General features: G+C 37.8%; 3 protein-coding genes across 3 annotated transcripts; 2 read left to right on the forward strand and 1 right to left on the reverse strand.

Annotated features, from left to right (window-relative positions):
* The first annotated feature begins 6,769 nt into the window (after positions 1–6,769).
* On the forward strand, positions 6,770–61,170 carry LOC140240307 (ADAM 17-like protease). The gene is made up of 21 exons (XM_072320090.1): positions 6,770–6,940; positions 9,719–9,854; positions 17,244–17,377; positions 18,055–18,143; positions 20,197–20,276; positions 23,792–23,889; positions 29,795–29,922; positions 30,702–30,788; positions 32,219–32,314; positions 33,947–34,082; positions 34,793–34,900; positions 36,431–36,561; positions 37,662–37,731; positions 38,810–38,945; positions 39,677–39,847; positions 44,898–44,971; positions 45,806–45,915; positions 46,588–46,666; positions 52,672–52,760; positions 54,704–54,757; positions 57,226–61,170. The coding sequence occupies exons 1-21, from the start codon at positions 6,877–6,879 to the stop codon at positions 57,313–57,315; spliced, it is 2,160 nt and encodes a 719-aa protein (XP_072176191.1). The 5' UTR covers positions 6,770–6,876; the 3' UTR covers positions 57,316–61,170.
* Positions 61,171–103,131: 41,961 nt separating this feature from the next.
* Positions 103,132–113,095, forward strand: LOC140239609 (uncharacterized). The gene is made up of 9 exons (XM_072319441.1): positions 103,132–103,441; positions 104,046–104,203; positions 105,291–105,492; positions 106,930–107,094; positions 108,753–108,934; positions 109,410–109,482; positions 109,999–110,163; positions 111,732–111,876; positions 112,984–113,095. The coding sequence occupies exons 1-9, from the start codon at positions 103,132–103,134 to the stop codon at positions 113,093–113,095; spliced, it is 1,512 nt and encodes a 503-aa protein (XP_072175542.1).
* A 10,221-nt stretch (positions 113,096–123,316) lies between these two features.
* Positions 123,317–133,565, reverse strand: LOC140239610 (mitochondrial fission factor-like). Its single transcript, XM_072319442.1, has 6 exons — positions 133,542–133,565; positions 128,242–128,370; positions 126,484–126,619; positions 125,720–125,797; positions 124,413–124,530; positions 123,317–123,566 (listed from the first exon to the last, which is right to left on the reverse strand). Exons 2-6 carry the CDS (start codon positions 128,350–128,352, stop codon positions 123,317–123,319), a joined length of 693 nt encoding a protein of 230 aa, XP_072175543.1. The 5' UTR covers positions 128,353–128,370; positions 133,542–133,565.
* Positions 133,566–144,179: the final 10,614 nt, after the last annotated feature.

Raw genomic sequence — 144,179 nt, forward strand, 5'->3', positions numbered from 1 at the left:
TATTAGATGGTCATTTTGATCTAGAAACATGAACTTTAATCATCTGAGTATGGCCAAATTTAAAGAATTAGTATGATAAATTTAGCGATTAATGGGTTATTGACACTTTTGCAATTGAAATTGATATGTTATATGAACAACAAAAGAAACAGAAAGTTTTGAAAAGAAGAAAAACAAATTGGAAACATAGACCTACTCTACCTAATAAAACAATGAGTACCCTGGTGAAAATACAATAAAAAAGACACATCACGAAACCACAGAACATGGTTTCATGGATTTGATTGTGGGCACCTGTGATGTATTGTGAGCTATACTTATTTTCTTGAGAGTTGAAGGAACAAAACGACTTGGAATGTACGAATGTACGCAAGAGCACGATGACGTCACGGAAACCTTGCACGCTGTGCATATAGGACTGGTTGTATAGCTCGGACCATACGGTAATGAAGATTAAGCTTTAGGATGATACCAAACATGACGACCTCAATAGTATTCTAATACTCGTATTACAGACATATATGCCTGATCAGTGGAAGGCGAGAGTCCTTACCTTTTATATGAGTAATGGCCAAGCTTAAAATGACAATATTATATCATACATGACGACTGGTGTTCTAATATCACAGAATTATAATCAATCAAAGTTGAGTTTCCTTATATACCATCCGTTTGACCGTTAACATGATACCAGCCATGACGATTGCAGCTATCCTGATATCACAGAAATACATGTATAATCGATCAAAGTCGAGCTGGTCCTTAAAGAGCCTACCTATACTGTAAGAACTGGTCAAGCTCTGAGATGATACCAAACAGTAAAACTATTATCCTAGTAGGACAGAAATATAATCGATCAAAGTCGAATTTCCAAACTTATGCTGGGTCTGGGAATTGGTCAAGCTCTGAGATGATACCAAACAGTACAACTATTATTCTAGTAGGACAGAAATATAATCGATCAAAGTCGATTTTCCAAACTTATGCTGGGTAATAGGTATGGCAGAAAGATGTATAGATCTGCTGATACATTGCATCTATGGGTTAATCTCAAAAGAGATTCCATACTAATCGTTTTGGTTATAACATTTTTTTTTCATACGCGCCCGTCTATATACTCTATTGGATAATAAACGCATGTGTTTATTAAAGGACAAGTTCACCTTCATAAACATAAGGATTGAGAGAATGTAGCAATATTAGTAGAACACATCATTGAAAGTTTGAGGAAAATCGGACAATCGGTTCAAAAGTTATGAATTTTTGAAGTTTTTGTGCAGTAACCGCTGGATGAGAAGACTAGTGCAAACTTAGATGTCACATGCGTACAACAATAAGGAAAATATAAAGAGAATTTCACAAAATTTAATCTTTTGAAAAAAAAAAAAGTAAACATTCCCCTGACTCGTTACCGACAAATGTTATGGGTAATATTATTTCCCCTGCCTTTAGAAAGAGACAGATCAAGTGCTCTTTTATTATGCGAAAAAAGTGAAAATATGTTGAATTTTCTTTACATTTTCTTTATACTGTTGTACGCATATGACTCACAAGCTGTAGTAGTCTCCTCATCCAGCGGTTCCAACACAAAAATTTTAAAAATTCATAACTTTTGCATCGATTGTCCAATTTTCCTCAAACTTTCACTGATGTGTTCTACTAATATTGTTGCATTCTTTCAATCCTTTTGTTTATGAAGGTGAACTTGTCCTTTAAAAATCGCACGCATTTTATAATAATTATGTTGATGGGTGCATCGCTTTCATGAGCCGGTTGGTGGGACACAGTCAGTGGGGATTGTCCGCTTGAGACATCGAACGTACCAGTTAAGTAGGCCAAAGAGATTACACCACCTCTTTGACGTGTGCCTACTCAACGATGTGAGATAGCTTCGTTGATTTCAAGGAGCATATAAAATGCATTACTTTTTTTTTATACATTCAAGATGATCAAACATGACGACTACTTCTCTCATAATATTACAGAAATACAATATCGATCAAAGTCGAGTCTCTTTATTTTTCATGCTGTGGGTATAGCTAAAGCTGTTTGTGTGTGTGTGTGTGTGTGTGTGTGTGTGTGTGTGTGTGTGTGTGTAGAGTTGTATCTGCAAGCTCTGTTGAACCGTTGAGTGCAGTCCCCCCCCCCCCCAACTTTCTGTCTTCAGATGATATTATAAGTATTATGCAACGGCGTAGCCAGGATTTCATCTTAGGGGGGGCGGTTAGTCTGCGAGGGAGCGAAGCGACCGAGCCCGAGCGAGCGGAGCGAGCGAGGGGGGGGGGGGGGGAGGGTGTGGGAGGGGGGTGTCCCCCCTCCCACGGTAAGAACTTTTTTGCATTTGGATGTTGTAAATGGTGCAATTTGATGCATGTTTTTGCGCGTTTTATCGACGTGAAACAGTCCCACTTGTTTATGGTAGCAGTTTATTTTGATGTAGATTATTATTGAACAATTTGCCTATAAAAGGGTATAATTTAGATACACTTCTTGTATTGAATATCACGAACGCGACTGAACCCGAGCGAGCGGAGCGAGCGAGGGGGGGGGGGGGAGGGGAGGGTGTGGGAGGGGGGTGTCCCCCCTCCCACGATAAGAACTTTTTGCATTTTGATGTTGCAAATGGTGCAATTTGATGCATGTTTTTGCGCGTTTTATCGACGTGAAACAGTCCCACTTGTTTAAGATAGCAGTATATTTTAGTGTAGATTATTATTGAACAATTTGCCTATAAAATGGTATAATTCAAATATTCTTTTCACTGAATATCATGAACGCGACTGAACCCGAGCGAGCGGAGCGAGCGAGGAGGTAGGGGAGGGTGTGTGAGGGGGGTTTCCCCCCTCCCACGGTGAGAACTTTTTACATTTTGATTTTGCAAATGGTGCAACTTGATGCATGTATTTGCGTGTTTTAACGACGTGAAACAGTCCCACTTGTTAAAGATTGCAGTATATTTTAGAGTAGATTATCATTGAACAATTTGCCTATAAAATGGTATAATTCCAATACACTTCTTGTATTAATTCTTTTCACTGAATATCATGAACGCGACTGAACCCGAGCGAGCGGAGCGAGCGAGGAGGTAGGGGAGGGTGTGTGAGGGGGGTTTCCCCCCTCCCACGGTGAGAACTTTTTACATTTTGATTTTGCAAATGGTGCAATTTGATGCATGTATTTGCGTGTTTTAACGACGTGAAACAGTCCCACTTGTTTAAGATTGCAGTATATTTTAGAGTAGATTATCATTGAACAATTTGCCTATAAAATGGTATAATTCCAATACACTTCTTGTATTAATTCTTTTCACTGAATATCATGAACGCGACTGAACCCGAGCGAGCGGAGCGAGCGAGGGGGTAGGGGAGGGTGTGGGAGGGGGGTTTCCCCCCTCCCACGGTGAGAACTTTTTACATTTTGATTTTGCAAATGGTGCAATTTGATGCATGTTTTAACGACGTGAAACAGTCCCACTTGTTTAAGATTGCAGTATATTTTATATCATGAACGCGACTGAACCCGAGCGAGCGGAGCGAGCGAGGGGGAGGGGAGGGTGTGGGAGGGGGGTGTCCCCCCTCCCACGATAAGAACTTTTTGCATTTTGATGTTGCAAATGGTGCAATTTGATGCATGTTTTTGCGCGTTTTATTGACGTGAAACAGTCCCTCTTGTTTAAGGTAGCAGTATATTTTAGTGTAGATTATTATTGAACAATTTGCCTATAAAATGGTATAATTCCAATACACTTCTTGTATTAATTCTTTTCACTGAATATCATGAACGCGACTGAACCCGAGCGAGCGGAGCGAGCGAGGGGGTAGGGGAGGGTGTGGGAGGGGGGTTTCCCCCCTCCCACGGTGAGAACTTTTTACATTTTGATTTTGCAAATGGTGCAATTTGATGCATGTTTTAACGACGTGAAACAGTCCCACTTGTTTAAGATTGCAGTATATTTTATATCATGAACGCGACTGAACCCGAGCGAGCGGAGCGAGCGAGGGGGAGGGGAGGGTGTGGGAGGGGGGTGTCCCCCCTCCCACGATAAGAACTTTTTGCATTTTGATGTTGCAAATGGTGCAATTTGATGCATGTTTTTGCGCGTTTTATTGACGTGAAACAGTCCCTCTTGTTTAAGGTAGCAGTATATTTTAGTGTAGATTATTATTGAACAATTTGCCTATAAAATGGTATAATTTAGATACACTTCTTGTATTAATTCTTTTCACTGTATATCACGAACTCGACTGAACCCGAGCGAGCGGAGCGAGCGAGGGGGTAGGGGAGGGTGTGGGAGGGGGTGTCCCCCCTCCTACGGTGAGAACTTTTTGCATTTTGATGTTGCAGATGGTGCAATTTGATGCATGTTTTTGCGTGTTTTAACGAGTTGAAACAGTCCCACTTGTTTAAGGTTGCCGTATATTTTATTGTAGATTATTATTGAACAATTTGCCTATAAAACAGTATAATTCAAACACACTAGTCTTCTTGTATTAATTCTTACACTGAATATCATGAACGCTGTCTGTTCAGCAATCAAACAGAAAAAGCATGCACACGAGGGTGTAGATAGGGGCATATCCCCTCCCACACGAAGGTGATTTTGCGTTTTCAGACCTGAAATTCAGCGATCTGGTGCAAATTTTTGGTGCAACACTTTTTCATCGAAGGTTTAAAATCACGGAATTTAGCTCTTATTCCGAATGTGCACCATCTGTGCGTATGTATAAAGTCTATTGAGGTAGAACTTAGGGGAAGGGGGATTCCCCCTCCCGCTCGCGGAGCTTTTGCGTTTTTAGAATTGAAATAAAGCGATCTTGGTATAGCCACAGTCTACTTCTTTGCATGGCGGGGGGGGGGGGGGGGGAACAGGAAGAAGGCGTTGGCGAGTGTTATCTCCACTCTTCCCTTCCGATGGAGCTTGTATCTTTTTAAGGCTGAAATTGAGATATCTCGTATACGCATAATAAGCATATTTGATGGAATCAACATTTGGGTAATCAAAAAAAAAAAGAATGATGGGGGGGGGGGGGGCTGAGGGAGGAAAGGGTCGATTAAAAGGGGAAATTCCCCTTATACATGAGGGAACCTTCAGTTTTCGGAATATTAGTGAAAAGTCTTGTGCACTCAGAATTATTCAGATTTTTTTTTAATCTAAAAAGTGTACTTAGCTAGGGAAAGCGGCAAAGAGGGGGAGGGTTTGGGAGGGGGTATCCCCCTCCCAAGCACAAGAGATTTTGCATATTTTGAATTGAAATTCAACGATCTGGTGCACACTTTGAGTGAAATATTCAAAAAAATATATCTTATTTGATGAAAGGTTGCAAAGGAGACCCGCTTCATGTGCATGCATACAGTATACACGCATTTTTTTTTTCCCGCCTCCCAACTCCTCGGTCCAAATCTTAGGGGGGGGGGGGGGGGCGACCGCCCCCATCGCCCCCCCCCCCCCCCCGGCTACGCCAGTGGTATTATGATAACCCCCACCCTATCAAATAATAAAAAAAAAAATATAGTAATGATCAGTTCTGTATGGGTTTACGATATTCAGATATCATTTGAATTGAAAGTTCTGATTTACGTGGGTGGTGAATGATTATGAAACTGAGTTCAAATCATTACATTGTACAGTTGTAAGAACAGAATTACTCAAAGTCATTTTGCAACATTTTGTTTTTGATTCTTCCGCATAATTATGCCGCCTGCTCACGCCCCAGTCAGCAAATCATACTAGTATGATACGGTCGGATAGAAAATTGTTCAAGTTGTAAGACTATAGTATTATACAAAACAGGAAAAATAATAAAAGATAAAAATGGAGTTCTTCAAGTTTTATGCTGTTCATGTTGTACTGTTGATAGCTGTTGATAGTTGTACTGATAGTCTTCCTGTGACTCGATTTGAGAAGGCAGCGAAATTGATTTTTTTTTTTCATTGATTGTGCCAAAGTATAAGAGATCAGAATTGAAGTTGGGCAACTGCTCGTTTTTACATGGCCGTATATATTCATATTGTTAGTTAGTTAGTTAGTTTGTTCAATCGTTTGTTTATTGATTTATCTATTTACATAATATTTCTGTAGACCTTTACTTCTTGACACATGACAGTATCGATTTTTAAGATGAAAGAGATGTATAAAGTGAACAGATATCAAACATTACTGACGAATTTTGCAAGAAACCATACCAATAGGCTTATTAGGATCCAGCAGGACTTTGCAATTTTACGACTTTTTATTCCGGTTGGAGGGTGCAATGTCATTGAAAAAAAGTGAGAAAAGAAACAGAAAACGAAATTTATTATGTGGCTTTAATACAGAAATTGTCAGAAACTTCAAAGTGAGATACTGAGGAGTGCAAAAGAGTCAGGTAGATGGGGAAGGTACAGGAATGTTCAACTGTAAATGCTGAAACCTATCAAAAATCCGTCTAGTCAAATTACGAAGGGACCTAGATTGACACTTTCATTTTTGTTGGTTGTGAGTAAAATAAAAATAGTTCTCGTGGCATACTGCATTTTAATCGCGTAGGAGTATGATTATTGGGTGAACGGTGGGCAAAATGGCTCGTCAGCGTCAAGTGTTATAGCGCCATCTTACGGCTCTCCTTAGCTCTATTTTCCCCTGGGCATTGTTATGTATTCCGAATGGTACGTCCCCCGTCCCGTCATCCCGTACGTACAGTACTGTACGTGTGAATAATGTGAGCCTATGTGATAGCTGTATACCGTACTAACTTGTAGCTGCTCAAACTGCTGCGGGAATAAATGGGCACTGCAGTCATCACTTCCTCTCTTGTGATCACGAGCGTCCGATTCTGTTTAGTTTTCTGAGTTAAGAGGAAAGTGTATCTAATATCAAGTACAAGCATTCATTTGAGAATGAAGACCATGACAAATGTAACGGCGCTCTTCATATCCATATTTCTCGCCAGTCTATCGTTTGGTAAGTTTGGTTCAATTTCGTCGACAGTGCGTGCAATGGCCATTGCCATTGCCATTGCATTATTAACAATGGTAATAACATTGCCATTTGGCATTGGCATAAACCTAACTGTTACACTAAAAGTTAGTATACAACAGTCACCACTACAGTTTGCAGTATTATGAATGATGATATAGCATGCATACATATGTAGGCCAATATTATACATGATTATAACAACATTCTGCCATAAACGCCTTTGCTACAGTAATGGAACCCTCATCGTTGTGTTTTAACAATTAATTAGTTGATCATTGAATGGTGTTGCACTGTTGGGTGTCGTACAAAATTTGTATGTTTATTTCACCTCTTCCATGATCCATCCGTGACCCCGTTTATCTTTCTTCTACCAGCTGCTGCAGGGATTTATCCTAACTGCGACCAGCAGAGGAGAGTAGGGCCCTCGTGTTGTGAGGGGCCGACCATATTACGACTGTACAGTTAACAGGAGGCCACTGTGAAGTGAAGACGAGGCTGATTTATTGATCTCTAGAAATTTAGAACAATGTAAAAAAAAAAATCAAATCAGACACTCGACAGTCTGTATGACCCATTGTGTAGCTGGTCAACAGTGAAGTTTAGCAAAGTTCAACAAAGTTCAGCCTAGTTCATCATGGGCCATATGGATGTAAACTTGAAGTTACCAGCAATGCAACAACCTGTTTATTCTTTTTGCTGCATATTTTGTGATACATGTTGCTTGGTGTACGATTACAGTATCATTGCATTGCCAAGTTAGATCTGTCATTCCAAGTGTTATTTTGGTGTTACTTGATGCTTGCAGTGTTGACTGAGAGATCAGTGTATTGTCGGGGATATATACATGTAATCCCAAGAGACTACTGTACGTCTGGTTTCACAGAATCTTCTTTACAGAATGAAGGCTAATGGTACATGTTTGTAGGGAGGACAGATTCGTGTAGATGGTGCCATGATCAAATCACTACAAAGTGTTAAAGGGGAAGGCTAGTAACTGATCAGTGGGAATCAGTGGAAATGCTGGGAGATGATTGTTCCAATCCTTATGGGATTCATTCAAGAGTTCATTGTATATCTATTGTTGTGTGAAAATGATTTGCTTCAGAATGGTCTCATATTCAAGTAATGTGCAGTTTAATGCTTCCAGGTTAGCGTCCCTGGTCAGTGACGGAGCATTAATCTGCACATTACTTGAATATGAGACTGTTCTGAAGCAAATCATTTTCACACAACAATAGATATACAATGAACTCTTGAATGAATCCCATAAGGATTGGAACAATCATCTCCCAGCATTTCCACTGATTCCCACTGATCAGTTACTAGCCTTCCCCTTTAAGTGTAGAAGCTCACACAGTGCATTCGCTCATATTAAACTTATGGTTCTCATGGGGAGTTAGTACAATGTATGTGTAAAATAGCGTGTCAATGAGCTGGTAGTTTTCAGACTGCTTCTGCATATCGATAGGCAGATAACCAACCTGTTTGTTCTTTGTTGATTGGCAAAAAGAATCTTGTCTTGGGGCATTGAAAGGCTATCAGAGAATTGCTTACCATCGTGTACTGCTGGCAGACAATCTATTAGAGACACCACATTTGTATTGTGTGAGCTTAGACCATGATACTTACTGTAAAAATACTTCAGGACCAAGATATTTTACTATCCGAACGTTAAAGATTGTATGTGACACCCTCCATATGGCCAGCAGTATCTCTTGAAATCTCTACTGTAAAAGTGGAAATTTTCGCGGTGTTGAAATTTTTGCGCATTTCGCGCAACCCGAAATTAGCATGAAAATAAAAGCACACGAATATATTTGCTTGCCATACAGTGTATGTTCCAGTAGTTGATGTCTTGATTCGGCGGAATTTAAAACAAGCGGAAGTCTTCTTACCCTGCCGAGTGCGAAAAATTATTTGTGCGAAAATATCCATTTTTACAGTATTTGGCCAAAATACACTACAAAGGGAGTATATCCATTACTAGTTTGTTTGTTTGTTTGTTTTCCTGAAAGCAAAGTCCTCTATTATGTTATCACCATCCTTTTCTTTGTAAACTGATAGTCAAATTAAAAGTCTCATGCATGGGATGTATGGTACTTTGCTTTTGCAATCAGAAGCCTAGGTTTTTGTCATTGTCAGTGAAATAAATCTCACCTAGGCCTAATGTAAGTAGGACTTTCAATTTTCCCTGAGATACAGACTGTACATTATACAGTACAAATTACAATGTACACACGGTCTGTAAAAAACTGTGCCAATGCAATATGTATTAGACCTAATAGAGCACTAAGTAATTCACATCTAAACATATAGCAGGAAAAGGAAACAAAAATAAACAAACTGGCAAAGACGAGTCTTGAAATGTCATCTGTACAACTATGTGTAGACTATATACATACATGTAGTGTGTACAGTATGGTTATACTGAAACATATACAGTGTATATGTTCAATTGTACAGTATGCATGATGCTCTTGATTGAACATGAAGTGTGATTTGAGATTATCCAATGTATCCTCCCAAATTCCCTAGTGGGGCTGTTTCTGACTTTGACCTACCATACTGTACTGTAATTGCATTTCATCCCAAAGATGTACATTGTAGTGTGTGTGAATCATGCTAGCCATGTCCAGCATCTTTGCATCCGGGTATGAATAGAAAAGATAGAAGAGAATGAAAACCCAAACACAATGTACGTAAACAACAATACTGTACCATTACATTATCTTGTAATAATCTTCTTGTGCCCTCCCATAGTGACGGGAAGTCTACACCATGTCCTGCACCACTATGAAGGAATCCACAGCTCCAGCATTCGCCACCACTTCGCCAAGAGGAGCACTGATGGGGTGGAGCAGGGGACCAGAAGGTTATCACTGCATATGCTGGGCAAGTAAGTCAGATGTGCTTATGGTGTGGAGCAGTGTATACAAGATACGTACACATAAAATGTACAGCATGTTCTTGTTACCGGTACTCTTTGTGAATTAAAGGGTTTGTACACTTCTGGTTGAGGTGAGGATTTAGCTTTTAACGTTTTGCGAGATATTCAGAAACCACTCTATGAGATGTCAAAGAGCATGCCATTCTAAGGGGTGTCAAAAGTTTATTTGATGAAAATGGGTTTGGAAATGGCCGAGATATCAAAACACAAGGGGAAACGAGATCCTAATAAAAAACGTGGCCTGTCGCCTTTTATTATTATCACTTTTTTGGATATCTAAGCCATTTGAAAACCAATTTCCATCAAATAAACGTTGAATCTGTCTTAAAATCACATGCTCTTTCATATTTCACAAGAGGTTTCTCATTATCTCACTCAGGAATGTTGTAAACCTGAATCCCCACCTCAACCAGTACTGTACAGTCCCTTAACATCAACTTTGTGTTTGTTTTTGTTTTATTTTTTTTATGCGTAGCTTGGACTACAAAAGGAATTTAAACTGATATTTCGAGAGAAAGTCTGTCATCCTTTTTCATTTTAACCTTTTTCATGCTTCGAACCCAACACCCCCCCCCCCAAAAAAAAGAAAGAAAGAAAGGGATACTAATACATGATAGTTAAGCACTAACCGAAATTAAAGTAAATTGAAAGCAAGAAAATGCCTGAAAACAACAACTGGAAATTATCTTTTTACCCATCACACAATACATACTCCATCTTTCCCCCTCTCCGCAACTTTTGACTGTACAATGTACAGTGTACATAATGTATGCTCAGCTGTACTTTGGTACACCTTCTACTGGTATCAATAACCTTTAAACTGTGTACATACAGTGTACATCAAGTGTGACCTGGACACCTCATACACCTATCACAAGACTGAAGGAATTTTGAGGTGTGATTGGGAGACTGATAGGCCACAGGAACACAGGATGGGAAATGAGGAAACTGATCAGCATCCTGCTTCTTGTCCCTGAGCTATAGCTCCTTGAATGTTAGCTATCAAGTTGTGAAAACTACTGTAGGAACCGAGCATTGTGGCACAAAGGAAACACTTCCTCAGTAGAATCTTATAAATTTTTATACATTGTACATGATTTATACTACATGTAGTCACTCTGGAGCTCACCTGGGAGGAGGGGGGGGGGGGGATTCTTCGGGGAATCAAATGTGGAACACCTGCTGATGAGCTCCAAGTTGAATTTCTCATGATGTCCGGCCTTCTGCAGTGTAGTATGCATTATGGCACATACTCGAAATGGCCCGCAAGATGTTGGTACAATGTTGACCTTTGTTTCGGGGGGATTTACCCACAATGCCTTTCACACTACAGTTTCACATGGAAGTTTACAAAGGAAGGTTTATGGGTAAAATTTCTTAAAAGTTAGTGGCATTTACCTAGGATTTTTACCCATGATACCTTTCATAATTGCAACTGCGTGAAATTTGCTGGGTACCTTGTACTGAGAGTGAAAGGATGCAAACATCCAGTCGAGAGACATGCTGCACTCAACAGCTGCAAAATGTACAATAGTACTGCATACAATGCACGATGGGCTTTACAAAATATTGACTGCAATTCTCTAAAGGTGCTTTTATTAACTTTGCTTTAAGGTACACAACATCCGTCAAACAAAAGCATAGAAAATCAGTGAATACAGTGGTTCTTGATATTTTTCATCTAGCATTGTAGCCCCACTACAAATTTCTTGTTAAAGTATTAGAAAGTGCATACAATGACTCATCGAAACTCAGAGAGTGCTGCAAACATTGTGTATAGCCATACTTAGGTTTTGATACTGCACATGTGTACATGGATGCCTGATATCACAGTTGTTGTTTTTTTTTATGCCTCCGCCACGAAGTGGTGCCGGAGGCATTATGTTTTCGGGTTGTCCGTCCGTCCTTCCGTCCGTCCGTCCTTCCGTCCGTCCGTCCTTCCGTCCGTCCTTCCGTCCGTCCGTAATGAATTTTGTAGACAGCGTAACTAAAAAAGCTTTTGAGGTATCCTAATGAAACTTGGCATACAACGTGTACATGTGTATTAGGGGTGAAGTTGTGCCTATCAACTTTTGGGTGCACATGCTCAAGGTAAAAGGTCAAGGTCAAATACATACACATAAGTTGTTTCCACCATATCTATGCAATGCCAGAAGATATTTTCTTGAAACTTAGTGTATACATGTATTACCCAATTAAGATTCTCTGGTGAAAGTTTGGGGTCATGAGGTCAAAGGTCAAAAGTCAAGTAAAAATATTAAAACTTTACTTTTTTCTCCGTACCTTGGAAATTGTTCAAGGTATCTTCATTGAACATTGTATAATGTACTGACTGGCAGTGATTATCTAGAGGATTTAGGGTTCATGGGGTCAAAGGTCAGGGGTCAAAGGTCAAGGGCAACACTTCAAAATTTTACTATTTCCCTCATATTTATGCAATGCCAGCAGGATTATTATTATTATTTTTTTTTTACACTTGGTGTATGCATACGTACAATAACCTACAGTAATAGAGATTCTCTAGAAACTTTTTTTTGGTTTTTTTTTTGCCGCAAAGGTCAAAAGGTCAAAATTCAAGGGAAAGTGCTGAACTAACTTTTTCCTCCACATCTCGGAAGTGGCTCAAGTTATCTTCCCGAAACTTACTACATTTGTATGCATGTTCTGCCTGACAGTGATTATCCTATAGATGAATTTTACTATTTTTAGGGTGAAAGGCCAGATGAAAATGGTAACAATGTACTTTTCAATAGAGAAATTGCACTTTTTCTCCATACCTTGAAAATTACTCAATGCATAAACTTATGAATGGGTCAAAGTCAAGTTAAAGTCCTTAAATCCCCAAATACATGCTCTCCTATTCATCCAATTAAACCTACATGTAGGTCAAGGAAGATGAACATTCAACACATTTGTGACAAACTTGTCATTTTGATATTTTGCCAATTTTGTGAAAATGTAATCACACATTGTCCACATGTACTATAGACCTACAATGTATTAGGAGAATCATGCATTATGGCGGAGGCATACCAGTCGCCTTAGCGACATTTCTAGTTTTTTCTCTTTTTTTGTACATTCAAGAGTCGGGCACTATTCGCAAATTTTAAAACTTTCGAACTTCTCTGATCCTGAGATGAATGGGACATCCATTACTGATACTCCAATGATCGCAAATTGACAAGGTAACCACTCGCAAAATTGTTGGTAAGTCCCGATGCACACAAACAAATTAGACTTGCTAAACATATACATGTACATGTACATGTACAGTATGTAGTGTATTTACGTAATGAAGTATTGTCATTTTAAACAGAGAGAGTTTATCGTGTGACATTGGAGAATATTACATGTGATACATGCAGCACGAATCGAGTATACAGTGTAAAAGGGAGTTTGTAGACAGTTTGAACACGTACATGTATGTCATTATTTGAATTTTATGTATTTATGCTACTTTTGGGTAATCTGAGTAAGGCGTATTTTGCTTTTACCTGCTTTATAGCCTCGTGATTATTTTGATACATGCAGACCTTTCAAGTCTCATCCTGTTTGGAATCACAAAGTGTGCAGTAGTTGTTGCTAGGCAACTAACACAAGGCTGGACTGTTAAGCTTTCTGGGATAAATACTGTACACTTGTTCTGGGGTTGTCCACAAGGTGTGCATGTAATACATACAAATTGTAAATATTTTTTCACCAAGCTTGGACTGTGTGCGTCATGAATACATTATGTATGATGAGGGAGGGCGGTTTTCAAAACTGAAGGAAAATAACAGTAGTTGCTTCACTCGGTTGGGGAGGGGGGGGGGGGGCTTTACTGTCTTTTACGGATTTAAGGAAGCATTAGACATCATGTCGCAAATCTGCATCGTGAAGAAGAACCTCATTGGATCAGTTAAAACTCATTGTTGTATGACTCAGGGTTTTCAGAATGAAAAGTCACATCTTACAGGTTCACATGAAAAAGAGTAAAAAGTGATTCAACTGAGAGAGTGCATATATTGTACAATATTTGAGAGGTGCTCAGTTCTAGAGGAAATGTACAATTTGTAATTGTACTGTACTCTAATGTCCCACTTTAAATTAAGGCATCTTGTGTTGCAAGCTGTAGATACATTCTGGCTTCTGTAAATCCATGTTTTCTTTGTTGGGTGCTGATTATATTTCATTTGAACATGATTTCTGTATGATACAGATGACTCATAGTTGACTTCTTGCCAAATGTTGTGTAGAAGAAGATCCGCACACACAGAAGTTTGCCTTTTTATGCGTTAAAACTACTGTATGGTACAGTATTTGGTGCTTGAGTATCAAGCATGCTATGTAGGCCTACAGTACATCATACTGTATGCTGAATATTTTGTGAGGTTTTTATTTTCACGAATTTCGCGAGTCAGGTGCTATTCGCGAAATTAAAGACACATGAAAATAATGACTCTAATCCCCATATAATGAACATGACGCACACATATTTCTCCATTTAGTGTACAGTACTCTACGATCACTCACGAAATCGTCGGGAAGTCCCAATACGCAAAAATTTTGACTCGCTAAATATATGGTGTATACAGTAATAATTGAGAAGCAGGACAGGCTGTCTACAGTGTACAAAATCTGGGGGATTTCAGAGTTACAGTACAGTGTACATTGTACTATTAAATAGTTAGTCAGTCATTACCATCAGTAGCTGTTGTGTGTATTCAATGTCAGTGTAAATGACAGGGGGTGGTAATTTGAGAGGGTCAATTAATAAGTAGCTTGTCAGAGCACTGTGTTTTTTTCTTTGCTTTGTTTTGTTTTGTTTGTTTGTTTGTCTGTTTGTTTGTTTGTTTGTTTGTTTGGGGGGGGGGGGTTCCAGAGCACTGCAGAGTACTTGGACAAAAACCTGTCAAATCCCAGAAACTGTTTAAAATTGCTATACCATATCCAGTATTTAGTGTATTGTTCCATTGGTTCATACAAAGGTAGAGTAAAAGAAAAAAAAAAAGAAGAAAAGTCACACCCATACAATACTAGATGTACAAGTACATTCATGTACACACATACAATGTACAAGTACATTCATGTACACACTTAAATTCAAAACAGCACATTGATTTCAGTACTTCATTGTTCATGGGCATTTCCACAGTAAAAGGGTACATTTCTGGGATGTTGCTCTATTTTCTGTTTCCAATATGCAAATTACCCCCCCCCCCTTTCAAAACACTATAATGAGAGATAACTTTGCCCCAAATTGCTTCAAAGTTAGCAATCTGCAGTGTTATTCAAATTTTTGCCAAAATCAGAATTTTTTGGATTTAAACATGTATCGGTAATCTTATGCAATGCTGGACAGACTTCCATGTACTATTAACATAATGAAGGTCAAATAATGAATGTTCATTGAAACGAAATTGTTTTTCAACTGAATATTCTAATGTTGATACCATGGAAAAGATGATTTCAGCTCTAAAGTTCCATTGAACATTGTGTTTTATACCATTTCTAGACTTAATGTGTAATGTACAATACTGTACACATGTAACATGGATTGACAATTTACTGGGTGACTTCTGAACATATGTACTTCAGTACATGGAATATTCACATACTGTACGAGCTGAAATTTTCGCGTACAGATATTTTCGCGAATTGCTACTTGGAGGACTTTTTTGCGTGTTGTTAATTTCGCGGTTGCGAGGGTCTAACTGAACTTAGCTATTCTTGTGTTGTTATTTTCGCGTGTTGTTATTTCGCTGTTCAAAGGTGATTCGCGAAATTCGCAAAAATAAAACCACCATGAAAATTTCAGCTCATACAGTACTTATAAACTCATGACAAATCCATGAATTTGCAGTACTAATAGAGTTTGTGTACATTTTGATACAGCGGCAAACTACAGACTTGTTTGAGCAGAATTTCTCACAACTTTAGGAGATCATTTCACCCATCTCGCCAACTCTGAAACTGATGGGTTGAGCAAGATTAAAAGATTACATCTTGTATAAAGGAAGTGCTTTGTCATTTTATTGATATTATATTGCATTTATGAGTCATACATTGTATTTGGGAGCCATTTGATACTTGAAAACATTGTGATGAGGGCACAGATTGCAGGTTTAAACCTGATTTAAAAGTTTTAGCTGGCAGCAAAACCTGGAAATTGTTGTTTGGCTGGTTTTCAAAAACTTACTGGCAATTCCACTCTGCATGTAGTTCTTGCTGGCTCTAAGGTGTATAAGAATACACCAAATACAATAATACATTTTACACAGAGTAGAATCAATTATTTATGGAATATTTTGTTTGTCATAAAGGTTTGTTAATATTAGTGTGATGTAAAATTTGGAAAATATCTAATTCTCGAAGGCTTCACATATTTTCACAGTCAATTTATTAAAGTACAGTAGCCTCATTAGTTTCCAATCCACCAATACATAAATCTGCCGTGGTGTCATTTTCCAGGAAATCAAACTGAAAAACTTCTGTCCTTTTTGCAAAATTTTAGTTGTAGTGCAACGACATGCAATGTAAAAGTGTATAGTACATGTACTACATGTGTGGCAATAATGACTTTTAATTTGCAAGTGAAGAGAGGGGGTTGACTTGTACGAAGTCGTACACTTGACTTTGCTATTCATTCTTGAAAAACTTGATCATTTGTGACATTTTGTTGGCAAACCAATTTGAAGGAAAATGTTGAGCTGATGAGTTGATGACAATGAGTACTACAGATATTGAAGCCAATATGACTTACATGTATTGATATTAAAGGGAAATTAAAACTGTCAAATTATAGTTCCTTGTTCAGATTTGATGAAATTAAATGCAAAATCTGTCCGTCTAATTTCACTCCAGAGAAATATTAGAGGTAACCAGACATGTTCACGTAGGGAGTCAGATTGATCATAGTGCATAGAGTTGCACTTCACATTTATTTGACCTCTGACTCAAAAGGATAGAAAATATCTCAAAGTGCTCATGTAGCAAGCAGTGCTCTTTTGCATTAATAGTACAGGTGTAAAATATACAAGGATACAACTGTATTCATAGCACCATACTGTACTTTAAAATTTGTAGTATTGGGCTTTCAAGTTCCATTTACATACGAGGGTTAGATATTATAGCCTATTGATATTACTTTAATCTCTACTCTTATGCCTCAGCTGTTCATTGTATCTTGTAACTAATCAGTGTACATATGGTGTAAAATGCACCATTGAAAGCATACTTCATCTTGTGCTGCACAGTTCACACCTTCAGTGATTGTTTATCATCCACTTGATTTTACTGTATTACTGTAGAATCGTAACACTGTACACAATTATTTTGTGTGGTCATGTGTTTTGGCAGTGAGTTCAACATGGCGCTGACCAGGCGAGATGGTCTGTTTTCGTCAGACTTCAAGGCCTATGCTGTGGGCAGAGATGGGAAGAAGAGAGGACACACCGTGGATTTGGACTCCTTCTACATGGGCTACCTTGAAGGTACTGTACACTGTACACTGTGTAAATCCCAGGATTCAGAATAAGGAGAAACTTGTTCGTATTGTACAGGATAAGGTCAGTGTTTAATAGCATCTGCCACAGGCTTTGCAATGCATAAATTTGTACATAATGTTGTACCTACATTGAAGTTACAATGTATATCAAGTTTACAATGCAAATTTAGCAAGATTTGTCTTTCATTTTGGTGAAGTATACACTACGATGTAGTGTGATGAGGTGTTTCTAATGTATACATCTGAATTAGAGATTTTTGTACGATATTGCAGACTGTATAATGCCACTTTATTCTGCTTAGTATAGTGGCAATTTCATAAGATTGCTTTTTGAGACATACCAAATGAAGAATACAGAGTCTCAGTTACAAAGTATGATGTACATGTACATTATTCCAGTTGTGATCAATTTTAAGAACACAATATCATGAATTTTATCAAAACCCGGGGGCGGAGATACTTGATAATTGTCTTTACCATATACAATGATTATAATATGCTGCTCTCTATGAGCTTGTTGCCAGTGCAAAGTGCATATTGTAGTGAAAAAGGTGAAGACGAGATATTGATACTTCCATTCATTCTCAAAGAAATGCAAATGATTTACATTAAGTGGTCAATATGTCAATTTGCTCACTCTTCCTTCTCCCGTTTCTCTGGCAGAGGATCCTGATAGCATTGTCAAAGTTCATATGGCAGAGGATGAGATAACGGCCAAAATATACACACAGGGAGAACAGTATAATATAGAGGTACAGTATATGACATTGGACAAGTTTTGTTGTCATTCTTTTTAGCTTTAATACCTAGCCGAAGGAATCTTTGAAAATCTTCTCTAGAAGGCTCAAGTGAGCTATTGCAATCGTTCTTCGTCCGTCGTGCGTAAATTTTTCACATTTTCATCTTCTCCTTGAAAACCCCAAGACTGATTTTCACCAAACTTGGCAGGTAGTATCCCTAGGGGGTTAGGATCTCAATTTGTTGAAATGGGCACCATGCCCCACCCAGGGGGGCCCCATTGGACCCAAACCCCCAAAATTAAGGAATCTCTAAAAATCTTCTTCTCTAGAACCAGAAGTGATAGAGCTAAGTTAATACTATGAGTTAGTACATTGATGACTGTAGTTTCAAGTTTGTTCATGGCGGAATCAGGGGTGCCCCCTTGGGTCCCAGGGGAGGGGGTGGGAAGGGGTCCTAATGCGGCCTAAATTGTACATTTTCATCTTCTTCTTGAGAACCCCACGACCGATTTTCACCAAACTTGGCAGGTAGTATCCCTAGGGGCATAGGATCTCAAGTTTTTCAAATGGGCACCGAGTCACCTGGAGGGCCTCAAGGGGCCCAAACCTCCAAAAATTACAGAATCTTTAAAAATCTTCTCTAGAATCAGAAGTGATAGAGCTAAGATAATACTATGAGTTAGTACGTTAAAGACTGTAGTTTCAAGTTTGTTTATAGCAGATCCAGGGGTGCCCCTCTTGGGGGCAGGGGGAGAGGTGGGGAGGTCCAAAAGGGGGCCTAAATTGTACATTTTCATCTTCTTCTTGAAAACCTCATGATGGATTTTCATTAAACTTGGCAGGTAGCATCCCTTGGGTGTTAGGATCTCAATTTATTAAAATGGGCACCTTGCCCCACCCAGGGGGCCCCAGGATGCCCCTAATCCCCCAATATTAAGGAATCTTAAAAGATTGGGCCCTTATTGTACATTTTCATCTTCTACTTGAGCATGCCTGGTCAAATTTTGGTAGAGCTGTGAATAATTTAGATTAGTGACTGCGTCAGAGGTGATCTTGCGATACTCAGGTGTGCGCAAGACCCCCGGGTCTCTTGTTTGTTTGTTTTTTTTTAATTTAACTTAGAAAATTGTTGTCAAATATGTAATGTTCTGTGTGTATGCTGCATTGTGGGATGATTGTGATAATGAGGGATACAAAGTTATTGATGTGTTAGGGCTTCCAAGAACTTCATATGAACCCAAAAATCTTATGGCGCACTCGCTGCTAGTTGGAGAACATTTTGCAGGTGAAAGTCTGATGGACTATGGTACATGTAGCACATGACAAGATTCTAACTTTACATAGGGATGTATTTTCCCAACTGGTATGAGTTTACTTTCATTTGAGGGCCTCTGCTAAAGACTTTTTTTTTCCCAAAGGGGGTTTGGTTTTTAAGAAAGTTTTAAATTCATGTTATTTGTTCAACCTTCATTTGAATCTGATAGCATAAATCTGAATCATGGTCTTTGTCAGGAGCTTTGACTGTTGTGTAAATTTCGATAAATCTAATCATTCATTCAATTCACTGCTTTGAACACTTACATCTTGGAAACTTTGTTGGATACCATGCATCAGTAATGAATGGGGGATGATGTTCCCCTTCATGATAATCATTAGTAATGCCTTGAAAAATGTTCATTCTGCATCACACATACCCTACTTGAACATGTATGCTGTTTCCCTAAATCACATTTTGTTGGATTAACTGCCACAAATTATAAGTTGCTCAGTTCTGATCATTGTGCAGGTTTAATAGAATATTGATGTATTCTATCTAATGCCCCAAAATATCATTGTGCTATCCTTTGGTATTGATGTGTCATTTTGCCGCACTTAAAAATGCTCTTAAAATGGAGAGAAGCCCAGAATGTCCTCTCTTTCAGAATTCATTAGATACAGTCTGTTACTGTATCACACAAATGTCTTTATCCTATCGCTGACTGGGTATATGGCAAATCTACAATGTACATGTTGTATTGCAAGTTGTTGCTAATTTACACTGTGTGACTGTGTTCATTTATGGCAGCCATCGTGGAGGCATATCAGCGAACCCCACAACTTCAGCATGATTGCCTACCGCAGCTCAGATGTCAAGAAAAATTCAAGGTGAGCTGAAAACATGACTGTACATGTATTATCTCACATTAGAATGATGATGATGTTATGGATAATGGTATTATGATTATAAACATAATGTGCAGGGTAAGGGATAGCGTACCTATAACCTATACTGGTAATTGCCCTCTCAATGCTACTAATATGCGGAATTTCCTTATTGTCAGAGGAGTCGGTTTCACTACTGCCTGCGATATTTATTACATCATTTTTTTTTAGCATCCAGATTGCTTTGTCTGGGCTGCTCAATTTCGAGTCCACTTTAGGTATGGTTTTTTGCTTCCATGAAAAGATGACCCGAAGAGAAACAGGGAATTTAAAGAGAAACACAATGAGATTATGAAGGGGAATCAAACCAGGAAACGCTTATTCATAGCGTTGTGTGTTTCCTGTAACTGTTTTAATAACGATAATGACAATATGTTTTATAAAAATCCATGTCACCAATTAGTTTCAGTTCAACTCATTTCAGTTTATTTTTCCAACCAGCAAGGAGTGAAACAAAGCACAAAAATAGTAAAATCTAAAGCATGAGTAAAACAATCACATTGCTTGAGTAATTTCAATCAAGGAAAAAAAATACAAAATGAAAAGTGAATCGCATAGAATATAATAACATACGATATAATAGTATAACTAAAAACATCTATGCATGCTCTGAAGGGTAACAGTAAAGTAGGTATGGAAAAGGTGTTTCTCCTTTCTGAGCACTATATCCCTGTGCTTGAACTTAAAAACAAAAAAACAAAACAAAACAAAACAAAACAAAACAAAAATGAGCCTTGATGAGGCGCGGTCTACAGCAGCTGCTGGTAGACGATGCACTCGTCGGTACTCATTGTTTCACTTCCTGGCGGAGAATTTATAGCTTCTTCGTCAAATATTTGGCCAAGACGCTCTCCACATTTTCATTTCTGGCTTCCGGTACACCAATGAACACCAAATCTTCCCTTTATTTACGCTTTCCAGCTCCTCTTCGAAATTTTTCCTGTCCTCCGGCCTCATCCTATCTTAGATCTTTGGTATCACCTCTTTTTATAATTTTTCTAAGGTTAGCATTACAGCCTTCTGTCTTGGTTAGCTCTACTTCTTGTCAATCTTGCAAACCTCGCTGTAATTTTCAATTTTGTTCTGCCCTTTGATACCCTCCTGAATCTGCTCTGTTTGAGCTTGAAGCTGAGTTTCCAAGAGTCTTTGTATCTAGATGAGATTAGGGTAGGGCCTTCCGGAGTGCTGTAAATCGGATAAGCTCCAGCCTTGGTGCTCGAGCAAGGATGTGACCGCTTCATCCCCGTTCCTGCAGCTATGTTGACGCAGAAATGGAACTAAACCACGGGGCCTCTATGGAAATTCAAGATCTTATCAAAACTCATCAGATATTCCTTTTTTAAGATAAGAAACTTTGTATGAAATCCACCTATGGAAGAGAGAAGTTCAATATAAAAAAGGATTAGATTTGAAATTCCTTCCGAGTCTTGTAAACTACGTGAAAACATGAATAATTACTCAACCCTAGCATAGAATTTATTGCTGGGCAGTAAATCAATTAGTCTATCGTGCTTCAGTATGAAAATAGGATGAAAGATAAATGTCTTTCTCATATATATTGTAGCAAAATCAGTTAATTCCACTGGATTATGTTCATAGAGTAAGCTAACATTACGGGGTATCGGAAAACGAGAGACCAATCGAAATATAAACGATCAGACGTTTTTAGGCCTACATCCGCAAAACGGTTCTGGTCAGTAATGTGAACATTCAGTGAAAGGGGATTTTAGCTTTAATACCAAAGTGGCCTCAGTAGAATTGCTCGCCGTTTGAGACATACCGACAGCTGTGGGATAATCTGAATCTTGTATAAAACGTTAACTCACTTCATTCTTCTTTACTGACTTGATATTACTCTCGAATTCCAACAGCATGTAATTCATTCTGCCATGGACTTACACTTCAAAACAGTCAATATATGTGTACACACTAGAGACGTATTTGTGTCGTTATCAGTGGAAGATGTGTGTTTATTTTATGATAAGTGTTTTTGTCATAGTGATTTAAAATGCTTTTATTTTCCGTTACCTCTAAAAAAGGATTGACACTGCTTTGATTCCCCTCCACTGAGAGAGAGGACACTAAGCTGGATTTAGGATAAGGTGCCTTGTCGATTTTCTTAAATTCTAAAGATAGCTTAAAGAAATCTTAAGTCCTAAAATCCCTAAATACATGATCTCCCATTCATCCAATTAAACCTAGGTCAAGGAAGGTGAACATTCAACTCATTTGTGACAAACATGTCATTTTAATATTTTGCCAATTATGTGAAAAAGTAATCACACATTGTCCACATGTACTATAGACCTATTTTAGGAGAATCATGCATTATGGTGGAGGCATACCAGTCACCATAGCGACATTCCTAGTTCAATCTCTATAAAGGTGTGATTATGCCATTTGTTTAGTAATTGGAACAGGTGTGGAAGATAACCGTGCTCACTTTGGGGTGGTTTTAAAAAACAACAACAACTACAACAAATAACAAATGAGAGCTCAGTCTTTCCAATTGTCAGAATGAATCAAATAAAATCTTTTGCTTCTAGAAATTTCTTTTAATAGCCACCTCTACCTGCTGAAGGTTGCAGAAGGTAGCAGTAGATTTCATACTTGCCTGTGTACAATGTATGTTTAATCCTTTGTGTGCCCCATATATGGCATTGTACACTCGGGCCAAAGTCCCTGTCTCAGGAAGGGTTGAAGCAACTTGAATATACACTATAATAATCATTGGTTTCAAATATTACACTATGCCTTGCAGAGTAGGGGGATATACACTTGTAGGAATGAACTCAGCCAAAGAAACTCACCAGCACCCCATACAAGGATGGTAGGCAGTTCAAATGCTAAAGACCTAATATCCCCCTCAGGCCTTCCACCACCCTCCACCCCCCCCCCCCCCATGCACATACAAAATACACCCACCCACACTCACAAGCATAAACATGCCCAATGAAGCTGCCATTCAATTAAACCCACTGGGGACGAGTCCCGAGTATACTCAGGCAGGTGTCTACGGGAATACGTGCTGTAGCAAATCAGCCCGTCCTCAACGGGTTAAACATGATGGCTAGTAACTAATCAGTGGGAACCAGTGGGAGTGCTGGAGGATGATTGTTCCAATCCTTGTGGGATTCATTTAAGAGTACATTATGTATTGTTGTGTGAAAATTATTTGCTTCAGAATGGTCTCATATTCAAGTAATGTGCAGTTTAATGTTTCCAGGTTAGCGTGCCTGGTCAGTGACGGGGCATTAATCTGCACATTACTTGAATATGAGACTGTTCTGAAGCAAATAATTTTCACACAACAGTAGATATATAATGTACTCTTAAATGAATCCCACAAGGATTGGAACAATCATCCCTCAGCATTCCCACTGATCGGTTACTAGCCATCCCCTTTAATGTTTATTTGACACGCCTTTGCTGATGTTTGTCTCCATTGCCCACCACAGCTCTGTGTATTGCCCTCATGACCATCACTTGCCAAAAGGACTGAAGTACGAGAAGACACCAGAACAGCTCAGCGGTCAAAGATATGTGCACAAAAGCAGTAAGTCCTCCCAAGTTCTTGTGTGCTGCAGTGGACTCCTGTTATAACGAAGTCCTCAGGACCTGCAATTTTCTTTTGTTTTATCAAAATTTCGTTATAACAGAATAAATAAACTAGAAAAGCACTGTGAGAGCGCAGACCTCCGCCAAGCAGTTACTTTCCACCGATGATCTTGCTCTTCCCAAAGAGATTTTTCTCCTCTCCACCAAGCTCTTTGGGCTCTTCCAGAAAGTGGAGCACGCACTTTTAATAGTGCGCGCATGAAAACCTCAAGAACGTGCAGCTTGAACTCCCAAGTTCATTGACCCTACCCGCCAAAATATCAAAAATCCTTCATAAATTCCCCCCAAAATTATCAGATCACTACCAAAATTTAATCATCTGTTACTTGTATCATTCTAAACCTATCCTGCAAGTTTCATCAAAATCCTTTAACTACTTTTTGAATTATTTTGCACACGGACAAACTAACTAACTAATTAACAAACCAACGGTAATAAAAACATAGCCTCCTCCCTTGGCGGAGGTAACAATAAAAAATACATAGAGTGGTTAATGTTGCGGCCTGAATTTGTACTTCATTGTATCTGGAATTTCGTTGTATCTGTGTTCATTATTGTGGGAGTTCACTGTACTACATCTTTGGTTGTGTTTTGTCATTTTTCTTCTATTGCAGCACATGTTTATTGTCACAAAAAGCTCAGGGTAATAAAGGGTAACCCTGGATGATCTCTTGAAATAAGGCAAAAATTCAACAGTTTGGATGATTAAGGAAATATGAGGATGACGTGCATTACATGTACGATGATACAATGCATCAGAAGAGAGTGAGAGGGAGAGAGAGAGAGATAAAAAGAAAACAGGAAGGTTACTAAATACAGATAGAGAGAAAGTAGAAAACCAAAACAACACGAGATAGCTTTAATATGTTAATTATAAGGCTGTACTGACTATGTGATGTCTAGTTGGGGGCCTAAGGGCTCAAAATGGGTTGTTTGGTTCAGATTCTTCCAAAAGCACCAAATTTGGTTCATAGGTCCCTTGTACCATACTTTTTCGATTTTTGATGGGCGCCAAGACTAAAAACCCTTGGGGCCGCCATATTGGTGGAATCCAATATGGCCGCCATAAGGGTTAAAGGTCAACTGCAGCTACAAATTGAAAAGGTTGATTAATGTTATGAATCCCATGTGGAAGATTTTGCGGGGTTAGAGAATGTGATTCTAAATATTATTTCTGCAATTCAAGGTCACTATCACCCCTCAAGGTCACTTTCAAGGTCAAATAAGGGTCAAATCAGGCATTTTGTACATTTTTCGAAATGGCGTCTGTGAGCATTCAGCTGCAATTCACTGGTACCCCTATTTTGTCCCATTTGTCATCTCTTCCATACTCCTTCAATGGTCAATTAGGGCCAAGAGTGGTTCCATCCTCCTACATATCAATAATGATTATGACAAATAAATGAAAATATTATATTTAAGATATATGTACATATATATATATATATATATATATATATATATATATATATATATATATATATATATATATAATATATATATTGAAATTTTGAGCGCAGAAAACGGGCTTCCATCGGTTTCGTTTTCTTTTCTCATTTTCTTTGCTCAAAGTTTTCACTATTTATCAATTGTTTCTGGTCAGTTTTTCCTTTCTATGTTTCAATATATATGTATATATATATATATATATATATATATATATATACATGCTTAAATACGGTCGCCATCCTATTCCAAGGTGCCGAATCAGGGTGCAATGGCAAAGAGGGCAATAAACACGCCTAATCTTATTTTGTCTTCGTTTTTCCTTCTGACGAGATAGCTGGATAGCCAATATGCAACTAGCTAGTCAATTGCATGTACTTGGGGTGGACCACTTTACCGGTTTATGCACCTTGAGTTTTCCGATAACGGAATGCCGATTCGGGATCTTTTCATGTGTCTGGGTTTGTGATTCTTTCACACAAGGGACTTCCACTTTTTATATCCAAGTGATGAGGTGCAAAGTGTTGTACCTCTACTGGAGGGGACGGTATGACAACACACACCATTGCTCAGCTAGACTTGAGATAAGTGGGATTCGAACCCGCGACGGAACACAAGTCTTTAGACCGCAAGCCATACGCTACCGACTGAGCCACCTCGTCACCTTTCATAGTCAATTACCCAGCTGGCAAGCGGTATGATTCTCCTCCTGCTGAAATTGGTGTATGCCTGCTCTCCCTTGCTTCCGGGGAATCGAGCTCCTCAATCCAGGTCAGACCAGTATTTTAGGGGCAGTTTACTAATTCGATCATTGAAGTCCTTTAATGGCAGTATCGTATCAGAGTAGGAAAAGACAATTCAGCTGAAGGTTTTTTCTTATCTTTTTTATTCTCTTTTTATCAAACGAAACCATTTCTTTACTGAAAGCGCAAATGACTAGGGAAACTGAACACCTATTGATGTTGTATGGGATACTGATCCTGAAGAAAATAATCTTAACATTTTTGCGCAGCATCACTGTGCAGTCCTCTGATAAGAGATGGTGATGGCACCACTCAAATCTCAAATTATGATTTGAAGAGCATAGCGGCTTCCTGAAAATTAAGATTGAAAAATAAAGAACTGCCCTCATTAACACTCAGCGCACAGATATCCAAGAATAAATGGGACGGACAACTCATCCTGTGCACCTGATTTGAGACGGAAATATCCAACAGGAATTGTGATCTCAAAACCCTTCAGCTTTCCAACAACTTAGATGCGATCTATGCAAAGATATCCTTACAAAGGATGACATAATGTTTTCTGAAAGCATTTTCTGAAAACAGTATACAATCGCACGGATGAGCATAACGTCACATTCTCGGTAGTGTGCTTTTTTAATACCTTTGATCTGAGGGAGTTACGGGTGGTCGTGGTATTGAAAAGATAATGGACTTTTCAGCTCTTTCCTGTACATCATACCTCTCTTCCAGAGCCCAACATCAGGCACTGACAGGGTGCGACATTACTTCAGACTTGCTTTGATGTGGCATGCAAAATGCCTAAGTCGTATGGGTCTGCAAACCAGAGCTCACTGACACATTAACTACTTTAATAATCGTGCTCATTTCCAGCAAGGACTGATGAGCAACAAGGTTTATGGGGCAGCCTGCGTCAACGAGGGTAGGCATCATCTCGTCATAACGTGGGAGCAGATCATCAGAAACCACCCTATCTGATGTGATCCCTGACTTCAGGGAGTGGAGTTGGAGGAAAGATGGCACAGGTACATGGCAATTACAAGTACTATCAGCCACTCTTCGCAATGCTTCAGTACCAAATTTCATTCTTCTGCACCACAGCTGTTTCAAGGCATGCATTGGGAGGTGGAAAACATGGAAATGGAAAAAAAATTAATGAAATGAAATGAATGAATGAATGAATGAATGAATGAATGAATGAAGTTGAAAATGCACAATATAGAGCAGGTGTCAGACGAGCCATGGTCAGTAGTTCGATATTGCTGCAAACTTAAAGTGGGGGGGGGGGGGGGGGGAGGGGATTGAGGGCCTATCTGACGGGAGGAGACATTGTCGCAATGCCAGCGTCTCGAAGAAATTATTTCACAACTAACGCGATTTCCAGGGCGACGTCCAAGACGTCTTCAAACAAAGGGACAACTTATTTGCTTGGAAGTCACGGGGATGTTGGCACGGTTTTTGCAGTCGCAGGGACTTATCAGAGACGTCTTTTCTCAGCGACTTGTCCCCTTCGTCGCCATTATGTTATTACGGTCTCCACAAGATGCGGGGACGATCTCGAAGATGTTGCAAACAAATCTAGTCCCCACGACAGGGTCACAGTGATGGAGACTTCGCAGAGACGTCTCGGAGACAAGCTGGAAGACGGAAATAGTCTCTGCAAAAAATCGGAAACGTTCAATTCTCCTGCGAATCCTGGAGATTGGGCTCGTCTACTGGAGACATGCGTCGTAGAGATGTTGCGGAGAGTAAAGTTGCAACCTGTAGTCTTCAGACCAACGAAATACCAACTTATAAAGTCTTGCGATATCATACCAATTTGCGTCCAAGCACTTTGGATAGAATCTTAATAGACCCTAGAAGGTGTCATGAAAGTTGTACTATAGCATATCTAATCTGTACCCTGTTAATGGTGTCACTGTGGCACCTGTGAAATATGCTTGTTCCCTACATGGCGTCACCAGGACCGTCATGTGGAGGCACATAAATTTCCTATAAAAACTTTAGAATCGAACTTTCTTACACACGAAAATAGCAAATTGATGCCAACCTGATGTACTAAAAATTCTCTTAAACACGACAGATTTTTTACTCTTTTCATCCAGATTAGGAGTGATCTTCATAATTATTATTCCATTGAATTTAAATCTGAATTTTGAATATCTATTGTGATTGAAGATCCCTGAACTGCAACAGAGAAATAAAAACGCTTCTCTTTTTAGTGGCAACGTCAAGGAGGCTGGTAATATAGAGAGTAGCCCCCCCCCCCCCCTCCCTATTGCTAAACGATTAATATATTAGGTAGCAATAGGATTCTATTTCTCATATATGTATGTTTTTATTGCATTCCTTGCAGATGAAGATGAAAATAATAATCCAATAATCAAATCTTGAAAACTCTTTTAAAGGGCATTACCCATAATTCTAACTAGCTCTTTTGGCTGTCAGTAAAGCAAATGCAAACCCGCAAATATGACCAGTCGGTGAGGACATTTCCTCTTAGCGCCTGTAATGTAAAAATAATTAATGGAATGATTGTGATATGAACTACGATATTCCATAGCTTTGGACAGAACCTCACTTAAAAGCTTATGTAGCCATATTATAACAGGCCATAATTGAAATGATGCAGAAAAAATTACCGTAAGTAATCATTAAAAATGAAATTGAAGGGTTACCAAGTCTTCAAATTTGATTGTGAAATAAGGATCTGAGTAAGATCCCTTAAACCTAATTTCTCTAAGAAAGGGGTTCTTATTATAATTCATGAGTGTATACCAAGTGTTTGAAATCTTAACACGAAAGCAGATACATTGATGTTACTCGTGAGAAAGCCCACCTCTCCCTCTCCCACACCCCTCAACAACTGCAATTCTATTAGCAGGGCTGGCACTCCTCCTACAGTTGTATATTGACTATAGGCAAGCCATTTTCTAAATTACCTATTGTGAATATAATGGTTTGACCCCAAACGACCTTTAGGGAGACCTTATAAGGAAAAGTTGACATCAGACCATAAAAACAACTTCAGAATCGAATTCCTTGACCCATAAAACCTCTAAAGCTGACTTTTCAAATTATTGTAACACTTTAAAGGTTTTTTGTTATGGACTGGCCTTTAAACGTAGGTGGCAGCCATATTGGATTTTGCAAATATGCCGCCCCGGAGGGCGCCCTTCACAAGAAATATACCTTTTTTTCAGCCGTCGACAACTGCAATTCTATTACGAAGGCTGGCATTCCTGGAATATTGACCATGGGCAAGCCATTTTTTCAATAAACTGTCATGAATACAATGGCTTGACCCCTAAATGACCTTAAGGTGACCTTATAAGGAAAAATTGACTTCAGACCATAAAAACAACTTCAGATTTGAATTCCTTGACCCAGAAAACCACTTAACCTTACTTTTTAAATGATTGTAACCCTTTTATGTTTTCAAATGTAAGTGACCTTTAAACCTATATGGCGGCCATATTGGATTTTGCCGATATGGCCGCCCCTGAGGGCGCCCTTCTTGGCGCCCATCAAAAATCGAAATAGTGTGGTTTGGGTTATATGTGTGCCAAATTTTGGTGCTTTTGGAAAAATTTGAACCAAAAATCCCTTGCGCCCCCCACTAGTCTCTATGTGCTATTCTGTGATTGTTTCCAGATGCATCTCACTCCCGCCAAAAGAGGGCGCCACCTCGCTATCATCGCTGCCCACTCTTGCTGACTGCAGACTTCAGGTTCTACCAGGCCATGGGGCAAAGTAATATGCAGAAGACCATTAACTACCTGGTGAGGGGGATACCAGTTATTGCTTTGTGAGAGATGTGAAGTGGTACTTTTTTTTTGTAGTATTACAATATATGTACTTTTTGTTGTTGCTATTTTTGTTGTTGCTGGGTTTGTTTGTTTGTTTGTTTGTTTGTTTGTTTGTTTTTTTTTTTTTTGGAGGGGGGTTAGGTTTGTCTTTTCTTGCCAAATGTGTTGCAGGTCTCATGGAAAATACTGTTACTTTCCCCCAAGTGGAATATCAAACATGTCTCCTGCAGGAAAGTTTTTATGCCAAAAGTGTTCCTCTTTAGCCCACAGAATACTACAGGTACAGTACAAGGTAGCCATCCATGCTTTTTTGCTCTCCAAGATGATTAGACATTGGTAGAAATAAGTTCAAATCCAGACAAATTAGAGGGAAGCAAAATTGCTTTCATTCCTGTCCCGTATTCTCATCATATCTCAACCAGTCCAGTGATTTTTAGCTTTAAACAAGCAACAGTAGCAGATGAAGAGAAATTGCAAAGCATTACTGTACAATTTATGCCAAGCCAAGTGTAACTAAATGACCCAAATAAAAAAAAAAAAAAAAAAAAAAAAAAAACGAAGACATATTCACGAACCCCCCAATCCCATGACCCTTTGCATTCACTTTGAATGCTGCTAGGCACATTTTTTTTTTTTTTTTTTTTTTTTTTTTTTTTTTTTTTTTTTTTTTTTTATGGATATCAAATGTAGCAGTGACCAACAGCAAGATGTGTGTGTCTTATCTATCTTTTATTGTCCATTTTGTGTTTCAGATCAGCTTGATTGACCGAGTAGATGAGCTCTACAAGCATACTGAATGGGAGCCTGGATACTCTGGGTTCCAGTTTGAAATCAAAGAGGTATGCTGTACACAGGAGCTGTGTAGTTGCATGTTAATATTTAATCTTCCCCTGTTCGTAATAAGGACATACAGTCTCATTTTTTTTTTTTTTTTGACCTGCCCCAGCCATTACCAAATTATTAGATTTACTCCAAGCCAAGCCATGCACATTTTGACATGATACCAGAAAAATGTGCATCTATGAAAGAGGCCCCTTTTCATTTTCTGAGAAAAAAAAGAACCAAAAAAGAAAAAAAAAAAAAGCTTTACAAGCTCTTCACGTCAAGTCGTGGTATATTCTTTAAAAGATGATGCAATTGCTTTGTTAGTTAGTTAGTATTGGTCATAAATAGAATATCCTAGTGGAGTGCTCAAAATTCAACTTAATCTGAAAATCCTTTCACTAATAAGTCATTCACTGTGGTTGCTATGGAGTTTTACATCCTGCTTTTTGTCTCATTCACTACACAGAGCATAGCTTGGGGATATAAAGCACTTTAAATAATAGACCCTACAAAACATCAAAGTCAGTATTAGTCATGAATAGAATGTCCTGATGGAGTGTGCAAAATTTCAGCTCAATCTGATAATCTCTTCGCTGGGGCTCCTATTGAGTGTAACATCCTGTTTTTTGTCCCATTCAGTACACAATGCACAGCTTGGTGAGATTACAATGTATAGATGCACTTGAATAGACCATAAACTTCAAAGCCTATTTTCTCAGTACACACTTTTCCACAGTGTGTCCTTTTTTCCCATTACTGTAGTAGTTATAGGAAAGTGCAATCATATTGAGTTATACATCATTTTAAAGCTCAGAGTCTGCTCTTTCAGAATCTACCCTTAATTGAAAATCATGTTGGCAGCTGTTTTGATGGTTTGTGATGCAGGGTCACAAATGTTTACGATAGCCACTTGAGTCTAAGCACATTCCCAGCAGGATGCAAAAATAATTACCACAAAATGTGCTGAGGAGAGCGCAAAATAACACCATGTCAATAAAAAATCAGCTGTGAGCAGGTGCCAACTGTACTGTTGTGACATTGCAAATCTCTCTTTAATTTCCTTTAATTTCCTTTAATTTCCTCTTTGTATGCCCCTGTACTTTGTAGTCTTTTTAACTCCTTTTAGTTAGATGAAAAGGTTAAAAACACAATAGGCTAATCGATCACCCAAAAGCATGGCAATTGTGCAAAGGTAGAAATTCCCCCGTAAATGCCAAAGTAGTACAACAGTTACTACTACAATACTGCAGGTATTGGAGAGTTGTAATCACTGGTGGTTACAGGCACTGATGGTTACTATTTATTGGACACCCATGCTGGTCGGCAATGTAAACTAAAAGCAAATCGTTGAATTGCCAATTTGGTGAATAAAGTGAGTTTTGTTATTTCCATATGATGAGAACAGCATCTTGACAGTGATGTTGCCTTCCTTTCGCTCCCCCAGATCACAGTCCATGAGCATGCGTCTCCAACCTCGGACAAGAACTACAACGTTATGAAGACGGAGGAAGATCCGTGGGGGGTACAAGAACTCCTGGAGGTAACGTCTTTCCCCTCTCCAAGCAGATTAGACAAACTTGCCCCAGTTTTGGCTGCATATGCACTCAGGTCATGTTCTGTCTTTATCCAGGGGTAGTTTTTGTTGAAGATTTCTTCGCTTTACATCATGCGATCAGCACATTGAAGCCTTGCAGCAGTGAACCATGACTCTATTGACCACAAATCAGTAAAATTTAGAAACTTTCAACTCTTTCAAAGCTGAATTATAGCCAAGAAAAAAGGAGTAACAACGTAAAAGCAGACAAATAAATCCATTGAATCGTATGGAAACTGTGACGTGCGCGAGACAACCGGAAGCAAACAAGGGCACCGAGGAATCCCACAGTGCATCTGTGACAGGGCTCTTCAGCGTGCGCAAAAGTTTTCTGCGCATTGGCGATACTGACAATTGACTTGAGACCCTAATCGTGCTTATCAAACCACCAACTACCTTTCTTGTGGCTGAAAAATAATTGTACCACTCCCACACACTTTGTTTTTATGTCATTGTTCATATATTTTAAACTTTTGTTTGATGTAATTTCATTCTAACTTTGTATGAAACGATTGTACTTTATTGGGAATTTGCACAATGTAGCATTAAAGTCCTAAATTTTTTCGCAGGTAAAGATTAGTTTGTGTCACCAGAATTATACTTGGAGTAAAAAGGGGTCTGAGCTTTCGATCGTAGCAGAATCTTCGTCAGAGGCAAAATGACAAACATGCAGGGAAAGCAATCACATTTAAATGTAGGACTACACACATCAAGCACAGTCAAGGGAGAGTTAAGGACACAGAACAAAGAAAACAAAAGGGAAGGGTTGGAAGTCATGGGCAAGGAGCCCAACAGGTATAAGGGAGGGGGATTAAAGCAGGAGGGTGGACAGACAAAAGACAGAGGAGTATCAGGTATGATCCCAAGGATCATGGGGGCAACCTGTGCAGGAGACCGATGAATAGGGAGGCAACATCAAACAAGATAGGAACAACAGAGGGATAAAGAATAAGATAAGAGTGAAATAGGTATTTCAGTCTTTCCCTATTCTTTATCCCTCTGTTGCATGGTATGTGTCATCATGCCGATCCCTGTTGATAGTGTGGGGCGAAATACTATCCATTTGATGATACATTATATAGAAGTCATATATACAGTATTTATAGAGAACATCAATTTTGGCTCATAAGAGATTCCACTTCATTTCGTGATGGAGAGGAGAATGCAAACTCTGTCGATGTGTCTATCCCACAAACACACGCCCTTAAGAACTAGGCTCCATTTCATAAAAGATGTAAGGATGGCTACTCTTGCTGGAATGGCAACTTCCAATAGCAACAGCCAATCAGGAAGCTGGATTCTTGTCGTTACTATGACAATTGCCATTCCAGCAAGAGTTGCTATCATATCAACTTTTTATGACATGGGACCCAGGAGAGTGATACAAACTCCTTGTAATTCATACCAGTTGACTAGCAGTAGTCAGCAGCAGGTATCTGCTATTCTCATGTAATTTGAATGAGTCTTATTTTCTATCTATCCGTCCATCCATCCATCCATCTGTCTATCTATCTATCTATCTCTCCCTGTACAGTGTACCATCCAAACCTTTATGTTTTTTCAATCTCCACTGTGCAGGTGTACAGTAAAGAGGACCACAGCAAGTACTGTCTGGCCCATCTATTCACCTACCAGGACTTCTCAAACGGAGTCCTAGGCCTGGCCTACATTGGTACCCCAAGGAACAATGCTGTTGGTGGCATTTGCACATCAGGTATCTAATTTATATGTTGTAGAGTGGACCTCCTCAGAACAACTGTGCTTCTATTTATAATATTATTATTAAAAAAAAAATAGATGGGGAGCACAATGACACATGATATAATGCAGACCATTACAAGATTGTGGCACAAATGCATGCTTAACCCGTTGAAGACGAGTCCAGGGAATACTTGGGTGGGTTTCTATGGGAAATGTGTGTTATAGCAAAATCAGTCCGTTGTCAACGGGTTTAAGTGGGTTCACTTTCAGAAGCACAATGATGATTGCCATAAAACTTTTGCAGCTTCCAAGATATGATTATTGCCATGGATTGAATACATCTAACAATCATGATCCCCAAATGTAAGAGGCTAAAAGCCTTGATGTATCTGTATCTCAAGCATTACATGAGTAACTATCCAAAATAGGATTTCTTTTAGTACCATTTTTTGTCAGTGTGTTTATTAGCCTAGATGGTTTTTGAAGCTTAATGTATAGTGTACTCTCTGTTGGTTGTTCATAGAATGGTTTCTTCCAATTTCCAAGAATGTCTCTCTCCCCCTGCCTCTGTCTGTCTATACTCAAAAGACAAAGATGCCTGTGCATTATTGCCTATTAAACTGTAGCTGCACAAACTTTCTTTGGCTTTTTATGCACTTGAACCACTGTCCTGAAATGACTTTCCACCTGATAACATTTGTTTCTTCCCTTCCTTTGCATCAGTGTACTATTCAAGCAACGGCAAACAGTACCTCAATACTGGCCTGACGACTACCATCAACTGGGGGCGCCGTGTTCTTACAGAGGAGGCAGATCTTGTCACTGCACATGGTGAGATCACTTGATATGTCTACATAATACTGTAAAAGTGGAAATTTTTGCGGTGTTGAAATTTTTGCGCATTTTGCACAACCAGAAACTAGTACAAAAATAAAAGCATGGAAATATTTTTACTTTCATTATGTTCCAGTAGTTGCTGTCTTGATTCTGCGGAATTAAAAACACACAAAACTAGTCTTACCCAGCTGAGTGCGGAAAATTACTCTTGCAAAAATATCCGCTTTTACAGTACTGAAGGATGACAAACTGTCATCAAGGTTAAAGGGGCTGTACAGTACTTGTTGAGGTGGGGATTCATGTTTTTTACATTTCTAAGTGAGATAATGAGAAACCTCTCATGAAATATGAAAGAGCATGTAATTTTAAGAAGGATTCAATGTTTATTTGATGAAAATTGGTTTTCAAATGGCTGAGATATCAAAAAAAGTGATAATAATAAAAGACTACAGGCCACAACTTTATTAGGATCTCTTTGTTTCACCTTGTTTTTGGATATCTCGGCCACTTCAAAACCGATTTTCATCAAATAAGCTTTTGATACTCCTCAGAATTGCATGCTCTTTGACATCTCATAGAGTGGTTTCTGAATTTCTCTCAAAATGTTAAAAGCTAAATCCTCACCTTGACCAGAACTGTACACACCCTTTAACCCGTTGAGGATGAGTCCCAAGTATATTCGGGCAGGGGTCTATGGAAAATGCGTGTTGTAGGAAAGTCAGTCCCTTTTCCGCAGTCAACGACTGCCATTCTGGATCTTCTGTTATGCCACATAATTGGGCCTTTCGATGTTTTAAATTCATAAATTTGTCACGATGTAGTTTTCATTGAAAGCAGTCGCTCTCAAGTACTCAACATTCCCTTTCATGATTTCAGTCTTTCTTTCATGTTTACAATGAACATGTTTGCATGATTAATCAAATTCCAGGCAAATGTAAGCAGACTCTCCCTGTTACAGTATGTTACGGTCGCAGTGCTGTCAGTGTGATGTAGAAAGTGCTAATTTGTGCTCTTATTGTCTGTGGCACCTAAAATGTTCACTTAGTCTTGCTAGAGGCTAATGTGAATATTGTGTTCAGGTGGATTCATGTTGACCACAAATTATAACATGTTAAGAAAAAAAAATAGGGGGAGGGGAGGGTTAATAAGTCATAATTAGTGCCATGTATGAATATATTTCTAAGATTTACATGAATATACATATCAATACATCAGACTAGTGTAGGTTGAATAAATAGCGGCTTTTTTATGTCTACAAGTGGGCTTCTTGTCAACTACACACAGCTGTGTTTGTGAATGTGAGTTACTGGGCAGTTTGTTGTGCCAGTTTCAAACACTGAGTGGGTTTGGTGCACCCAGTGGCAATGGCAATGGTGGTGTCTCTATGCCAAGTTTATGACATTAATACACCATCATCATTCTCAATGGGATAGATCGGTAAGGTCCTGGAATCAATCTCAGTGGATGACGGTGCATTACAATAGTTACAATCTTCCATGTTCGTATTTCATCCTATTAATGTAGAGCTTGGACACAACTTCGGGAGCGAGCATGACCCCGGAAACGAGGGGGATGAGTGTTCCCCTGGCAACGATCAAGGAGGAAACTACCTCATGTACCCCGCCTCTGTGACAGGAGCCCAACCCAACAATAAAGTGAGGACAATCACTCTACCTTCAACACCACAGAATGAATTCTGCTTGTGAATCAAGAATTTTTCTCCCTACATATGAGAACGGTCTGAAAAGAGATGTGCTCATGCACTGTACGAAATACTCCAATTAAAGTCTTACTTATCATTTCTTTCATATTTCCACCCAGGGTATCCTCATTTGTAGGGAGCATTGTTTTTCCTGAATGTCCCTCATTCGTGTGCTGAAATATAGAGAAATGGTGTACAACAATCCAACAATCCAAATCCAGACTGAAGAAAAATATTTGCGTCTTCTCCTTGAAAAACCCATGACAGATATCATTTCACCACATTTGGCTAGGTAGCATACCTAGGGGGATAGGATCTCAATTTGTTCAAATGGGCACCATGCCCCCCCCCCCCCCCCCCACTCCAAGGGGACCCCTTACTCCCCAAGTTAAGGAATCTTTAGGAATCTTCTTCTCTAGAACCAAAAGTGGTCAAGCCAAGTTAGTGGTATGAGGAAGTACAGTGGTGACTGGTTTCAAGTTTGTTTACATTGTCATCTTCTTCATGAAAACACATGGTCAAATTTGTCATCAAACTTGGTAGACATTATAATTGTGGCAAGAGAATCTTCATACTAAAGATATCCTTGGGACCCCAGCTTAAATAATCCTAAAAAAAATTACAAACAAACACTTTCAAACAAGCAGATTTCTTTGAATACAGAAATACTCTGAGTAAATAACATTAGTGAATGTTCTTTAAAGGTTATTTATGGTTGATCCAGGGATGACCTCTTTCGGACTGGGACCGAAATTGGGAGCTAGGTTTTACATTTTGGTCTTCTTTTTGCAAATGGTCAAACTTTCTGCATGCTTTGCATGTATGTTTGCCCTTATTATAGAACACACAAATGGAAAACTTTCCCCCTTGGAGGCCGCACCTCCCATGTTTGCTACATGGATGTTCTTACATTTACAACGATCTGCAAGAATGCATAGAAAGTGAACTTGCGATGCTCAGGTGAGGGTGAGACCCCCGGGTCTCTTGTGCTTGTTTGAGTGAACTGATGCATGGCAATAACATATATATTATGATTTTCTTTTTTCCCTGCAGAAATTTTCCTTGTGCAGTAAACGTCTTATCCTGCCAGTCTTAAGGGCAAAGTCAGCCCGATGCTTCGTAGGTAAGTGATTGAGGTTAAAATGTTGCTTATTTCATCAATGAGTGTGTCAAATATTTTCTGTGATCATAACATAAAGAGGATGGAAAAAATTCCCATTCTTTTTGCCTCTTCATGAGTGCATAGTTACAGAATCATTAAATCATAGTGGCCCCTTTACATTCTAAACTGACATCACAAGCTGTGGACTCTTGGCCTTTTTTCAGGTGAACAGCCAGCCCCATCAAATGTCAGGTATTGTAACAAATTCACACAGTATGGATATGTGATTTGTACTTCCACTTTTGAATGATAACCACTCCTCCATACCCTCTTCTGCTGTTGGTCGTTTGTCATAAATCAGAGACGGTTTTATGCCTTCCAGTTGAGGTAGTATCACCCAAAAGTAAATAGTAATGTTCCACATACGTGAATAAATGGATGAATGAATGAATGAATGAATGAATGAATGAATGAATGAATGAATGAATGAATGAGTGAGTGAGTGAAAATAGCAAAGATGAATAGGGAAGTAAATTGATCGAAGAAAAAAATGAAGAAAGAAATTATTCATAAAGGCACATGGACAAATTAATGAGCAAATACAGTGTGTTCATAAAATAGTAAGGAAATCAGTTTAAGAACTAGAAAAGCACTCGGAGAGCACAGACCTCCGCCAAGCCAGCCACTCATTTCCACCCTTACATGCATGCAGTCTGTTTCCCCAAGCAGAAGACTTTTGTTTACATCATTGCATGGCGCCTTGCGGAAATGCCCAAGCAGAGCACACACTTTAGTGCGCGTACATGTATGTAAACCTCCAGTACACACAGCTTGAACCCAAAGTTTGTTGACCTTATAAGCCAACAGATGAAAAATCCTGCAAAAATCCATTAAAACATCCTGGATCACTACCAGAATAGATTGAGGTGTTCCTTGTGTCAATATTGACTTTTTATGCAAGTTTCTTTGTAATCAGTACGCAAATTTTAGAATTATTTTGCGAACAGACAAACCGACGCCGATGATCACTTAACCTCCACCTTCTTTAGGGGAGGTAACAAACAAACAATCAGCCATGCTTCTTTCTGTCCATGTGCAGAGCCATCACAGAGTTCCCTCTGTGGTAACTACCGTCTGGAGAATGGTGAACAGTGTGATGTAGGGGTGATAGACTCCAACCACCCAGACCCCTGCTGTACCTCAACCTGTCAGTTGAAACCAGGCAAGATCTGCAGGTGAGGGCGACTCGTATGACTGTGTCGCCATGAGTTTCAGCTTTGTGATACTCTATTTCATTAGTATGTGTGTGTCAGCTATGTTTCTTTTAGTAATGTGGTGTTTGTTAGTCTGCCTGCATATAGGTCAGAATTGTATGCACATCAACTTTGGCTGCAAAGAGTCAAACTTTTAGTAGTTTCTTGTTGTTGTTTTTTTTGTTGTTTTTTTTAAGAGACATACCTTTCTTGGTCAAATCTTGGTCAAATAATGGAATTTCACAATAAATTAGATTTGCAGCAGCTTTCTTAATTGAGTTTGGTTAAACGGTATTGGAACATTATATCAATTACTTGACATGTATTGTGTGCAAAAACAAAAACAACAGCAAAAATATATATATATACTCAAGGATCATGCAGAACTACAAGTGAGGATTTATGGTATGTCATTGCATGTCTAGAGGATAAAAAGAACAGCCAGTGCTACAAGGTCTACAACCAGCCTCTGAGGACTAATGAAAGACTGAGGAACTGCATAGCATGATACTTCCAGTCTTTGTGTTCATCAGCAAGACTGTTGAGTAGCAAGGTATGCCCAACAGTGATGAGAGAACCAGAAGGCAACCCAGTTGTGTCATCCCCACAATAAATATGACTCCTCCCCCCCCCACCCCTTTTTACCCAGCCTTTATGATCATACTCCGACATGGTATTGGTATTAAATCTTTTATTTCCCCACCCATCGACAGCGATCAAAATTCAGAGTGCTGCGAGAATTGCCAGTTCGCTCCTCCGACCAAGATCTGCCGGCAGAGTACAGAGCAGAACGCCTACTGCGACGCTCAGGCCAGTTGTCCTGGTAACAGCTTCAATTGCCCCCCTCCCCGCCCGGTGCAGGATGGGACCGAGTGTATCGACAAGTAAGAGCAGTGTCTTACCGCTTTAGAGAGGACGGGTGTTTCAGAGAAGCTGAGTGATCTGTAATCTCAGAGACCTCATTCCTTGTGTATGTCAAGAGTGGTCTGTCTGTGTGTTTCTGGGTTTTGTCTACTGTAAGATACATAAACCCTTTTATAAAATGGGTTCAAGAATGTAGCCAATTGGAAGCGCTGAAATGAGTCACGTGTGCGCTCATGATTTTCTTACTGACATGCATGACCGTGCAAAAAGTGTGCAACGAAAAGTCATAACAGCACGGCATGCATATTAAATTGCAGAGAAAGCGTATAGTAACTGCTCAGTCACTGACGTCACAATGTTTACACTAGCAGTGCACACTCAATCAGTTGTTACAAGTGCGTCGCGCGCTACTATACGCGCTGTCAATCCTGTAAACAACTTCTAGTTCGGGCTGCCAGCTGGCCTTTCTTGTGCATAACATGTGGCGTACGTATAAAACTCTTATACCGTACGTACTTATATGTGCGGGATTTCCGAGTGCGACGTGCATATCAAATGTTTGGGACGAACATCTTCAGACATCTTGACTTTTGAGCGAGTGCTACATGTAGCTGACTGGTATTGACCCACAAAGGTACATGAACAATTCTGTTAGTTTTCGACCCATTTTATAAATCAAATAATACACAGGTTTAAGTTTGTGACGTTAGTGGAGATGCAGCTCACTCTCGGGTATTTACAATGTAGTGCAACATGCACTCTGCTTCGCCTCGTGCATGTTTCACAATTGTAAATGGGTAATTCCATGGGGTTGGGACTGAAATTGTGACATAGAAGTTGAAAATTCAAGTTGGGTAAATTGAAATTTCCTTTTTCCCCCTGATTTGTTACTCCCATTCTTCAACTTATTCCACTAGAAATCTGTTTATTACTTCGCACACTTTCAGTCAGCATGGGTAAACAGGTATGGCAAAATACCTATGTTACACGGACTTCATTTGTTGACATCCTTCATAATTTTGTGTTCTGAAATGATAACAATGAACACATCCAGGTTTTTTTCGTCCATAACACATCAACATGTTATTTAACAGGCGCATGAGATCATTATTAGTAAGATTGTATGTTCTGATGTCAACTGCAAGCCACTTTTATTAACATGTTTTTTTCTACAAACCATTAACAATTTCAATCAAAGGTTTAACTTTTTCATCAAGAGTGACACAAGGACAATATTCTTAAAAGCACCACAATTGAAGCAAGTGATTTGTATGGGTATTCAAGTGAAAACATGATTTTATTGTTATAATCAGGGGTTTTCAGTCAACAACCTCGCCCACAGTGTACTACCTATGTTACACGGACAGTATGTCTTTGTAACATAGGTACACTACGACATATCAACTGATTTCCTTTATTGTGGTGTGAGATGTTAAGACCTACACATATAGACTTTATGTATGTTCCCACAAATAACACTATTGTAACAGTTCTTTGGAATTATATCTACTGCACACCTGTGGAACAATACCTATGTTACACAGACTTCAATTCTTTGTAACTCTGGTATGAAAGAAGGTAGACTTAATCAGAAGAAGAAGAAGAAAGTGAAGCTTTACACAATTTGACCTTATATACACTAACATCATCAACTAGTTGTCAACTAACTAAGAAAACTAATAAAGAGAAATCAGACAAGTCTTCTTGTCTTCTCCATGTTCTTTGTTTGAAATTAATTTCTGCCCTTTTCTCCAATGTCCATTTAGCCCTCGATTTTTGTTTTTCTTCTGTCCATTTTCCCTCTGTGCAGTTTTCTTCTTGTCTAGTTTGTTACATTCGCTCTTCTTGGGTGTTGCTTTGTCGGCTTCCTCTCTGTTTGTGGAGTGCTGTGGATGTGTCCTTGTCACTCTTTCATGTAGTTTAAAACGTAGCGGTGGCAGAGGAGGAGCCATGGCAGATTCATCGACAAACTGAACATACGGTGTAAAGAGAAATAGAATAAAAAAATTAAAAGAAAATTTTTGTCGGGGTCGACTATATATTCCTGTTGATGTATGTGTGTGTTTATGAATGGAATTAAATAATTTCAACAATTTTGCTTACATTTCTACCTCTTGGCATACCCATTAGCTAGAGTTCCATGTGTACCTCCCACCAAAATTGGAAAAAAAAATGGGTTATGCTTAAAATGATGTAAATATTAATAATAATAATAATATAGCATGTAAAACATAGGAAAATATCATTTTCATACTCTATGCTAAAAACTTGTTTTGATGTAAGCTAGGAAGGGCAGGTCGCTGCCCCCAGTGTCCTAGCTAAGGTTAGGCTAGGGTCAGGGTTACGGTTACGGTTATGGTCCTTAATAGACTCCCAAAATAATACTAGGCCCTATTTTATATTCATCCCCCATCAAAATTGTCGCCCTCTTTTTGAATGATAGTGTAGAGCAATAATAGTCCAATTTTGATTGGGGTTCATAATTTCATTGAAGCCTTTCCTACCCACTACCCACCCAAACTGAATAGGACACTGGCATTTTAGCTTTGAGACTTCACAGTGGGTGAGCATGGAATAGAAATGGTGAATCCTTGTGAAATGTTAACAACTTCATCAGAGCATCTAACAGGTCAGTGAAATCTTGGAAGGAAAACATTGACATTTTCGAAGTAAATCTGTTAAAGAGAAAGAATATCACAGCTCCTAGTTCTCTCAATATCACCAGCAAAATAAGGCAAACTCTTATTTCTCTAGTTCAGATGCAGTCTGGACATCTACGTTTTCCAACTACTAACTTTAGCACGTCTACCTTGGTAGATACCTTATGACAAAAGGGTCCAAAAATTCACAATAATCGGGAGGTAAAACAAATTTATATTGCAGTGAAGATACACTGATATACTTTTGTATGGTTTTCTAAGAGAGGAATTATATGCTCCTTTTGCAGAGACCGGCATGGAAAGAAAATTTGGCGATCAAAATTATGAACATGAACCTGTAACAAATATCTCAGTATGTGGGACTACAGTATCATCGTCCACAGTATTTTTGGCCAGTTCAGAGGTTTAGATGTCGTTTTTTTTCCTCTAATAGAATTACAGAATATGACATATGTTATTATTTTCGTAAAATAGCGTAAAAGCTTACCAATTGACTTCAGAAACATTAAAACTCCTGTACCTACGTTACATGGACAACGGCAGAAAAACAGATCTTGCGCTGTCCAGGTAGGTGTATATTGGCTGTGAGTAGTTTTTTTGCCATTGGGGGAGGACTGCCAGTGACATGAATACGATTGCTGAAGTTAGTAGCTCTTCTTTTTATCGCGAGACGCGTCTTTCCTTACCTACGTTACACGAAGAGGCCGGACATCGCACTGAAGTACAGTGATATGTTCTGTATTTTCTCGTTTATTTGGAGGATTTTGATGCTAATTTTTGGATAAGAATACTTCTGAAATATAAATCTCATTATAGAAATAAAGTTTCTGATCATATTATGATTGGAAGTGTATGTAAAACCATGCTATACCTATGTTACAACAAAAATTGCCATGGACATCGTTTGTAACATAGGTATGAGGTTGCTTGAAGATGCTCTGGTGTTCTTATTTTGTTACAAATGTTTATGTGCCTTATAGTCTTTGTAGAAGTCACCTTGCCTCTCTTAATTATGATAGGCATAATGCTGAAAGGTTGTATATTCCTGTTTTACATTGCCATGAAAATGGCATATATTTATGTCACAACATAAACCACAAAAAACCATGGGACATCATTAGTGAAACAGTCATAGACAAAATACATTTGTACACAGGCTTGTTTTTTTTTCATCAAATAATTCTTCACACATTTCTCTTCAAGAATAACTGCAAACCACAGACAATTAGTTGATAAATTTGCCAGAATATGACTTTTATTCCCTACACAACATGAAAATCTAGAGAAGACCCAACCCCATGGAATGACCCAAATACCCTCGAGTGCGCTGATTCTCCACTAACGCACTCTCACCTGTGTATTATTTGTATATTAGTGCTCTAGCCTTTTGACTGTGTTTACATCACTGGGGTTTTTCTGTGCCAGTTGGCACTCGAAGGACGCAAAGGGTTAAATACCGTATACGCCATATACGTATTTCGCGAGTCTAAATTTTCGCAAATCGGGACTTCCCGACAATTTTTGCGAGTGGTGAAATTCGTGATTGTGGAGTCCTGTACTGAACGGAGAAATGTATACGCGTACGTCACATTCATATCACCATTAGAGTCGATATTTTTGCATGTTTTTAATTTCGCGAATAGCAGCTGACTTGCGAAATTCGCGAAAATAAAAACCTCGCGAAATATTTGGCGTATACAGTAGATAACAAATAATATCATCATGCTTTCATTACATACATAAAATGATGTAGAGTGCTAGGTAATGTGAAGTAAAGTGAAATCGGTTCTTCTCATAATCTGTATGTAACTATGGCTCCAATAAACTTTGCATATTGCTTATCAGATGCCTGTGGAATACGTTGTTTCCAATATGCTTAAATTCCAGGGGAGTGGTCTGAAAAAGTGATCATTATTTCTTTACCAAATTTGAAAATGACATTCCTGCAAGTTGGATCGTCAGCCTTTCAATTTTGATGAGTAAAAGCCACCGCACACTGTATGACTTTCGGTCGCATAACTGACTAACTTTGGATCTGAAATAAATCAGAAAAGCCTCAGATTAACAGTGATTATTTATTTCACATCCAAAGTTGGACGATCATGCTAACGAAAGTCGCATAGTGTGGGGTGGCCTTTAGGAACGTTCAATTTTGTTACATTATGTATCATTGAAAAGCTGTGACTATCTACCATCAAGATTTGACTGTAGAAAAAAAAAAAAAAAGAAGACTGATAATGCATAGTAGAAAAGGAATTTCTTGGCGAAGTGGACAATGATATCAACTGTCATACTAACAAGACATATGTATTTGTCCTTCGTCTAATCAAACCTGATGACTTTTGTAATGTATTTTGGATCTGATAACTTTACATGTACTTACGTCCTGTGTTTGTTAAACTCTTTACAGTGGTACATGCGTGAATGGGCAGTGCCAGGCGTTCTGCGAGGCCAGAGGTTTTACTTCCTGTATTTGCTCTTCTTGTGAGTTCACAAATACTTTGTCGTACATTTGTGTTTGGTTTATATTCAGATGATGAGATGATAACAGTTTATTGCTGATTCAGAGGAACATCTGACCATTTACCGTAGCAGTCCAAGTGTTTTAGTATTTTTAAAAGCAGTTGCACACATTTTAGCCGAGGTTGTAGTCGTCGTTGTTGATGTTTTTCAAGAAAATCTGATTAGTTGAGCAATGCATCTCATATCACTTGTACAAGCTGCCCCTCCCTATGAAAATCAAACTACTTTCATGTTGCCTTACAATGGTCTAAAGTTGACTTACTCCTCTTCATTGTAAAATATGGAGTGTCATTCATAAGCTTTTTATCGTAATAGTTGTAGATGATCAGATATGATATTGTCAAGAAAAATACAAGTTTTCTGATTATCAAATTGCATAAAATATATTGCCAAAGTGTCTCTATCATTGGCTATTGATGTCAGAATGTAAGAAAGAGATTATTCAGGTGTAAAGACTAAAAAAAAAAAAAAAAAAGCAATGTTAATACCACTGGAATGATGTACAGTGTAGTGAGAAGTTGTTTTTGTGTATTGCACAATTTGCAATATGTGCGAGCGAGTGATATAGAAAGACAGAAAGATAGCAAATGAATGTTACCTAAACATGACTGATAAATTATTGTTTTTCTATGCTTGGATTATCCTGTTTATTCTGCTGGTATGATTGTATGAACAGCAAAGAGACAACAGCAACACCCATGAAATATTATATTCAAAACTCCTTTCAAACAAAAAGTGAGAGAATCTCTAGCAGTCTGACTTCGCTTTCTCTCCCTTCTGGTTTCTATCATTCAGTGGATCTCTCTTGCTATTTCTGCTGCATACAAAACGATGAGTGCCTCCCGTTTCCCCCGACCATTCCAGTCCCAAACGGCAAGCCATGCGAGTCAGGCGTCTGTCAGGAGGTAATTACGTTCCATTATCAGTAAGGATTACACTGAGCAGCTGCTCTTCATTAGTAGCTGTATACTTGAGTCATTGTTTTTTAGTCACAGCAGCTTTCCTAATCAATAAATTGTGTGTCATGTTTTATTAATAATTCTATTTTAATTCAAAATTTTCTATACAGCATAATGTGAGATCCTGCTCTTGCATGTCCTAACCATTTGTTCGTAATGTGGCACCATTTTGAAATGTCTCCTGGTGACTACAATTCTATTAAAATCGTGATCAGTTGCAGCCGTAATCCTTTGATATGAATGTTAATTGTCATTTTGGATTTCACCTTGTACTTCTTATGATCATGTCACTGTGGTCTTTAAAAGTTTAGAGGAAGAAGTTGGAAAAATGTCGAATGTAACAGTATGTATGAAATGCATTAAAGTATTTCCTAAAAGTTGAAATTGCACAAATATACATTGATCACATACGCACTTGTATTAATGCATATGAGCATACCTGCACACTCACACACAGTGTACATACATGCATACATACTTTTATGAACATATTATACATACACATACATGGTGTACGTACATACATTCATAAAATACTAACGACGTACAAATATACAGACATGCATGCACACACACACCTATATTGTTCTCTATTTCTCTTTTGTTTTGATCATCTAGGGAGTGTGTGTACCACAGTCTCAGGATCCAATAGCAAGATTCTTTGATGTCTTTGAAGGATTCACCATCACCACTTTTGGTAAGATAATCTATGCAGAGCTGCCAACCGTTCTGAAATATTCGTATTTGTTACGAAAAATCGAAGGGAATACGAAAATACGAAAACATCCTTATAAAGTATGAATTCACAGTGGGAGAAAATAATGGGTAAATAATGACAAATGCACATCGCAATATGTGCCATGTTATCTGTACTCGGCTGGGATATCGATGCAACGCGTACGCACAGTATGTAGGAAACACTGAATAGAAAAGTGTGCGCACATGCAAATCGCTGCTTGCGTACTGTGTACACAAAATGGAACTTCGCGCGTGGATCCCTGCCGCCTCCGGACCCTGGATGTTTACATCGATCGCCGTGGTATCCCTGTGTGTGGCCGGCTGGGGAGAGCAAGCAGCTACATACTGTAGCCAGCTTCCAGCCACATACCTTATTTCATTTTGGGGCGGGGTAGAAGGCGTTCCATTGTACAATTTCTGCCTCTCTTTCTCTTCTTCTTCATCCACTTTTCCCTTGCCTCCCAAGTACGAAATGACTTTTAGAGTGTTGTGTGTGTTTTTTACAACCTTATTGCATCATTTTCTACAAGTAAGAGATGAGTTTCTGTTCATGTGTTGATGTGCACTGCAATAGTGCAGGTGAAAAGCATTCAAACTTTCTTTCCCGTGTATCATGGAAACTCGATATATTTCTAGGCCTATTAAAGGAGATCTCATCTAACAGAATACTTATAACAAACTATTTTCTGGTCCACATGAATTAATTTCCTTTGTTTTGTATCGTTAATTGACTGCTGATCCCAAGGATCTCGTCGCAATACCGAGTTTCCGCTGTTTGATTATTTATTTTCGCGTAGCTGTCAGTGCTGCAAACTTCTGCTAGGGCCTACTTTAATATCGTTTTATTATACCCCCGCCAAACGAAGTTTGAAGGGGGTATATAGGAATCAGCGGACGGTCGGGCGGTCGGGCGGTCGGGCGGTCGGTCCGTTGCAAATCTTGCGTCGCGAACTACTTCCTCAGTTTTCAACCGATTCCCATAAAACTTGGCACAGATGTGTGCCTTGAGTTGTAGATGTGCAAGACGTATTTTTTGACAGTACCCATAAGTACGTTGCCATGGTAACGGCATATTATGGGCAAAAATTGGTACAAATCTTGCTTCGCGAACTCCTCCCACAGTGTTTGATCAATTTTTATGAAATTAGGTACAGATGTTCATCTGAATATGTTAATGTGCAAGACACATATTTCCGCAGTGGCAAAAAGTGCGTTGCCATGGTAACGGCATGTTATTGGTAAAATATAGGGCAAAATGCTTCGTGGCAAAAACTGCTTCATCAGTGTTCTTCCAATTCTCATGGAATTCATATTGAATGTTTGTCTTAGGATATAGGTCAGCATGACACATGTCTTGACAGTGACAAAAGTATGTTGCCATGGTAACAGCTCACATATTATGAGCCAAAATGATGGAAAATTTTGTGTTGCAAACTACTTCCTCAGTTTTTGCCCAATTTCCATGAAACTTGGTACAGATGTGTGCCTTTGGTTGTAGATGTGCAAGACGCATTTTTCGACAGTACCCGAAAGTACATTGCCATGGTAACGGCATATCAATGGCAGAAGATCAAGGAAAGATCTTGCGGATTTAACTACTTCCTCAGTTTTTTTACCAAAGCTTATGAAATGTTGTTTTGACCAAAGCTTATGAAATGTTGTTTGGCGGGGGTATAACCAGTCGCTGTAGCGACATTTCTAGTTTCTGTAGTTTCTCATACCTCATTTGGTACATTTTCTTCCGTTTGATATCACTTTATCTGTTCCCTTTATTTTTAAGTATTTAAATGTAATTCTTTCAAGTGTCTCGCACTGTACATGCATTTCATAACAGCGATTTCTCTGCTTTGCTGCAATATTTCGAAGTGAGTTTGATGGCAGCCACTTCAGTGTGCTGTGTGTTATCTTTTGTGATTTTTGTGTTGTTGTCGGGAGGTTGTTGATACTTTGTATTTGCGATTTATTTTCCTAGGCGTTTATCTCGAGTGATGATGGTGATCATGTTTCTAAATGTTGATAGGAAAAGAACAAAATGATCTGAGTGATGCTTGATGGTGATGATAATTAACGATGCTGGTGTAAAAGACGGCTTGCTGTGAATGCTGAGCATACGTGACTTCATTTTATTTCATTTTTCCCTCTTACTCTTCTTTCCCCCCCCCCCCAAGAATGATAAAAAAAGAAAATACATACACCTCACAACAAAAAGAACCACGTGCTAGCAACCTTCATAAAGTTAAATCTAAATGTTCATTACCAGCAAAGAATAAGGGGAAAATACAAATGACAGTACATAGAAGCGAAGAGATTGTGTGTGCAGTCTCTTCGGCTCGAAGAAACTTGACACTCCACCACTCTCCCCTTGTGGAAATTTCCACAAAAGCAGGTGCCACACCCAGGTGCGTACCAGACGAAAGAATGCGCACACTGGAATAAACAGTGTGTAAATATCCTGGAAATATCGATCGAAGAACTAGCTCATAAGAGTTGAATTAAAGGAATCATCGCAAAGATATCATGATTCTATAGCCTTTCTTTTGGCGCATAGTAGAAAACATCGAACAGTCTACTATAGTTCACTTGATCGAATATCTTATATGTTCCCTGAACAATAAAAAAAAAAAAGGATTGATTCATCACTTGATTAAAAATGCAATCACAGAAATACATGAAAGGTCTCGTATGCCCTTACAAATTTACTACGAGTAGGTCCTATGAGATGCAGCCATCACCCATTTAGACAGGGAAATCATGACAATTAATTTCACGCTCATCAAAACTGCTTGTTACTTTTCAAAGTTTTGGCTGTCAACATTCGTTCGTTGGTATATTTTGTTTGTGAAAGACGTAATGATTTCTTCGTATCGAACGTAAACTGATTACCGTAACCAAGCCATTAAGCTCAGCTATGGCGCATTCGATCCATCGAACTTGCAGTAACCCCTTCGGCAACCACGTGTTTTGCACATCGGCACATCCACACACAGCGTGGGCATTTAGCGATCATCGTTATGACAGACTTTCTGATTCCCGTCAGGGGAAAAGAAATTGGAATACTTCTCAAAATGATGATGTTTAAAATCAAATAAAATGAAAAAGCCTGAGAACAATGCACGATTATGTTTTATAGTAAACAATAATTGGAAACGCCCAACAGAGTTTTGCATTCGCTCACACAAAAGCTCTCTTGAGAAGATGAAAGCATTCCCTCTCCCCTGCTAGCTAGTGGAAGTTTCCATAACCAGCCCAGCAAGTTTTGGGAGGTACATACATGCACTCGTACACATTCATTGCGAGTAAGCAATCAATCAATGCTGAATGTTGCGGAGTTTGAAATCTTTATCGTGCTGGTGACCAGCTCGGTACTTCGGCGTGTGTTGTAATGTTATGTTAAAAGCTTGTAGACCTCGTAAGTCGGCGTGTTTATTTCAAAATACCAAAAAGAGGGACATTGAAAAAATAAGAACTCTGATGGAAAAATACAAATTTTGGAGCTGCTGAGTACTAATTTGTGCTTCCAAAGGTTGGCAGCTCTGTCTATAACCCTTTTATTCCCAGCTCACTGCAGCTCCTTCCATTTGGCAGGCCAGTTTCTATAACCTTTTATTCCCATCTACTTTGTACACCCTTTCATTGGGCTGGACTGTTTCTATAATCCTTTTATTCCCAGCTCAGTGTAGACCCTTTCATTTGGCAGGACAGTTTCTATAACCGTATTATTCTCCGCTCTTTGTAGACTATTTCATTTGCCAGAACAGTTACTATAACCCCTTATTCCCAGTTAAATGTAAACCCTTTCATTCGGCAGGACAGTTTCTGTAATCCTTTTATTCCCAGCTCAGTGTAGACCCTTTCATTTGGCAGGACAGTTTCTGTAACCATCTTATTCCCAGCTTCTTTGTAGACCCTTTCATTTGGCAGGAGAGTTTCTATAACCCTTTTATTTCCAGCTCAGTGTTAAACCTTTCATTAGTAAGGACAATTTCTATAACCCTTTTATTCCCAGCTCAGTGTAGCTCCTTTCATGTGGCAGGACAGTTTCTATAACCCTTTTATTCCTAGCTGAGTGTAGCCCCTTTCATTTGGAAGGACAATTTCTATAACCCTTTTATACCCTACACCGAGCTGGGAATAAAAGGGGGCGCTGTGGCATAGTGGATAAGACTCCCGACTCCCGAACGGAGGACCGCGAGTTCGAATCCCGACCAGTGCTTACGTCCTTGGACAAGATGTTTTTACCCACAATGTCCCACTCGACCCAGGTGTATAAATGGGTACCTGGCAACGCTAGGGTAATAATAATAGCAGGGCCCTCTGGTAGAGCAGTGGCAACACTGAAGAGGCTACCCTGGGTAAATAAGACCTTATTATTATTATTATTATTATTATTATTATTCCCAGCTCAGTGTAGACCCTTTCATTTGGCAGGACAGTTTCTGTAACCCTTTCATTTTACATTGTTATGTTAAGTAGTCCAATTTTGGAGCTTGAGTATTTGTTCCATGTCCATTGTTAATTTACAGATCAGCAGTTGCGATCTTAACCAATTTTCATTTGTAGAGGGAGACAAACTAAAGAAACTCAAACCTGAACCTTCACCCCTCTAAATAATATCTTTTTTTCATTTATCCTATGCCTTTTCCGTCTTGGACTACTTAACATAACAATGTCAGAATTTCGGAGCTTGGGTATTTGTTCCATGTTCATCGTGTCACTGCCGGCAACCAGGGACAGCCTGGTGGTAGTGTCGCTGCCTGGAAAGCAGAAGCAGTAGATGACAGGTTCGAGTCCCACTGGTTCCTTTTTTCCGACATGTTTGTTAATTTACAGATCAGCAGTTGCGATCTTAACCAGTTTTCATTTGTAGAGGGAGACAAACTGAAGAAACTCAAACCTGAATAAGGGGACTATCAGATTAAGCTGACATTGAGCAGGCTCTATCAAGACATTCTTCTATCCATGTCTAATACCAACTTTCAAAGCATTAGCACTTCCTTTCAAAGTTATTAGAGTTGGAAGTAAAGAGTGTGTAAAGAGGTTTTTTTTTTTTTTAGAAATGTATGGGGCACTGTAAAGTCACACCTAATCACACAATTCTACAAAAAAGAAATATTACAGTTCAACCTCGATTATCCGGCCTCCTTTTATCTGGAAATCTCTATTATCCGGACGCATTCACGCAGTAAAGAACTTTTTTTTTTCATCCAAAAATTGAGAAAACACAGTGACTTTAACATCTTTTCATCTCTTGAAGAAGGGACTACAATTTTGCGCAGGCCAGCATAGATTACACCACCGTTGCGGGGTATGCTACCTGCGTATGTAGCTGCTAGTGCACTGGGAGGGCAGCTTGGATGACAGCTATATACATTAACATGGTGTCTCCCATATCCGGCCAATTCGCTTATCTGGATGAACGCTGGTCCCGACATGCCGGATAATTGAGGTCGAACTGTATAGAAAAAATGCTTAAAACACAGTTTTCTATTCATTCCTTGATCCCAGTTTTAGACTCATGTTGAAGAGTCGCTCATTAAGAAAATATTAAAAACACAAGATTGATTAGGTTGACCCATTCATTATCTATTTTGAGTCCTCACATAAAATCAAGGCATGCAACTTTTTGTTGGTTTTCTGATGCGCAGTCCCATATATGGCAGTCAAAATTCAGATTGATTTCTTTGTGCTATTTTGTGTAGTTATGATTAGGTGTGTTATTGTGTATCTGTACAATATTATGTGTGTGCATTTATGTAAGTATGTGATGGTGTGCACATTGGCTTGGAATATACTTGCCTTTGTGCCAGATATGTTGCACTGGAAAGCAAACCATTACAGTGTACTTATACCTGGTACCTGGTACATTGTACATGGGTATTAAGTTGCACTGGCTGATCAGTCCTGCTTCTGCTTGACTGCTGACATAGTACCTAACCCTGTTTGTGTGTCTCCCCTTTCCTCCAGGGCGCATCATCAAGGACAATGTGGTAGGAGCCACCCTCATCATCTCCCTCCTCATCTGGATTCCTTGTAGCTGTCTGGTACACTACGTGGTGAGTCCCAGTCCACCTTGACATAAAACCATAGGCCTAGGCATACTTTGTAGACCCAACTGTTCTTTGACCTTACATCACAGTACATAAAACAAACAAACCAACTCTGAATAGCTCTACAGCAACAAAATGAAAAATGCATATTATGTAGATACTTAACAAACCTGGGCATGTTTTAGGTCTTTTCTGTATAGTTCAGCATTTGATATTTTCTTATGGACTAATTTGTCTACTGTCTATCCACTGAAGTGTGGAGACATAGAATTATGTGAAAGAAGTGTCATGTGCACATGTGTCTTCTGTCTGGAATTGCTTATGTCCATTTTGCACAATTAATTCACCTGAAAGCATTCATGAGAACCCTATGAGGACTTTCAAACACAATCAGCAATGGCATTGATACCCTAAAATTGTCATGGAAAGAATATGTGTGTCACAAGTGTGCTAAGTTTTGGGAAAATGATTTATTATGATCACCCATTCATAGCAGTGGTGACAGAAATTGGAATCCCTTCTCAATAGAGGTATATACAGTTCATTTGATCATTCATGGTGTATGTGCCAAGGCAAGATAGCTTAGCCCGATGAGGACAGACTGATTTTGCTGCAACATGCATTTTCCATAGACACTTGCCAGATTATACTTGGGACTCATCCTCAGTGGGTTAACTTGCTAAGCCTTTTCATCAGCATTCAGTAATCCATCTAACCTCGACCTAGTTGAAGATTAGCAAACCCACTCAGGTGTGGCAATGTGCCTTTAGTCCAAGTAGAAGGTCATGATGACACAGTAGGGATCAGGTAATTTCTATTCATTGACAGTTAGAGTCCAGACATCCGTGTCAATCAACCAACAAAGCACAGTGAAAGTCAATGCATCCTTAAACTTTAAAACCCTCCTCTTAACCCATTGAGGACGGTTTGATTTTGCTACAGCACGCATTTCCCGTAGACACCTGCCCGAGTATACTGGCACTCGTCCTCAACGGGTTAAAAAAACTGTTCCTTAAGTATAGATTTTCTTCTCTGTATTCTAATTAACAAGGAACATCATTCTACTGTGATGAGTTTTGCATGTCTTTAAAAGGTGAGAGTCTCTCCTTTCAAAATCTGACCTGAACTAAGTAATCTGTCATGACAGCTTCATGTAGGTTTTGTAATGCGGGGTCACATACTATACTGAGCACCAAATGTCAAGACTACAGTTAGTACATCATCTGGTACTGTAAAAGTGGATATTTTCACGCGACTAATTTTTCGCGCTTGGCCGTGTCAGAAGACTTTCGCGTGTTTTTAATTCCGCGGAATCAAGACAACAAGTACTGGAACAAAAATATTTGCGTGCTTTTATTTTCGTGCTAGCTTCTCGTTGCGCGAAATGCGCAAAAATTTTCACTTTTACAGTATGATGAACTTTACATGCTGATGTTGACTTAAACAACTGTAGAAGCGCACTGAGAGTGCAGACCTCCGCCAAGTAGCTCATTTCCACCAATGACCTTGTTCTTCCATAGAGATGAATGATTTCCACCCATATGTATACAGTGTAGGCATACTGAAAATCAAGAAGAGCTTATCATGTCTTTGACTATATGATTGCTTCCTGGCTTGCCTTAGTGCAGATACCTTTTACCAAAACCTTGTGACCATTGCACACCACCAAAGAAAGCAAAGTTATTGTGTTCGCTTGCATGAAACCTTTGTAATGGTCCCCTTTACTGGTTCCCTTTGCAAGGTAAAGGAGGGAATTCCCAGCAACAAAGTAGTGCATTAGCTTCTGAATGGAAATATGGACCAAGTCACATAAGAACTTCCTATGTTCTTCAATTTCATTCCTACACCTACCATTGAAAATGGTGATATACTAATGTAGATTAATGGAGTTCATGTGGTGTTTTCATTTCTCTTACGAATTTATGAATCTCTCTTTGTGAATCATGCAGGACAAGAAGAGGTCAAAGGAGATAGATACAATCGATACATGGCTCAGTCCAGCGGTAAGCACATTTCTTCTTCCTCTACTAGTTACTTGAAGCCTCTCAGGCAGTGATATACAAATAATGCACAGGTGAAAGTATGTTAAATAGTGGAAATGCAGCGCACTCAAGGATATTTACCCTATGATAGTTAAACATGCACTCGGCTGCCCTTGTGCATGTTGCGCGACATTGTGAATACCTGAGAGTGAGCTGCATCTCCACTAACATCACAAACTTGAACCTGTGCATTATTTGTTTTATAAGATGTTCAAAAATGTTCATTCAAAACACTTGAAAAATGTTGTGCACACATATGCACATACTTGCGCTTCTCTACTCTATGGAACGCATGAACTAGAAGCTGTTTACAAAAAAAAGTGACTGAGACAGTGCGACAACATGCTTGTAATAACTGATGGAGTGTGCGCTGCTAAAGTATACACAGTGATGTCAGTGAGCGTGCTGTTACGCTGTTTTGTTGCTCCCTTGTTGCATGGCTGTGCATATTAGTAAGAAAATAAAATAGCGCACACCTAATTCCAGTGCCGCTGATTGGCTAGTACACTTTTGAACCTATTTTATAATGCTTGATACCAAGCACAGATCTCAGTCAAGAACCATCAAGTCTCCCTGATTTTTTTATGCCTCCGCCATGAAGTGGTGCCGGAGGCATTATGTTTTTGGGTTGTCCATCCGTCCGTACGTCCGTACGTCCGTACGTCTGTACGTCTGTCCGTCCGTCCACTTTCGTTTACGCAATAACTTGAGTAATATTTACTGGAATTTTACCAAACTTGGTCCAAGTATGAAGTATGATGGGGCAATTATTTGATTAGATTTTGGGTGAAATCGGCTAAAGGTCAAAGGTCAAGGTCAAATCATGAAATAGTATCCGTTTACGCGATAACTCAAGACTGGATTGAGCAAATATCACCAAACTTTGTTGGAGGATGATGTATAATGGGACAATTACTTGATTAGTTTTTCAGTGAAATCAGACAGAGGTCAAAGGTCAAAGATCAAGGTCAAATCCTAAAATTTATCTGTTTACGTGATAACTCAAAACTGGATGAAGCAGCTTTCACCAAACTTGGTCCAAGGATGATGTATGATGGGGCAATTAGTTGAGTAGATTTTAGTGACATTGGCAAGAGGTCAAAGGTCGAACGGTCAAGGTCAAATGCTACAAATGTTGCAATTTCCCCCATATCTATGCAATGCCCAAAGGTATTTTCTTGAAACTTGGTGTGGACATGTACTACTGCATAGAGATTCTCCAGAGAGAGTTTCATGTCATAAGGTCAAAGGTCAGAAGGTCAAAGGTTAGGTGAAAATGTTGCAATATCACTGTTCTCGCAAATGGTTCAATGTATCTTCATGGAACTTGGTACATACGCATGTACTGACTGGCAGGGATTATCTAGGGAATTTAGGGGTCATGGGTCAATAGTCAGGGGGTCAAAGGTCAAGGTCATCTCCTCAAAATTTTACTATTTCCCTCATATACTAGTATATGCAATGCTTGCATTATTAGTTTCAAAACTTAATACATGCATTACCTAATAGAGATTCTCTGGGAAATTTCCAGCCAGAAGGTCAAAGGTCAAAGGTTAAGGGTCAAACGCCAGGTTTCAATGCCCCCCCCCCCAAAAAAAAAAAAAAAAAAAAAAAAAAAATCCATTTTGTACCGTCATTACACTCTTTCTTCATACCTTGGAAATTACTCAATGCATAAACTTATAAAAAGGTCTGTCAGAATTCAAGTAAAAATTCTCAATTCCCCATATATTTGTACCTGCACTCTTAAAGAATTAAAGCAAACCCAGTTCAAGACATTTCTGCCAAACCTGTCATTTCAATATTTTGCCAGTTATGTGAAACTGTCATTGATCACACATTGTGAAGACATTGTACTACACTCTGTATACCCCTATTGGGAGAATCATGCATTATGGCGGAGGCATCAGTCGCCATAGCGACATTTCTAGTTTATTTTTTTATTTTTTTCAGAAGGCTCTGCGAAAACTAAATGATCTCTTTATGTCCTGTTAAGAGAAAATGAGAGCTTTCCTGACTTTAGAACTATTTTTGCCCATTGCGTGTACAACACTTGTACATGTATTTCCCTGATTGGTCTTTGGAATACTTCCTGATTCTGATGCATGAATGTCACCTGCCCAAGGAATTCAAAGTGTATTTGATGAAAATTGGTTTTGAAATGGCTGAGATAGCCAAAACAAAGCAAGCGATCCTAATAAAAGGTGGGTTCCACCTTCTATTAGGATCACTTTGTTTTACTGTGTTTTTGGATATCTCAGCCATTTCAAAACTGATTTTCATCAAATAAACTTCGAATTCTTCTTGGAATTGTGACATTTCATAAAGCGATTTCAAGTATCTCACAAAAAGTTAAAGGCTGAATCCTCACCTCAACCAATACTATACCATCTCTTGAAACAATTTTCTCATTCATTATCCCCTTGTAGAACCATGAGAGGATCCTACCAGAGGACAAGCCAAGAGTTCGCAGGTACAAGCCTCCATCAGAAGTCATGGAGAAAGAGACTGTGCTATGACGAATGCAACCCCTGCATCGTGTCACTTATTTATTCTCGCTGTTTTTGTACTAACAAGCTACCATAGGAAACAAGGTGTGACCCAAACCACCTCACAGTGTGATGTAGTGTGTTCCCATGGATACTGCTGTCTAGCTGTGATGTCTTTTAAGATTATCTTGGTCCAGAGGGACAGTGTACCTGAATCAATCTGTGTTAATAGGATACAGATGTGGAAATGCACACTGCCAGTGTCGATAGACTGTAGTCTTGTAGGGGGACCAACATGTAGCGGGAGGAATCTCTCCAATTCCTTTGCTTTTCCCCCAAATGGAATTTCAAAATGGCATCCTGCATTTAATGCCACATGCACTTTGGAAGGTCACAACTATGGATTTTATATGTACAGAAGACATGGACTAGACAGGGCAGCTTGTTTGACTTCTTTGGAAAAGGGACCTAGAGTGTGTTTTAATCATATGTTTATGCTTATGTTGATGACTTGATACCATACATTGGCTTTCTTTATGAGGTCCTGATAAGGGTGGATTTAAGACATATAATTTATGAAGGGAAGAGGTTCTGGTGTATTCAGAGATATAGTAAATGACTGGAAGACTTTTAATCATGGAGCTTAGCAGTATGTTAATAGAAACAAAAATACAGAAATGGAATGCCTGGAAACTTGAATGAAATGCTCAGCATGTGCATGTCTTTGAATTAACCCTTGCACGCCTACTAAGAACTATCATTTTGATTTTGTTGTTGTACCAATGAACTTTTGAGAGCCAAGGCAACTTGGATGCAGTTATTAATGGTTTGATTTATGCCAATTCAAAGATGACAGCTAAAATTCCAAATGTGGTCAGCCACCATGACAGTACTTGTGCTTCAAGTTGTATAGAAACTAGACCCCAATTAATGCACAAGGGGTTATTTTTCCTGATTTATGTAAATAATGATAAGATAGCATCCTCAATAAAATGATAGTATTTCTAGCAGTAAATGGATAGCATTGAGAGGCCCCAGTTGACTGTGTAAAAAATATTGAGAGTGATCACTTCAGGAGGATTTTTGTATTTGTGTCAAATTACAAAATGCAGGAGATCCTTTCATGTTCCTGCGCATTTTTTTCCAGTTATTTGATCATGTATTTGTAAGTATACATGTATAAAGAGATATAGACAAATAGACAGAGAGAGAGAGAAAGCAGGGCAAGCTTTTAGAAACAAAGATAAAACATGGCCAATGTTTGGATGAATTTAGCAAATCATTTATCAATTAAAATCTCTGAGCCTGCTGCAGACAGCACATCCACACAGATTATCATCATTGCTAGTTTTCATGCTTTTGTTTGTCAAAGTTTCTACAAAAATTTGAGTGCCCAATGGTAGGATTGTTGCTCTGAGCTCTTTCTTTCTCTTGTTTTGTTATTATTATTATTATTTTTTTTAAAGAAGGTCAACAGAGGAGACCTCACTTGACATGGGTCTACTGGAGTCTTGTAAAGATGAAATGCAGAGTCTAAAATTCTCAGAAATATTTCATACATGATATGATTGTGAAAGGAAACATCATGCATAGGATTATGATATGGAAGTATATGAAATGTTATGTGGAAGTTCCGTACTCAACTTTTCCAGTGAGTTTGTGGATGATTTTAATAGCCTGTTGCACATAGGGTGTATTTAAGATTTTATTGATATGTATTTTCAAATAACTTTGTCACATGTGTAAAAGTTGATTGGTGCTGTGATTTGATCTTCATCCGTGCACATGTGTTGGTAATCACATGTTTTTCCTTATTTTGCCTGCTTGGAATGTATTGAATGTAAGCCTTGCCCAGTAGCATGGCCTTCATGACTACACGAATTATGTTTTTATGACCTCAGCACGTGGGTATGAGGGTTTTGTACATAACGACTTTACATTCTGCTTCGAGAGCATAGGATGATGAAATTGTAAAAGATTAATCTTGCCTACATATTGCCAATCACAGTGATTACCTGTGCAGTACAATGTGTGACTACTGCCGTGTTATAAATGTCTGGTATTACTTCTTCTTCCTCTTTAGATATATTGGGCGATAATGTGACTGACATGATTTTTTAAAAATCCCTCTACAAGTGTAGACATAATGAAAGGGGAAAAAAAATCAATATCGTATTCAGTGGCATTATGGTAGTATCACATGTTTAGTCCTGTGCCACGTTCAGATGAATGTAGGGAGAAGTTGGCACACTAGCTGAGGAGTGGTGCCCCCTTGTAATCCAACTGTGATCTGTAGAGACTAAAATTATTGTGTGAAGAAGTCGTCATAGCACTTGTAGATATAGAAATGTGCAATAAACCATTATAGTGAGTAGAAAATAGCTGTGAACATCCTGCTGGCCAAGATGTTTAGGTTGATCCACTTCAGAAATAATAGATGTCTTGAGTAGTATAGGGTGTATTAGCAAAGGAAAGGGGTACGACGATGTAAAAAACAAAAAACAAAAAATTACAAAGAGCAGAAGCTGGACCTAACTGATTTATTACTTGATAGAAATATTCAAGGATTTTGAGCAATATATTTGTATGACTTATAATTGCTACCAACCAGTACCAGTGTTTTTAGTTGACTAAAGTATGGGAGCAGAGGAACCCTAGTTGTAACACGATGAAACATCCCAGCTAGTGTCTATAGTACTAGCTGTGTTTCCATGGTTACAGTTTCCATTTGTCGACTCAGAATTCAACTAGTAATGCATAGCTACCACATGTAGGCCCTACAATGTTGAGCACATTATAATCAGTCCTCAGTTGCTCAATTTGTTATCCCAAATTGGCTACAGTAAAGAGTTCACTTGTTCAACATTTGTAAGACGTAATTTATCAGTGCTCATGTTTCAACGTAATACATGCACACAAAGTACATACGCATTTGTAGCTTGCTCCTGTTGGTGAAATACAGACACATGCACACACACACACACATGCATACACACTCATGTCTGGTGTATGGTAAGTGGAACAACAATGACATTGCTTGTGGTGTACACCATCATTAAAGCTGTATAAATGTAGTAAAATGTTTCAGGTAAAAACATTAATTATACATGGCACAGTGTTAACATTGATTATACATGACACAATGTTTTAACAGCTGCATCAGTTTTCATGCATGTTAAGCAAGCAGCTATGTAAGGACAACATTAGAAATCATGAGGCTTGTTTTCAATTTCAAGCAGTCTTTTTTTTTTTTTTTTTTCGTAAATGGGAATATTCCTGTAGACTCGTTATTTCACAATGAGGTGTGCATGTAGATACTGTAGAATAGCGTCATTCATTTCAATACAAAAAACACTCATTGGTTTGTTCTTTTTCTTCTTTTTTTTTAAAGAAATCAATTCTGCTCTCCATTGTAACAAAGAGGTGCTTTAAGTTTGAACAAGGCATGATATGTCAAGCTGTTTCACAAGTTTACAGGGCACATTGCAAACCTCAACAAAGGAAAGTACATCTAGGGCCTACATCTCTTTTGTCATCCATATTGCCGCTAATGTACAACTGAGCAGTATGGGAAGGATTTTACTTACTTGGCAGAATGACTCACGTTTTGACTTGCGTCCATATTGGATGGAAAATAAGTCATGAAATGAGTGTATTTCATAGAATTACCTTTGCAGAGTATTATATTGCCTATTGTGATCCATCATTATGTTATGCAGTACATGTGTCTAACCAATGCAAAATATCGTCAAAGAGGGCGTCCTTTCAAAAAAGGCCGCAAATTATAGCACGATAATGATATGCAACCATTGAGGCGTGTTCTTGTGTGTTTTTCCCCGGGTCATTATTGAGTTGACTCAGTACTCGGAAGTATTGATTATTAAGTGTGCGTAAATGTTCACATAACATGTATAACATTGTATGTGCAGTGTCTGTGATACATAATATAATGAACATTTACATATTATAAATGCAAGTGATTGTTGATTTTCTGTGTAGTAGATTAGATTTCATTAACCAGTTCCCAAGTATCATGATTGCAATTCTATGAATTACTGCACAATTCTGTGGAACGTCTGATACAAAGTTATCACAATACAGCGGTTGTACATGCATTGACTCAGGTCCCTTCAATGGTAGCACCACACTACTCTACATAGGACTTTGCCATTATGAGGCCTACCCCAGCATTGCTGGATATCTGTTTAGATAAAGGTTTACAAATACACCTTTTATTATTATAAGATCAGTTTGGTTGTGTACAAGGCACTGAATGGCAGTTCTCCATCATATATATGTGATCTACTAGAGCCATATGTCCCAGCAAGAGAAAATCTACGTTCTGCAGACAAGTACCTGCTGGTGGAACACAGAGCACACAACTCTTGGGGAGCTCGTTCATTCCGCGTGGCTGCTGCAAAGATATGGAATGGCCTTCCACAGTCTATCCGCAGAGCTCTTACCACAGAATCTTTTAAAACAGCCCTCAAGACCCATCTCTTCAAATTGAAAAACTAGCCAATGTGTAAGAATGTATGTTTAAACATTCGGAGACAATTACATCCTGGAACTATTTCTTTTTATTTTAACTGTCATATCACAAGCGGTGCACCCATGAAATTTAAGCTGAATTATGTATTTATTTTGGAGCAAGCGCCATGAGCGCCTGACTTGGCGGATACCGGCGCTGTACAAGACTTCATCATCATCATTATGTCTCCACAATTCTAAAGAAATGCAATCCCTGAAAAGATTCAATCCTATCTCCGAAGTCACACTGATTGTGAGAGACTCGTGTTCTCATATAAGAATTTCCTTGACAGCAGCTTCGCGAAACTGCCCTGATTTGTTTTTCATTGCGACCCCGCTCACATCCATGCATGCAATTGAATAATAGGCACAACATCTTTTCCAGGGAAATACAGTGTAAGTATACCTGGCAGGATTCAGTTTAATTGGCATTAGCGATATTAGTGCCCAGTGATTACTTAGTTTCAATATGCACGTTGGAACCGAAACCATGTAGGGTTTACTATAGAAATGATAGACCCCACGGTAGTTTTGGCTTTCTTCGGGAAACCTGATTATTCATAAACAGGAATGAATTAGCTCGACGGGAAAGGAGTAAAAGATGACTCCGTAAAGCATGACGTTTACCTATAATGGATGCTCAAAATCTTTTTACAGAGCCTCTGTTGTTTTAATTCAGTAGTTCTGTTTGTATTTTCTAATTTCACCAGGCACAAATTGATCAACGGAACATTTTTTTTTTTTTTTTTTTGTCCACAGTTTCCATAGGCGGGTTCAGAATTGGGATGGAAAAGAAGAGGTATTGGCAACTTTGTGTAAGGAGTTGCAACAAATGAGAAATACCTGTTACAGTAAAATATTAGGGAAGTAGAGATGACTGTTTCGAACCGTACGTCTCGTGGGATTCGTTTTTAAGGCTACATGAAATTTCGTTCCATGGCTATTCCGAACAATCCTCATTGACACAATGCTGTCAATAGTGTCACTTTTCGGAAAATGTAAAATCTTTTTGACTCTGCTCAAGATCTGTCTTGGGTGTTGGCGCTACTGTGAAAGTTAAAAAATTAAAGACATTTCATTTCTTCGTTCAGAAATGCAGCATGCTCCTCTTCCACAACGTGTGAATTCAGGGGCCTGTTTCACCGATATTATCCGAGATCAATCCTAGGTTCAATTCCACTGATCGCGGGGACAGTCATGTAAGATCACAAAAGTGTCTCTGCGAACGATATTATCGAATTGTTTCACCACAATCTGACATTTAAACAAGTATTTCTTGTAGACTTTTCCAACATCTCTTAGCTTGCTCTCGAACTTTTGTTGATGCGTTGTCTCCACCTGCCCTTCACATACACACACATTAATTTTCCCTTGGCCTTCAGTATTCGACTATGCTGCGATCACGAACAGAGAACATCACCGTATATTCCTTCCTACAAGAATGTGCTTTCAATTTTGTCATAAATAATGCATGTTGACAGCTTTTTGTCCGTTCATAGATCACATATCAGGATGGTTTACTACTGAATTTGTCGCGGAGGTCCTCGCCAGGTAGGTTACATGCATGGCGATTGTGTGCTGTTTGGTGCGTTTTGCGGCACGGTATGGAGTGGAAAATAATAAACCTTGCTTCTTGCATGCTCACCGAGTTTTCCCTCTTGGAAGTTTGCTCTGCCTTTGACTGCGATGATGGTTATATAATAGTATGATGTTTTAAAGTAAGAAACTCCTGTCTTGTGGAGAGATGGGGTAGAAAAGAGCTGATTGCGGTTCATGTCCTCTCAGTTTTGTAAGGTTCAAAGAGATATGCCACTGATTTCATAAAGAAGTAATTTCTGTATTTTTTTTAACTAAATAAAGCAGTAAAGGAGAAATCTAGTCCAAATTTAAGTTAGTCTCATAAAAAGGTAAAATCTTACGAGTTCAACGGTAGAAATTAGACTGAAATCGGATGAAAAATAGGAAGTTACAACATTTTGAAGTTTCACTAATTTGGGGGGAAACAGTTCTTGAACAGTCAATATGAGTATGCAAAAGGCAAAGTGAGCGTGTCATACCCTCACAACTGGCTATGCATTTTATTATAGTTTGCACATAAAATTTTGAGTTTTTCCAGTTTTTTATTCAAACGCAAAAATTTATGCCCGAGGCTCAATCCTCGTATATCTACCTTATCACTATTCTGAAGTTATTCAACCAAGAATAACATCATGTTTGAGACTTCAGTGACAGAAACATTTAATTTTCGTCATTTTTTTTTGTACACGAAAACACGAAAATTGTGAGGTTATGACATGGTTTAGCTCTCTCAAGTTACATATTCATATCCAGTGTACAAAAACCGTTTTGGAGAAATTAGCAAAACTTCAAAATTTCTTAACTTCCTCTTTTTTATCAGACTAACTTATATTTGGACTGGCTTTCTCCTTTTTTTTATCCCCTCATACGATATTCCATCATCCGCCGTCACATAGAAATGGGCTTCACCGGATAACCTTCTATAACTTTTTTGTCTATTCCCCCACTCCCGAATGGTGTTTTCGACTTTTCTGTCTGTCCGTTTGTCCGCTTATTAAAGGTAGACATGGGTAGACATAGGTAGACATAGGCCTACGGTATACATGAATAATTGTGATCACGCGAATGCGATTCAGTCATAGGAAGCTTGCGATTAGCTCTGTTGGATTATATACACCTCTCGTGTCGTCCAGAAACGAGTACACGCATGCGAGTGAGCTCTACTAGCTGACGATGATCTGTCATGCATGTATCCATTATATCGATAGTACGCCCAGAGAGCTCCGCACATCCGAAAGACTTACGAGTTTCATGATTAATCTATTCAGATACATTGCACCAGTTTGGTGATAACAAAAACGAACAAACACAACAAAAAACGAAAACCTGTCATTGATGGCGACCTAACGCGGGGCCTTATTGTTTCTTTGGATAGAAATTAATGTCGGAGCTTTGTAGCAGTACAAACTTCTCGACGTATAATATAGGACGTACAGTGTGATAGAATGAGGATGGTATAATAAGTGTAAGTAGAAAATCATCATCTTCTTTCACTACGAGTCACCATTTCACATAATGTAGAAACAAATAAACAAGCACACAAAAAATTACCAATCATATGAAACCATACTAATTATTGACTTTATAAGGATACCCAAGTTTGTAGAGCCTACCAGACAATTTCTTGATATGAATACTGTACAACAGTTTCTGAGAGCGTACAGATCCCACTGGTATACATATTGTACGATAGATAAAACTATTGTCTCGATCTTTTGATCTTACCTTTAGATAAACGTTTGGAAATACACTCTTAAAACCACTCAAGCCCGTCAATAAACACTCCGATACAAGAAAGAATGCTTGCTCCAGTATAGTAAATTCCACCAAAATTATTGATCTTCATTCAGTGCACAATAGTTCTACTTCCTTTCCCCCATATGGATCAATATTTCTTTTAAATGTATCCAACTTGGTTTTTTTTTTTTTTGCTCCGCATGCATGCACTTAGTGCAGTTAGTTGCTGCCGTGTGTGTGTGTGCTGTGTTAGCTTAATCATGACTCCGTGTTTATTCCAGAGTGTAGTTACGATCCTCCGCTTTGAGCATAACAAGAGCAAATCAGTTAAAGGCACCCGAGAAGTGTTGACCAAGAGGAAAAAAATGCAGAGTGTGAAGGGTGTGAAAACAGAAAGAGAGAAGGAGAGAGAGAGACGGGGTGGGGATGGGTAATCATACATCAAGGGAAGCCGGCATAATGACAGATGTGACAAATAGCTGAATAAAAGGGGGAAAGGTGCGAAACAGTTTACAACATGACAATATTTGCTAATCATTAGGCCTTGTTTGCACGAAAATAAAAAGAAGAAAGACAAAAATATTATTTTACTTTCGAATATCTCCGTTACACATCACATTTAATGATTAATGATTGATTCCACGATAAATGTTGTTACAATTATGTTGGGTATGCTAGTATTTGTGAGTTTTCCTTTGCGAATATTATAGGGAAACGAAACCAGAGGTTCCTAAATTGTTATGTCGACGCTCTCATTTAAATTTTGTATTCATCAGGTTACGATATACACTTACGCACCACATTTTCATAGTCTTAAAATTACTCTGATTTCGCCCAACTTCAAACGCACAATTCTACAGAGGGAAGAACATCCCGACAAGGTTCACTGGACGCGAACATAAGGATCGTCGTCATAACAACCGAACACGTCACATGAGGTCACGACCGGGCCAACCAATCACAGTTGACGTTTTGATTGTTCCACGGGTTGTAAGCCAAAAAAGACTTAGAGCTCAGTCATGCCTGCCCGTGTCATTTTAACTTCACTTTCTTTTGGTGGTTTGTTTCAGATTTTCCATTTTTACCTGTCCTTTTTGGTTTTTAACTTAGTTTGCTTTAATGTTTAAAGACTTCTACAACAATGATTGCGTTTTGTTGTTGTTGTTGTTGTTGTTGTTGAGGGAAGGGGAGCACCTTTGCATTTTTTGCCTACATAAGACCAATGAAATCCAATCAATGGAACATTTGACTTGTTATAAAAAAAGAAAATTCCTTCTCTTATGTTCAAGATACAGATTGTTTTTACCAATAAAAATCTCGATTGGTATTGAATGTTGAATATTATTATGGATCAAGATGGATATAAATAATGTCGGTGTATGTATAGTATTCAATGCTAGTGCTGACGGAGAGGTAATAATATGAATTAAGGCATCTATAGTCCTTCAATTATGTAAGGTTGTAAGATGATAAATAGATTCATCGTTTGGAGGTGAATCGCGAAGGTATTAATTTGAAATAAGTGGTTTGTCCCTCTCAATTCCCTTTCATAACACATCTTTTCCACTCACTCTGCTCCCAATCTCCGTCCTCTCCGTCCTTCGCCTGTATACATAATATGTCCTCCTCCAAGTCAACTCCTCCTCCTCCTCTTCTTCTTCTTCTTCTTCTTCTTCTTCTTCTTCTTCTTCTTCTTCTTCTTCCTTCTTTCTTTATCCTTCCCTATTTCTCTTCATCCCCATCCCCTCCGCCTCCATATCACCTCCTCCTTCTCAGTCTCTTTCTCCTCCTGGTTCTTTCTCTTCCTCCTCCTGTTTTTTCTTTCGCTTTGCTTTTCGAGTGTGCCTTATTTTGTCCCCCTCTTTTATGTTCTCAATAGAAAACCTGAATGAATTCTGGATCATCAATGCGCTTCCTGTCAAGTTTTCTTTCAAAAGATTCTGATGCGCCGAATCGAATAGACTGTAGGGAGTAGATTTGGGATTATCACACACTTTATCATGTTTCTTATCATATTTTGTTTTTGTATATTGTAATTTCTCTGAGTCACGGCAATCCTCTCATATACATACCCAGTTTACTGACGTAATTCATGACCAATTTTCTTCACTCATTGTCACATCTCTCATCGAACTTCCCACCTTTTTAACACCATGCAGTGGCGGATCCAGGCTAGGTACTCCCCTCCCCCCCCCCCGCTTATTTTTTTTTCTTATAACAAAAGAAATAAAAGAAAAAAATGGGGCGCCTTCTTTAATTTTGTAAAGACGCCTCCCCTTTACGGAATTCCTTGATCCGCCCCTGCCATGGCAACCGCGTGACTGTCCACCTCCGCATGAATGTAACATCAACTGACAACAATCTATATCCTTGTGATCAACGATTAATCCGTTTACGTAATAAGCCTCAGGGTTTATTAACACAGAGTGTGCGATTACATAAAGCAAGATGCAGACGTACATGAACATGTTTCTCTGAAAGGGAAGTAATGGAAAGCTAGTATTAGATTTTGTTGTTGTCGTTGTTGTTGTTTCTTCGTCTATTTTGACGAGCTAATTTGTTACTTGATGTATTTGAATGAATGCGTTCTTATCGGCGCGTTTTATGTTTTCTAATCACACTACATTACCGCGTACATGATTACTAAGGGACTGCTGAATGAAAACAGAGATGTGGTGGGGGCGGGGAAAATTGAGGAATATGTTCTAGAAATCTTGATATTCCTTTCATTCCATATGTGAACAGAAAACGATAACTGATGGAAAGTTAGGGTTGCTTGGCACTTAAGATTTGATTATTGAAATAATGGATACAAAACACACCCACAAACACATATAGAGCCTATACATTTTGTTCTACATCGCAGAAACTACGTAAGTTTAGAGGTTAAAGACGCTGTTGTGTATAGGTGAATCCGTTTACTTCCCTTTCTTAAACTCATGACATATGTTTGTTTGTTACTGTGTTTTGTTTTGTTTTTTGTCTCTCAACAGGAGTCAAATAATGCTGGAGAGCTACGAGGGCAGAGATACTGAACAGTAAGTTTCTAAGATTAAAAACAAAACAAAAAAAAATATTGTTTGTTTGTATGTTTGGTTGCGTGTTTTGTTTGCTTGTTGTTGTTTTGTTGTTTGTTTGTTTTGTTTGTTTGTTTGTTTGTTTGTTTGTTTGTTTGTTTGTTTGTTTGTTTGTTTGTTTTGGGAGGGGGTGGTATTTGCTTGTGTGGTTTACTTTTTTGCGAAGTACATCCCGGAGTGTGACGAAAGTATCAACCACAGTGATTTTTATGTTGACTTGACAGTAAAAACACACAAAAAACCAAAGTGAATTAGCAAACGAAACATCATAATTTAGATTACGTGTCGGTTCATGTTTTGTATCCCGTATTATTGGCTTAAAAATTAAAAAAAAAACCGTTACCTTACAACTGGCTTGTTTTCAATTTGATCATGATATTCTCATCTACAGTCTATCGAAGCGATCTTCCCTGAGTTGTATGAATAAATAATGATAAACATAAATATCCTATTGTATTACAAATTTCATTTCATAATCTATCACTCTCAAACGTGAGACCTTCAACTGGCCTTGCGAATCACTCACCCCTGAATCCATTTGAGAAGTGAATGATTAATATCGATGAATGATTTATTGCAATGAATCTGATTAGTCTCCTACAGTGGTGGGATCACTCGTCGGACGCCGGGAGAAAGGTCGAAGCGGAGGAGTCGCTTTGATAGAGGTCGCTCGTCCTACCACCAATCATCGTCTTCTGTTTCAGCGCATTCGCATTTTGAAGAATTGCCCTGTGGCCATAATGCGCGTCGTGCTGTAGAAAGACCTATACGACACAAGGAGATACCAGAAGGTGTAACACCAGGCTTAACACAACGACTTTATTTTCTGTATTGTTGATGTTTATTTAATCTCTCTCATGGCCATTGACGAAATGATTTTTTTTTTTTTAACGTGCTGCCTCCTTGTCCTGGTGGCTCCGTGAGCTTTAGAGAGGTTATTGAACAGCTGAAATGTATAGGTGTAGATCACTTATTATGTTAAATTGTGTTTGTGGAGATATTGGTTTACATGACTAATACTTACCGAGGTTTATTCTGTTCCTGTAAATATGTATTAGACGTATGTATGTAACGTTACAAATAAAGATGTAAAATAATACTCGTTGAACTGTAATGACATGTATTTATGAGAATGGTCTTTTACAACGTCTTGGTTATTTTGAAGTTTTTGTTCCTGTTCTTTTTTTAAGAGTTCTTTCTATCCGTTGTCTTGATGTTGAAAAGTTATGTCAATCATTGGCGGTTCTTTAACTCCACTACTCTGTGTTCGACTGGAGGACAATGAGGTCCCAGTAAAAAGAATATTAATTGTAATCATCATTTGAGCAAAAAAAAAAAACAAAAAAAAACAAAAAAAAAACAACAACTTGCAATGAAAATTGTGATGAAAAAGAAATAAATGAAAGCTAGACAAAAGATATGAAACTTTTATCTTGCCAACAATGTATGCAGTAAGTCCAGACAATCGTCATTTATGGTCATCAGTCAAAATTCAATAATGGTTTGAAATCAGTCGATTACAATATAGATGGTGGAACAAAAGTTTGCAATGCCAAGAGATTTAAGTGCGCTTGTGTCATATAGAGAGGATCTATTGGTAGGCCTACATTTTTGATCCTGTTGTAACATCGTTGTTGTAAAGAAAACAAGCAAAATTATATAATGTACATATTTGAAATAGACCATGAATATCAATGACAGGATGTAAGAATAAAAACAGTATAACTAGAAAAAAATAACTAGAGTCATGGCTTAATCGTTTTATTATATCTCTTTACTTTTTGATACAATTTGGGATATTGTGAATTACTCATTCATTGTGTCATCATTAACAACCGCATGGGATGTTCTTGTATTGAGAGAGAGATACATGCTAGTCATATTTCTTAAATCATACTTCTCCATATCAATTTGATATACAGTATGTCCCACCCCCAAAAAAACGATTGAAAAAAAAATGCCATTGGACTTTCCATATTGCATTGACAACTTTCAAAACAATTAAACAATCTAAATGTTATATATTTCAGGATATGAAACTATAACTTGTTACCAACATATTGTAGAAAACCCCACTCAGTTTGGTTCAGTGGTCACTGGGAAATATGGATCGTTGTATAAAGCATGTCATGGGTCTGTTTCTTCCAAGTTTAACACTTAGATGATCTTGGCATATGTTATGAATGAAACTATTTTGCTCACAACTGACAATGCAACTAAGAAATAAATTCAAATTTTCTGCACATCATTAGTCAATATGAAAATGATATAAATATGACGTAGATACATAAAGAGAGAGAGAGAGAAGAAAACAGAAAGCAAACTCTTCTATGAGTTAGTAATTTGATGTCTTTCTTAGATCATACATATCTTTACACCTTATGCTAAACATTTGCAAAACACAGTAATCTGCTTCGATTTTTGATGTAAGTCATTACTCATGTGTTAAAAATGAAGAGAGGAAAATAATACCTTTTTTAAAAGAGATATTTTTGTGCGAAAATACAATAGCAACTTCGTTCTTTGCAAACAGAATGATTAATGCGTCTCCTTGTTAATACAAAACTTTGAGGGAAGGGACGTCTGACATGCTTTATAAAGACTCCCATGTCTCTGAGATCACTGAACCAAATCGAATGGGATTTTCTGCAAGATCCGTGAAGGTAATAAGCTATTTTTTTTTGTTAACCCTGAAATGTCACTTTGATTGATTTACTAATTTTAAAGTCATTGTTGCTCAAAGTTCGAGTTTATGATTTATGATTTTTTTGTGGGGGATGTATACGTTAGTATACATCATTTTAACGTATACATCATTTTTCTTTTATTTAGTTCTTGTCAAAGCCCATACCATTACCATAACGACTATAAGAAATTCGAGTGAGTTGCTTGTCCTTATTCTTGAACGAGACTAATTCAAGGTTTTAAAGTCTGAGTTTCGGTATTCTGGTGCACTTTAGCAAAAAGTAACGATTGATTTATTAACCCTATCAAGCCCAAGGGGGGGGGGGCACATTGTGCCCCCTACCAGATTTTCGTTTGCCACTCCTTCGCCCTTAATCCGATTTCAACCAAATTTGGTGACTTTTCCTAAAATCTTATTGCGAACATTTTGATATATAATTTAGCTATATTTGATGTTGCTGGTTGCCATGGCAACCATAAACTGACAACCATGTCAGTCAGATTTTGCATCTTTTTTCTGTTCCCATTTCATTTAACAGCATTACAGTGTATGAAATGGGTGTTTCTTGGCTGAAATTTGTTGAAGGAGCAAAATTTGAAGTAATTATGGTCCTGGAAAGTTTTTCTTATTATTTCCCTTGTTTTTATGTGACAAAGGCATAAAACAATAGATATAATAGAGATAATTGAAAACAATAATGTTTTCTAAAGATTGCCCCTTATATTTTGAGTTATTTTGATTGCTTCACCCAAGTTATGCCTCTAATATCATTAGTTTATCATATTATCAATTTGCAATCTCAAAATTCCAGTATTATGCAAATATGAAATGTCATAACTATACATGTACCCATCCCAAACATTTCATCTCAGGTCTCATAATGTAACACTATGTTGATATGAATAGCGCCCCCATGTGGTGACCTTGAGAAATTTCAACCATAACAAATAATAAAATTCCACATGCCCATTATTTGTGGCAAATATCAAAACGATTGGTGTATAATAAGACATATATAATGGGGATAAAGAAATTATACAGAAAAATCATGTTTTTAGCATATTTCCTATGTATTTCTTTATATTTTGATAAATAGCGCCCTCCATTGGTGACCTTGTGAAAATTCAAATGCACGGTCATGTAGAGTATGAGTTCCTCTACCCACGTGCCAAATATGACGATGATACATCAAATAATAAAAAAGTTATATAGGGGGGGGGCACAATGTGCTCCCCCTTGGGCCTGCGAGGGGTCAAAATAGCTTGGGCTTAATAGGGTTAAAGGGAGCCGCGGTTCACTGAGATAATGTCAATTAATAGTATGGGAGCCAACAGAGAAGGATACCCGTACGATATACACTTCTGATGTGCAAAAATGTCAGTTACTTCAAAGCTTTACACAGTTCGAGCCAACCTGCCTTAGCATCAAAGGACCATGCACACACATTCACACACATACGGTCCGCCAAATAATGAGTTTATCATTCTTTTCTTATTCTTCTTTTCAATTGGTGGCCTGACACAACCTTGTATATATATATATATATATATATATATATATATATATATATATATATATATATATATATATTTGTGTGTGTGTGGTGTGTGTGTGTGTGTGTGTGTGTGTGTGTGTGTGTGTGTGTGTGTGTGTGTGTGTGTGTGTGTGTGTGTGTGTGTTGGACCCATTAGATCCAACAGTTTTTCTTGATGGTCTGGCAATGAAATTTCATGGCCCGAAGAAAAAAGATTAACGAATCAGAACGAGTAAAATAGACAATAGAACAGCATGCAGATGAAGGAATAAATAAAAACCGTTTGAAACTTAGCGGACATAATTAATAAGGTACTTCAAATATCACGTACTGTGAATAAAAAGTAGGAAAGAAAAAAATAGAGATCAAATAATTTCATACAACATCAAAGTGCAATATATTCATTATTGAACTGGGGTATGAACATGATTTTCTATGACACCGCATAATTACTCCTAAAATGATCGTATATTAGACAAGGGGTATACCTTTAGTTCTATTATCGGATCTGAAGAATTTGGCCAGTGATTCGGTTGGGAGGAAGATAAATACTCTGAGCGAATTTGATCGTAAAAGAGATTGAATTTGGCCATGAACACATTATAAAAGCAGCGGTCATATTGTGGCAACACGGCGGTTGTAGCAAGTTGAAATACGTACGTGCATTAAAAAACACTGAGTTGTGAGTTATTTTCCCGTACTCTGAAAGAGAGAAACACGAAAAATAATGAAAACACAGAAGTTTGGGTGGCCCATGAGAATCATATCATTTCTTAGCAAGTGGTGGCTCGACCTCTGTTTCCCAGGTTGCCTCGGGCCACTGGGGCACCAGGCCAGAAGTCAAGCCGTGTATATGATATACCTGAACGAAGTTGTAAACATAACAAAAATACGATGGCTAATTATGGTTTATACAGAATTTGGCTTGGTGATCCGACCCTGGTGTAACTCACATAACCCTTTTCTGTCAGTAAACACAAATAAAGGACCAAACGACGATAATTAATTGTCTTGAATTGCTTAAAGGAGCAATTTCACTGCCTATGGATGCATAAGCAGAGAATAGAGTGATGGTGTTTATTGAGCTTTGTCGGGGACAAAATATTAATGTTGAGGGAAAGAAAAAAAAATGCCGAGAGTTATGCTCAACATGAGCAATACAATGACCATAAAATCACCATGAAATGATTTCATGGTCACATGATCAGCCCATCTCATGTTAAGGTATCCATGAATGCATATCAAGTCACCCCAATACTGTTATACAGCTATTGTCTTCAAAGATTTCCACTGATTTGTGAATTTTCTGAGTGGTCAAAAGAGCCTCATATAGAAGTTTTTTCTTCTCTGATAAAGTGCCACATAGTAAAAGTGACTATATTTGGAAATGTCTGTGGGTCTGTGCTTGCTTTAATTAGATCTCGTGTATAATTAGTATGTTTGTATGTGAAAGGATGCTCTAATCAGTTTTGTCTATATATTGTGCATTATATTTTATTTTCAAGCAGTAAAGAAAAAACAACAAAGGAAATCCTGCTAAATGTTTTGTCACGTTTATCTAATTAGGCTTTTATACTAACATATTTCAGACATTCTAATGCAGAATCTGTTGATGTAAATTGGTTAGCTGTACTTTAATAACGTATTAAAAAGGCTGTGAGTTCTTTTTTTTATAATCAGTATAGGTGTTTATGAATGATATATGTGTAATATGCCTGTGTAAGTGTTTGTGTGTCTGTATGTGTATGCGTGAGCGTAAGCAAAACCCATTACGTCCAATGAAAACAGCTTGTCCAGTGACCATGTCCCGGAATATAGCCTCGGTTCAAGGCCTTGGCGCTGTTTTGTTGCCTCGATTTTTTGTCACCATGGAAACAAAATAAGATTGTCAGAAGGGTAAAACCAAAGTAAATGCATTCTAGAGGAACGAGAGGTATTTCAGTCAAAAAGTAATTTCATTTGGTGGCAATCGTAATGTATGTCCATGCTTTGCTCATACGTTTCCTTCCGTTAAATTCGTGTCAAATTCTTGCTCAGCTGCGTAGTTGACTGAGCATGATCGACTCCAAAGACCCTCATCTGGATTCTAAGTAGGCTTTCTTTGTCTTCGCGAAAACCAGCATTTCTGAAGGAACAAAAAATCATTCTGCGGTATCTCTTGGGACTGATTCATATTAATAAGGCGCCATTAGCGTTGCCCGTCATCACTGCCAATACAAAGTCGCTATAAACATCACTTCGAGAGAAATGGCGACAGTGGGGAAGAAAAGCGATGACAGGAAGAAAGTAAGTTTTGTGAAGTTCTTCCATATTTTGTTTTTGTTTTGTTTTGTTTTGTTTTGTTTTGTTTTGTTTTGTTTTGTTTTAAGTATGCTGGTGTGTTTGGTGTTTTTAAAGCGATTTCAAAGTACACCAGATTCATATAGACAAATAAATTGCAAAATAAGTTCATTAGGATGCTTCATGAATGTAGATGAATGCAGTAAATCTGCTCTTGTTGCTTATATCTCATATTCAGGCAAATTGTTGATATAGTTTATTTTCTAGTCATTTATTGTGACAATCTCTAACCTGTACCAAAAAATGCTATAACATCGGTGATAGTTATCAAACAGAAAAAGTAGTTGACCTGTTTCAAATAATTGTTGACCTTGCAGTCAAACCATTTGAAATACGCCAAACACGAGACATGCAGGAAAAAAAAATCAATGAAGTGGCCATTAATCAATACAAAATTGTATACTTGCCGCTGAATGTAGAAATAAACGTAAAGGGAAGAGAAAGGGAATGAAAGGGCCAAAGAATGAGCATTGGATAATATTGGTAGTAGGGGAAAAAAGCTGTGAAATTAACTCGTGATCCTAATACACGTATTTGTGTCTTTTTAAGTGACATGCCAACCTGTGATTAAGCTTAATTTGAATGATTAGGAATATCTAGTAATCCATATGTTTGGAAAGTTTCGTTAAATTCGGACATAATTAACAAAGTTAAAATATCAATGGATTTTAATATGTTTTCCAGGTAATTTATTATAGTGGTATTGATTCCAATGGCATATATATGTTATTGTGATGGAAAGTAAATGATGCCAATGGCATATAATCATTAAGTCTGTAATTTCTTAGAACAAACATATTTTAAAACATTTTCTTTAGGAAAAAATAAACAACAACGAGCACAGACTTAAACAATTATGAAAGTCCTAAAGCACAGGTTGATATTCATTCATAAAGCCCCATTTTACTACTTCGTTATCCTTTCTTTATCTTTCATGCAAAAGGAAAAAAAAACAGTAATATGAGCGGAGAAGCACAACGTTTAAACGTAGCATAATCAAGACTGCTGTTCCTATTAAACAGTATCTCATTGTATTCAAAATGAGCAAAAAATAATAAGGTTTGTAAATGATTCGTTGTTGCGAATATAATTTGGGTTTGTCACAGATTAAGGAACAACATATGTTGTGCCTCTCCGCTCATATTATATTTCGGATTAACCAACCTTTTGAAAAAAAAGTAAAAGAAAGCATCAGTGGGGGGATAAACGCAACTTCGGAATAACAAATCTTAAAATGACGAACTTTCGCAACAACAAAATGTACACGTTTTTACGAGTGTTTTTGGTGGGAGCATAAATTGTGATTTTACAGATGATGACAAGCAAAGCGATTTGAAAGATTAAAGTCACTTGTTGTTCTTCTATTCTCTTACTCCTAGGTGGCATGTGTCCGTCCAGCCAGCGGCTTTCTGATTGATCTAGCTTGCGTTATGATCATCACAGGTAAAACAGTAAAAATATCGATTTATGGGAAAAACAGGAAACATACAGAAGTGAACGGAAAAGCTGAAGTCAACCAAAGCAGATATATACAGGGCTAAAAATTGGTGTCGGACCACCAAAGTTGAATTTCGATGGCCAGATCGGGCAAATAGGATTCAAAACGGATGGTTTCCTTTGCTTTTTTTTGGGGGGGGGGGGGAGGACATCAAAATGTAAAACTGAAAGATTTTAGTGGCCCGAACTGGCCACCAGACCCCCCAAAAAAGAACATTATATACGCCTGCATTTGGAAACACCAATTGCGTATAACCAAAGTAGACGTAGCAAAGCTGTAGCACCTTCCGGATGAAAAAAAAAAAAGAAGAATAAATACATGGTGTATGGTTTATCAGACATGGTAAATATAAGGTAAAAAGAAGCTATACAATATTATTCTGCTGCAGATTGTTCACATATAACAATGTGTCGTATTAGGAGGCAGAAACGTCCAGATATTCCTAATCCATAATTCATCACGTGTAGAAAGACTGGGTATTTTTCGAAGCGGCAGTCTTTTTGTATTTGTTTTTCTCAAGTCACTAGTGCTCAATATAGCTGCTAAACTAGGGAAATTAAATCATACATATGATCTAATAGTAAGGAAGTAGTAAGTTAATTATGCTCCTTCTTCGTTAATAACTACTAAAACGTCTTAAAGAACTTTAAATTCATTTTGCCTCAATTTGCTAAACTTGCTCAGTTTAGTTTTTTTTTTCCAGGAATGACGAAAGAGACATCAGCTTACGTTACAAATCTCCCAGGAGCAATTGCCTGCGCTGCAGACAGTGTAAATGCTTACAATCCCTGCGATCCGATCCAGGGCACTGACGGAAATCTGATACCAATGTTCCCAAATGAACTTTCTTTTCTTCGCATGAGACTCGGAAAAGGAGTACGCAACATTGTGTGTTCGCCTACTGTTACCAAAAGTAAGTCTACAATTCAAGTCATTCGTGCAATTCTCGAGCCAAGTTTGCATTGGACCAGCTGGACATCAAGGAATGCCACCATCAATTATCATGAATTCATCATCCATCATGGTTTCGCCAAAAAATTGTAATTGTCGAAAAATTAATGTAATTGTGGTCTTTTTGCACAATATCATTCATGATTTTTCACACACTGATATGAGATTTTGATACTGACTCCATACGTGTATCTACGTTTTATAGACATTTTGAAAACTGAATTATAAAGACGACAATAAATTTTCAAATATGATAATGTAATCTTTAACGAATTTAGGAATGCTAGTATTAGATGATACTTACTTTAGTTGTATAATAATTAATATAAATATATATTATATATAAAAGTATATGTATATGTATACTCATCTTCTGTAGACATGACAGAGGTGACTACCCTGGCACAGGTAGTATATCCTTCGACTGACGCTACCACAACGCCATTACACCAAACTGTTAGCACAGGTAAAATAAAAATGTAGATATCACCGTACATAGGGTTTTCGCCTCTTACCGTGGGGGCGCTGTGGCATAGTGGATATAAACTCCCGACTCCCGATCGGAGGACCCGGGTTCGATTCCCGCCCAGTGCTTACGTCCTTGGACAAGTTGTTTTACCCACAATTGTCCCTCTCGACCCAGGTGTATAAATGGGGACCTGGCAACGCTGGGGTAATCATAATGGCAGGGCCCTCTGGTAGAGCAGTGGCAACACTGAAGAGGCTACCCTGGATAAATAAAACATTATTATTATTATTATTATTATTATTATTATTATTATTATTATTATTACCTATTAATTCATTTGATCTTTGTCAACATATCACTGTATTTGTTAATAAAACTCTGCCTAAGACTATAAAATCAAGATATTTATGACAGGATTAGTAGACATTTTAGAGCTCACAATGCCAATTCAATATCCGTCTGTCCGTTGCGTCACGTTACAAGCCTACTGGATCAAACTGTCAGTACAGGTAAAAAGCTACAATAAAGGAGTCACACTTTCAACTCTTCTTCCATTCTTTTTTTCTTCTTTTGCGGTTATCATACCAACAGATGTAGTTGTTAATTTTCTTTTTGCATCAGAATTCAAAACGTGAATGCTGTTTAAACGACACAACTCACTTTACTCATTGCATTATATCTTAATTCATTAGCTGCTGTATGTATTCATATCTTCGATTTTTTTACAGTTGACTACGCCCACACAAGAAACAGATCATTCAACTGAGGTTACAACAACGCCGCTCCATGGAGCTATCACGATAACTAAATGTTACAATGAATTTTCAGGAACGATTTTGTTTCCTCTTCTATCTTCTTCTATTGTTTACTCATTGCACTAGGAATTTCAAACGCTATGTCCATGTCTTCAAATCAATGTATTTGTTGATTTGAAGTCTGCCTCAAATTTATAAATGTGTAAACCAAAACATAATCGGAGCATTCATGAAATAACTCAGTTTAGTTCAAAACATTGCTCATTATTTTCTACTTTTGTAGGCATTCCACAAACATGACAAATGACTATACAAAACTTGAGAAGTAATCTTTTGACTGGCGTTACAGCAATGTTATAAAAATTGTCAGAATTGAACTTCCACGAGTTGAATCCTTCTCTTTTCTTAATTTCTGTGGCAGTGCTTATAGTTGTTTTCTTTCTATTGTTTATTTAATGGTATCACATCATTGTTTTTGTCAGTTTATACATTCTGCCACACAACTTACACAATAATAACCTGACTATACAGTATTGTATATTCATTTATTGTATATTCATGTATCATATCATATATATTTATATATATATATACAGTACACACACACACACACACACACACACACACACACACACACACATATATATATATATATTCACCTTTTGCAGACACATCAGAAAAGCAGTCAGTACAGGAAAAAATCCACTAAATTGTCATCAGTTTGGTCGCTTCTCCGTTCATTTCTCTCCTTAATTTCTGAATCTATTGTTATTGTTTCATTGCATTTTTCAAAATTAGCTATTAATAATTGTCATTGTATTATTATCATTATCATTATTGTAGCACAATGTAGTTGTTATTGTGCCTCTCACTTGCAAATATAAAACACTAAGATAAATGAGTATTTATATTAGTTGTATAAACAAAATGAATTCATATAACATAATCTAACACGTATAATGCGGCATTCTTTCTTCCTGCATTGTACAGTGTTCCGTTTTCTATTCGGTCAAGTGCTTACTCCGCTGACAACGCCAACGAAAGAAGTACATTCTTCGCTCTCGCCGAGGATCTCACACCGTCAAATAAAATAATGTTATACCCCCGTATAATCATAGTCCTTCGTAAATGATTCTATCCACTTTTTAATTTCCTAAAAATTTGCTTTTAAATGCTTTATAAACGCGACTTTTGTACTCCGTTTTTTTTTTTTTTTTAAGTCTGACCTTACAAATACGCCGATGCAGGAAGTTGTCAGTACAGGTAGATATCATATAGTGAAATGTCGTCATTTTTATCTCATTTTCTTCTTTTTTTTTCTAAATGTGTTTTACAATATGAATTTCTGTTGATCAACTGTGATAGCTTCATAGCAATATGTTTGTTGATTTGTATTTTGGCTCACATTTCCACATATCATACTGTAAAATACTAATAGATACAAACAATGAATGCAGGGCAGTGGCGAATCTACGGGGGGAGGTAGGGGGTTGAAACCCCCCTCTTGGGCTACCAAGTAAAAAGAAAAAAAGAAAGAACACACAAACAAACAACAAACAATTAATAAATTATTTTAAGACCAAAATGAGCAATAAGGGCACTTTTCTTGCGTAAAAGTTGTCAATTTCAAAAGTGAAAATTATAATACACTAACAATATACATTAACGGGGCGAAAATTATAATACACTAACAATATACATTATCATACACTAGTATTTACTTATGAGTAAATTTAGTGTACAGATGGTAGCCTCGCGTGCCCCGTGGAACATACCTTTAGTAAATCCTACATTTTTCATTCTTCTATGCTTTCTTGTGACACAAAAATAATTTTTATTGCTCGAACAATGTGATTTCGTTTTAGCTTTTCATGAATACATTTCAGACGAATGGCAACATGAGAGTGGCTCTCTCGCTCTGTCCGTACTTATAAACTGAATAGTTTGCATAAGTTATGATCATAGTTCTTCGCAGTGATTTTTTTCCGTTTTTAATTCCGTAGGAATTTGATTTAAATGCTCTATAAACGCGACTTTTATACTCTGTGTTTACAAAAAGTCCCTATGCGTGGGAAGGGGTATTCCCCTCCCACACCATCCCCCGCTCGGTCGCTTCGCTCTCGCCGAGGATCTCACACCGTCACATAAAATAATGTTATACCCCCGTATAATCATAGTCCTTCGCAAATGATTCTATCCACTTTTTAATTTCCTAGAAATTTGCTTTTAAACGCTTTATAAACGCGAGTTTTGTACTCCGTTTTTTTAAAAAGTCCCTACCGTGGAAGGGGGGTATCCCCCCTCCCACACACTCCCCCCCCCCCCCGCTCAGTCGCTTCGCTCCCTCGCCGAGGATCTCACACCATCACATGAATGTGCTCCCCCCCCCCGTCGAGATTTTGCCCCCCCCCCTCCCCCCCCCCCAAAAAAAAAAAAAAAAAACCACACACAGAAGAGTTCCAGCGCGCTTGGGGCGCTCCCCCCCCCCCCAAAAAAAAAAAAAAATATTTGGGGAAAAAAAAGAGAGAAAAAATAGAGCATGCAAGTATGCTTAAAATCGCAAGCTGGCAACCCTAAAAATGGAAAAAAAATCTCCCTACTGTGGGAGGGGGATACCCCCCTCCCACACCCTCACCCCCTCCCACACACACACATACACACACACACACACACACACACACACTCGTTTTGCTCGCTCGAGCTCAGTCGCTACGCTCCCTTGCAATACCCAGCTCAGCCCCTTAAACCCCCTCCTTGGAAAAAAGCTAGATCCGCCCCTGCAGGGTGCATTACCCGATGAAGTGGTCCCGCCCCACATCTGTAACACTGGACCCCATGGAAGACATGCTAGCGCAGCTGAATGCGGGCTATCCAGCCATCCCCTCTGGTGGAAAAATGAAACAAACAAACACAACAATTAAAGTATTCATGAAATAACTCAGTTTATATCAAAATATGGATTTTATTATTTATTGTCACTGGTCCTAGACATTCCCGAGCTGACTACGCCAACACAAGTGTATCATTCGACTGACGTTACAACAATACCCTTGCTCCAAACTGTCAATACAGGTAAAAGAGGCAAATATAATTACCCTTTTAGCTCGTCCTCATTCATTTTGTGTGTTATCCCCATGATAACCTTACGTTTTGTTGTAATGTCTCCTTTCAAGTTTATTTGATTATTTCTTATTTATGTATTTACAAACATAGTAGGCCGAAATATTATTAGAGAATTTAATACCTAAGATTTTTCTGATTGTCATTTTTGTAGACATCACCGAGCTAACTACGCCGACACAAGATATCTATCATTCAACTGACGTCACAACAACGCCGTTGCAGGAAGCTACCAGTACAAGTAAAAGAAATCTATCACAAGTTTTATTTCATCTTCCTTCTTTTTTTTTTCCCCGTGAGTTTCTTACGTTTCGGTGAATTATTCTCATACCAATGTATTTGTAACTTCGCAGTTTGCCTTACATTTGCATATAAAGGCCGAGGTATGATCAGAGTATTTATAAAGTTATAAAACTGAGATTTTTTTTTCTGTTATACATTTTCACCTTCCGTAGACATTCCCCAGCTAACTACGCCGACACAAGAAATCTATCATTCGACTGACGTTACAACAACGCCGTTGCAGGAAGCTACCAGTACAAGTAAAAGAGAAATCTATCACATGTTTTATATTCTCTTCCTTTCTTTTCTGTTTCTTACGTTTCGTTGTATATTGTTAATTTTTAGTTTACCACAAATTTGCATACTTATATAAAGATCTGAGGATGATCGGAGTATTTATTAAGTTATTGAGATTTTTCTGTTATACATTTTCACCTTTCGTAGACATTCCCGAACTGACTACGCCGACGCAAGAAATGTATCATTCAACTGACGTTACAACAACGCCGTTGCAGGAAGCTGTTACTACAAGTAAAGAGATATCTATCACAAGTTTTGTGTCCTATTCCTTTCTATTTTCTGTCCCTTTTTTTCTCCATGAGGTTTCTTTTAAATGTGTGTATTGTTGTTATGTTCCGATACAAACTTACTTGTTGAATTGATAGCCTGTCTCACACCTGCACAAAGACCGAAACGTGACTGGAGTATCTGTAAAATAACTTGGATTTTGTTTCTATTTTACGTTGTCACCTTTTGTATAGACATTCCCGAATTGACTACGTCAACACAAGAACTCTATCATTCGACTGATGTTACAACAACATCGTTGCAAACAGCTGTCAGTACAAGTAAATCACCGTTTTTATCTCATGTTATGTCCATTAAACATTATTGAAACGTTATTTTATCAGGTCTCGACAAAAGCAGTGGCCTGATGGCCTGGAGCCCCTAAAAATTGATGTCGGGACACCATTTTTTTTTCGGGACGCTAGCTTTCTTGTTTTGTTTGTTGAGCCAACAAAGTTTCAGATTTAAAGGGACATTCCGGACGATTTTCATAATTTCACATCATGTAGTACATAAATCAAAAGCTCCATGTATAGATTCGTGGAATTTGTTGTGGTCCTTGAGGAGAGAAACCAATAAATTGAAAATCTTAAACAAATTACACTGAACAGTGTTGATGACATCAGAGCCTCATATATTTCAGAAATGTAGCAGTGCAATTCCATTACAATACCACTTGCTCAACAAGTTCACCTGTGAAGAATCTATGCATGCCTTCTTCATCTTTTGTTCTGCTTCCGTGAGCCCCAACTCATGCATTCCTATGGTGAGGCTACCATGTCATCATCCTTGTTCATTGCAATTTGTTACAAATTTTGAAAACATTCCCATTCCTCATCCCAATCACTATAAATTCTGAAACTCTGTACTCAGTTTAACTGAATTATAGTTGTTCAAATGTAAAAGTCTGAAAATCATCCGGAGGTCCCCTTTAAGGATCTTAGTAGCCACCAGACAACTAGTTGTTTGACAATAGTAATGCTTTCTTTTTGTGTCCATATCATCGAATCGCATTTTGGTAGTCCGCACAATAATGAAAAACTAAAATAAAACAATTTAAAGGAAACCCGAACCCAAAGAGCAATGTGGATTGAGTGAAAGCAGCAACATTAGTAGAACACATCAGTGAAAGTTTGAGGAAAATCGGACCATCGATGCAAAAGTTGTGAATTTTCAAAGTTTTGCTGTTGGAACCGCTGGATGAGGAGACTACTGGAGGTTATGACGTATGTGTGGACAACAATATAAAGAAAATATAAAGAAAATTCCACAAAAATTCGTTTTTCTAGCATAATGAAAGAGCACTTGACTAACCGCTTTCAGAAAGCAGGGGGAATGATTGTTACCCTTAACATATGTCAGTATCAAGTTGATGGAATGTGTAATTTTCATGAAAAAAGAATTTTTGTGGAATTCCCCTTATATTTTCTTTATATTGTTGTCCACACATACGTAATAGTCGCTAGTAGCCTCCTCATCCAGCGATTCCAACACCAAAACCTTACAGATTCATAACTTTTGCATCGATTGTCCGATTTTCCTTAAACTTTCACTGATGTGTTCTACTAATGTTGCTGCTTTCACTCAATCCACATTTCTCTTTGGGTTTTGGTTTCCTTTAATCAAATATTAAAATGCAAACAAAGGGAAACAAACAAGAAAGAGAAATGGAATAAACGAAAAATTTGCAAAACATATAGAATTCCAAATATACGAAAAAAGAAAACCAATTGCCTTTGCTCGTTTTTTCATTTATAAAACATTGAATTAATAATACAATAAACATGATAAACTTGATAATTATCTGACAATTGGCATGTATGACCAGGGAGATACTCACCTCCCTGGTATGACGAAGCAGGCCTACGTCAAATACCACGTACTTTGCTTAAGAATTTAAAAAGTCGAACATCTGAATAAGAAGTAATTCATTAACGCATCAAAATGAATACAAACCATTACAATTACGTGAAAATTTGTAGATGTTATCAAATGTTTCAAATACCACGCACTGGAACTATGTTTTCTATGACGCCACTTATATTCACGAAACACCCATATTTGATAAAGTCGTATATCTTCACCGTACTTAGATGTAGCGGAAAGATGGAATACTAGTTCGGCCTAATTTGGACCTAAAATAAACTGGAGTTCGGCAGTGAAGTACATCTTGCAACCCTAGCATGCCTAGCGACGTGCAGTTTGCTGAAATGGGCGAATTAATGAAGCACTGATCAGACACGAAATATTTTACCTTTTTCTGGATGACAAAATCGAATGAAAAAAAAAAACACACACACTCAAATATTTTGTTGGCCAACACAAATGTATCTCTTCTTTAAAAGTAGTGGCCTGATATTTATATCTGGTGGCCCTGGACCATCTGGACCCCATTAATGCCGAACCTTACTATATACGTGTATCTCTATGAGTTTTTGACTTTTCGTTGTAATGATTTCATACCAAATCATTCGTTGATTTAAGGTCTACCTCACGAATTTAAATATATTGACCGGAACATGATTAGACTTTATAAAAAGTAACTGAGATTTGTCTATTATACATTGTCTCCCTTTGTAGACATTCCCGAGCTGTCTACGCCGACACAAGAAATCTATCATTCGACTGACGTTACAACAACGCCGTTGCAGGAAGCTGCTAGTACAAGTAAAAGAGAAATCTATCACATTATCTTCTCTGCCTTTCTTTTATTTTCCCCATGAGTTTCTTATATTTCGTTGTATTATTATCATACCAATGTATTTGTTAATTTGTAGTCTATCACACATTTGCATAATTATAAAGGCCGAAGCATGATAAGAGTATTTATAAAGTAAATGAGATTTTCGGTTACACATTGTCACCTTCCGTAGACATTCCCGAACTGACTACGCCAACACAAGAAATCTATCATTCGACTGACGTTACAACAACGCCGTTGCAGGAAGCTGCTAGTACAAGTAAACGTGACACATATATCACCAATTTTGTCTCGTATTTCTTCTTCTTCTTCTTCTTCTTCTATATATATATACATATATATATATATATATATATATATATATATATATATATATATATACTTATGGGGATTTTGTTAAAAGTTGTTCAACGTGTTATCTTAATCTTATCGTAATCAAAGAACACCTTATCATAATACATACATACATATATATATATATATATATATATATATACATATATATATAGTAATATTGCTACATGAGTTTCTTACTTTCGTTGCATGTTTTCATACTGAGGACTGTAATTGCTGTATGTCATTAATATTGGATCAATATTGCATTTTTAATTGATATATGTTGTATTCTTTATTTGGTATATATTTGCTTTTGTTTACCATTTTCTTCTTTGTTGAAATGTTTTAATATGTATATGCATGTAAATATATGATATTTTTTTCATTTTTGAAGCGCCATGAGCACTGAAAAGTGGACCTGTGCGCTATACAAGTAGCCACTATTATTGTTATTATTATTAAAAAGAGTGAATACAAAAAAGAGTGAATTTCGAGTGAAATTGGAGTGAATTTTGAGTGAAAATGCTCATTTTCACTCATTTTGGAGTGACGTCAGGGATCACTCGAAGATTTTGGAGTGATCCCTGACGTCACTCCAAAATGAGTGAAAATGAATATTTTCACTCAAAATTCACTCCAATTTCACTCGAAATTCACTCTTTTTTGTATTCACTCTTTTAAGAGTAAATATTTTCACTCGATTTTTTTTTTAGAGAGTATTATTAGTTGATTTGTTGGCTGTCTCATCTTTACAAATGTTTAGGTCGAAACAGGATTACAGTACAGTATCTAAAACGTTTCTTTGATGTGTGTGTGTATGTGTGTGTTGTTATATATTCTCACCTCTTATAGACATTCCCGAGCTAACTACGCTGACGCAAGAAATATATCATTCAACTGACGTTACAACAACGCCGTTGCAGGATGCTGTCACCACAAGTAAAAGAGAAATCTCCTCTTTTTTTCTTTTTCTTTTTTTTTTGTTCCACGAGATTCTTCCGTTTCGTTGCAATGCTCTAATACCAATTTGTCATTTGTTGTCTGTCTCACACTTACAAACACATAGGCAAAATAATTATGATTAAAGTATCTCGAAAGTAACTGAGGTTCTTCTGTTATACATTGTTACCTTCGGTATAAACATTCCAGAGCTGAGTACGCAAACACAAGAAATGTTTTATTCGACTGACGTTACAGCAACGCAGTTGGGGAAAGCTGTCAGTAAATTTGATGATGAAAAAGTATGTAATACCAGTTTTATCTCCTCTCTTCGTTATTTCCTGTTTCTTCTTTGAGGTTTTAACGTTTATCTAAATGTTTTTATGGAATCAAATTCCTGACTTTATACACTGCAACACGTTTATGAAGTAAATGAATTATTCTTTTATTTTGTTGCTTTTTTATACATATACAAGAGCTTACTACACTGACACAAGAATTAAATCCTTCGACTGACTTTACAACGACACCGTTGCAGCAAGCTGTCACTGACGGTAAAGTTACATTCAAATAACACCGGTCATCCATGTCTTTTTAATAGTGCTAACCTTTTTAGTTTCCGTAAAATATCTTAACGGGTTTTTGTTTATTTGTTTGTTTGTTTCTTGGAGGCAGGAGTTGACCAAAAGGGAAACATTTTTGATCTCGCTCCTTTCTTCGTGAGATGTATGTGCTTTTTTGTATGTTTGCATAGATCCATCTGTATTGACGTGTTTATGCATAGGCCTACACTTTAAGTTTGTCATTCTTACTGCCATTGTGTCAATGCATAAATGTTTTGCAATTACAATACTACGTTATTCATGTTTTCGCTAGTATAGTATCGAAGAAAGAACTCTTTCAACAAAGTTTCATCTAAATTTGACTAGAGCACCACTGAAATTCCAGGTAACGACGATTTACAAGACGTTTGAGGTGAAACAGCTAATAGTTGGGTTCGTTCGTATGTACCGATTGTTTGTTAATCCTAAAATTAAAGGAAGGTGATTCCTAATAAATAAAGGCATCATCAACGAACCATGTGAAACGTCGGAATACTATGTCTATCACATGTGCTATGTACTCGGTTTCAAGACATTGTACTGTTGAATGTAATATGGTGATCAAGAATAATCCCTCATTGTGATAAACAAATAGGCCCATAAAGGTATGGTAATCTAAATCAAACAGAAACACTCCTTAGGGCAACGCATGCAACTGTCGTGGAAAAAATTAATGGGATGATAAAGAAACACGAAAGAAATACAAAATTGATCCCATTTTTTTTTTTCACAGGAATTAATCTTATCACCTGCAAATATATGTCCGTTCCGATTGCCAAAATGACTTGCGATTTGGTGGACTTATCAAAGCTTCCACTACCTAATGGTGTGGACTACGTTATGAAGATAATGCTCGCAGTGGAGGACAAACAGTGTCCAGGGGATAATCACGTCTGGTTCGATTGCTCCTGTTGCTGGGATTCAGAACTGCAGTTGCACTACTCGCCCGCCGGCACCTGGCGATGTGATGAGGGCAGTGTGGAGCTAGATTCACTGTATCCATTAGGTGAAATAGGTGAGCAGCTGCAGCATCAACACACACACACACACACACACACACACACACACACACACACACACACACACACACACACACACACACACACAAAACCAATTTGGCTTCAATAACCAGAGCAAGATTTAAAAAAAAAAAAAAACCACTTATTTTATAGAGGATAACCTTGCTCCATGAGACTTGGACCTAAGAAATGCAGTTCTGTTTATGTTTTGTTTGTTTGTTTTAAGATCCAAGTGTTTGATTGAAGCATTGATATTTGAAACCGATCCATATGCAATTTAAGGTGGTGATGAAGTCATAGTCTCACAAGTGTAAATTTACCCATACATAAATTTCCAATAATTATTCCCTCTCTTTACCGAAAAAAAAATAATCGTGACAAATTTATGAGTTATGATAACTTCGCAATATTCTTTAAAGATTTGCAGACATTTTAGTTCCTAAATCAATAATCAAAATATGATCTTGAAGAGTTAACTGGTATCATCGACATCCATGCGTATTTGCAGATGTGGTTGCGACGAGATAGTATGGACCATTTAGTTAAAAAATGTAGAAATTAGTATCCATCCCTTCTCATGTCAAATCCGACTTTTTTTTTAAATAAATTACCTTATGTTTGTGTGTCCACTGTCAATTATTGGTTAAGTCAATGTCTTCTTTGTTTTCTCTCGACACTTTTAAGAACAATATCCATTGCTGCTCTTCTATAGCTTATCGTTCATCAACCGGCCATACATGATCCATAGTTATATTTGGATTAATTTTCAATGCTCAAATCAATATTATCGATTCTCGAAAGGAAAGAGTCAAAGAAACTATAAGAACTAGGATCTATTGACAGGTGACAGAATCTACATGGCATTCTAACTTTACTCTGGTTTTAAAGGACAAGTTCACCTTCATAGACACGTGGGTTTAGTGAACACAGCATAGTAGAATACATCAGTAAGAGTTTGAGGAAAATCGGACAATCCGTTCAAAAGTTATGAATTTTTGAAGTTTCTGCTCAGTCACGACTGGATGAGAAGACTACTATGGCTTGTGATGTCACATGAGTACAACGATATAAAGAAAGAATAAAGAAAATTCAACGTATTTCCATTTTTCTCACATAACGAAAGAACACTCAACTTCTCTCTTTCAGAAGGAAGAGGGAATAACATTACCCTTAATATACGTCAGTAAGAAGTCGAAGAAATATGCACTTCATTCAAAAAGTAAAGTTTTGTGAACTTCTCTTTTTATTTTCCTTATATCGTTGTACGCATGTGACATCATACACTATAGTAGTCTTCTCATCCAGCAGTGACTGCCCAGATACTTTAAAAATTCATAACTTTTGAACGGATTGTCTGATTTTCCTCAAACTTTCACTGATGTGTTCTACTAATATTGCTGCATTCTCTCAATCCTGAAGGTGGACTTGTGCTTTAAGTATGCGTGCGCATTGCACGTAAGGAACTGATTGTCGAAACCATGTTAACGTGGTCACAACTAATTATCATAAATGTGTGTCATAAAACAAAATCTTTTGTATAAAGTCATACACTTTTTTTCGTTTTCTTTAGAAAATTATGTGCTACAGTTTTCTTTGTTAACCTGTCGTGTCTTTCCATTTCAAATACGTTATTTTCTAACCCCGATTAATACGTCTGTCATTCTATATCACTGTCTTGAAGACTGGAGTTTTGACAGCGCAAGCTTTGGGCAATTGTCGGTGCAGCTGCTTGATGATAAGCTGTATTTCAGAGGAAACGAGCCATCGTCTTCAAATAGTGCTCTCCCCGTGTGTGTCGAGCCACAAAGTCCTGGTCTATGAGAATTTCGGCACACGAATCCCCGGATGCCTCCATCGCGTTGCCGCATAAAGGACATTATGACTATAATTTCATATGAAAAATTCTGTAATACATTATATAATGCATGTATGTAGTATGTTCCAACGTATAACTGGCCTAACGGTGTGATATTGTTTGTGGTGCTTTTCTTCTTTTTTTATGTGACGAAACACTCCGGTATTATACTTACTTGGACAGTTATCGATAGCAGCGGCCTGTACATGTATTCATGTCGGAAATTCGGATCCGGGTAAAAATATCAGTAGACTGTAATAACAAAATTCAAGACTAAAAATGTCAGGGGAAGTGTCAAACGCCAATTGATAAAATGCCAGTTGTAAACATGTCATGGTAAAAATGTCAGGAAGAAAAATGTAAAGGGAAAATGTGGAGGAGAAATAAGTAAGGAGTAAGAAATGTAAGGGTAAAAATTTAAAAGGTAAAAATATCAGATGTAAGGATGTCAGGGGAAAATCTGAAGCGTAAAATGTCAAAGATCAAAGACAAAGATGTCAATTAGAGTACAGAGATGTCACGGGTAAAAATGGCAGGGAAAGCGTATCAAGTGTAGAAATATCAGGAGTAAAAATTCAACGGGAAAGATGTCTAGGATAAAGATGTAGGGGATAAGATGTCATTATTAGTTTTGTAAAAATGTTAGTGATTACAACAACAAAAAATGTCAGGGGTCAAATACAGGGGGAAATGTCAATATTAAATCTGCCAGGGATACAAAATATCAGGACAAAAACATTGTTGTCAATTCCAAAAATTGTCAGTGTTAAAATTGTCAAGGGGAGAATGTCAACGGTAAAAAATGTCAGAGGTAAAAATATCCGGCTTATAGCCATTGTCTCGGTGTATGTGTACTCTCCTACTCGACCAATATCACCATGAAATACGACATCATTGAAGACATTGTACATTACTCTCCAGTGAATGTTCATTTGTATTCAGTATTTTGTCTTAGCGCGGAATAACTTCTTGTATAACAAGTAGGAATCATGGGTTTTTACTTTTGACTATTACACATGGCCTTTAGTCGCACCTACAAGGCATTTTTATTCATGTTAACCCAACTAGGTATAATGAGCATCGTCTTTCAATGGTAGAGTGTTAAATTAAAAATGTAGGCCTAGTATAGAAAATGTAGTGTAGAAGAAGAGATCTGTTTCCACTCATAATTATGTGCGTCTTCGGAAAACCTGTCTGTGATTAACATCTATGAATTAAAAGCATAATTATATCGTCAGTAATTTGCAGATTAGTTTCCTATCATAATCTAATTTCAAGAGACTTGAGCGTAGCTTGATTAGGAAGATAAAAGCGTTAACGAGGAAGAAGTTAGGAATATTGCTGTTGTTTTGCAAATGAAATAAAAACTAATGTCGTTTATAGATGAATGTAGTGATATAGATAGAATGTGTTTGTTGGAAGTGACTTGATATATGTGTATATTCCACTCTGTACGCCGGCGTTCACGTACATGTTACCATGGTAACCTATATACGCCATAAGCTCGGTCAATAAGCTGTTTCGTTTATACCTGGAAGTCATGAATGATATGTGTCTGGATATAGATAATAATAGTGAGACTCTTATAAAGCGCACATTTCTACCTAAAAAAAGATACTCAAGGCGCTGTGGAACAGAGTACATATTGTGTCACGTTACAACAGTATCACAGAAAATAATAAGACAATAAACCAACAAACAATAGGATTATATACGTACACATCTATACAAACAGGTAATTGTCAATTTAAATTGAAAATACATGTCTTGAGATTCTTTTTGAAACCATCAATGGAAGATGCTTCTCTAAGATATTTTGGTAGGCCATTCCATAGTTTCGGGCCCATACTTAATGAAAAAGCCCGATCCCCCCAATTATACTTGATTCGAGGTACCTGTAATTTTAGAGAGTTTGATGAACGGAGATTACGTGGTGGTTGGTGAAGATGAAGAGTATAGGGACCATGCATGTGTATTTTGATTTATGAGTGAAATGATATCCAAAAATGATAATAAATGAATAAATCTCAGTTGTTTGAAACGTATAGGCATATAAACATCTTGCAAAATCAAGCAAATCTTTTGCATTTCCCCGAAGGATAAAAATATACACACCCTTATCCACACTGCAATGCCTACACACATACATCGACACGAGTACACACAATCCATTTTATAGTGTAGAAGCAGTACCACTGATTCACAAATTCATACGCAATTATACATTATGCACGAAAAGTATCGCATATGCACAAACACACACGTAAATAACAATTTGCACTCAAATCCCATGTTGACAATGATTATAAACACAACAGCATACCATTCGATGTTACAGATTTTCTGTGTCGAATTCTGTCATGTATCTTTATTATGGATGAAAACTATTCATTTACATGTACATAAAATCTTAGTTTGACGATAAAATTAATGTATACATCCTATGTTCTCTGTGAAGAAGTGCATTGGTCAATAAAACTTCTCTTGCTTGCGCAGTAATGTCAATTTGGAAAGCACAAACTCATTAAATGTATAATGAATTGATTATTTTAGAACAAATTTTTAGTCATTTATTGTACAAACTAGTGAAACTATGAGATCATTATGATTTTCATTTCGTCTATAAGTTGCTATTTTTCGAATTTTCCAAATTCCGTATTCTTAGGTCAGTCCATGGGGTTGGGTTCGCTTTTGTGACGTAATGGAACTAAAAATCCAGGCCTCATTAAATCCAAGCAAATATCTGCCAGTAATGACTTTAAGAGAGAAAACGATATCCCAACAAGTTTTACTGCTAGAGTATTCGGGGTCATCACACGAGACGATTCATGGGTGCTGCAATATTTCAAAGGAAATGATTTATTGCTAGTTTTTAATATACGTATATGATGGATGTCATTGTAACGAAGGTATGAAAGCTAATTTGCCGTGCAGCAAATCCACGAAAGATTTCTGATTTAAACATGCATCAATATAATCAGGGGGCAAAGTTCATATCGACACAACAGCAAAACTTAACAGCATTTGAAATGATATTCATTTTGAAATGAAAAAGTTGATACCTCCGTTACATGGACATCATGCAGAACTGTTGACCCAACCTGATGGACTGACCCTATTGGGCAGAGCAGCAAGAAACCTAATGGTTGAAGTGAAAAACAAAAATCAGTCATTAATGGCACTTTGAAAGGAGAAATAAATATGTTTTTCTCATTGATGTTTCAATAAATTAGATCTACACGACAAACTTTACAGCCCAATGCAGTTATGAATTCGCCAGTTCCGGGTGTGATAGACTAAAGATTATTCACAAGGTGAAAGGCGATGCTCTCTTGAGTGAAGTCGAGCTGAACATTTAACCGTCTAATTTTTTCATGGATTTAATGCTAATACATTCTACAATTAAAATAATGAAGATCATTCACTGTTCGTTTTGACATCTTTGACATGTCGAGCAACAACTGGTATCTGGTCCAAGCCACAACCTGAGCATAACATCAACTTGAAGCTGCCAGATTACAGGCTAATCAAATGAAGAGACTATACGGAGTAACATACAACGATTCATTATGTCCGTATGTTTTCAAAAACAAAAACATTATTTAGCTCCTCCCATCCCACGCACACATACTTATTAAACACGCCCGTACCCTGCCTAAGACGTTCGACGGCCCCTGATCAAAAACCTTTCCTTCTGTAAAAGCAGTGTATTTCTAGTTGTAGAATTCTTTTTCTTCCTTATTTTCCTCAATGTGCATCCAGAAATATTCACATTCGTCTTTAAACCTATATGAAGATGATCTATACTCCCACTTTTTATTCCGGTTCTCATTAGCTTATACCCCATAATGATCTGCAGTATGGCACAATATGCGTAGTTCGTTATATTCATATAAATTGTATTAAAAGGAGACTCTTTCAATAAAGTGTAACGTCAACAGTCGCCTATCCCATCAAACAAAATAATTCAACAAAAATAATGACACATTGATGAAGTACGCATGACGACGCATATACTTTAGTAACGAATCAAACCATTTTCAGCAGCACCAATTCTGTGTACTAATTAAAATGAATATGTTACCATTGTCATCTTAATCAATATTGCTGGTTTTCCCATGATTCTGTAAGTTTTCAAGTTAGCCTCACATCATTTATAGGCCTACAACGAGCTATGTTAAAAGAATCTATATGGCAGGACGCACATCACAGGATGTTGTATACTGTCTTAGTTCTGTTCTAGTTTATAAAGACCGTGCAGGTACCCCTCCCTCCATTTCGCAGGGGTTTTGTGTGGCTGGTATCTAACAGGATACTCATTGTATATCACTGCAAAGAAGCAATCACTGGTTCGTTATAATTGATGTATAGAGACCGTCATCACAAGGAGAGCTTGGCATCCTGCTTGACTTGGATGTTGGCGTCATTGAGGCAAATACAAACGTGTATATTACCGATCATTATTTAGATTGTAGCACTGGGAAAACCGAGAGAAATGTTTGGACAATAATTCCTTTTTGTGCATATTTTGACATGAATTCCACAGTGTTTTTTTAATGGTGTTTTGTGTCCTATTTTTGGTTTTACGCTTGCGTGGTATTATGTGTGTGTGTGTGCACTGATGTGTGATTGTTCATGATTATTGAAAACAGTGCATTTATTATTTTTTCAAATAATTTTTGCAACACCACATTTTGATTAACCTGTTTTTTGAAGAAAAAAAACCACCAAAAATATAAAACACGGATGATATAATATGCACGAAGCACATGCATATAAAAAGATGCATTCATCCCGAGCATACATAGTTCCTGATCATTATCCAACCCATCACCATCCAATCCGTAACTCAGGCAGCGGCGACACGGTGCTAGTCTGTTAATGTTTATGGAACAGCTTCAGCCGATCCAGAACTCTTGCATTCCCAGATTTCGCCAGGCTCTAATAGCCTGAGTTCCAGACCAACAGATAAACAAAAGTCGTCATACAAAAAGAAATTAGCTGTAAGTTGATCATGTATAGTCATTCAATCCAAACGGATCATCGTCGTTCCGTAGATTGTTGACCAATATTTTCAGCTATCAAAAGTATAGAAACCAGAGAGCCCACATTCAGTCACTGAAGCCAATGAAAAACAGTGACCTGCTTCCAATCCAAAAATCAAAGGACAGAATCTGACAGTCACAGACCCCCATTCTCATCTATAGGCCTAACTACCCGAGGAGCACAAACTCGACACCAGAGGGAGCATAACAATATTGCACTGCTACTAGGATTACTGTCATATCATAATGATACTTTGCATTTTTATACAAGTCACGGAAACAGCGAAGTATATAGGATTACATTTTATTTACGCAAGAGTTTCCTACCATGCCTACAGTGTGGCGGGCACAATTTCATGGTGAACATGGAGGACAAAATAATAGGACTCGGAAACGGAATAAAGATATAACATTGTATAATGACACAACCATGCCTTACATCTAGCTATAACAATATTGTCCCGTTGTTAACACCCGCCAAGCATTGTCTGGAATGTCAAAGCGAGGTTTAACCACCTTGTCTTCTATATCCGTGCGAGGAAAATTCGCCTCATACGTAATAAGTCTTGCCAACTGTAAAAAATATAGGGCCTATTCATGCAGGATATTTGAAATAGATAATGATACGGGGCTAAATTACACAGTCATGTCCTCGAGCATCTCTTACCAAGTATTACATGCACCCAATGAAAAACTACACATCTCTTGCTTAGGCACCTATAGTATATTCTAGCAATCATGCAAACTCGTAGCATGCCCAAATCATCACGATGCATAAATTTCAATAGATCTATATAACCTAATTAATTCGTTGAAGCTTTGAGTGAAAATAATTATGACATTGATAAAAATTCCATAATTTCCAGCTCTCGACTTTGGCTTTGATTGCAGTTGCTATTGTTATATGTGTATGATATTTACGATGCTGTTGATTACTGGGGGGGGGGGGGGGTCTCCCTTTTCCACTGCACATCACCAACGTGCACCACGAAACGGAGCCTCCGTGCAACAGATGTTACTTGTGCGCGACTTGAGACGAGACTAGTCCAGCTGAAGAATTCCGTGGAGACGGTAAACAATACAATTCGATGAAATTTTAGCACTTTTTTACAACGGATTTTCCTTCTCCTTGTCATCACTGTTCATCATCCAGGTATGTCAGATTAATGATGTTTGTACAGATTCCCATATCTTGGAGTCGGTGGTCAGTGAAATTATGTTATATTGAATTAGCTCGTGTGATGTGTACTGCAGTAGTCCCACATACTAATACTTCTGTTAGTTAAACAAGCCGCCAGTAATTTAATTTTAAATGTCTTCGATGAAATAAAAATGGTGGTAATTTCAACCTTCATGACTTTATAACATATATGATATCCCGTTCGATTGTGTAGACAGAGCAGTAAAATTTTTACAGCTCATCCGATCAGAGTCAGAGTCGGAGACTGTGACCACACGTAAATTTACACATGGTAATTAGCTACACGCAGCTGCCGTCGCTTCGCGACAGCGGCTGCGTCCGTGTCGCTTCGCGACAGCGGCTGCGTGTAGTTAACATGGTAATTAGACCGTTCTACACGGATGTTGACAATGTGACAATGGCAATGCAGTAAAATTAAAAATTGGCTCTAAAATCTGCATTCTACGAACTAGAAATAGAATCTAGATGGTCTATATGAACAAGGATAAACTGTGACTTCAGAACGTGAGTATGGGCAGGTAATCTACACTCCTTCTGAACCTTCTGATAGTTGTAGCCAGCAGGGCAGGGCAAGACTCTGCATTGTGAGTGCCTCAATATCATTGCCAATTCACTGTAGGCCAGGCCCACAGGCCTTTGTGTAACTACCTAGTATACAGTATACTATGGTTCTACAGCATGTGTGTATATGTACAGGCAAGGTATTACCGGACACCATGGTATTACTGGACGCGCACATTTTTGTGTAATTACTAATGACATTCTGTACACGCGAGACCTCGTACAATGTAGATTAGCCTCACTTTACTTTGTGTGGACCGAAATCGCAAAAAAGTGACATAAAAATGTAAAAACACAAAGAAATTCACATTTTACCTCAAATTTATAGTTGAGTGACCTGCACCCCGTCATGTAGTTAATATTTATGCATGTTTGAGTCTCATTTTGTGACTGAAATTCTATGAAATCCCACTCACATACAGGAAAAATGGTGAAGACTGTTAGAACCAAAAGTTCACTGATCGATATCGGAAATTTGTAGCTATCCTCCTCAAACGAGAATGATGCGGAATAGTTGTGCGCTAAAAGGGCCCGCAACTCGTCACCCGTGCATGCAGCTCCTATAGACAAAGCACGTAAAATAGAAGTAACCAGTTAGTCAATTTCTCACAAGATTTTATTGCGTGAACTGTTCGAAATGTTCACGGCAGACATTTTACTGTAAAATACGAAATTTGAGCCTCATTTGCCAATTTTTTTCTTTGTCATCTGCTCGGTGAGAATGTGTACGGTGATTTGTGAGATGAATTGTGGTTCTGGTGCAAGGATAAGGTGCGAAAGACGTCGATCATTTCATTGCGAAAATCGTGTCCGGTAATACAATGCGATTTTGCACCGCACAAAAAGACAACTTTTTTTAGAGGGGTATGTTTGAAGCTTATTTTCTAAAAACTGGAGCGAACAATGTTGACAAAAGCTGGCTGAATTCGTAATTTCCAGGAGTCTGTGAATAAGTGGTGTTAATATTTTTAACCGAAAGTTCATCCTCTGAGTACGGAATTCAAAGCCACGGAAAAAAAAGCGTCCGGTGATACGATCTACTCTCCTACATGTTTGTATTTCCAATTTCATGAACATGTTCCTTTCCATAAAAGTTCTTGCTAAAAATTAGTTCTTGTACAAAAGACACAGTTTTTATGGTGTAATCATAATACTATGATATCAAGGAGAATTGCATGTTCATACATGTGAATGTCTTGCCATATTTCCAGTGCCTTTTATGGTAGACCTTTATGTGCCACATTTGCATGCCTGACTTGGTCAATGACATGCCATGTCCACATATTTTGCTCAAATGTACAAACCTGCCCACCCAAACTGATAATATTGATACATTGCCATTAGCCACACGACAATGACAGGCTCTTTACTTGAGATTCCATTCCTGTACAAGTAAAGCTCTTACATTATGTGAAAATATGATTGAATCAGTGTTTTACATAGTTTTGGGAGTTATTGTAAATTCTAAGTTTCTTTCACTGTTTTGTGGGCAAAAGTCATACCTGGACAGTAATTAACTACTGGTCATTTGAAAGAAAAATAGTAATTAGATTTGGTACAATTTATAAAATTTATGTCATGGAAGCAGAGTTTGGCATTTTCTCTACAACTTTGCTTGTTGCATATGTCCAGAGGAGCAAAAGTCTATAAAAAGCACCAAAACCTGGATTTGAAAAACATTAAAGTGTTTAAATTCCAAAAGCATGCCTACCTTGCAGTCTTGGATTAATGTGGCCCACAGTGGGCTTACACTGTTGCACATATAAAGTTAAAGGGGCTGTACAGTACTGGTTGAGGTGGGGATTTATGTTTTGAACATTCCTAAGTGAGATAATGAGAAACCCTTTATGAAATATGAAAGAGCATGCAGGGATTCAATGTTTATTTGATGAAAATTAGTTTTCAAATGGCTGAGATATCCAAAAAAGTGATAATAATAAAGACTACAGGCCATGCCTTTTATTAGGATCTCTTTATTTCACCTTGTTTTTGGATATCTCAGCCATTTCAAAAGTGGTTTTCATTAAATAAACTTTTGATACCCCTTAGAATTGCATGCTCTCTGACATCTCATGGAGTAGCTTCTGAATATCTCGCAAAACGTTAACCCGTTGAGGACGGACTGATTTTGCTACAACACACATTTCCCATAGACACCTGCCCGAGTATACTCGGGACTCGTCCTCAACGGGTTAAAAGCTAAAACCTCGACCAGAACTGTACACACCCTTTAAGGTGTTCATAAGTCCTTTCCTTTAGTGACAGCATTGTCAGACAATCTCTGCAAAGAGTAACATTAAATACTTTCAGGGAGTTCACATCCTTTTTTACCATATTTGCTAATTAGTACCAGAATACTGTACACATTGTAACTCGATAAAGTTATGAACATCATAGATATTTTGCTGGAAATGACCATGTTGAAACTTACAAGTGCTGCATCAAGCCAGTCCTGGAGGGAAAAAGAAGATCCATGTGCTGTCAAAGTTAGCAACCAATAATAATCTAGACTCCTAAACTAAGATCTGTGCATGATTCACATTAATGTACTGTATGTATCCAGCAAAGGCTTGAATATGATACAAATTTCAGTGCAAAAGCACATCAATGAGATTTCTAATATTAGAGGTGGAGATTATATGTTTAGTAAATTATGCAAACTGCTGTGATTTGTCAATTCTGTTTAAAAAAAAAAAAAAGGAGTCTGGAAAGCACTGTGGAAAATCAAAGAAAGGATTTGAGTACTTGTAAGCAAGTTCTGCATACATTACAGCTCAGGGTCTCAAAGCCCACAAAAAAAGTAGGCCAAAATAAATTCCCCCTATGTTGTTTAAAAGAATTTAAGCTTTATAGGGACATAAATAAAAATTGGACCATTCTGTCCTATCCAATTAAAAAAATGATTGAAATTCATAGTGTAAGAGCGAGGTAGGAGGTGCAATTTCATAGATAAGGAGAAGAAAAGATTGGAATCACTCAGGCCTGCTGCATACAGCTTACAGTAACAGTGAAATTAAGTAGCAATATATTTCATTTCCTTTTTAAACCGGCACCTGTCAGAAAATGTATGTATGATCCAGAGAAACTGCTAATATCTTGACGTGTTTGTTTGTTTTTTAGGTTGCCAAATTTTGACAGCTTTATAGTAAGCAAGAAAAAAAAAAGACTAAGTAACTCTCCCAAGTAAGACAAACTTTAACCTGTTGAGGACGAGTCCCGAGTATACTCGGGCAGGTGTCTATGGGAAATGCGTGTTGTAGCAAAATCAAACCGTCCTCAACGGGTTAACAAATTGAGCTGGCCAACTCAAATGACATTATATTAGTCCATTAACAGAGAATCCTAATCTGAGCACTTCTTTTTGTGGGTCACAAATGATATCTGTTGATGCATGAAGTCAAGAGACTTTCTAAATTCTGGGCTTACATCAGCTCTTCTTTGAGTGAAAGTAAGTTTGGTTTGTAGACGTTCCTCCCCACATCATTCATCCTTGGAAGCATAGACATATTTCAGTTTGGAAAATTGGACATAACTGATAAATCACAATAGCATGTACCTTATTTGATACAGACATGTTACATAATGTTATAATCAACATCAAAGTTGTTAGAGTTACTTCTGCTAGTACTATTGATAAAGATGATAATGACAGTGATTTAAAATTGACATTATGATGATTGTTTTGATCATAATGTTTGCCATTTCAGAACACCTTTTAGTCATTATTTTATTCATTTTAAAATTGTGCACGATGCAATCCAGTTGTTCAAAGTTTAAAACAGTCTATAATCCAAAATGACTCAAGAATCTATGTGAACTTTATGTTAGGTTGTAATCTTCTTAAACAATTTGATACTGGTTGCTTCCAGAGACACAAGCTTGAGTTGTGGTATACCTTTGACTTGTCCGATATAAGTGAAAAGCCTTTCTTAGGCCCACAGTTGTACTTCTCGTTGAGGATACATGTTGTAGATGACAATGTGGTCCATGAAATGGTGGAGCCCCTGTTGGCGATAGCAGTGTGCTGTGAGGTAAGATGGGTCACTGTCCTTTTTCAGGATGCGTTGGAGGAGGATGGACATGACCAAAATGCTTCGTGTTGATTGATGACCAGTAAGGCAAAGTAGGCATGCTCATTCAATTCAAAGCATGATGATGTGCAGACATAAACTACAACTGTAGCTGTTTCCTTCCTGTTGCCATGGCAGCAACACCTGCAAGTGGCATCCATTTATCGTTTCCACCAACTTTATGGCTCTGAGCATTGGCTCTCATCGCAGAACTCCATGATGCAATTCTAGTGAGGTTTGTCAGAAGCAGGGACCAAGTGCAGTCCGTCACGACAAGTAGCCACCTGACATGGATGAGAAGCAAGGAGCTCGGGCACAGTGTGCAGGGCAGTTTGAGACTGGAGCTTAAAAACCCTCTAGATGTTCCCCAGCTGATCACAATCCAGCTTTGAAGACAATATTTGCTCTCATGACGTCAGCCTCCTCTCGCAGCCAATATAGCTGGACTGGTACCAGAGGACTTTTCCCTTTCTCTCTCTCTATCTTGTCTGTATATTAAATCCCCTTTGCCTGTGTGACTTTTTATAGATTCCCATTGAAAACATGGGCGATCGAGCATAGCAGTGACATATTTCCTCTTATTGACTCTTTTGTGATGTCTCCATGGCGATACACTTTTAAGCTCTTCTGGCTTGAAAGAGCGCACAATCCAAGAATGAGTGTCAGCACACCGTGAAATGAATAGAATAATGGAGAGAGAAATGAACCAAAGAAGACAAGGAGCAAGAGAGGGAGATAGGGAGGGAGAGAGAGAGGGAGGGGGCGGTTGAAGGGAATTTAAAAAAAAAAAATTGTCTAAGTACTGTCCGTACATTATTCTTCACACCAATATAGCTTGTGCTCACAGTGTTCATAATCTGCATCAGATTTGTTACAGTCAGTTGTGAATTGAGGAAAAATGGCTTTCAGAACAACTGCCAAAAGAAACTCTATACCATGAACTGCACACAGGTTATGTGTTTGGACAGGCTTAAGGAGGATTATCCCCTCTTCTATGCCCTCTCTTCTGGTTGTACTGTGAATGTGGCTTAGCTTACATGTAGCTGGGATGGCAGTCAATAGCTACTTGTGTCAGCAACGACAAAGAGTCATCTATGTGCTATGCTAACTGTGATTGCTTTCGACCCATGTGTCTAGGATAAAATCCATACATGTTTGCTTAGCGTCTGCTTGCTGTTTCCATGGAATCCCAAACAACTTTTATTGCAGTAACCTCCCTGTAGCGGTGCAACGGTCATACTTTTATGATGGCGTGTGCTCATAACTGCAGGTGCAATTTTGCCAATGCAAATATGATTTGCATTGTATGAGATTCTCCAGCAAATCAGCAAACTTTGTACTCTTTAGCATACATCATGCAAGCTATGATGTTCTACAGCTCATACGTTGGGAGGTGACATACAGTGGGATATGATTCGTCAGAACAATCATTACAAAGTTTTTGAACTACAGGGCAGTACCTTTATTGAATGAAGCATTATTTACGACATGGAAAAGTGATCAAATCAAGACATTGTCTTCATTCCATCGTGTTGTTTGACTCTCGGAAGCATATTAAGTTACAAGCAGAGAGAACTACAAGCAAGTTTTCTTGTACAAAGAGTTGTTATATCTGCATGATTAAATTGAGTCAGCAGGCAACAGAATGTCTCTGTGTACAAACACCCAGATGATGAGGAAACCTCAGTGTTGGGGATAACAAAGGGTTTATCCCATGGTAACCACCTAGTTATCAGGGCAGTACCTTTATTGAATGAAGCATTATTTACGACATGGAAAAGTGATCAAATCAAGACATTGTCTTCATTCCATCGTGTTGTTTGACTCTCGGAAGCATATTAAGTTACAAGCAGAGAGAACTACAAGCAAGTTTTCTTGTACAAAGAGTTGTTATATCTGCATGATTAAATTGAGTCAGCAGGCAACAGAATGTCTCTGTGTACAAACACCCAGATGATGAGGAAACCTCAGTGTTGGGGATAACAAAGGGTTTATCCCATGGTAACCACCTAGTTATATTGACTTACTTCATTGGCACCTTATGCACTGTAATATTTCTTCTCTCTTGAAGAGTGCGTTACAGTGGTAGTGGCATGCATAATTGTGAACTCGACAGCAGGACAGATCACAGTGGTACATGTATCTATGACAGGGAAATTCCCATTTTAGTGTTCCTGCTTTTTTGTGGCCATTGGAAGTAAAACTTCAGGTGGATTGTTTCTTAGTGTGTGCATTCGTGGGATTGTAGCAATGCATCTCACTTCCCAGGAAACGGTGCATCAGAAGCACAGAGCCAAGTAGAGGAGGTACAAAGAGGCAGCTATAAATTGTGTCTACCCTCTCAAGTGATCACTTGTATGTGTTCAACAGTCTTGGTGATTAGTCTTGAGAAAATGGCAAAGAAGTGCAAGGGGGACTCTCCGGAGATCCAGACATTTCTGGACCGAGAGAAAACCATGCCGTTTCAGGAAAAAATTGACTTTCTAGTGACGGATCACAAGGCGCCATCAGCTGACGTCATTGACCACAGACCATTTGGGATGTCTAGTGAATTGTTGACATATCATGCCAAGCGTTCTGTGTCATTTTCAGAAGAGGTCAAAGCAAATGCCGTACCAAGCATGAGGAGACAAAATTCGGTTGAGTCAAAGTTGACAACCATAGGAACACCATCCAGTCTTGTTGTAAACCCATCTGTCACAGGTTGGTTCCACCTCGAGGGGTTCTATGCTCAGATGTAAAGTTTGTGCAAAGTAGTGCATGCTTACGAACGTTAAACTTGTGCAACCTATTTAGTTCCAGGCATTATTTTATCTACATTGTATTACCAAGAGCTATTATTTTGTGCCCTGTATTTCTTGTGTATACCTGGCATATACTGTATATCAAAACTTTGCTCAAGGGAACAAAGTCACAATTCCAGAAGTTCTAGAACTGTATTTTCTGTTTGTGTTGATTCGTGCTCAAATATTGAGTGAAATATATTACAAATTTTATGATAGTGAAAGCTGACAGTTCTACTCAAAGAAAAGAGAAATATGATACCTGACATGGATATATCACCATACCATAGGCAGATTTATTATAGTTTGAGGAGAAGAGAGCTGAAGAGGGAAGAAGGATAGCAGATGGGAGCTGGAGATGGTGAATGAGGATTGGGTCTAGAATGTGAAAGTGCCGGAGGAGATGGAGGAGGAAGGACAGTTTCATCGCTGCTTCCTCATGGCTGACATTGCAGTAGCCAGGCGGACAAAGTTTAACACTTTTCTTTCTATTTTTGTGGACATATTCCATGCACGTTCCTCAGACTCCACCATGGACCTCTTGGATGCAGCCGCCAAGGGTGACACCGAGACGGTTCGGCAGGTCATCGCCCAGAATCCCTACAGGTCAAAGGGCAACGACCAGGCCATGCAGAAGGCTGTGCAGTATGGACAGACAGAGGCCCTGCAGGAATTATTGCATGTGGGTCACGCAATGTAAAGTTCCATTACACAAGTTTCAACTGTATCACCCGCAGAAACCCGCTAGGTCTTGTATAATTCAAGTCTGTTGTGATATGATAAGAGTCTTGAAGAAAACATTTACAAGACCTAACTCTCTCAAGCTTGCATGTTAGTAAGTTCTCAAAATGAGCAAGCTTTTAGGGATTCTGTTACGGAAAAGTATACATAAATGATATCACTAGCACAATTGCATGACAATTCCATCACGTGATTGTATGCTTTAATACTTTCATTTCAAGGTTGGAGAAACATAAGTTTACATCTTCATAGTCTGAATTTGTGCATATTATATTGTTTCTTTGCCAATTGGGTTATTGCTAAAACAAGATTGATTATGTGACAAACAATGCACAATAATTTTCTTTCATCTTTTCTCATAATTATATGTGATATAATCTCCTTTTTTGATGCAATAAGGAATGACACAGTGCTATCCAGTGCAGCAGATACCAGATAGCATTTGAATATGTCTCAACACTTGCATGGTTGTGTGTCTGTGTGACACTGCCCATGATAAACTTCTTTTGTCTCTTATGGTATTATAGTAATTAACTTCCTGGCTGTTTAAAGGGCGTGTACAGTTCTGGTCGAGGTGAGGATTTAGGTTTTAACATTTTGCGAGATATTCAGAAACCACTCCTTGAGATGTTGAAGAGCATGCAATTCTAAGGGGTATCAAACGTTTATTTGATGAAAATCGGTTTTGAAATGGCAGAGATATCCAAAAACAAGGTAAAACAAAGAGATCCTAATAAAAGGCGTGGCCTGTCACCTTTTGTTATTATAACTTTTTTTAAAATATATCTCAGCCATTTGAAAACCAATTTTCATCAAATAAACGTTGAATCCTTCTTGAAATTACATGCTCTTTCATATTTCATAAGAGGTTTCTCATTATCTCACTTAGGAATGTTCAAAACATGAATCCCCACCTCAACCAGTACTATACAGTCCCTTTAAGGGTTGAACATAATTTCTTGCTTTGCCTACAAACAATTATTCTGACTTTTGATTGCCACTGTGTTCACATTGCACTGTGCGTACAGGCCGGAGCAGACCCAGACATCAGGGTGCGAGGGGGGCGTGGTATGCTGCATGAGGCCTGTATCGGAGGTCACACAGAGGTCCTGAAGCTCCTTCTCATCCATGTGACAGACATGGACGCTGCAGACGACCTGGGTCAGACTGCCTGTCACATGGCTGCCTATCACGGTGAACTGGGCTGCCTCAAACTACTTGAAGAAGCAGGTACAGTGCGCCCGCGATATAACTAACATGTTTATAACAAAAGTTCATTACAACAAAGTAGAAATGCAGGTCACAAAATTTTTATCTCTGATGTTTATATACTTTATTTGTTTAGCTATAATGACATTGTGATGTAACAAAAGAAACCTGCCATACTTTGTTATAATGACAGTCATATGTAGTAGAAACAGAACCCAAGATGAAAAAATACTTTGTTATAGGTACACTGTATGGCATCAAACGTATCTTCAATGCTCATTTTTGCTTCTATTTTTCCCCCATCGCAAACACGCAGTGCTGGTTTCAACTGTCCTGTGCTGTCCACATGGGTCATATTCTGAGATAGTTTTATCTCTCCCTATACCTAATGCAATAAGCTGACATTTTTATCTCTCCCTATACCTAATGCAATAAGCTGACATTTTTTTTTTTTCATACATTAGGTGCTATTCCACATCATGTTAAGAATGGCTATGTTAGATAGAGTAAGATCAGATAAAAAGAAAAGTTGAAGATTTATCAAAATTAGACTCCAAATTAGAAAGTTAAACAGAGAACAGTTTCATATGTTTCACAGGACAGGGATGTTAGTAGCAACCACATAATACATATTTTAGAGGAGCTGATGACATTTTCCCCTTGTATGACTCACTGATCTGTGAATAGATCTCTATGGATATTCCTTTTTGAACATAAAATCAGCAAGGATAAATTGTGTCCTTCCCATGAAATCATTAAGATAATCATAGCAATATCCTATTAAAGGTAACTTTAAAGGCATTGTATGCATTATGTACTGTCACATTGATAAATCATGGGCTGTGATTTATCAGATTTTCTCCTAGTATGTGTGTGGGTTTGCAGTTGATCTAATACTGTTTGAAGAAAATAGCTGAACTCTTAAGTATTGTCTTTTATGCCCAATTTTGATGAAATTTCTACAATTTTGTTTGCTTTGTTTCAATAAAGTATCAAAAGTTAACCTGAAGGCCTGAGAATGCACTCTTAACAAATCATATTTATTTTATGTTCTTTTCTCCTATTTTTATCTTCAAGTTATCAATTTCTTAAAGCAACTAAGAAGGATTCATAAATCATTCCAAAAATTATGAGGTTGGGCAGACCCCAAATGCTGAAAAAGAAATTTATGTGATGAATAGTCACAGGTAAACTTTCTTCCTATTTTATGTAGTGTTACTATAATGATGATTTATTTATCAATTCAGTTTGGGTATTTTGTTGTTGTTTTGTGTTTTACTGATATCAGTAGTTAAGACCATCAAAATGATATCAACTCAAAACCCCAAAGCATTCATTCCCATCACCCCGATGGCTGCTGTACCTTTCCCTTCTGTAGGGCCCTATATCTGAGTAAAACCATCCACCTTTGATGTTGCATCATCGCTTCTTACTCTGGACTCTTCTACTTGATAATAGGGGCAGACTGCAGCCTGAGGGACAAGAAGGGGAGAACTCCTTGCCACTTTGCCTCCCAACACAACCATCCAGCCATCCTCAACTTCTTGCTTTCCAAGGGAATGGACATAGAGGGCGCTGATGACAGTGGGCGCAGACCACAACACGTTGCTGCCATGCATGGAGGTGAATAAATTTGTGACACATAGAGCTGTACAGAGTGTTTAACCTGTTACATGCTCAGGCACTTTGCTTAACTTGCCAAACACTTTCATCATCATCCAGTAATTAATCCATCCAGATTTGACCTAGTTTTTAATTACAAGCCCACACAGATAGGAGTGTGGCTCTGTTCAGCAGGAAGGCCCTGGTGCCACAATATTAGGAATTATGGGAGTGATAAAATCTCTCATCAGTGCCAATTAGTTTCTAGACATCTCTGCAAATGGGCATTCAAAAGTACCAAGTACATCAGGAGTGCAAAAAAGGGGGCGATTTAACCATCACACTAGCTGATAGGCCGAATTTTGTTGCATTACTGACCTCATGAAATTCTGAGAACAATTTGCGTGGTTGATACCTTATTTTATGAACCTCTTCTAAACTGTGTGTCCTGAACTTGATGTGCAAATCTCTGCCTGTCTTTTGTGTGATACATAATATGGGTAGGACTGTGAGTATCAAGTTTCAGGGTTATGGCATGTGTGTTGTTGGTGCATGAACACCGTATTTGTTAAATTCTCTTTCTAAAATATTTTCCTTTATCACCGAAGTCAGAATGGTTTTGTTACTGTCAATAAAGGCTGTGTAATATCTTCACAGTTTTTATCATCAAAATCCATCAATTTGTCAAAGTTGTCACCACAGTCCTTTTTAGAACTTCTCAAGAAAGTGTTACCTTTAGTCTTCACTGAATCTCCTTTCTCACCCATGAACCTCGAAGTCTCCTTTTCTCCTAACTATAAACATACCTACTTTTGTAATCAGGCCCACCAACAGTTCTTATCCCGTTGAGGACGTCTGATTTTGCTACAACACACATTTTCCATAGACACTTGCCCAGGTTTACTCAGGACTCGTCCTCAATGGGTTAAAACTCTTTGTGGGCCATATTTGCATACTTGGGTCAAATTGATGTTCTGAATACTAGCCATTTGCAAGGAAAGTAGCTGTAGCTTTGTCATAGAATTTACATCATGACAAAGCTTGCAGTTTTCTCTGCAACGTTGCTTTATTGAATTTGTAGCAGAAATGCTCCTATAACAATTCACATATTTTCCCAAAGCTTTCATGCTTTAAGCCATTGCAGAATAATTACGACATACAGGGGGTTTGCACTGTGGCAATCTAAAGAGTTAGGAAATTCCAAGAACGAATACCTTTATTTCCTTGTTTTTCTCTTCACCTTTCTACACCTTCTACTTTATTTTTGTCTCCTTTCTTCTCGTTGACCAAGTTCTCTCCTATTCTTGTAGATGTTTTACTCCTCTTTCTGGAGCAACACAGACCTATTCAGTGCCCCATTGCATTTCATTGAAAGTTGATATGATAGCAACTCTTGCTGGAATGGCAATTGTCATAGATTGTAGCAACAAGAATTCAGCTTCCTGATTGGCTGCTGCTATGGGAAGTTTCCATTCCAGCAAGAATTGTAGTTATGATCCTAACATCTTTTATGAAATGGGGCCCTGGTCTACCCACATGGTGACCTGTAAACTCTTGACCTTAATCCGTTAAAGGCGAGTCCCGAGAATACTTGGGCACACGTCTATGGAAATTGCGTGTTATAGCAAAATCAGTCCATCCTCGAGGGATTGATACACATTGTTCTCCCCTGCCCTCAGCTCTGGAGTGCCTGGTGCTGTTCCTTCAGAGCGACTGTGACACCACGGTCGAGGACGGGTCAGGGTTCACCGCTGGACACCACGCTGCTGCCAAGAACCACCTGGACTGCCTTCGGTTCCTTGTCAAACACGGCAGCAACAAAGAGGCCCGGGAAAACAATGGGAAGACTCTAGCGCACCTGGTAACAAAACATTGAACGCTCTACCCATTGTTAAAGGAAACCAAAGCCAAAATAGAAATATGGTTTGAGTGAAAGCAGCAATATTATCAGAACACATCATTGAAAGTTTGAGGAAAATAGGACGATCCATTAAAAAGTTATGAGTTTTTAAAGTTTCAGTACTGTCATCGCTGGATAAGAAGACTACACTTCTTTGGTATATATTGCCATGGCAACTGCAGTATGTACCACTGTTAAACTAGAACACACAAGTTCAATGGAGCTGTGAGGACATCATGGCTGCTTGTGCCAAATCTAAAGCACCATTCATTTCACCAGAGTAGGCATGCCAAGCCGTTCATTGTTTACTGATGTCACTTTAGAACTACAAAATTTGTATAGGTTTCTATGTTCACAGGAAGCATGTCAGTGTGGAACAGGTGGTTAATGTAGTGCTCTACAGTAACCAGTTTTTATTTGTCACTGTGACTCACAGGCTGCTGGCCAGGGGTCAATGACCTGTCTACACTGGCTGTTGGAGAAAGGGAGTGATGTCAATGCTCAAGATGGTAAGCCAGCTTGGTTTAGAAAGTCAACTGAATAAAACATTTTCTGTCAAGATTATAGATGTACTGATTAAACATGACATTGTCATATCACTTGGTCTTTAGTTTATAGTCTCTGTCATCAGCCACCACATACATTTTTACCCTTAATTTTTCCTTCTTTTGAAGTGAAATGAATAAGATTATTAAAGTAGGATCCTTTTATGTCATATCACTGAGAATGTTTGAAAACATAATATTGTTTTTTAACCCTTGCTACTGGAGTATGCTTTTTGTCTGGCAGTTGGAGTGCACATTAGAGTGCGTTCTTCAGTAATCAGCACAAATGTCTTGAAAGAAATTTTAAATGAATAAAGATTGCATAATCCTCTTTTTTGTGTCACACTATTGAGGGCCAGTACCTTTTAGAATTTATGATTTGTTTATTTATTTTTTTATTTATTTATTTATTTATTTTCTTTTTGTGTGTGTGTGTGTGTCTATATAGTTTTCATTCATTCAATGTTTTTATTCCTACAGCTGCAGGCAATACTCCGGCACACTTAGCAGCCACCGGTGGACACCACCTCTGCTTCAATTGCTGCCTCCAGCACGGGGCCAGCCTGCAGGCAGTGAACGAGAAGAAGGAGACCCCCATGGACACCGCTAGGAGGTTTGGACATCCAGTCAAGATGGAGCAGGCAGGTGAGGGCGCTCTTTTAAGAAACAAGTAGACGAGGAGACACTCTGAGCCCCCCAAATCCTATGACATGTGATGCATACAGGCCTGAAATTTCCCATTTCCACCTTGATTCTACTGGCCTGTGATGGAGAGTTTTCCTTGAAAGAATAAAAGAAGAAAATCTTGTTATCACATGGCATGGATCAAATTGACATCTGATACACCTAGATTTATAACTAAGAAAATTACCAATGAGAACTAGAAATCAAACAAACACCAGAGTGTAATCTGTATCAGAGTGGCAAAAATAGAAAGAATTGAAGACACAAGGAGTGAAGAGAGGCTTTAAAAGAGAGAGCAAGACAAGATGAAGGAAAGAGAATCAGAAACATGTCATTTTCATTCTAATTTTCAGCAGAAGCTGCTACATTTTGTTTGATGTAATGCTTGAAATGTACACTTTCAACCATAATGCTGTACCCTACGTCCCTTGACCTCATGGCCAGAAATGCCACCTGATGATCTCCACAGGGTCATTCGTACCTCTTTACAAGTTTCACAAAAAGAAGTTATTATCAAGTTTTTATAGAAACAAAGAGTTATTTGGCATGGAGAGATCAACAACTGAGAAACATAGTCGGCAAGATACATGTATGCTTATATCTTGCTCAATTCTCAAGATTTCTCCATTTCTTGTCATGTTTTCATGGCCACATGGGCATTGAAAGATTGACAATCTAAGACATTGTGGCATATGGTAAAATTGAAATGCCACATGCTTGCGTACTTTATATTCCTTGCATTTTCTTGCATATGCTTTTCATTAGTGCAACTAGATGCATTCTCACAAATCTGTGGAATATTTAGAGACCTGTGAATGGGCATTATCCTTTTGTACGGCTTATGTGGAATAGATTGTTAAGATCTCATTCTTACCAACCACTTTTGCAGCAGATATATGTTGTTGTTGTTTTTTTTCACAATTTCATTGCATTATGAAAAAGAATTAGGTGTATTAAAAAAAAAAATCTGAAAAGAAACGAGCAGAATTCTTGTTTTAATTCTCAGCAGTAGCTGTGTGTACAATATGTGTAAATACTTTATACTTAATACTTGAATCATGATCATGTTATTTTTGTCTGTAAGGGAGGAAAGAATGTAGAATGCAGCAAAGATACAGTGTAACATACAAAATTTACATAATAGGTGTGTGTTAATGACTAAGTGAAAGGCTTTTTCTAACAAGTGAAAATTTAGCATGAAGATACTTTGAGAACACCAAGAAGCTTCACCTTAATACTCCTTATGCTGTCATCTGAAAGGGATTCCTTGAGGCTTTAACCCCTTAATACCTTCAAGGTAGGGAGATTCTTCTTGTAACGACAAGAGCATGTCTAGTTTGAGTAATTTTGGGTTAATGTTTTGAAGCACAAAGCCTCTCCAGTTTGATCCACTTATTGCCAGTCTGTGTGATGGTGTACATGTGGGTGTTTGTATGTGTGTGTGTGTGGGTGTAAAAAAAAAGCACACAACAAGCAACAGGAAGAGGAAGTTAGAAGCAATATAAATTTTCTTTCTCTCTCATGAACAGTGACCAACCAAGCACGCTGCACCCACTGCAATGACAACTATGAGCTCATGAGCTGGGAACAGATGCACCAACCCAATGTGGTGCAGAAGGCCATTAACTCCTCCAAAACGACCATCTTCTCTTCTCCACTACCCAAGAACAAAAAGTGAGTGAACAGAGCCATGTCGGGCCTGTTAGTTGGTTAATTAACCCATTGAAGATGAGTCCCAGGTATACTCGGGCAGGTGTCTATGGGAAATGAGTGTTGTAGCAAAATCAGCCCGTCCTCAACAGGTTAAGAATGTAAAAGGAGAGGGACCTCTGTTTAAATGGCTCATTTGTTATTTTTAGGTCAGTTTAGTTATTGTAATATTTTGTTGTTGTGAACAGTGCTATTAGTTGATTAGGATGTGGTCAGCCCGATGAATTGAAGGTCAACTTCATGAATAAAGATCTTTCACTTCAAAGTTGCAGGTTAGATACGATTTGATTTATTATACATGTGTTACCTTTTTGTTTTCAAAATTTGATTGGGACTAAGAACAACTTGCCAACTATATTTACAGTCTGACGTAGTTACCTCAGTCGTCCAAATTATGTTTTTTTCTGTGTGTGTGTGTGTGTTTTGTTTTTTTTTTCATGTGTTTTTCTTTAATATTGAAGAAATTGGGCACTCAAATTATTTTTTTTTTTCGGGGGGGGGGGGGTGGGGGGGAGGGGTGGGATCAACACCAAAGGCAGTTGATTAACTCAAATCAGCAACACAGTTTTTCATTCATATTTATTGCATAAGTGTTTTAAAGGTGGAATTTTGTAACACTGGGCAGTATATTTTGATAGCAATCAGAAATTGTTCCCTTTAGATCAGAGTTTTGCACTCATATGAACTTTGACCAGCGAATAGGGAAGAATAAAGGTACGATTCTATTGATCGTTCAGAATATCTCTTTGTAGACTAATCACATTTGTGGCGGAGACATTTTGGATACGTTCTGAGGAAATCTGCACATCAAAGCATGAAGGAAAAATTGGTCAAGTATTGGAATATGTTTAATGTGTTACTGTCTTCACAAGTTAGTACATGGCATTTAAATAAACATGAGTTCTGAGATAAAAAAAGAAGTAAATTTTATGCAAACCTTTAGCTATCTTGTAAACTGGAATGATCCTGCTTACTTTATGAATTTAGACCTACATGTACGTACCTGTCAAGGAAAAAGCTCTCTTTTCATGAGCAATTTTTGTTTTTGTCTTTGTTGTTTCTGCATTGCAGGAGAGAGCTGAAGAAGCCGGCGAGTAAAGAGGAAGCTATAGCCCCAGGGAGGGGCAAGCTACCACAGCGAGACCTGGCAGTGCGATACTTTGGCAGAGAAGAGCAGACATAGCATGTTTGAGAGGAGGGGTGCAAAATGGAACAGGTGGGAGTGGGGGAGACTGTGGCAGGACCACGTGGACTACACTGTGGGGAGCATAAAACCAGGGGAGAGGACACCCAGGGCCTTGTCAGCTACTGTAGAAGACCACGAACGTGAAGTATGTTCAGGCTAAACTACAGCCACTGGAAGTCATCAGAGCAGAAAGAAATAATCTTACAGCTTTTTCGATGTGGTGAACTTTTCTCAGGCAGTGACGTGAGTGATGACAATGCAAAGCACATCACGTGTTGGTGTTTTGAAAACACCAAACATTAACCCGTTGAAGACGAGTCCCGAGAATACTCGGGCGGGTGTTTAAGGGAAATGCGTGTTATGGCAAAATCAGTGTGTCCTCAACAGGTTAAAGTGTAATTTATATTATACACCATAGGTTGACATTTTGTGCATCTTTTCTCTGTTTCTTTGAATCTTTAATCTCTTTCACAACATAATTTTCGGACATACAAACAGTTGTGAAGCTTTGCAAATATGAGAGGCCTGACATTCAAGCTTAGCTGGACAATAGACAACTGAAGGGAATCTGTGAAGTGATTAGCTAAAGATGTGTTCCGCCTCGTTTGATAAGAGGTGTTGGTATTGGTTGCCATGAGATTTAAAGGACAAGTTCACCTTCATTAACATAAGGTTTAAGAGAATGCAGCAATATTGGTAGAACACATCAGTGAAAGATTGAGGAAAATTGGACAATCGATGCAAAAGTTATGAATTTTTAAAACTTTTGTGTTGGAACCACTGGATGAGGAGACTACTAAGGCTCGTGATGTCATATGAGTACAACAGTATAAAGAAAATGTAAAGAAAATTCAACATATTTTCACTTTCAGTTTTTCGCATAATAAAAGAGCACTTGACTTGCCTCTTTCTAAAGGCAATGGGAATGATATTACCCATAACATATGTCAGTAACGAGTCAAGGGAATGTGTACTTTTTTCAAAAGATGAAATTTTGTGAAATTCTCTTTATATTTTCCTTATATTATTGTATGCATGTGACATCATACACTGCAGTAGTCTTCTCATCCAGCGGTGATTGCACAAAAACTTCAAAAATTCATAACTTTTGAACGGATTGTCCGATTTTCCTCAAACTTTCAATGATGTGTTCTACTAATATTGCTGCATTCTCTCAATCCTTATGTATATGAAGGTGGACTTGTCCTTTAATGAAGGTGAACTTGTCCTTTAATCTTTCTGGCTGTGCAAGCTGGGTCACTGACATGATAACTGATATTGTTTGCAGGTTGAATCTTATGGTTTCTGTCAAGCTTTGAATCAGAAAGGCTGTGTACCTCTTCTCCCAGTTTTATCGAGTGTCCACTTGATGACTGGAGATGTTTTTAACTTGTTGAACTGCAACACTCAATTGTGCTTGCATGCATTTAGCTGCTAAATCTTGTCCGTTCCATTCAGTATTAAACCATGTCTGTTACAAGCTTTCAAGTTACATTTTTTGTTGTTGTTGTTTTTTTTTATATGCAACATTGGTCTTCCAGTTTTCGACTTCCCAATGGTGAGAAAATTACTGCCTTGAGTGAATTAAGTGTCTATTTCCTCTCTGAGAGGAGAATTTTATCTTAATTGGTAATTCATTGAATGACAAGTTATTTCCTTCTCATCACGCAAATTTGTACATAAATTTGATGAATGCAACAGTGACCTGTAACATGTTTCATTAAGAATGTATATTTTCAGAGATTTCTATTTACTACTGCTGAGGTTGCTATTGGAACAATCAGACGCTAGCAGCTGCTGCCAGTAAACATGTTACTATTATGACTCGAGGTCACTGTCATTGCAGATTGTAATCCACAGGGTCAGTGTTTGTACTAAACAATGTTATCTGGTTCCGTCCATTTGTTCTTGTTTGTTCTCTGTTTCTACATCTTCGGGTGATGACTTACCTCTTGTAAACATTACAAAATTGTCCATGTGTCTTGATGATAGTCGAAGAGACAGCACCGTCACATTTTATAGAGTGATATGTCACTGAGGAGCGTGTCTCTTCATCATTGTTCGACTGTCTTGTGCTGTTTGATATGCAGTTTATGGCATGCATCAAGTTCTATATCAAATCTATTTAGATGTTATTGTTTTGGGGATATAAGGGTTCATATCTCATGGCGTGTTGAGAGATCAATGAACACCAACAGCTAAGCATTGCAATTTTTGTAACTGTAGTGTGCAGTTCAAACTAAAGACCAAGCTTTTTTTATGGCACAATATGCCTTGGTCATACTGGTCACTTTTATAGTCTGTTTGGGATAGCATTATCCATTGTTATCCATGAAATATGGAGAAATCTAAGATCAATGTACACCAACAGCTAAGCATTGCAATTTTTGTAACTGTAGTGTGCAGTTCAAACTAAAGACCAAGCTTTTTTTATGGCACAATATGCCTTGCTCATACTGGTCACTTTTATAGTCTGTTTGGGATAGCATTATCCATTGTTATCCATAAAATGTGGAGAAATCTAAGATCAATTTCCTTGTGTCAAGCAAAATATGAGAAGTTTCATCGCAAAATAAGCGAAGTGCCATTTTTAAACATATGTAAAGTATGAAGTCCATCATCAAATACAGTTCGACCTCAATTATCCGGCCTCCTTTTATCCGGAAATCTTTATTATCCGGACGCGTTCACGCAGTGAAGGACTTTTTTTTTCATCCAAAAATTGAGAAAAAAACAGTGATTTTCATGGATCTATTTCACTAATTTCATAAGATGTGCATGATAGGTTTCTCAATATCTAATGAGGTAAAACATGTATGATTTTCACATAAAGATATACTTTATTTTTGTGAAGAAGGGACTACAATTTTGCGCAGGCTAGCATAGATTACAATACCGTTGCAGGGTACGCTACCTGCGTAGCTGCCAGTGCACTGGGACGGCAGCTTGGACGGCAGCTATACCATTAACATTGTGTCTCCCATATCCGGCCAATTCGCTTACGATCCGGATGAGCGCCGTCCCGACAAGACCGGATAATCGAGGTTGAACTGTACAGCAAAATAAAATCTTTCCAGTGATACTTTGCTTATTATCTTATTCTCTTTGGTTTGTAGGAGCTTTAATGGCAAATATCTCTGTCAGCTTTTACAACTAGAATGGAGTTAGCTCATTTCGTGATAAAACTCTTCTTCATATGCTCTTTTCGTTAGCTGTGTATGAAGGATGCTATTTTGGCAACTGTTTGGTATGTAAGTTTGTGATGTGAAGGCATAACCTTCACACCAAAATCTTCCAGTTTGTTTGAATTTTATCATTCACCTAATTCTCAGGCAAACCACAAGAAGTCTTCATTCCATTGAGAATGTGCGCTCGTGTTAAAGTGTATATTTGTGTGTGTATTTGTGTGTTCATGTGTAAGAGAGAGGGGGAGGGGGAAAGAGTGAGAGTGAGAGGGAATTCAAAGACTCAGACATTTCTCTTCCACTGTACTATGGTGAGAAGTGAGGTGTTACCTTAATTATTTGTTTGTTTTTGTTTTGTTTCTTTTTTACCTGAACGAGTTGTGATTCTTTGATTTGGCTTTGCCTAGCTCCAATGAAAAGGAACAGACTGATAACACACAACATGTCTCAAGCCTCGAACCCTTGAACTCTTGATTGCAAGGTATAGATTCACTACCGACTGAGCCAACTGTCCAAGCTTGGCAGGGACCAGGGTTAGTCTCCGACTTAGACAGAAAGATCTGTCTGCCCGGAGGAGTCTTTTTTTTTTTTTTTTTTTTTTTTTTTTTTAACGTTATCGCTCTCCTCAGTAGACATAGGAGGGGATTCTGTGAAGCCAGACACAGTCTCCTCGGAACATACTGTATCCCTGACGACCAGATACAGACCGATCTTTCGGTCAATCTCCGACTCTACTATGGCAACCCTCCAGACTGCAAGGCCACAATAATGCCATTGTCAATGGGAAGTACTGCTGTACATTTGACTGCAGGTCCGAGCAACTTGTTTGTTCAAAGTTGTTGTTATTACAGTGTAATATTGTCTTTTTTGTGTGTTATTCACTAATGCACTTTTGATATTGTACAGAAGAAATTATATTCTATCTATTACTAAAAGGAAATTGTTGAGAATAAATGAAAGAAATGAAAGATGCATCTGTCATATCCCTTGCTTATTGAAATGATTTCATGCTGTAACTATCCAACCTTTGAACCAAATTGGTTATCCAATATCTCACAGACACAGACTGGCACATGTGTGCATACAGACAGACAGACACACACACACACACACATTAAAAAAGAAAAATTGAAAGATCAATAGATGGTATAAATGGCACTATTATAACTTTGTTAAGTTACCGTTGAAGAAACGGCTCATATAAGTCCTACTACTGTATGACAACGCCAGAGCAACTAATCGGACTTCATCAACATATGCAACTGTGATTTGAATTGTGATTACATTGGGTAATCCATCCAGTATTACTGTCTGTGTGTGCAATCCTTTCAAAAACATGTGATTGACTGCCGGAAGTATAAGCACACTTATATAGAAACCTGGTAGAACAGACACCAAGAATTCAAGAGATATATACTGTATAATGTGTACACTTCACCCGATGATACACAGTCTAATACTCCTCATCAAAGGGATGGTAAAGTTTTGGTTGAGATGGGGATTCAGACTGTGTGCGAGATAATTAGAAACCACTGATATGAAATTTTGAAGAGCATACAATTCGTTTATTTGATGAAAATCAGTTTTGAAATGGCTGAGATATCTAAAAACAAAGTCAAGTGGTCCTAATAAAAGGTTGGACCCACCTTTTACTAGTACCACTTTATTTTGCTTGTTTTTGCATATCTCGGCCATTTCATTACCGATTTTCATAACTAAGTGTATATACATATATATCAAATCTATGTTAATTTCCTGACTTGTGTTTGATGCAATTTTTTCTTTTCTTTCACCAGGGCCCCGATTTATCATGAGGAAAAAAACAAACCCCAAACCAATGTGAGCATTGAATACAATGTCTTTAACATATCGTGTCACAAAACATAACACATCAGTATTTATGTGTCTTGGTAGATTGCAGATTATTTTATTAACATAAAATCATACACACTCCCTCACAAGTTAAAAATTATGTACCACTTGATATTCTGTAACAATCATCATCTGAATGACAGAAATTTATTTTGCATACCAAGTTCAAAAAATTCATTGCTCTGCTCTAAAAAAAAAAAAATTGTTGAAGACTGAAGTCATATTGAATAAACACGAAAAATTTCATTAAAAACTGGGACATCTCTTCAATAAAAGTACATACTTCACATCTATCATCTACATACTGCCACTTACCTTTCCAAATGGGAAGAAAATACATGTAAATGTATATGTGACAATAGAATTAGTATAATCAATTGAATGTAACATAAAGACAGATGTATCCAAAAGAATGACTTTATTATTATACTTCGCTTTGTATGTATTACAGCTAAATATAATAAACACTGGCAAGCTGGCTGAATGGGGGATTAATAAACTTTACAATACAATAGAAATAAAGCAGAAAGTTATGGTTATCGTCAACCTATGTAAATGCAATATTGACACACTTTACTTTCAAACTACACAAAATGACATTCTAAGTGTTAAAGAGTCATAGTGTAAAAATGCTGGCATGAAGGGGAAAAATAGTCTCAATGTTAAATTTTTTGATTTAAAATATAAAGTGTAAATCCCCCGTTTACAGCTTTACCATGAATAATACAGGGTTCTCTTTTTGATATGGAGTAGATTGATGAATATGAAGTCATAAACTGTTATGCCATGTACACAGTGAATTAAGATGAGACAAACTTTGTAATGATCTTTATACACGTAGAATGAAACTGCGAGGAGGTCTCTGTGTCACACAAGGAAAAGATTATACTCGACAGCATCATCCGGTCAGTTGTAAACTATCTATCATTGATGTCTAAACCGAAGCACACACAAAGTAGAAGTTTGACATCCAGTTTCGTTGCTCACACTGATGATAGATACACTTCAACATCTTCCCTGTAGGAAAGCACAACAGATATCACAGACTTACTGTATTACACCTCAAAGTACAATCAACAGACATCTAGTCACTATTGCAAGCAAGAACCGTCATATCCTACAATTCTGCCTGTAAAGCTGGAAACAATCACTTGCATGTCCAAATGGCCACAACTTGCCTAGCTCTTTGATGAGAAAATGACAAAAAAAAACAACAACAAGGCAACAATGTCGTTTAGAAAACCAACTTCGATGTAGGTTGCAACATGACACATAGGCCCGAATTCACGAAGGTGGTACAAATGAAACCATGGTCTAAACCATGGACAAAAACCATGGAGCGCCAAGTGTTGCATGGAAAATTTCGTTACAAAACCAGTCATTTCGTCGGTGAAATGATTATTTTGTAACGAAATGACAACATTTTGTAACTAAATGAACATTTCGTCCACGAAATGATAATTTCATTATCGAAACGGTCATTTTGTCGACGAAAATGACCAATCTTGTAACGAAATATTCCGTGCAACACTTGGCGCTCCATGGTTTTTGTCCATGGTTTAAACCATGGTTTAATTTGTACCACCTTCGTGAATTCGGGCCATAGTGTTCCTCGTGAATAGCACTATGATTGCTCAGGTACTATTAAATGTGATCACCAAATCTCAATTTATTGATGCCGAGTTTAGGAAACTGCATACACAAAACACAGTTTGCCATACATTGTAGTTTTATTTTTGTAAATTTTGCAAATTGACTGATAATCATGAAAGGAATGCTGCACCAAAATATATTCTATGGTGTTTGTAGTCTCTGGTATGGGGAATTGCTTACTCTGCTTCTTGAAGAAGGAATGATATGCATTTCTCATTCCTTCACAGCCACTATTGTTCTCCATTGCAAAATCAACACACACAATCTCTGTACAAGTCCCAGTTCCCAAAATACATGTATTATACCTGTGAAGTTACAGTGTATAAATAATTCCTTTCTTCAAAGCAACGCTTGGTTACGTACTCTAATATATCAAAGGTATCAACTAAATACATAGCATGTGTTACTGATACACCATTACCATTTCCAATTACAGGGGAAACTAGATATAACAACAAGGTCGGGACAGAGTCACTTTCCTCATTATAGCCAATATCATGTTATAATTATATCTAGGCATGAAAAAAGCATAACACAACAGCACGCACATACATACACACATACAACATGCAGTGCTGGGTAGAGTGCACTGAGGAAAATATACAATGTGTACAAGACACAGTTTGCGTTGCTATCGAGCTTTCCAATCTTGGATCATGATCGCAGAGGAGAAGTAAAGCTGTACCGGAAGAGATTTCACTATACCTCCCTATAACAGGTTTGATCAACTATGTTTTTCTTTGTTTGGAAATCACAAAACTTATCTTGTTACAGCAGTTATTTCTCAAGAGCCAGTCTCGCTACAAGAGTAGCGTTTCACATAGACTTGGGTGGAAGAAAATTTGGGACCACGAAAGTTTCCTCGTAAACGGATTTCTAGTTATAGCCAGTGTTCATTATCTCGAGTTTCCCCTGTACTAACATTGACTAGCTCTAAAGGAAAATGACATTGGGTGCTATTGGTTCTTATGAGGATTGGGCCTGTGCGTTACCTGTAGTACTGTCGATTTTGATACAAGGACTACAAAATAGCATTATATCTTTAATGCCATCCAGCAACATGGATAGGTCAGATGAGGTAATTACCAAACATGTACACCTATAATCCTGTGGTATTTCTTTCATTATCTATGGCATCTATATTATACTGATTTCATGCATGCATAATTTATTATAATGCTGAAAGTAAACTAAAATATCACTGTGATCAGATACATGTAGTTTAATATTATCTTAATCCATGATACAGGATGAAATATAATATAATGAATAAGTGGTTTACCATTATCCCTGTACAATGAACACACCATATACAATAATTGGCAAGTTGCCTTGTCTTAAAGCGGAAAACAAATGAGAAACAAGACAAGCAACACAGACAAGCAACTGTCAAGACTTACTACAATAAAATGTTTCTTGGAGCAGCATTGCATATTTCACCTGTACAATAACCACACAATCATAAAGGGAAATGAAACCCAAATACCCATGTGGATTGAGTGAATGCAGCAACACATCAACCAAGGGTGAGGAATATATGACAATCCATTCGGTACTTAATAAAGACTTCTACAATTCCTGACGTCAGATACAGAAAACAATCTAAAGAAAACAAAGAGAATTCCAATTTTTTTTATTTTTTTAAATGAAAAGTACACATTTCCTCAATTGGTTACTGACATGGTGAACGTTAAGGGCAATGTCATTTCCCCTCCTTTCTGAAAGAGGTACATGTCAAGTGCTTTTTTTTTATCATACAAGAAAAGTGAAAATATGTTGAATTTTCTTTATATTTTCTTAGTATCATTTTCCATACATGACATCACAAAATACAGTCTTTCCAACAAGTGATGGCTGCAACAAATTTTTTAAAATTCCTTAATTCTTGAACAGATTGTCTGATTGTGTTTGCTAAAATTGCTGCACTCCCTCATTCACATATGTTTGGGTTTCCTTCTTTTTAAAGTCTTTACACTGCACATAAATGAAATTTGCATTGCAGGAGCATAAACACACATTAAATAGTCTCAACAGTAGTCTAATCATCCAGCCCAGATGTTGGGTTTGACAAAGTCACTTGAACATGCCCTAATACAGAAACAGAATGGAAGAAATTCAGAGGAACAGAATAGCATGCTGGCATAAAACCTGAATTCTTTATACAGTATTGAAAGTTTGCTATCACTTTTGTCCTGCTAAATGCTCCCCAATACATTTACTGTAATTCAGGAACAATATCAATTTGAACACACTTCACTACATGAGGGCACTCAAAAAAAAAAAAAAAAAAAGAGGAAAAATCAGTTTCTGTATTGCACTGCTACGCTGGATGTAAACTAGGTCATATATCCTTTAGTAAAATTCAATTTTGCATCTCTTCCCCCCCCCCCCAAAAAAAAAAACAACAGGGAGGTGGGGGAAATGACTTGAATCTTTTCTTTCCATTCCCACCCCCCCCCCCCCCCCGTCATAATTCATGATGATGTAGATTTTTCACAATGTGGCTGTTTCCCATGCATTGTTTTGTTGTTTGTTTGCTGTTACTGTTGTGTCACACAGAGAAAGACTGAGAGACTCTTACTGTGATGGAAAACAAAAAATACTATCAAAACATCGTTATAGCGCCCTCATTGGAAATGACTATACAAGTACTTGTGATCTCCAAATCCATGGGTGAAGCAGCGAGGGAGTTCGGTTTGGTCTGATGAGGTTAGACATCTCGTTACAACTCTATAGATGGAGTGCTTTGAAAGTGTTTCACTGCCTAATGATATTTTTACAGTCTTGATGCTGCTATGATCACGGTGAAGGAAATGAACAGGACTTTGGGTGCTCAAAATCCCAAACAGCTTTCAAATTCACATACATATAAACACATACAATAAAAGAACGTTGAGATAGAACCATTTCAGCTTTTGATGTTATGATAATGTCATAAAGCGAATAATATCTCCTAATATGACAAGGAAATTTGCACCACATGAGAATATGACTTTTGGGTACAACAAATGACCTAGCCAGCAACCTTCACTACTCAAACTTAAAATTCTCTCAGCATTCATTCAACAAACATTTACTTCTTGTTGTTCTAATTGTTATTGTTTCTCCATTTATGATGGCCTCTGCCACCATAAAAACGGTGACGCAAATGACATAGTTATCTTTACAGTGATGTAATTTTTCATAATATATGTAATTTTCCTATTCATTGGAGCCTGTTCACTGTTTTGCAAGATACTCTAAAAGGTTGTGACAGTCGGTTAAGGTGCCATACAACTACAGCCCGCTTTTTACGGCTATGCCGTCATTATCAAATATGAATCCTGTAAATTAACATCCGAGGGTGGCTGGCTTTATTGCTCCAGTGAAGAGGAATAAGCTCGTCCAGCTTGCATGAGATGTATTCATGATAACTGCTGCATCCTGCAAATATTTTCTCTTTCAGTGTCATCATCATCACCGCTCCTCATTGGTCTCAATTACAGAAGTTCTCCCTCCATCTTTTGCCTCATTGGTAATGGTAGGGTGACCTGAAGAGAAATCGGAGCCCCTTAAAGACAAAATAAATGATTCCCGCCATCATGAAAATCTTTTCCCGCCTGTCACGCCTTCCCTCAGCCTCTTCCAGGGATGCAACTTTGCTGGTCAGAAGGTAGACTCTCCTTTGTAGCTGCTCCCACTCCGCTAGCGGTGTGCTCTCTATCAGTGACGAGTTCCCATCGGCAAACTGCACACCGGAGTCTGTGTCCCCAGAAATTCTAGTGTTTCGGAAAGACCACAAAGAACATTTTCACACATAATAGATCACCACCTGCTCGTCAGAAGGGCCCTAGCATGACCCCAAAATCGAACTTTGGTTTGTGACATAATTAAACAGTATCTAAAGCTCTTTCATGTGATGTGTATTAACAGGCCACCATGGATTTGTGATTTTTATAGCGTGCAGGCCTTAGGGTCCACCTGCTGGGCAGGTGATGAGATGGCAAATTGATTGTGCCACATTTGAAGGTTTTTCATCTTTTATTCAGGGTTGAGAACATCAACACAATGTACATAAACATCAGGGACGTTCCATAGAGCTATTTCTGCCCGGCAAGATGCTAGTGTGTTACATGCATCTCAACAATGATGACAATTCCTAAATCATGGAAACTTTTGTCACCTTTTTTTCTTGGCATGAAGAGATAATTGATTTTACAAGAAGCTCCCAGAAAATTCAAGAGACTGCACAAATTTGGTTTCGTTTCATCTTTACTTCTCATATTGGATGTAACAGGATACATTTGATACATTAAGATGAGTGTTTTATTTTTTTTTTATTACAAAACTGAGGAGTATTCTCAGTTGTCAGCTAAACAACCAATGGACGAAAATGGTGGTTCCTTTTAAATACAGTATGTGAAAATGTAAATCCCACATTATTTAATCATTTTTATTCATTATCCAATTCTAGAAAAATCTATGTATTTTTTTTTTTTTTTTTTTTTTTTTTTTTTTTGGGTCCCCTTGCTATTACTGTATCTCTGAAAGTCAGCATGAATAAGGACTGGTTTTGTGCTACAGATCTCATATCTCACCACTTAAATCTAATGTCACCCACTTACCTGACTGCATTGTTGGCAGGCTTCTTCTTTGCAGCAGATTTTGCATCACCTACGGTGGGGAAGGAAATCTCATCCAGCGTCAGAGTTCGTGGGGGCGTTGTGAGACCAACATTAGTACCTGGGCAAAATGGAGGAAATACCACAAAATATATACAAATTAATAAACAAAATCCACAAACCTATAAAGTAACCTCAATCTCTTATCTATGATATGCATTTGCTTACACAAAATTGTTATTTTGTACACACAAACAATGCAAAGTTCTAAATCTTAGGAAAGATAAATCACATGGAGTACTGGCAGCATAGAGTTTTGTTTTTTCTTAATTCACAGTTTGTCTAAGTATGAGGGTCTTCCCCTTCAAATAACAGCATAGGTCTGCTTCAAGCTACTTTAAAACGAGGAATGTTCAGGTGCATTTTAATTTCGCCAATTTTGCGAGAGCCAAGATTCGCAAAACTGATATGCACGCGAAAGTTCCTGTCTACACTATATGCATTAAATGTTAGAGGCAACTCACGAAAATTTCATGACGCGAAAAAGGCCGTCGGCTCCAACGCACACAAAAATTTCATGCCATGAAAATATTGTTTTACAGTATCTCTTTTCTTCTTTTGAATATGTCTTTTGTCCATCTGATGAACTCTGATTTTTGACTGCACACAAATCTAGACCTAGATAATCAAAATAAATCATTCTGTCACAGCTTGTGACATGATGTTAATTTTTTTATTTCAACTCTGAACTTTGACTTTACTAGGTCTATTTCAATATCAATCAAATCAGAGATTTGCACTTAATTACTTCCATCTACTGAATTTAGATCATTTTCACAAATATTTTTGAATTATTGATTACTATAATATGTTTAAAAAATCCACATTACTTAAAGACAATGAGGCCTAATTCAAGTCATCATTGTACAGTCACCCACACAAAAGTTTAACTGTTTAATAAACTATCTAGAGTTAAACTTGATACAGAATCTGGTAACTATGAATTGGGATTCACAGACAGACACACGAACATTCCACCACACACACTGCAGAGTACAGGCACACACTGCAAAAGCTGTTATTTTCACATACAGACTAATATTCGCGAATGCAGAAGTAAAAAATATTTTGGCAAGATGTTGTTTTCGTGATTTGACAGGGAGGCTATTGCAAGTGCACTTATGCCTGTCTGTTAGCAATAATTCGCATGTTGTTAAATTCAAGGCCCAGCAATGGTTTGCGAAATTCACACAAATTTAACCCTCGCAAAAATTCTAGCTTTTACAGTATATCATGTAGACTGCACATACCTGGTTGTGGAAAAGGTGACATATTGTCAAGGTCCAAGTCCCGAGGGGTCTGCCTCACCCCAACATGCTGGTCGGAACCTGAAAGATTAAGGGTAAGTATATCCAGGACATGATTAATGCTAGCCTACTAGTACAATACATGTAGTTTGCTTTTCCATAAGACACAAAATTGATAACTTTGTTTTTCCTTGCATTATTGATAATTCAAATTTATTCCATTCGGTCATTAACGCACAGTACAGCCAGGGGTGTGCAAAAACGGAAATTATCATTACCATCATAATTGTCATCATAAACACCACCATATTAAGAGAATACTACTTACACTCACTTTGAACTTTTGCTCACCAGAAACAGGTAAGCATAGATTACCAAATAAAGATTTAATCTCACAAGTGAGATGCATCTGAAGTGTGAAACTGCTACGCACATATTCTCACAGCATGACAATCATGTGGTGAAATAGTAATTTCATGTCAGTTTCGATTTGACAAGGAGCACCGAAAAATTTCCCAATATGATCTAATGCAGCAGTTCTTAAATGTAAAGCAATATGTGAAATATTGAACATGTTTCTATAATTAAGGGCAGGAGAATCATTATTCATCTGTGACTCTGTATCTTATGCTTGTGTTACACAGAATACAGATTATTATGCACAATAAGGCAATAAAAAAAAGACAACTTTTAATTTCATCTAGCAGAATTTCTATAAGCAAAGAAAACATGACAAATGGAATGGATTAGAATGCAATATTGCTCACCTGCTATAAGAATCCTTTCTGGAACACTCATGGCATGGGCAGGGCTGTTCTCCATGTCAGTGCCAAGGTCAGGGGTTGGGGAAGGGGCAGAGTCCATGAAACCCGACTCTGGCTCCATACTTAGCCTTGGAGGCACCTGCACAAAATAGAACAATTTGCTTACGATAACATAATCTAGATTTTTTTTTTTTTTTTTTTTTTTGCCTACAATCACCTCCCTATGAAGATATCAAATTAATGCAAACTGCACTCTTAATGGTTACTTGTGATTTTCTGTAGACTTCTCACAAAGACCTTACAGCCATAAAGTAACAACATGGACTTGTAATCATTGCAACTCCTGGTATCATACAAACTTTTATCTTTAACCGAGGTGACAAAATCATCAAGGACTTGAGAGCACTTCCAAGACCCAGCACGCTACACATAAATCCCCACTGCACAACTTCTTGATGACTGGTGTAAAAAGACATTTGTTATGTAACCATTGTGCCTGTCTGGTCATAAACAGTTTTGGAAGGAAAAATCAATCTTTTTGAATTTCAAAAGTTCAAAATAAAAAAACAAAACAAAAAAAACACACACACACACACATCTTTCAGTGGGGGAGATAATTTAAGCTTCAGTGCATATGAATGAGGTAAAACGGAGCAAATTCTTCGTTACTAAGTATTTTATGATCGCTCACTGAATTGTAATGTTGTTTTGCATCATCTCCACTTGTTAGCATAACGCGCAGGGCACGCAGGGTAGTTCGGAATCATTGTGATTCATAGGCAGTGGTCTCTGTTGTTTGCAATGTGCCCTGTTTGACTAATTCTATATCCAGTACGGAAACAAAAAAATGGACAATGCAATTTTGATGCTTCACACATTACCGCGGGGTGCCAAAAAACATCAGGGGCCTGTTGCATAAAAGTTACTATTGCGGTAACTTTGCCATCCAATGGTAACTACCATGGTAACAATACTCAACAGCCAATCAAAATCAAGAATTCCATGGAAGTTACCATTGGATGGCAAAGTTACCATGATAGTAACTTTTATGCAATGGGCCCCAGGTGACCTGTTGAAATGAATCGGAAGCAATGCAAAATGGTGCTTGGTACTTCCCTTTTCTTCATGCAAACATGCCTTCTGTAGGGTTATATTTTGGTGGCTCTAGTCGGCTCACAAGGGAAGCATCCATGAACCTTGTACAATTATTCTCACATGGACATCTGCTAAGAGAGTCACAAGTATATGTCTGAAATTCCCGAAGAGGACACTCTGTCAGACCAGCCATACTGGCCCATGAATTACAATTCTTCTCTCCTGCCCCAAAACATCTGCACGCACTACCACACCTGCCCAGTTGGTTCCTTATGGAACGTTGAGCTGTAAGGCTACCCCAAGAGAACAAGGAGATTGTACCCAAAACATTCAGTGGCTGTAAAGATTACCCTGGGGGGTGTTTCATAAAGCTGTTCTTAAAGTTACGAACTACTTACGAGCGACTGGTGATCAGTTTTTGTGCTGAATTATGGAAATTCTGATAAGTATAGCACAGCACAACTGATCACCAGTCGCTCGTATGTTGTCCGTAACTTTAAGAACAGCTTTATGAAACACCCCCTGGAGTTTAAAATTGTACTCTCTACCCTGTTTGCTTTTTGTTTTTGTTTTTGTTTTTTCTCCTTTTTTTTTTTTTTTTTTTTTTTGGGGGGGGGGGGGGTATTTCAGACTGGGGTTACTGTACTTTTCCTTCCTCTGACTCACCTGCATCTTTCTGTTGACGTCTGTACTGAAGTCCGTGCTGTACTGCATGTGATGTAACTCATCCATCTCCTCTTGTAGCTGGTTAACGATGTTGCGATCTAGAGAGCCCATGGGGTCAAAGGTCACAATCTGTCTCACGGCAACATGCATCAAAAATGAAAACAATGAATGAAGCATTGGCGGTTGCTCAAAGCATGCACATTCTGTTAGCTGTGGCTGTTTTGCAGAAATAACATTGCATATCATCTATGGCATTAGACATGAATGTTGTGAAAATATCTTGATTTATTTTGTTTTGTGCTTTTGGGAAAGGGAAAAGGGGTGACTCAAAAATTCAACATACAGTAAAACTTGCTGAAGATAATTCATGCTTAAACCTTTACAAACAGATGTAAACATTCATAATTGGTTTTATCTTTTAACATTCAAATTCAATGTCCTCAAACAAAAAATGGTTTATGAATTGAAGACAAAAATTCGAAATTGAAATTGTTTGGTATGCGAGCAGCGAAGCAAGCATGAGATCAATGAGACTTTGCATGCAAGAGGATAAGCGCAAAGAAATTATAATTGGTGAAAAGTTGGCAATACAGTTGGACATGTACGTTGTATGCATATTGACATTTGAAAGTCATCTTAAAAGTTGAAAGGGTCATTTGGGCCATGGTGAATTAACTTTTTCAGGGCTGCCAGCTGCTCCAGACAAGAACAAAAACTAAAGAAAAAATGAATAAAAAAAAAAAAAAAAATTAATGTGAGCAAAAGTTGTACTCTGGTTCAAAATGCAAAAAGTACACATACCTAGTATGAACCATGCTTACCAATCATCAAATTTCAGACTTAACATGCAACAGCACAGGATCTTCTTATTAAAGATGAAGGAAACACATATACAGTGAAACTTGCATAAGTCGATCTTCTCGGGACTGAGCAAAACACATCGACTTAGGCGAGTTTCGACTTGTGCGTAAGTCGAAAAAAATCGACTTACAATTACACAACGCGTACACATGTATAATGTACATGTATGTTGTCTACTCTGGAGCCAAGAGCTGGAGCGGTGTGCCCGATATTTGCCCTTCAGCAAGACACTTTATCCACATTGAATATTACAGTTATTCATTTCCAAAATTAAGAGCAAACATCTGACATTTATTCTAGCATCTTGTGGAGCCGATTGTTACCGCTGTTCATTTCCAAAACTGAAGGCAAACATCCGTTTTTTGTTTTTTTTGGTGGCCCGGCGTGCGTTTTTGGTGACCCCGGTCGCATACTAACCATTCGCGAAATCATGATTCGATTCGCGAAAAGACTCCGCTAAGTATATAAGGCATAGATCGCTACACTCGGCAGGGGCGATACGTTGTCCTTTCACTCTCGCGTGAGTTCTTGCGTTACCTATCGTTAATGTCAACGAAACATCGTTGATTTGCGCTTGGGATCGTTACTCATCGTTGCTACAAACGTTAATTTTCCTGATCGTTAGTTTGCGCTAATAACGACTCGGGTGAATCCGCTTGCGTTAATGAAACGTTAATGTTTATTTTGACAGTGATTTATTACACAATAAAATCTTATTCGACTTAGGCACAGTGAATTCAATGGTTTTTCCGTGAAAGTGTTCTTGGAATTTCATCGACTTAGGCGAGTATTCGACTTAAAAAATTCGACTTGTGAGTGAATTAATACACGTAAGTCAATGGGGAAAAATCGGGACTTTTTAAAATCTTCGACTTGCGCGATTATTCGACATATGCGACGTTGACTTAGGCGAGTTTAACTGTATTGCACTATGCAATACTACACACACTAATCGGTCCGACAGTCTAGGACCAGTAAAATTCACTGTTGGACCAGTAACATTTTTAGGAATGGACCAGTAAAAACTGGAAAAACTGGGTACCTACTGGTATGAGAAACAGGTCGGACCAGCAGAAAAAAAAAAAAAAAAAAAATGAGCTGGTATGCAGCTCTGCACTATGTATCATTTCTTAAAGCAATCTTACTCTACTTTGGGATCAAATCTTGAACACAAATGTGAGTTACTAGTATGACTTGAGGATGAAATTAAGTCTCTACATTCTACTACAGTCCATTGCAGTTCCACTATCTCTACAGTTTGTACTGTTCATGCAAGTTTAACCCTAATCAGGCCGGGCTTTTTTGGCTATGCTAAACCGGAGGGGACAGATTCCGCCCCCAGCCCCCCCCCCCCCCCCATGATCTCGGTTATCAGTGGTGCGATCGCGACAAAATTTGGCATGCATGACACCCATGTCATAATCTACAAGACTGTGTCATAAAATTTTTTGAAACAATCAATTTTTAATTTTAATTAATTATGGAAATTATTAAAACTCAAGATCATATTTTAGCCTTGAATTAAAAGCATTGAGAGTCTACTTTTTGGCTTGTAAATCTGTTTTAGCATATTCAACAAATGTACATCACAAAAACTTCCAAAACTCATTTCAATTCTTATGTATTTTATTGTTTTCAGAATTTCTTACATGTGTGTACTTCTGTTTTTCAACTTTTGTTTTTTCTTTGTTTTTTTATTGGAAATTGTCACTGACCCTTTTCTACCATAATCAGCAAAAAATTAATCAATGAAAGTTACTAATTGTAAATATAATCAGGTTTTTATGACTTTCATGACAGAGCACTGTTTCCCATAGGAAATGTACACAGAATCACAAAATTGTGCCCGTTTTGGGGTGACATGTTATTAAAAAAATGGGCGTTGCTTCGAAAAGGTATGCGCAGACATTGCATATTTGGTCTCAAAAGTTGCGCGAGACTAGAATGAAGAAAGTCAAGAAGCCTCGTGACGAGGCCTTCTCGCATTACAGAATTATAGCACAAAACGTCGAGGGGGGGGGGGGCGGCGGATTCTGCCACCCCCGGCCCTGTTACGGTTAATGTAATACAATTTGAGTATCCAGAATGTAGAAAGGTCTGATTAATTTCTTAATCATTACTGAATTACTCACATTTATTAGTGTTCAAGACTTGATATAAGAATAGATACGCCTACTTTCTATGATACAGTATCATATTAAAATAAAAATGGAAATTTTTAGTGTGGATTTTTTTTTTTTGTCTGCAAATTTTGTGTGACAGAAAAGAGTGCAAAAATAAAACTAAAAGCTTACTTAATACTATATATTTGCTTGTTTATTAAATGAAGGTCTTGATTCCGCAGAATTAAAAACATGCATAAGTCATCTTTACCCTGCTGAGAATGAACAATAACTCATGCAAAAATATCCACTTTAACAGTAGGTTCTAGACAAATCTAGTGTTTCCTCCATCTTTAATAAGAAAATGTTTGCTGTTGAATTTTCTTTTTTCTGTTTAATCTGAACTTTGACTAGATCTACCAGTGAGCATTCTCTATTTTATACTCCTAGTCCTATTCTACAGATATGTTTCAACTATCAGTTGAAACTGTAGTTTGTAGCCTACAGAGTCAACATGACTCATAAAACTTTGTTCTTTACCAAATATTGAACTAAATTTTTGTTGTACGGGTACAGACGATAGTCCACCAGCGTTTGTCGGTCTTTATTTAAATCCTACTCTGATCCTCCAAAAACACTAGGTCTTAAGGGTGGGTGAGTGTGGTGTGTCAAATGGGGTTTTGACTTTTAATTCACACCATGATACCAATCAGTAGCAGTAGTTACTAGTACCAGTAGTACTAGTACTGCACTGCCACTGCGGATCCTAACTATACACAGCCCAGTCGCTGCTGTAGTAGCTCTTCGCACAGCGTATTAACAGCGTCTGGTCGGGCTATGCGGATCCTAGCCCGACCAGACGCTGTTAATACGCTACGCGAATACAGCGTCTGACCAACGAGCGGGCACCTACAAAGTGGGGAACCACAACACAACTACAAAACTTATGAAAATTCATACGTTCTTTATAAACAATGTACACATTACCAAACGTTACTCACCTTAAGTGCATGCTTGTATTACAGAAGGTTCGTAAGTCCATTGAGAGCCCTCGTGATAAGTCCGTGGAACCAAAAAAATGATACTTTCTGGCGGATTCCCTAACACCGTCAGGGTTCATCGTTGCAGAATTCAAAATGGCGCCTTGATCTCTGCGGAAATCTTTTGCGTGCGTGCGATGCGCTGCTTGAGTGTTGGTGTAGCAGCACGGTCGACAGCGCGACCTTTTGAAAGGGCATTCAGATCATGTGACCTCCCGGATATTGGAAATGGCCTGGCGCGCGTGAAAGACGATGTACCGTTCGTGAACCGTTCACACATGCTGCATATAACCATCATTTTAGGTAAGTTATTAAATCTAAATTTCAATATTCATAGCATAGATATGAAGTCTCATTATCATTTTGTTCGTCAGACGAGTTTGAAGTGACAAAAAAATGATCTAGGCTCCTAAAGTATCAAAATTCAATCCGATCGCATGCGATCGTTGGACCCTCTTCGTGTTTGGAGCTTCGTTGGTACAGCCCTGTCGCGCTACGTATGTACAGCGGCGACTGGGCTGTGTATAGTTATGCGGATCCATGATCAAGAGTGAGGACTCGGCTCAGCTCAGCAGTGAGGATCAGCACAAGAGGCTGGTGTAGACTGGTAAAACCATTGATATACCTCTCTAACTAGCTATAGCTAGGACTAGGAGTCGTCCTCTAACTTTAAATCAGGGTTAGTGGTAGTGCCAAGGACTGAGGAGTTCTCATCTTAATAATGTTAAAATAAATTTCAATCAGGATTCATGGTTGATAAGATAATAACGTTAAAATTAAACTTTCATACTGAGTAAATTAGGAGCTCTCAGTGAAGTAGATCTAGGCCTATTAACTAAGTAAAACCACCAATGATGTCCGAGTGTGGTGTGAAAAGTCACATTGGGATGACTCACAACAAATTGCATTTAAAATATTGCCTAAAAACACCAGAACTACTCGAAACGATTCGAGAAAAAAAAAATTGAGTGTAAGTAACAGCAAATACAGGTAGACCCTATCGTGCCTGTAGTCTGTGATCCTAGGCCTACGTAAATCTGCGCATGATTGCCTGTACACTACATGTATGTACAGGTAAGCCATAGTCCCATTCATTAAAAAATATGTCAGAAAAGGGTTACGTCCAAGGGTTTCCCCCCATTCATTGATGTTACAGCTATTAAAGAATAACAAATTATTTGAGATACCACATGAATCTGGTCACAACACTTGCCTGCAAGTTCGGCAAAGTCTGAACATCAACCCGCTCAAACTGAAAAGGAAAATACGAGCGAAATCGCCGAAACACAAGTCTTACCGACACACTGAGATCCAAACCGGCCGGCTAGATTTTCGATCCAGTACAAAAACCAAAGGTCACAAAAGTCTGTGTAAACCCCGACACACAGCCCGCGCAACGCGCGTGACGAATGTGTGAACCGTTATCGCCGCTAGTTAGTGCGTGTGTACGTCAATGGTGTGCACGTTCCTCCAAGGACTCTGATCCTCTGAAGAGTTCCATCGCAAAACGGGTTAACTCCATTCAATTTTAGATATTTGCAATTAAACTTGGTACAAAGAACGATATAAATTACAACAAAATTGTGGCATAATTTTAATCATAACTTCAGAAATATTCATTGTTATGCAACAAATAATGTATCACTGGAAAGTTTTGTTATTGTTGTTTTCAATGGTGGATTTCCTAATGTTTAAGAATGGCGCTTGACCCGTTTTGCGATTAAACTTTTTATTTTTATTTTCTTATAATTGCTGGTTAGCCTACCCCACAGTGTAATCTGATGCAAATTTAGGGCCTACATAAATCACCTGCCAGTTGTAGAGAATGGAAATCAACCTAGCAGCAAAGGACTATAATAGTGCGCATGATTTCGACTGAAAAAAAAAGGCTTAGGCCTAACAGTTTCTTCAACACGACAGCACACACAAGCAAGACAGTATTGAGACTGAGTGAAGATAGTCAAAGTAAGGCTTATAATGATACACCAGAAAGATACATCATTATATATCTAGTGCACTCATGATATTTTGGATTGATAATTATTTAATGGGAATATAATTGCATTTTGCTTGCTTGTTGTTTTGTTTTGTAGGCTACTGTTTTCTCATTTTTTTTTGCTAACTAACTAAAAAAAAATAATAATAATAAAAACGGTTTAACTGAATAGGCTCCGAAGATTATCAAAGTACTATGTATAGTTGTTCACAATAATTCGTTGATTATGCACCTTGCGCTTCGCGATTTATGTGAAACGGGGGTGTGTTTTAGTGACTGTTTCACACACGGGACCTCCATTCTATTTCCTATTCGGGGGACATAATGGTCTGAGGTTCTGAGAGTCCATTATGGACATTTTCTGACGGTCCATTATTTTACTTTCCGCAATTCATTATTGAAACCATTACGCCTGACGGTTCTAATGGTTCCATTAGCCTAGAGGAATGATTCGATCTGGGATACACCCAGGTCAATGAGTACGACAAGCAAACATTTTCTCTCTTTTTTTTTTTCACATCAATTGAACTTCCATAGAACACTGAGTATAAGCCTAACATTATCAGAATGCGACATGAACGCCGAACATAATGTGATAATGATAATATAAGAAGCTGTGCGTTTGTTTGTTTCTTTCTTTGTTTTCTAGGAAAACGCACACGAAATGAGGTCTCTCTTGGCCCTGTTTTATTTGTTTGTTTGTTTGTTTGATTTATTTTTCTTCCAACACAATTTCATACATAAATCAAAATTATTTTCAGTAATATCACATGGAATATCAGTAAGCAGATTACAAGTACATGATTCAAAGAAGGAAAATCGATGTGTAAATTAATTTCCTTAACAAATTATAAATCGTATTACCAATTTTCCAAATAATCATCTGAGAAATTATGCGGAAGAAGGACTGCCACTATAAGCAAAAGCTTGAGCACGTGGCAGCCCAGGGACCTATCTACATAATACACAAAAAATTATATTGTTTGCGGAATGGAGAAATACTACAAAATATAAAACACTGTAAATACATTGTTTTTTACATATGTATAGCGCATAGGTACGAATAAGAGTAACGTGAAATATGATGATGATGATGATGATGGTGATGTATGATGATGTTGACAGGGTAATGATGAAGAAAAATGTGATAATGAAGATGAAAGTGATAGTGGTGATGCTGAAGATAATGAGAATGAAATGAAATGATAGACACAGAAACATTGCGTATATTTATTGTAGTTTTAAATCCAATTTACAGGAAAAGAAACGTGATCATATAAAAAAGAATATATATATATATATATATATATATATATATATATATATATATTCAAATGCTATATTCATAGATTGTAATCTGACAGTAATGTAGTTTTCAATCTAGCCTTGAAAGAATATAAAGTTTTACACGATCTAACATAATCTGGGAGTGTATTCCAAAGATTTGGTCCATTGTGTCTTACAGATTTTTGTGCAATTAATAATCTGGGATTTACTAAATGAAAATCTTGCGAATTACGAGTGGGATATGAATGAACGGTATAATTCAGTTTAAAGAAATCGTGAAAAATGTTTGGAAGTAAGTTGTTCAAATACTTATACATAAAAAGCAAAGAATGTAATGTATTTCTATCAAATATATTCAGTGTTTTTAACTGATAAAAAAGTGAACTGGTGTGGGCTAAGTATTGTGATTCAGTACAGATGCGAATGGCTTTCTTTTGTAGTAAATAAATAGGGTTGAGTTTAGTTTTTGAACTTGTAGCCCACACTAGATTACAATACATAATATATGGTAGGATTAAAGAATTGTAAAGTATAAAAAGAGTATGTTCAGGAAGATAACTTTTCATCTTTGAAAGAACACCTTCTAGAAATACAGGTTGTAACATAACGTATATGATCATTCCAGGTCAGGTTTTCATCAATAAAAATACCTAAAAACTTAATAGAACTTTTACGTTCAAGAAATACATTATCAATTCTTATATTATTTACAAGATCATCTGTGTGGGTTTTCATATACTTAAAATAAATATAATTTGTTTTATCAATATTAAGTGATAATTTATTATTCTTAAACCAGTTGGAAACATTTGGTAACTCTGTATTAAGTGTAGATACCAACGTTTCTATATTATCGTGGGAATAAAGAATATTCGTGTCATCGGCATATAATATAAATGATAATATAGACGACGAATTAACAATATCATTGATATATAACAAAAAGAGAAGGGGACCTAATATTGAGCCCTGGGGCACACCACATTTTATCGGTAAAAAAAATTTGACGACATGTCATTATGTATAACATATTGCTGTCTACATGATAAATAATCCCTAAACCACGAGAGTGCAACACCGCGGACACCATAAAACTGTAACTTTTTAAGTAAAATATCATGTTGTAACGTATCAAACGCCTTAGATAAATCCATAAAAACTCCTATAACATGTTTTCTATTTGCCATTGCGTTTGTAATTTGATCATACAACTGGACCAATGCCAAATCTGTAGAATAATTCTTTCGGAAACCATATTGATGTAAATTCAGAACTGCATGATTTTGCAAAAATTTATAAAACCTATCATATATCATTTTTTCAAGAATTTTTGAAATACTAGGAAGAATAGAAATTGGTCTATAATTACTAATTTGGCAAGAATCATCTTTCTTAAACACTGGGTTTACCTTAGCAATTTTTAAAGAATTGGGACATTTTCCAGACTGTATGGAAAGGTTAAATATGTGAGTAAGTGGATCAGCAATTTGATATATAATTTGTTTAAGTACTAATGTGCTTATTCTGTCACATCCACTTGCCTTACTAGAATTCAACTTTTTCGTAATATTAATAATTTCTATGGGATTTGTAGGGTTTAAAAATAACGATGAGGAAATAGGGTCTGGCAAAAATTTCAAAAAATCTTCATTTACATCATCAAATGTTTTTGCCAGATTAGGACCAACATTAACAAAAAAAAAAGAATTAAATGCATCTGCTACATTTTCCTGATCAATAATACAATCGTTTAATCTAAAGTCTGTTTTTGGTAATTGTTGTTCTTTCTTCCCAACCAAATCATTTATAATTTTCCATGTGGCCTTCATATTTGACTTAACTTGACTCAACTTATCAGAATAATATACTTTTCGTGAATCTCTTATCACAGTTGTTAATCTATTTCGGTATATCTTATATCTTTATGAAGCGTTATATAGTTGATTTTTATCATAAGTTTATGGCAGCCTGTGCGGTAAGGAAGTATATAATCGATTATATCTTTTAATAAAAAGGGGCTCTGGAGTGCTTAGAGGAGAATTTAGAACCCGCTAGGACCTTGTCAAAAGTTAATCTGAAAAATAATAAAATTTGAAGAGCACAACGCTGATTTTTGCAAAACAATTAGCCAGTGTACCTAAATGAAGACAATTTTATTTTCTATTATGACAGTATTCTGAAGCGACAACATCATCAATTCACCATCTTTTCATTATTCATGGTGACTGTTCACGAACTATTTTTGTGAACATTCACGAAACAAAAGTTCATAACTTCCCTAATCTTTATCAAATTTACTTTCATTTGATCTTCTATGTTGTGCTTTTAAGATGTTGATCTTTTCTTTCAGACTTACTTTTAACTGGTCCAAAATTCCCTATTGATTCTCTAACGTGTCAAAACGATAGAATTAACGCTAGAGTGTGAAGGGTGCCAACTTGAGACAAGCAACATTGAATACATCAATCTTATCAATGACATTCAATTACTGAACTGATCTTTTGACCCTTCATTAGAAATAGATAAATACATGTAGGCCTACCTAAACGATGAATGAATCAGGGCCGGCGGAGCGTGTTTAAAAGCGTGGGGGGCCACTTCCGGGTTTCATGAGCTAACAACAACAACAAAAAAAAAAAAAAAAAAAAAAAGGTCCTCACCTCCTCTCTCCCCTTCCATTTCCGGGTTTCTTCCAGCTGACAAGCAAAAAAACAAAAACAAAAACAAACAAAAAAAGGTCGTCAGTTCGGATCTCCCCCCTCCATTTCCGGGTTTTTTCAGCTGACAAGCAAAAAAAAAAAAAAAAGGTTTTCAGTGGAAAAACCTAACCCACGGCCCCCACGGCTCCGCCGGCCATGTGAATGATAATAATGGATAAACATAAAGTAATAATGATTATGATGAATTGCACGAATTTGCAGGAATAACAACAATAATGGTAATCGTTATGATAATTTCATTTCATTTATTGTTTTTGCATGGTACAAATTAACAAATCACTTGATAAAAATCAATATTCATAATTATTAATTCATCAAATCATCGTGGCTAATTTTGCGCATGAAAGAATAAATCATCGTGACAAAGTACGGAAAATGCAACATGACGCCTAAAGATTGAAACCATACTATCGGAGTTCTAGGGCTCATGAGGAAAGTGATGGAAATTTTTTGAGTATAGACCAGATAATATTACAGTTCATATAACCGTCGCTCGGAGATCCTGCATGCCGACAAAATGATTTGTACATGATTGGATGAATAATGGGACCAGTTATGGCAATGGTAGTCAAGGTTCTGTTTTTTGTTTGTTTGTTTGTTTGCTTACTTGCTTGCTTACTTGCTTGCTTGCTCGCTTACTTTGTTGAGCCATACGAGCGTTGGTACAGCCACGACAATAGAAAAAATGGACAGCTTCTTTTTTCAATATCTTTTTCTTTTCTTTTTTTTTTTGTTCCAGGTTGAGCATTTCCCAGGTATAGCGCCCTCTATCGTCGTGGCTGCTTCATCGCCTCGTTTCCTTAAAACGAAAAACAACAACAGCAACAACAAAATAAAGTCCAGTAAGAGCACTATAGAATAGTGACAATGCACAAGTTGGTGTGAGGCCTGCCGTACTAGCACTGCGTTCCTTTTGAGTACAGTGCCGGCGAGATAGCCCTATACGTATACGGGGGAGCTTCTTAATCACTCGAGAACAGGTCTCTACAAATAGTACAAGCAGTAGGTTAGAGTAAGGCTTGTTTATATCTCAGAGAGCATTCCATCTGGGTCTTTGATTTATGTTCCTTAATAAATGCCATGTTATTATAATATACAATGTTTAAAAGATTGACGTCATAATTATCATGACATCCCCTTCGTTATGTCCTAGGTCAGTGGATGGGACCCGGCAATTATGGTTGAAGACATTAGATCCAAAAAGGATGATAATTATGATAATGATGATCATTATGCGGTTGATTCTATATTACTAATGGGATATAATGCTTATGCAGATGTAATACTGGCTGAGCGATGATGACAACATGAAGAAAGAAGAAAGAGAATCACAACATGGAAAGGAAGAAGAAGAAGAAGGAAGGAGTGAAAAAGGAAAATCGGAAATTGGAAAAGGAGAAAATGAGTTTTCTTACTGGAAAAATATGGCTTTATTGTTTAAGCTGCAAAATCAAACACAATGCCTATCAACCACACACTGCAACGTCACTTGTGTTTGCTTGTTGGTTGTTTTAGATTCCATTTTATGTTCTCATTGTGCTGGCACGCCAGAATTTGATATCAACCGAGATGAACAATTCTACAGACAAAGTTAATGCTAACATGAAAGTCCGGTGTTTTGTAGAGCAGTCGAAGAGGATTAGAATAAAAAAAAAAATGACCCCATTTTGTTTAGTTCTGAATGAACTCTCTCTTATTATTCTGATTTATCCAGTAACTCTGTACTACTCGATCTGCACTGTCCCGCCAGATCCACTTAATTGTCATAATCCAAAGGTCTCTCTCTCCCGTGATTATGAATTTGATCTGGTCAAGCTCTTAACCTGAAGTAAACTTTGTCCCTTATTCTGATCTAATTATTAGCGATTAACTTGCACATTAGTTTTATCACAAGCACACATCAAACAAATAAAAAAAAAATGCTGTTTAACTCTTTTATTTTTTATTTTTGATAAAAGGCTGATTTAGAATGTCGGTAAAATTTTTGGACATTGCATCTCTTTGTAGGCCATGAGATGGAGTAGTAAACGGGGCCATCATGAACAAATGACGAGGGTGCTAAGACAAACAAAGGACTCGCAGATAACATGGCTACTCGGGAAGATCCCTCTGTAAATATAACGGTGTCATCAGACAGATACCCGAGGGATATTCCGAATCCTATAGGCACTTGAAAGAACCCCCTTATCTCCCTCACCCCCAGCCCCCAGCCCACCCCAATGTCTGGATGAGGAGAAAAATTATTTCGTTTTGATAGTGGCAGGCTCTGAAGAGAAAGGATCACAGTGTAAAGGATAATATACCAATCAATACACATCCCCAACCCCATAATGGACAACGATATAAAGAAAATATCTTTGTAACACTCTTGTATAAAGAGAATTTCATATTTCTATTATAATGAAAAAAAAAATGACTTATCGCTTTCAGAAGACAGAGGGAATTGTATGTCAGTATCAAAATGGGGGGACGTGTGCACTATATTAAAGAAATAAAATGTTGTGAATATTTCTTTATATATATATATATATATATATATATATTACTTTGTTTATGACGGCACGCCTGATGGACAACAATAAAAACAGGTAGATATCGTTGTCACTCATGCGTGACGTCATAAACTACTATAGTCTGCTCATCCTGCGATAGAGGTACCGAAACTTTAAAGATTCAGCACGTTGAATAATTGTCCGATTTTCCTCAAACTTCACTGATGTGAACTACTAACATTGTCGCATTCACTCAAACCATTTGGGGGTTCATTCCCTTTTATTTAATTTCTATACTAGTTTCGGAAGGGTTTGTATATCGTTATCAAGTAAAGTAACACGACACGCCAAGCACTATAATATCTTAATTCGAAAACGTCTAATACACAAACACGCCACATCATATTGTGCAGTTGTTATTGCACTAAAAATAATGCGTTTTCGAGCAGGATCGCGAATCAAATTTCGTTAAGAACAGCAATTAACGTGTTTTTGTTGTTGTTTTTTTTTTCTAAAGATTTGGGTCTTGATCCAAATCTCTCAAATTATTTTGTACGATATTTTTATTTTCCAAAAAAAAAAGACGAAACGCCATGTGCGGTGAGAACGACGACCGCAAATGATTTTGAGATTTTATATTCCGCAATGCACTAAGTATGTCGCTCCTTGCCAATTTTACCATGCTGTCACACCGAGCCGTGGTATATTGCATTGGCCTGAGATATACATTAGACATACCATTCAGAACATGCAGACATGATCGGGTATTCGCAAATAAGCTCGACCCATTTTTTTTTTTCGTGTGTTAATTTTTTGTTTGTTGTTGTTTTGTTTTTTTACAGTGAGAACGCTCAATCAAAAATACGCGACCCAAATTTCGAAACTTTTGGTGTGACATATCAGGCGGTCATGTAACAAGGCGGTCCTTGTATGCTATGGTAGATAGACCTAATAAAAGTCTGCAATAAAAAAAAAAAACAACAAACATGTTTTCCCTTCTTTTAAATAAAATGTGAACGGACTTGTATTCAAAAGCGGTCAAAAGCGGTCCCCTTCCACTGACAGATTCGTGACCCCTAACACTAATTATTGCAGGTATACAGTGGCGGATCCAGAGGGGAGCGCACCGGGCGCGCGCCCCCTCTTTATTTTTTTGGTTAAAACAAACGAAATAAAAAGAAAAAAATGGGGATGCGTGCGCCCCCTTTAATTTTGCAAAGGCGCCTCCCCTTTACACAATTCCTGGATCCGCCCCTGGGTATATGAGAAAGTCATAATAAACAGAATGAGAAGTCGTAAGTCACACGTAGCGATAGACATTTATTAGAATAACATTAATTAACAATCGGAACAAAAAAAAATATAGAAAGTGAAGGAAGGGAGAAAGTGAGGAAAGGAAGGAAAGGAGAAAAACGTAAAGATGAAGACAGACAAGAAAGGGAGGAAAGTAAGAAAGAAAAAGGAAGAAAGGAATGGGAAAAAAAAGAGAACTGTTCTATCTGCCGAGGGATGGATGAATGGATAGTAAACTAAACCTTTGAGTACCTAACACATCGAAATATTTCTACCCGTTAGGCCCAAAGTGGCCAAGACCAACCAAAAAGAACATAGGTGACAGAACTGTGGGCAAATACTTGCAATTGACCAGCAATTTAAGAGAGAGGTCGATGGCCATCCTCCTACAATCGAATTTAATCCCTTTTCTTCACTGGCAAACAGTGAATTCTATTCCTAATATTCTCCACAAACAATGTCGGGTTCGAGTGGCATCGCATGTTGACCCAAAGATGCAACTTACAACTTCTAATTGTCGGAGTCCGTTTCTACTTTTATCCAGGCATTATTGGCGTTCTCCTGAATTCTGTTCTTCTCTCCCGCTGCAGTTTGTCCGTCCAACAGATTCAAGATAGCGGACCTGCAAGAAAAAGTCGGGCAACCATTTAGTTCCGCTATATTTTTTATTTTAAATCTCAGGGCTTGTTTTGTCTGGACATTATTGTCTTTCTTTTTTTTTCTGTAATTTTAAGATCTACCCTATGATTGTTACTGGCAGTTAATAACAGTAGGTGAAAGCAAAATTATATTATTGATGGCACAATAGATCCGATTTCCACCGAATTCATAGAAAATAATAGATGGTGGCCATGTTCTATGTTGAAGATGATATTGAGTTTACTTGGAAAATATTATTTAAGCATAATGTGGCATGACGGAAGAGTATTGCTTTAACGTCGTTGTTGTTGTTCCAGTTAAGAAAATCTCTCTCCCTCTCTCTTTCCTAACCATTCTTTTATGAAACGTGTTTGGCCATTCATAAAGAACATGTACAAGGGCATGCTTTCAAGAACATACATTAAAATGGTCATAAAATCCCCCCTTCTGAGATTCTGAGTAGGTGATGTTTCTTTATGTGACAAAAAGAGTAAAACGGAAGACACTTTTTCCCCCTTTTAATAAGTCGAATATTATTGTGGACCAGAACAAGTCCACTTAGACCATATAGGGAGATTCTTCGAAATGAACAGGCTGTATTATGCATTACAAAATCCTAACCGCCTGTATTCTTTAGCATCTTGTTGTTTTCTCAAACATCAAAGCGGCATCATCAGACAGAACAGACACATTACGATGGTTTTAGCAATGTTTTGGTTACGCAAGGAGCTTGTGTTTGAAGCTCCTTGCACTCTAAAAAATCCCGGGTCGGAACTGACGCGGAACTGGGTCCACTGGGGTCACACACCGTTCCGGGTCAGAAATGACAAGGAATGGGGTCAGATGTGACCCCATCCCGAGTCATGTATTGGGTCAGGGTGACACATTCCGGGTCTTCATGACCAAATTCCAAGTCATTTTTTTTTTTTACCCGGAACGGTGTTTGGCCCCAACGCACCAAGTTCCGGGTCAGTTCTGACCCGGGATTTTTTAGAGTGTGGGTTACGTCACAATTTTCCACGATTGCATGCAAAACAGAGAAAAGGCAACATCGTTTCTGGAAGAAATCGGGAAATGGGAATTTCCCTACACACGCCGCACACATTTCCCGGTTCTGCTCTATTACCCTCTGCAAACATTAAATACATCCCGTTGTTTTTGTCTTTCAGCGACGACCTACAGGGATTAAACACCTCATTACATAGTTATTAATTGACTAGGTGGGATAGATACAATTCAACAGACATGGAATTGCAAACGAACAATCGTAGAATTACCGGTAATGCTGTAGGAGTGGCATTTCAATTTCAACAATACCTTGGGCACTGCGCTGATTTGATGATGCGCTATTCAAAATCTTGTTTAAACTCTCCCTCTTCTCCCCCCCCCCCCTCTCTCTCTCTAAAGGAAATACAGTCAGTTATGTTCGTTTCTTATTTCGACAGACTCAACCACTCGTTAAACTTCAATATAGAATAAAATCCCTCCTTTGTGCCTTCAGTTTTCCC

This window comes from Diadema setosum, chromosome 16, assembly GCF_964275005.1.
Source record: "Diadema setosum chromosome 16, eeDiaSeto1, whole genome shotgun sequence".
NCBI classification, from domain to species: domain Eukaryota; kingdom Metazoa; phylum Echinodermata; class Echinoidea; order Diadematoida; family Diadematidae; genus Diadema; species Diadema setosum.

Excerpts from the sequence above, each read along its gene's own strand:
- LOC140240307 (XM_072320090.1), top strand. The coding sequence starts at position 6,877 with ATGAAGACCATGACAAATGTAACGGCGCTCTTCATATCCATATTTCTC. Across the intron at positions 20,277-23,791 it reads GATGTCAAGAAAAATTCAAG|CTCTGTGTATTGCCCTCATG; the intron begins GTGAGCTGAAAA and ends TGCCCACCACAG. Across the intron at positions 36,562-37,661 it reads GAGCCCAACCCAACAATAAA|AAATTTTCCTTGTGCAGTAA; the intron begins GTGAGGACAATC and ends TTTTCCCTGCAG.
- LOC140239609 (XM_072319441.1), top strand. The coding sequence starts at position 103,132 with ATGGCAAAGAAGTGCAAGGGGGACTCTCCGGAGATCCAGACATTTCTG. Across the intron at positions 104,204-105,290 it reads CCCTGCAGGAATTATTGCAT|GCCGGAGCAGACCCAGACAT; the intron begins GTGGGTCACGCA and ends CTGTGCGTACAG. Across the intron at positions 109,483-109,998 it reads TGATGTCAATGCTCAAGATG|CTGCAGGCAATACTCCGGCA; the intron begins GTAAGCCAGCTT and ends TTATTCCTACAG.
- LOC140239610 (XM_072319442.1), bottom strand. The coding sequence starts at position 128,352 with ATGGGCTCTCTAGATCGCAACATCGTTAACCAGCTACAAGAGGAGATG. Across the intron at positions 126,620-128,241 it reads ACGTCAACAGAAAGATGCAG|GTGCCTCCAAGGCTAAGTAT; the intron begins GTGAGTCAGAGG and ends TATTTTGTGCAG. Across the intron at positions 123,567-124,412 it reads CCTGCCAACAATGCAGTCAG|AATTTCTGGGGACACAGACT; the intron begins GTAAGTGGGTGA and ends CCGAAACACTAG.